The sequence below is a fragment of the Betta splendens genome, chromosome 13, assembly GCF_900634795.4.
Source record: "Betta splendens chromosome 13, fBetSpl5.4, whole genome shotgun sequence".
Taxonomy (NCBI): domain Eukaryota; kingdom Metazoa; phylum Chordata; class Actinopteri; order Anabantiformes; family Osphronemidae; genus Betta; species Betta splendens.
Genome location: NC_040893.2, coordinates 834,547 through 936,315, shown reverse-complemented (window position 1 = coordinate 936,315; position 101,769 = coordinate 834,547). Strand labels below are relative to the sequence as shown.

Sequence of the window (101,769 nt, the reverse complement as noted above, 5' to 3'; positions counted from 1 at the left end):
TCCCCTGGCGCTACAGCGGCCTGCAGCACAAGGCCAGCAATTGGTGGGGTCAGCAGAAAAGAGACCACCCAGGCAGACGATCATCGTACCCCGGGCGAAAAACCGGACCCCCCACACTTCAACCGCACCACACGCATACCAACTCACACAAACACAGACGCATACACCCACCCACATGTGCAACACACATCATCACATCAACACACACACACACCATAGACTCTCTCACAACAAACTAGTCAATCATACGTGAACCAATGCACTCTCAGATACATTCTCCCACCCACACCATTCGCTTGATCACATTCGTGGGGAGGGTAGGTCTCCGGCCTGCCGTCCATGTGGCCCCAGGCAGGGACCGCAGCTCCTCCCGAGCCCCGACCAACCCCCCCAACCCGGGGGAGGCAGAGGGCACTAGAAAAAGGTACCCCAGAACCCTGCAACCCAGCTTGGACGTGAGTGTGTGGAACTAAAGTGCACTGAAGGTGGGTGACACCTCCAGGAGCACAACCGCTGGCTGACGGTGTGTCCCCCGGACAGTGCCCCCCCTCGCCCTAAATGTCTTTTTGCACTTAAAACTGGGCTCTTAAAACAGTGGCCGAGGCCACAACTGGCCTCAGCCCCAGGCCCCAGTGAAAGAGCCCACCCCCGGCCCTAAATGTATGTGTATGTAGCTAAGTATGAGGAACTTTGGGAGATACCCAATTCTCCGGGGGGTCCAGCAGACAGAGCCATTAATGGGAAGTCTACTGGCCCCCCCGGTAGGAGCCCCCAGATTCCTGGACAAGTGTGTATGACTAATGCAATTAAAACTGCAGAGCGTCCCACTTGGAAGGGACAGAACCACTTCCCAGTAGCCCCGGTCCCTCCATCAGCAGGACGCCCCTTGCAGACCTAAGTGGAGGAATGCGGAGAAATGTAGTTGGGAAGCAGAGCACCAGGGTCCGCAGAGCCAGGTTCCCGACTGGCTCTGCTACCTATCCCACCACCCCCCACAACCCCCAGCCAGGAAGGGACAGGCGAGACCCAGGGACCGCAGTACTACTGCCCAGGCGCCACACGCAGCACAGCCAGAGCCATCCTCACCCTTCTTTCACACTTAGCCATTCTCTCGCTCAAGTATGCCCATGCTCGCCCCGTGTAGTGTGACACTCAAACCCACACACATACTCTGCGGTTGTGCATTGAGGGCCAGCCTCCGCCCAGGGCCCAATGAAGGTTCTAGCCTGAGTAGTCCGCCAACCCCCCCTGCAACAGGCCCGAGCAGTTACCAGAGGGCGTCGGACCGCTAGGGCAGGCAGCGCCCCACCCGAGCAGGGGCAGCGCCCCAGGGGAGAGACACCCCTCCGGGCACAGGCAGGCACCCCCAGAGGGAGTCCCCCGGACGCAGGTTACCCAGGTCTCCACCCCCAGGTCCGCCCCCGCACACCGGCAGGGAGGCCCGCCTCCGGCTCCCCGGAGACAGGCACACGCCAACCCTCAAAATGGTCCCACCCCGGCACAGGGCCGCTGGTCCCAGCAGCCACCACACCCCCGCCGTAGGGGACCCATGCGGCCAGCCCAGAGTCCACCAACCCGTTCCACGTCCCGGTTCCTTAGGCAGGCAGGCACCACCAACCACTAGTCACCCCCCCACCACTGTGCCAGACATGACGCAGCACCCGAGCCCCACGCATCCTTACCTGGAAATGGAATCAATCAGAGTATAGTTTTGGTCATTGATTTGATGAAGCAGACAATGTGTCTAAGGTGATATAATCTAACAAACTGTTCAGGTATTGAGTAATGCTTAATTTTTTTTTAGTTTTCCAGTTCATGAGGATGATTTTCTTTGCGACACAGAGGGCAGAAAGAAGTGTGTGTGATGAGTTTGTCTCTAGATCAAGCCCACTTAGATCTCCTAGAAGACAAAGTGCAGGGGCTGCTGGGATTGGACAGCTTAACTGGGTTGACAGGTGTTCACATACTCTTTGCCAAAATTGCTGCACAGGTGAGCATGACCAGAATGCATGTAGGAATCTATCTGCTGTGTTATCTGTACAGTGAGGGCAAATATTTGAGTTTGTGAGACCCATTTGGAACATCCTTTGTCCTGTATAGTGAGTTCTATGAAGAATTTTGTATTGTATTAGTTGTAAATTTGTATTTTTTGTCATTCTGAATAAATTAGAACATATGTTATTCCAGAACGTGTAATTAGTGGTGATATTGAGATCAGCTTCCCATTTAGAGATCGGAAGGCTCACTGTCTGGTCTACATTGGAAATTAAGATATAGATTTTGGATACTGTCCTTTTCCCTGATATATCAATAAATCGCTCTATTACTGGTGGTGGTTGCATGTGGATGGCAGTATTCTTACTTTTTGCATTAAGTATTGACTTTAGTTGTTGGTATTCTAAGAAATTGGCACTAGTGATTTCATAGTGAGACACTAGTTCTTCAAAAGAGGTAAACTTGTCTCTTGTGAAAACATGTTTCAGATGTGTTATCCCTTTGATATGCCAAGTTGGAAAGTGTATTGCCTTTTTGTTTTGTATGATGTCTGGATTGTTCCAGAGAGGTGTGTTTTGGCAAAGAGTAAGCGAAGACCCATTAATTTTAAGAGACTCCCACCAGGCTTGCAGAGATGCTTTTATGCTAATGTTCTGGTAACAACTATGATGTTTGATTTTGGTGCTGATAAAGGGCAGATCTGCAACTTTAATATTTCCACAAAATGTTTGTTCAACGTCTATCCAGGAGGAGTCTGCTGGCATGGGTTTTATCCATTTGTGGACATGGTTCAGTCTATTGGCAAGAAAATAGTGGTGGAAGTTAGGTAGTTCTAGGCCGCCGCAGCGTCTGGATTTTTGAAGAGTTTTTAAACTAATTCGTGGTGGCTTGGTTTTCCACAAAAACTGTGAGATGTAGAAGTCTAATGTCTTAAACCACGCCTGGGCTGGCTGAGTTGGAATCATTGAAAATATGTAATTAATTTTTGGCAGGATCATCAGTTTTTATGGTGGCAATTCTTCCCATAAGTGAAATGGGTAAGGACTGCCATCTTTTGAGGTTGGCTTCTATTTGTTTTAATAATGGATTGTAGTTTAGATCAATAAGCTCTGATAGCCTAGACGACAATTCAATGCCCAAGTATTTAATGTTTCCTGAATGGAGTGTGGTAGAGGAGATGTTAGTCACCTTAAGGTTAAGTGGTAGCACTATAGATTTGGTCCAGTTAATAGAGTACTCTGAAAGTCCTGAGAATTCATCTATGAGGCTGATAGTTGTAGGAAGAGACGTCTGTGGCTCAAGGAGAAACAGTAACACATCGTCAGCATATAAACTTATTTTATGATTTACTGATTTGGTCGATATTCCAGTAATTCCTTCATGCTGTCTTATTGCTGCGGCTAGAGGTTCAATAAATATTGCAAATAGTGATGGGGACAGTGGGCAGCCCTGTCTTGTCCCTCTATGCAGATTAAACCTTGGTGAGATCTGGTTGTTTGTTCTGACTGCAGCGTTTGCTGAGTTGTATAATATTTGGATCCAGTCTATGAATGTTTCCCCAATGCCGAATTTGTGCAGAGTGGCTAAAAGAAACTTCCAGTTTACTCTATCGAAAGCTTTTTCTGCATCTAAGGAGACGATGGCTGTCTCTAGTTTATGGATGGTGACATAATCAATTAAATTAATTAGTCTGTTCATATTGTTTGTTGACTGTCTACCTTTAATGAAGCCTGTTTGATCAGAGTGAATTATATATGGAGTGATTTTTTCTAATCTTCTAGCAAGTGCTTTACACACTATTTTTAGATCTACATTTATTAGTGAAATTGGTCTATAACTCGATGGGAGTGTAGGGTCTTTCCCTGGTTTTTGGAGCAGGCTTATGAAGGCAGAATTCATATTTGTGGGTAATGAATGTTGTTGTTTAATTTCAGCTAACATTTTGTAAAAGCTGGGTGCCAGCATGGACCAGAACTCTTTATAAAATTCAGTTGGGAATCCATCTGGTCCTGGAGCTTTTTTATTGGGCATCTCCTGCAGAGCTTCATGTAGTTCTGCCAAAGATAACAATGAGTCTAGAGTTGTAGATTGTTCTTCATTTAGCTTTGGCAGTTCTAGTTTATTCAGAAACGCCTCTATGGCTGAGGTGGGTGAATCTATTTGGGATGTATATAACTCTTGGTAAAAGTTTTTAAAGGTATCATTTATTTCATGGGGATCACGAGTAATGTTGCCTTCCTTTTTAGTTATTGAATGGATGATTTGTTTCTCTTTATTATTTTTTAATTGGTTAGCTAGAAATTTACCACATTTATTAGCATGGTCAAAGTTCTCCCAGCGTAATTGGTCTATCTGAAACTGAGTTTTGCAATCAATTATATTATTTAATTTCAGCTTTAGATTCTTTAGGTCTTCTAGGACATCATTGGTTGGAGAGGCTGCATATTTAATCTCTAGAGATTTTATTTTTTCCTCTAATTCTAATTCAAGTAACATGTCCTTTTTTTCTTGTGTGATGAATATGAAATAATTCTACCGCGCATAACTGCCTTCCCAGTCTCCCAAAGAACACAGGGTGAGATTTCCGGTGTATCGTTGATTTCTATAAAGGTTTTCCATTCTCTCCTGACATAACTGATGAAGTCTTGATCATTGAGTAATGATGTATTAAACCTCCAATTCCTGGTTGATGGTGTGGCTGTCTTAATTAACGAAATGGACATTGGTGCATGATCACTGATTGTGATAGAGTGAATATTGGTGTCAGAGACATCTTGTAAGACTGAGTTATTTACTAAAATATAATCTATACGGGAGTGAGAGTGGTGAACTGGTGAGAAAAAGGTATATTCCCTGGATGTAGGATGAAGAGAACGCCATGTGTCACAGAGACCAAAGTCATCCATGTACTGTTTTAAGGTCTGTACTGATTGCCAGTTCCTGTTGCTCACAGCTTTGCTTAGCCTGTCCAACTCTGGGTTAAATACTAAATTAAAGTCCCCTCCTACTATAAGTTTGGAACCAGAGTGAGCAGACAGTGATGTGAAGAAGCTGTGAAAGAAAGAGGGGTCGTCAACATTTGGGCCATACACATTAGCTATGCAATATTTTCTATCAAGATATTAATGATTATATATCTCTCTTCTGGATCTACAATGGTATCGTTATGCGTAAAGTTAATCTTTTTATTTATCAGGATGGCGACCCCTCTTTGTTTAGAATTGTAACCGGCTAAGTAAGCATGTGGGAACTCTGCTGATGCCAGAGTGTAATTTATAATTTTGGGAATATGAGTTTCCTGTAGTAAAACAATGTCTGCTTGTAGGGTTTTCAAATGGTTAAATATTTTAAATCGTTTCTCCTTCTTATTGATTCCACGTACATTCCAAGTGACAATCTTCAGTGGTGTCATATCTTACCTGACTGCTGTGGATCACTAGTCTTGTGTGTATGTAGTGTGACAGACTTTAGGTGTGTGGCTAACCTTTAAGTACCTGTGTATTCTGAGTTGTGTGTTATCTATGTATGTGCACGTGTTTCCCCTGTGCAGTAGATGTTTGTGTGTGGCTGCTGGAGGGCTATATAGCTGGCTGACTACGTGGGAGAAGAATAGAGAAAAGGATGTAGACAGTGTGGAGTGAAAGTAGGTGAAGGAAAAAGAGTAAAGGGAAGGAAAATTAAAGTGAAAGGAAAGTGAGTGATTACGTATGGTGAGCGCTTTGCAAAGTGAGTGAGTGAGTGACATTAGAATGACAATAAACATTTATATGAAACATCTGCGAGAGAACGAGTTTGAATACTGGATGTAAAGTTATAACACATAGTTGCATTGCATCTATTGTTTTTTTTAACAAACCTTATACATTAAACCATTGTTTTTACATACCACCTGCTAGTACAGCCACGGAGTTGCTTCCCGGTCCGGTAGAGCTCTCCGTTGACGTACAGTTTGTCGACGCTGATGACAGCCCTGCAGCCTTCTGCCATGAACCTTTTACGGATGGGGAACAGTCGGCGGCGGCGGTCGAGGATCTCCTTGGGAAACTGGTCGTTGACGCTGTAGTCGGTTCCCTTCAGCTGTCTGCCCCGGCTCTTAACCAGTTCCTTCGCCTTAAAGTCATGAAACTTGGCAACGATGGGTCGGGGGCGCTGGCCATCCGGTCGTCTTCCTCCAAGTCTATGCGAACGGTGGAACGCCATCTTGTCGACAACTTCCGCTGGAATCTTCATTTGCTGTTTAATGAAGTTTTTAATTGTGGTTTCCGTGTTTTCCTCCGCCTGTTCTGGAATCCCCGAGAACACCAGGTTGTCCCTCATGCTGCGGGCCTGCAGATCGATGATACCTTCTTTTATTTTTTTATTTTCGGCCGCTAGCTGAGCCACATCCTCCGTCAGGGACTGCACCGTTCCTTTCAGGGCCTCGTTCTCGGTGGCGAGAGAAATCACCTGCTGCTGGCTAAATTCCAGGGAGTCGCGGAGGGCCATAAACTCTTTGTGGAGGAGTTCCACTAGCGCCAGACGTGCGTCGAAACTTGATATTTTTTTCTCTATTGACTCCAGGATGTCCGTGATGTTTTTATCCGCCGAGCTAGCTCCAGGTGACTCAGGTGAGTCAGACGGACGGGAACGCTTGTTTGGAGCCGTGTCCTTTTTCCCCATTACCAGACGCTCGAAGCACTCGTCGATGTACTCGAAACTTTCTTCGGTGTTATCCAGAATGGTAGGGTGGTTGATTATTTTCCGTAAGATAAGGTAGTTATTTATTTATTTAAATTGGCGGATAGTTTGTCGCGCTGTTGTTTACTACCGGTGTCGCGCCGCCTTGTTGAATTTCTCGTGCTGTTCTCGCAGAGTCTCGCGTTCTCTCACAGCATCGCGTTCTCTCCCCTCAGTACATCTCTGTGTTTTGGTGCTTCATGAAATATGATATACTGTGGTGCCCCCTGCTGGTCAATTTGGGGTTGGAAGGCAGTTACAGTCTTACAGACTGTGTATTTATTGGCTTTTTACAAGTAGAATAAAGTTTCTATGAACTTTGTCCGCTTATTCCCATATGCGGGGTCACGGGGTGCTGGAGCCTAACCCAGCTGGCTATGGGCGAGAGGCAGGGTACACCCTGGACGGGTCGCCAGTCCATCACAGGGCCACAAGACTCTGATGATTAAATATAACCTACCTCTATCAATAAAAGAAAAGGAGCTTCAACTCTACTAGTTACAGGCAAGATGTCAGCTATATCTGTCTTTGGAGTCAAATAAAATAGATCAACTAGTCAATATTCAAAATTTGTTTTGAAAGACATTAAATCCTGAATGCCCCAAAACTTCCTTCAACTAAATTCAGAATAACCGGAAATTCTTATTGTTGGGTCTAAAAATCTGAGAGAGACCCTATTAAGTCAGATAGCCACCCTGGATGACATAACATTAGCTTCAGATTCTACTGTGAGGAACCTTGGTATCAGGATCTCTCTTTTACATCATACATTAAACAAATCTCCAGAACCGCCTACTTTAGAACTTAATTTAGTAGAAATATAGCTAAGCATCCTCTCTCAGAGCAATGCATAGAGACTGTTTTATGCATTTGTTACTTCTAGGCTGGACTACTGTAACTGCTTACTCCTAGGATGTCCTAACAGCTGTGAAAGTCCTGGACATATTTTTTTGTTTTCTGTTACTATCCGTAAATGTTGTGAAAAATATGTTTCAGAAGGATGCAGATCCAGTCAAGATCATGTGGTATTACGCCCAGCATTAGACCAGTGCTTCCTAATGTCTGCTGCCATCTGCTGGCCTACTTGCACATTGTACCAAAATAAACCCCAGATGTGTTGCTGCGGTTGTATATTTATGTTATAACAGAGTCACTGTGCTAAACTGAATTCATGAGTGTCCTCATGATATGTCCTGGTTTCTAGGTAATGAAACCTGGTAGAATAACATTTCGCACTTTCCGCACCCAACACACAGTGGACTGATGCAAGATTCAAACTCCTGTCACTGTGGCCTGGTACAGCAGCTCAATGGACAAAAAGTGGCCCATGTGTGGCAGCCCTCTGCTCCCCCCAAAAGCAACATAGATAAAGAAGGATTAAGCATTTGGGTAAGTTACACAGATGATCATAAACACCGACATGTGTGTTTACCTGGCTCATGAGAAGAGATGAGTTGCTGAGCCCAGGCACTGGGGACTCGTTTGTGTCTTAGAGTACCACCAACAGGACACACACTGTTATTGAGTGAGTGAGTGAGTGAGTGAGTGCTCACCGGCAGTTACTCTTAATCATGAATAGGACAGTGAAAAACAACAATAATGACACACTGTCAGTCTGATGGTTCTATTATGTGTTTACAACCAAGTCATGAAAACTGAAAACATTAAAAAACAACAACAACAAAAGGATGCCTCTTTAAGGGCTATGTAGTATTAAATAAACCAAATAATAAAATGCTGACAATACAGAAAAAGACAGCAAAATAAATGTTTTCCTTTCATCACAGAATCCAGCAGATGCCAACAAGTGATACCAGTCTTTTAATAAATGAATAAATGCCACTGTAAGGTTAGAATCACAACACAGGAATCATTATGAGACCAGAATTAATTTAGACCATAAATAGAAAACATGCCAACTAAAACTCACTGCAGCCAAAGGATGAAGTGAACGTCCATGAGTTTGAGTTACGCTCCAGTTTGTAACGCAAAACAACTAAAGCCAGCAACTAAACTGCAGTGCTCATAGGGACTGGCTGCTGTCCAGTGGTAGGGGCTCATACTAACAGTCTTACACTTTACCTTATTAGAGCTTACTTCCTGGGAACTGATTCACATGGTACTGTATGAACTGATTGTAGTCACTAGGGCACAGCTACACAGAAGCCACCTGATTCCTCGAGTTTGCTGTGCATGCATGAGTGTTTGCACTGTATACTTAGCGCCTTACACTTCCCTTTGAAGGATATAACTGACTCACACAAACTCTCTAGCTCATAGCCAAGACTTCTTGGTCCGTCCCAGCCTGGCCATGTTGGCAAGCTTGACCTTAACTTTGTCTCTGCTCTCTTGGCTCCTCTTTGACGTGCACTCCACAGTGGAGTCCGTCTCAAAGCAGATAGATGGGGCATGGGTGAGCAGACCTCTGCTCTTATCTGGAACCATGGCTGCTGGGGTCTGAAGAACCAACTGGCCTCTGAGGGAATGCCTGAGTTGCAGCAGGAGGGGGTTGGAGCTGGAGTAGAGTTTGACAGTGTTCCTCTCCTGGCTGCAGCAGGTGGAGCAGGCTGAGCAGAGGATACGGAATATATAGACCCAGCCCAAGTAGTGCAGCTCTGCGATGTTGAGCACAAAGCAACCCAGGCTAATACTGAACATGAAGTTCAGGAAGATGGTTTTCTCAGTGGCACGTGACACAAAGCAGTCTGTGCGAGTAGGACAGGGGTAGGTCTCACAGCGGTACAGGTGAGGCACCTCGAAGCCAAACAAGAAGTACTGACCCACCAGGAAAGTAATCTCCATCACGGACCGTAGTAGCACATGAAGGATGTAAATGAATAGAACCTGGTTAGACTGCTGGGTGGGATCCTCTCCTACTTCACCATAATCCTCCTCCAGGAAGTGCTGCTCCACCCCATCTCGCTCTCTCACGTCCCATTCCTCGCTATAACGAGGACAGTACGTGGACATGCCGACCCTCAGGGACTCCATGCCGTCCTTTGTGGTGTCACATCGTTGAGCTGGAGGCCTCTGGGACACCATCTGGGCTTTTTGGCCATCTAGCTTCTCATCTTTGGCAATCTTATGCATTACAAAAACTATGTAGAAGATAGATGGCGTGGAGACCAGAACTATTTGGAAGACCCAGAAACGTAGATGTGAAACCGGAGCAAATGTGTCATAGCACACATTGTTGCATCCAGGCTGCTGGGTGTTACAGGTGAACTTAGACTGCTCATCGCTGTACACAGCATCACCCACCAAGGCTACCAGCAGGATACGGAAAATGAGCAACATGGTGAGCCAGATCTTGCCTATGACTGTAGAGTGGTTCTGGACCTCAGACAGGAAGCGACCAAGTATGGACCAGTCGCCCATGGTTTGACCTTAGAGAAAAAAGAATGGAATTGGTATTGACGAGCAACACTGGAAAACTCAAGTTTATTATGATTGTCAAAAAATGTACATGTAGAGCATGAAGCAGCAACATCCACAACATTGGTATAAGCAACAAATACACTACTACAGGACTGACTCAGTATCATTTGCCATTTACTCTTTTTACCAGTTGCTCAAACTTGATCGACTTGAGTTTTCTTTGATGCTCTGTCAAAATCACTGATGAGTTAAGTTTATTTTTATAATGTAGCTCCTACTCACATCATCTCAAGCTACTTCACATAGCTACTTCACATCCATCCATCCATCCATCATGTGTCCATCCATCCATCATGTGTCCATCCATCCATCCATCCATCCATCCATCCATCCATCCATCCATCCATCCATCCATCCATCCATCCAATTATATTTATTTATACATCTAGAATCAATTATCAGTAAGTAAAAATCAGTAAATAAATCTATAAAACACTGTATCACATCATCATCTTCTTCATATTTACTACTTAAAGTTTACTTACAAAAGTCACAATATGCTTACACAAAGGCCTTTTCACATTTTATATGTAGCATGTCTCCCAAATGCTATACATCATCCTTTGTTTTTGTAGTTTTACCAGATGTATAAACAACTGAAAGTTTCTAGATATCTATACACTCTTTGGGAAGAACATGCATCTCCTGCTATAAAAAGCATCAGGCCATTAGCAGTCATTAGCAGCTCAGGGGAAGGGAAATCAAAGTGTGTATTACATCTATGTGACATCTATAGTCACTGTTTTCCTGCCTTTGTAGACTTGAGAACCTTAACTCAAATATGACATGCACATATGGTTTCCAACATCCATACATGGATGGATGAGTTGTTAAAGGTTAGTCCTATTCCTTGTCTGAACTTTGTTTGTAATTTACAGTATAGATTTTGAAGTATAAAGAAGTGAACTATCATAAAATGCAATTTAAACTCACCTTGACGTAAGCGTCAGCTTTCCAGAATATATTTTGACAGAGTCGCTTTTGCCATGCAGTTGGCATGGCTAATTTTAATGTTCAGTCGTTGATGAAATGAATCCTGTTGAGCGTGGCAAAGGAGAATAGGCTGACCATCTATCTGAAAGTGCCATTGTGCTGAGTGGCTACAAAGGCTCGCAACGTACAGTGCAACAAAGATTTCAAAACACAATGAGGGGTTCCTTTTCTGAACAGCCGGGAACAGTCAAACAAAAAGCATATAGAACCAGCTCGAAAGAGGACACAAAGCAGCTTCATGCAAAGGTTCTGTATTGGAAAAGCACAGGTTAGACAGCAATTAATCATTCTCTACTCGCTTTGTTTTCCACATGGTGCATCAAACTGTTATGAAGCAGGGCAACGACAACATGTTTGAGCTGGAACCTGTGCAGCATCCCACCATCGACCACACAGTGGCTACGTCCTTTCAGTTTCAAATTCATGTTGTGCAGAGGGTCAATTAAAATATAAAATATACAAAAAGCACCTCTTCTGGCTACAGTTAGCTGCATAAGTGTAGTTTGTAATTACTAACTATTCAGGCTGCAGGATCTGCAGGCATTTTTCCATGAGCCAGTGTACACGCCACCGTCCAGAGGCAGCACCAGAGTTTACTTCAGGTTGCAACTCACCGGTTCCTGTAGCAGATTGGGTGTAAGGTTGGACTGGGTTCAGCGTATTAGCACAAACATGAACCATACATTTCAGTCAGATGTGAGCAGCTCCAAGCAAGCGAAGATCAGCCCTGGGCAGACTGACACTTGTGTTTACTGTTATGTAGTAAAAAGTACTGCTTCCTGCACTAAAGTAATGTTACATACTAGAGCAACCAGTAAAATAGTGATAAACTCTGGTTTTTTAATAAAAAAGTAAAGAATAAAAAGTTGTAAGCACAGACCTTTAGTAAATTGTTTCCTGTCTCATTTGCAATCGCTGGTCTTTTATTAATACAAAATTATGATCTGTTTACTGAATATTATTTTTCTGTTATTTTGTAATTGCAGGTTATTTCTTTTGAATTATTTATTTTATGGACGCATCTTACGTAAGTCATTGTGTTCGTCGGCACAGCTAACGCACACAAAATATCTTCTATGACTAGTTTTTCTTCGAAATGGAAAAGTCCAAATGGAAATGAAGTGACGTTCCTCGTGAAGTGCTGAGGTCCCAGAGAAGTCCAGTGCACTTGGTTCAGCCCTGGGGTGACAGGAAGTTGGAGCTGCCATGTTTGGCTGCTTTGTTGTAGATTCCTTGTAGGTTTCCTGCAGATTATAGTCCAAGTGTTGCAATGGAACCCAGCTGGAGTACGTTTTTATTTCAAGTAAGTGGTTCGGAACACCAGTAGCCAGAGAAACCGCACAAGTGTTTTTTAAGCGGCGCAAATACTGCTAGGCAAATATTTTCTATCACTTTCTGAAATGATTAAGAGTTAGCCAAGCAAAACAAAGGTGTTAACGTTAGCCTGTTTGTTAGCGCCGCTGTAGCAAACTGCTAACCAGCTTTATCGGACCACAGACCTCCGCCTAGGTCCCATGTACAAAGCTGTCCGAGGCCAGTGGTGGTGGTTGAAGATCGGAGCTGTTTGTCCCAGCTCAGCGTTGGTTTTGAGTCTGTTTGCACTGTAAGCTCATTTCAGGTGCCACTGGTGTTGATGCGCGCGCGCTAGCAAATTAGCCAGTAGGTCGAGCCATTGCTATTGCATGTGCATGGTAAGCTAACTGGCTAACTCTCCTGTGTGCACCACCGCATTCCGTGCTATGAATATACATAACTACCACTCGTACGTGGCGATTTATTCTGAGTCCCGAACGCATTTCCACTCTTTATGAAAACCGATAGCTCACAATAGCGTCGACATTATGCCACATAGCCGTCCGCTAACCTGGTGCTAGCTAACCTAATGTACCTAGCACGCGGAGCAGCGATGAAACCGCCCTTAAGCATCTCAACTTTCCTTTGCCAGGGAGACGCAGATCAGACGAATCTACGCTAAACCTTCTGCCACCACTTAACTACAGTCAAACCTCCCCACATAACTTTACAACGGATTGTGACTATCAGATGTGGGAAATACTAAACCGTGTGTAACTTGTTGTATGAGCTCGGGCACATCGTGGAAAAGCAGTCGTCGGCGCAACGCGGCTGCAGGATCCGCTACATGATTTTAACGTGAGATTCCTGAAAGCAACGCTGTGTGAAGTGTTAGAGCTGCTCGGTCGCCACTGCGGATGTTATCAGAAGACTTTCAATTAGCGTCATTATATGGGCTGTACATCAGAGGCTTTAGGTAACACACGTAGTGTGTTATTCTATCAGCAGCCGACGGGACAACTTGCGGCACTCACAGGAGCCACGTTACGTCGCTTGACGTTGTGGTGTACAGTCGAACAGTTTTGACTCGTACAGCTTCTGTGTTGCTTCTGCAGTAAGTGTCTTAACCTGCTGTTGTAAGACTCTGAAAAGGGCTTCTTGTCTGAGTTTTGGTAAAAAGTAAAGCAAACGTCAGTATTTTGAATCCCTGCCTTGATCTTCACATCTGCACCAGCTAAAGTAAATACAACAGTGTTAGAATCATCATTGCTACAGTTTAGCAGCATACACAACAGTAGTTCAGACAGCAAATAATGAATATAGACTTTGCATGTATGCAAGGGATAACTGCACACTGCACAGCCTCTTTGCTGAGAGGTGCGAGTCAGTAGAATTTGAGTGAACCTTGTTTGGAGGCTGCTTCATTCAGCCTGTCCACGCCGGGGAGCTGAACTAGCTAACAGCTGTCTTTAGATATCAGATTGTTGTCAACACAAGCTCAAGATGAATTAGTCAGCAGTCTGTCTGTGAGTGCATGGTGCTGAAATACATTTTTAACACACTTAAAGTAAAAATGCGTATTTGTATTTACTGATTACGGCTAGTGGTGCTTTCTCAAAGTGTAAACCTAGAGTAGTAGATGTATCGTGTTTAGTTGGTTGGCTTTTGTTAATGACAATAAACTCTTTCGCCAACAGGTTAGTAACTGGGAGGAGTATTTACAAATGTGCTCTTGAGAATCATTTCTTAATGTTAAATGTTGTTTGATGTATTACATCAATTGTGTTGCTATTTGTTACATTTTGACATTTTACCTCCTTTCCTTGTCTGATTTGAAATGTTCAGTTGATGTGATGCTCACTGGCTGTAGACACGGCAGTTGATTTCATGAAGCTTCATTTGCTATGGTATTTGACAGGCTAGCAAGGATCAAGCATGCATGTAGGCTGCTACTTCACTCCACTGCTGAAGAGGGGACGCTGCTAATAGTTAGTATTGTCACAGTTTGGTTTATTAGTAGACATGGACAGACATGGCCAAAATACTTGAACCCAGTGTGTTCAATGACAAAAGACAAAAGACCGTTGAGCCTGCTCTTCACTACATGTGATGAACCATCTAATGCAATCTAGTTACTCACATGTATTTGGTTTTGTGATGGTGGGTTTCAAATAAGTTAAAAAAAGTGCCAACTCTTTAACATGTTTGTTTAGTTATGGTGATTTTTAATAAAATATAAAGTTGTCTATTTCTATTACTAGTTCTGCCATAGGTCAGTGCAAAGTAACTTTTAAATGACTAAAATTTTTAAAAATAGTACTGAAACTCATGAGTTGGGTCTGTGGTTTAGTCTAGGTGGACCTTTTGCATGATATAAAATAAACAATGCTAAGTAACTCTCATAAGTAGTGTTTATTGTTCTTACTAGTTTTTATCTTGGAAGTAACTGCTCCCTTCAAAGCAGATTTGTATGGAAGTCATCAGAGCAGTGGGAAGGAACAGCTGGCTGCTTTCCCTGTGTCTGCTGAGAGACACACATACGGTAGAAATGCTAATTGCAGTAATGATTGTCGTTCAAGTGCCGCTACAGTGTGGCAGATATAAAAGCGAGACGACAAACTGTGACGGTCCCCATCTCTGGTGAACACACTAAAGCGCATAGTGTGGCAATCTGCACTAAGTAGAAACGTGGCTGCCAGCCGAACAGATACACCCCCTCCCCACCTGCATCAGTGCTTGGACTTGTGTTGTCCATAAAAGAACACAGTGGGGGGGCAGCACTTAGTATCCTGGCCCCCTCAGACCCAAGCCCCCCTCCTGCCTGACCGGGTTGCGATGCTTGGGTGAACCTGAAAGGCCATGGGTCAGGTCTGTAACCTTGCCTATTGGTGATTACAGAAAAGAACAATGCTGTCTCAATCTGTGTCTATGCGATGACATGTTGTAAAGTTGTAAACTTTCATCCAGGCCAAAATATTCATGCATGCCCCCACCTTCATTTCATCCTATTCCACGGGGAATCTGCCGTGTCTAATCAGACAATGGCTGCCAGCAGCTGCAGACTTAAGATGTCCTTTTTTAACTGCTCTTGCATCGCTTTTTTGTGCCAGGCATTAATTTATTTAATTCAGGGGAATATCTCAGTTCTTTGTGTAAATCAATTTAGTTTTTTCAGATTTTTTTTTTCATTTGCGTCATTTTGTACTTCAGTCAGTCTGCTGAGCAGCTGCCAAAAGGTTATTTAGTGTCCTTAGGATGACACATTCAAAATCATTTGAGATCTCACTACATGCTTTCATGCTCAGATAAGTGTTGTCCATGTTTACTATTTATAAAGTTTGTTCATTTATTCATTTGTTTGCACAAACACTGGTTTCTACCATCTGCGGTCATCCATAAAATGTTGTATGTTTTTTCCCTTATGTCAAATGCAAAATTTCTTGACATGATATCAATTTGAGGTCATATCGTCCACCCCTAGATGACACCAAGGCATATCTAGTCACCAGTATGTTGCTTTCTCTCTCAACCATGACGTTGTTTATGAACTTTACTTCATCACTGTATTTTTCTCTTTAAAGCAGGCGAATGAAGCTCTGCATCATCAGCACCAAGTAGCCGGGAACAGCCTCTTGCCTTTGCTGAATTCTGGAACGGAACCACCTGATCAGAAACCAGTGCTCCCCATTCCCTTGGACCAGAAACCCCCTGTCAGTGCCGCAGAACTTCTTAAAGACAATGTGGCCAGTGGGACTGGGGGAGGAGGAAGTGGGCCTCCAGTTGCTGTGGTCAAAAAGGAGCCTAAATCAAAGACGCCATTTGTGTGTGGCTACTGCAACAAGGCTTTTCGGGATAGCTATCACCTGCGGAGACATGAATCTTGCCACACTGGCATTAAGATGGTTTCACGGCCTAAGAAGACACAAACAGCCCCCACAATGGTGCCACTGATATCCACTGTCCCCCGAGAGAATAACGGCAACCCTTCATACATTACTACTGTAGCAGGTATCCTGACTACAGCCACCACGTCAACATCCACAGGCACTAGCATAATGACTCCAATGCAACACCAACAGCAGCAAAGCATCCCGAAGAAGCCCCCCAAGCCAGTGAAAAAGAACCATGGCTGCGACATGTGTGGAAAAGCCTTCAGAGATGTGTATCATCTCAACCGCCACAAGCTGTCACACTCTGATGAGAAACCCTTTGAGTGTCCCATCTGCCAGCAGAGGTTCAAGAGGAAGGATCGCATGACCTACCATGTCCGCTCGCATGACGGTGGAGTTCACAAGCCTTACATTTGTTCTGTCTGTGGGAAGGGCTTCTCCAGGTAAGCGCTCAACACTGAAGCACGTTTGAACGGTTCAGTTGTTTTAAAAGTTTTGCAGTCATAAGAACTAGTTTATTGATTTAATAATTGGATTCTTCCAGACCCCAGAGGTTTAGCCTTTTGTGTTCTGCTTGGTCAACAGTTGTTTATTAAACAGCCTGCCAATAATAATGATAACCTAACACAGTGTTTCTGTGTAGTGTGGCGATGCCAGGGGGGTGTGGGTGATTCCGGGGAACATGCTTTTTCTTGGTGCAGATAGCTTTTAGCACTGAACAAGACACAGCACAGAGCAGGACATACGAAGTTCAGGGTGAGGATGAAGCCAAATAATTTAAATACATTACACCCCAATCACGCTGGTAAATTGCTTGGCGTTTTTCTGCGAAAACATGAATATTGCCAATAATCGTCCTTGCGCTGTTAAAGGGGAGCGCACCGAGCTATAAGAGCGCATGAACTGTTTGGTGCAGTGGTTAGCAGGTTAAGCTGCTGATGCTGAGTTTGTAGGTCCAAATCTTTCCTCTAGCATAGAAAGCTGAAAGGACTTCACTTTTACCACTACTTGAGAGGGGGCAGGCAAAATGTTTACTTCTTCCTGTGGAGGAGCATAACAGAAAATAATTGAGAAGCCCTGACCTAACAGTAAAATAGAACCTTTCTTCTGCTTCATTCCACATAGTGTTTCAGAGAGGAAAAGGGGAAGCACAGATTAAATTTTTTTTGCATTAAATGATCAGCAAAACCTTGTATAAATTGGGCCACACAAAATGGTAACATATATGTAGACGCCACAGAACACTGTCATCTCATTAAGCTCTGGGTTCAGTTTGTATGTTCTTCCCGTGTCTACGTGGGCTTGTGTTCTGGGTTCCTGCCACAGTCCAGTGATTTGGAGAGTGATCTAAATTCTTGTGTGTGTCTATATGTGGTCCTTTTGATGGACTGGTGACCTGTCCACATTAACCCTACCTCGCCCATTTGACAGCTGGGACAGGTGCCAGTATGCTGGTAACCCTTACGAGGACAAAGCAGTAGAAAACGAGCGATTAATACAATCCAGTCTCAAAACGGCAAGATTTTGCCCCATTTTGGATTGTTTGTGGAGGAGAGAGCTGTATCTCCTATTCACAGGTCGTGTACAGTATGTGAACTCATAGTCAGTCTGGCCAGTATGAAAATGTCCTGATAGTCTAGTAGCACTGGATCACAGGGGTTTGTTGTAAAAGAACAATGAAAAGTTATATATGTATATCTGAGTAGTAGTAGTAAGTAAGTAAGTAAGTATTGTGTTGGCAAGTCTGCTGGAATGTAATGACCCTAAGGGATTCGCTTGATGTGTGTAGTAATTTAAAAAGTCTTATTTTGTAAACCTTGGTTAGAAATGACAGTTGCCAGAAGCACTGCTTCAGAGTGCATGGAAGTCAACAGTGCTGCTGTAAGGCAAATTACCTGTAAGCATGAAAAAGAGGTTGCTGAAACACCTCATTGTCATCTTCTAATGACAGGAATAATAGTCTTGAAGTAAGTTCATGCATCTGCCCTGTCCAGTGTTATTGTAATGTCCATATTAAATAAAAATATAGAGTCAACTAAATTTTTTTCTTCTGTAGTTGCATGGGCTGGTTCTACCTGTGGAGCAAAAGCTGACATTCTACCTGCTTTCTTGTCCTTGTTTAATCTTGCAGACCCGATCATCTAAGCTGTCACGTCAAGCATGTCCATTCATCAGAGAGGCCATTTAAGTGCCAAGTAACGGTAAGTTATGGCACGGTCTACATATTCCTTCCAGGTTTCCTCTAACTTTACAATTGGGTCATCATTGATACCCACAGCAATATAACTGAGAAATGTTAAGGACATCTAAAGTGGTGAAAATGTCATCCTGGTACCATAGCTTCTATTAATTCTGCACATACTCATAATGCATTTCTTTCACTATTATTATTTTTATTTATTTATGGATTAAATTATTTCTAAATTAACATCACATGCTTTGTGCATTCGCCAGTGTAAAAGATGTTTAATAAGGATGTGGACTGGATACTAGCAATTGGCCTCAGACAACAGGGGCCCATATGGATGGATTTTGTTTTTCATCAGAGAGAATAAACAACTCAAAACGGGAAGGATTTTTTTGGACAAGATTATTAATTGTCAGCTGTATGTCCTTCTCAGGCTTGTACCTCTGCCTTTGCTACCAAAGATCGTCTGCGCTCCCACATGATCAGGCACGAAGGCAAAGTCACCTGCAACATCTGTGGCAAAATGCTTAGTGCCGCTTATATCACAAGTCACTTAAAGACACATGGCCAGGCCAGCTTCAACAACCCATGCAACAGTAAAGGTAAGCTGCATCTCAGTCAAGCAGTAGCCATGCTTACGCTTCAATAAGTAAATTAGCCTCCAGATGCCTTTAGGGCATGAGATACTTGGTTGTTCATGGTACTATTATGCCATTTCTAAGAGGCCCGTATCTTTCAGGGATTTGAAAATGTTGTAGGACTAGTAGAAAATAATTTATCATTTAAGCTTTTGATCCCCTAACTAGTCAGTGGTATTCATTCATCTGAAGTGGGTAGAACTATTTCATGTTTGCCCCCCTCTTTATCAGCCATTCACACTTGTTTTTTTGCCTGAAATCTAGTGAAAGAACTTCCCCACAATAGGCCACTGATCCTTACATAGACACCAACCTTTTCACAAAATGAAGGCATTTAATTTACTAGCACATAAACAACAGCACTGGATGTTAGTGGGAATTTTCAAGCCCTTCTGTTTAAAAAAAAAATGAAGTTCGTAGGTGAAGGTGCTAGGGATGAGTTGCTACCACAGGCCTGTGGAGTCCATCACTGCAAGCTTTCACAAGGGGAGCCCTTGTTCTTGGACTCTCCATAGTAGAAGTGTGAGTGAAATAGAACCTGCAAACAGAGGATGTAGCTATTAACAAGTCACTCATACCCTTTAAATCTGAAGGGAGAGGTGAAAGGTCTATTGATTAGTAACTTGAAGTTAGAAGCCAGTGTCCTGTTGCAAATTGTCAGAACATTTACTTTCTGACTTTCTAGTAAAGTAAAGATTTAATTTCTGATTCTACTCAAACTCATAAAAATCCAGAAAAGAGCCACCATTGCAACTGTTGCAGCTGACTCCCAGAGAGTAGCACTGTTGCCCTGCGCTTATATAACCCCATATGTGTCTGTATTTCTGAATAGGCATAAGTGACTGGCAGTGGAACCACTCAGGGCCAAGAAAAGGTAATCCAGTAGCTAGTAGAAGAAACCCCTTAGGACTGGTGTAGTTAAGCTGTTCCTGTTCTAAACATACCGTTTTGCTAATGTTAGGTTAAATTTCATGAAGCAGGATCAGTAGATGATGTTTATTAACCAAAAAGGCTAGATGCACACGCGTCATGCTTTCGGAGCAGATGTCTCCCTGCATTACCCAGCTCGCATCTTTGTCTTGACCACATTCACTGAACATTTACTCATTGTTATAACACAACCACGGTAAAGTGAAGAATGACGGGTTTGCTTTGACCCAGCAGTTCCAGTATAGAGATGTGACCGTCCTGCAGTCTGTGTGTGTGCATCTAGCCTCAGGCATACACAGAGCTTAAGATGTTTCTAATAATTTGTTATTGGAAATTCACAGTAAAAACCCAAACTAAGTGAAGCATAAGCAACTTTCCATCCAGTTCCTACAAGTCTGACCTCCGTTCAGCATGTGAGCAGCAGAACGATCTGTTTGTCAGATTAGAGGGTGGACTAGCCATCTTCACCAGACTGACTGAAAGGACTAATGCATTGGACGGGTTTTCTCGTCAGTTCAGCAAAAACTAATTAGCCTGTTTTCTAAGCAATAGTGACACTGCAAACCCTACAGTGACACAGATCTGTAAAAATAAAGCGCTTCACTAACGCAGCAAGGATGCATTGTTCTATTGCTGAAGTAGAAGCTGTCTCCTCTGCAGGATGTGTGAATGACGCTTTGTGTGTCAATTGGCCTTTAGTGTTTGAATTGAATAAGTAATTAAAGGAAATAGACAGTTAGCTGGTTAGTCTATTGATCCTGCTTTTTGAATTTACCCCTCAGGTGAGTTGACGGTAGGAGAGATTTTAAATAACTCCTTCCAAGTCCTAATTGACAACTCTCACAAAGGTAGGTTTCTTCAACAATATTACCACGTATTGATAACATATTAACAGTTTCAGTGACGCAGCTAAACAGCCAAGGAACTCAAAGGGCTGTTGGCTTTGACTTGGAGACGTGTTCTATTTCTGCAAGTCTGACCAGCCCTGATCACTTTCTCCTCCTTCTCCTTCTTGTTTTTAAATTCAGATGCCAACAATGTACACAACAGCTCTGCCACTACAACGCCGGTCACCAATTCGGCAGCCATCACCTCCGCTATGAACCGCAGTGGCAACGCCAGCAATCCCGTCACAATAGCTGCTCAGATGAACATTGCCACCAGCACGGTCAACATCACAACGCCGGTCAGCCTGCAGCACCCTGTCACCATCACTGGTCCTGTCAACCTGGCGTCTGTCAACATCCCCACAACGGCGCACATGAATCTCGCCCACCCCGTGGCTATCACCACTCCCATGCCCATGAATATCACTGGGCCTCTTAACATAGCCATGAGGCCCATGGAGAGCATGCCTTTTCTATCCCAGGTTCTGCCTTCCTCTCCTCCTTGGTAGAGGTTTTTAACCCATGTAACAGCTGATAATATTATAACTGCCTAATTCTAAACAAGCCTGATAAATGGCAGCTAGTAAGCAATGATCAATGATCACTTACATGCTGCCATCCACAGGGAAGTCTGATTAGACTGTCCATAGGTAAGGTTTCTCACACCTACAGTTCAGAAACTCTCATTGCCTGACTGTGGTGTCCAGGAGTCTCTTATTTATTCATAAAAAACTAATTTGTAAGCTACTGTCTCCAAAAACAAGAGTTGTTGAGTTTTACTACTTTACCTCCTGACTTCCTGTGGTACTTCAGGAGATATAAGTCCTTTCCTGCTTATCATCGTCTTCTAACATGACCACACTGCATACAGATAGTTTGTGTAAGTAACAGCCATTTAATGCCAAAGAGTTTCCCATTAATCAATAATAAGAAAACATTTAAACAATGTTTAATCAAGTCAAGGATAAACAAACAAACATTTGTCCTTCAAACATTTAAGAAATGACATTTAGTGCAGCAGCTGTATGTCAACAAATGTTTGTATTATTATTATTATTACCATTATAATTATTTAATATTGATATTTAGGAATGCATTTTATTAGCATTATTACATAAACCGGTTTTATACCCTGTAAAACCTAAAGGGACAGCTTTTCCAGTTTGAAATGAATAGAAGTTATCATATTGTCAGCTGTTATGCCTTCATCTTTACTTTGTTTGCATTTATCCCCTTTCCAAACTCCAGTAGTGTTTTTGTTAGCAGCAGATAGTTGAGGTTTTACCGTGTAGCTGGCAGTAAATCCAGCTGGACCATCACGTGGCGTCTGACTTTATACCTGGGTGATGCTTTACTAAACCTGAGGCATTGTTAACAACTCTTGAAATGGAATTATGTTGTTGTATTTCAGAGTTGATTTTGAAATGCTTCATCTGGCAAAGGGTGCAAAGTTAGTTTCATGTTCTTTTTTTTCTGTTGTTATTTTAGGAATTATCAGTATTTAATAGTTTATGTATTTTAAAGATTAAGTGTAAGAAACAAAGCTTCCATTTAGCTGGTTGCTATGGACTTGCTGATGGTACATGGTCCATCCACCGACCACCAGCTTCCTTCCCTTTGTGTCTGTATGTTCGCAGTGCTGGATACTACAAATGGTTCTCTGTGACATCTGTATGTATTTATGTGGGACATGACAGTTGAAGGTACAGCAAAAAGAAACATCTTGTACTAAAGCAATCCTTAGGTTTTACCCTTAAAATGGCAGTATTATCAAAGGTCAAGTTAAAGTTTGGATTACAGAGAAGTTTAACTATAGAGATGAAGAGAACATAGTGGATTGTAGTGTTAACAGAGTTAACCTAGCATATGTTCAGTTGGATAGATTTGTTTATTTTAGCGGGTATAAGATCCCATCACTGTTCATCAAGCTCAGGAAGGTTACTGAGAATAATCTGTTCATTGATTTACACACTGACCCATTCTTTGTACTTTGTCAGAACACTATTTTATTGCCTTTTACCTGTGCCAGTGGACGTCCTCTCTGCCCACCACAGGCAGCAAAGCAAGACAGATACCACCACTGATCCCAGAGGACAGAGAAGTAGAGGCCAATGAAAGGATGAGGCTGTTGTGTTCACGATGGTGTGAGACTTGACAGACTGACCCCTAGAAACGGCTCATACGGTACTATTCCTTAGAGACACGGCAGGAATGAATGAACGAATGGCACTCGTTTGTATTTGCATGCAGGCACAGTGCTGGTAGATTCAGGCATAATCTTGGTTTGTCCCAGCCTTGTCCTTTAATTCTAAATCTTCTCTGTAGACCACACTTGTAAAGCAAAGTGTGGTGTTCATGCTCATCGTTGTTTTGGCTATTTATTTTCCAAGGAAAGTTGAGGCTGTGATCGCAAAGATGTCCCAGTCCATGTTCAGGTAAACCCGAAAGAGCAAGATGTTGTGGTAGTAGCGTTAGTTCATGTTGCTAAGCAACACAGGGTTGTTGGCTTAAACCCATTTACACTTTACTGATGTCTTTCCTGAGAGTTTGTTATTGGTCGGTTGGGCATTGTCTAAACTGTGTACCCACTGTGACTGAGAATCCAGAAGCAAAGACAGGAAGCAGTTGTTGTGTGGGTGTGGAGGCTTCTGGGTTTATTACTCCATTCTGCCAGTACCTCACATCAGCGCTAATGTGGTTAGACCCTAAATACCTGGTCTGTGTCCTGTGGCAATGTGGCGCACACCTACGTGAATTCACAGTGCCTTTAGCCAACATGAAGGGAACCTGTCTACCAGTGTTGCAAGTGAATGTCTTCCATTTGTCACTTTAGGTGCATTCATGGCTACAGTTCAGGAACATTTCTTGTTTGCATATTTAAAGTAGGGCCACCTGCTGACTGTATAGAAAGCACAACATTTACATGGTTCTATGCTTTGTCTGTCCATCACTCTTGAAGTCTTATCAGTGTCTCCATCCTGAGATTTGCGTTGAATCAGCAGCTGTCTGCACATGGCCGTTAAAAGCCCTGGCAGTGACATAACTGCAGTGTTTGAGCACCACTGACTGTCGCTCCTCGATCATCAGAAAACACATCTGTGCAGCTACAGAATGTTTTGTTGCATAGACTGTGGTTTGTCCACTTAAAGAAACAACATTTGTCCAAAGGTTTGAGTCGTGCTTGCACTGAGATCATGTTTTTTTTATCATGTGATCATGTATGTTTGTTGCTTCCAAAAACCTCTTGAACACAAATGACACAGACGTCCATTACTAGAGCTGACCTACACCTGCCATGCATGCCAGTGTGTAAGGTAGTCGCTTTGTTGACCAAATGAAATAATGCTAATGCATTTGACCAGAGTTGGGACAGACATGCTAAAGGGAAAACGAAGCAGTCCTTTGTGATCGCAGCCTCAGCAGGTCCTTCAGCGGGTTTGCTGGCCCCCGGTTCCCTGGCTGTGCGCGTCTCGAGCATCGTAAGAGCAGCTCTGGAGACACTACAGAATAGTGGTACTATGTGGTTTGACGCATTTCCACTTTGTGAAGACAGTGGTTAGTGCTTGATTTACGATTTTTACACTTGACCACATATGTGCAGATGTGAGGCCTGTGAATGCCACTGTACACCTGCTGACTCTGCACTGAGGGAAAAGCGTTTGTGGATTGGCATTAGGTTTTTGGCAGTTGATTAATGTCCCACCTTTTATTTTTTTCCATGTTGCATGTGGATGACTGAGCTTTTCCAGTGTATGCTTGAGTTCAGCAACTATTTATTAGAAATCTAGCAACTTTGAATGAAAACACTAAAAAGCCTAAAAAAATTAGGACGAAAGGAAGCGCATAGTGTCATTTGTCCTTCTTTAGTGGCCGTAAACAAGTGTGCCTGAAACACTTTACAAGACTTTTCCACACGTTAATGCTTCCTCCTCCAGATGTCCTGTGTGATGGAATCGTTTTGTGAAGGAAGCCTTCGTCAGTTCAGACGGCCAAGGAATCCACAGATCTGGCAGCCAAACGTGTGTTTCTTCAAATGTTTTTACAAAGTTGTACTTCAGCAGCAATCTTGAGATAATAAACATATGTAATCATTTTTAGACATTTGACTTTAACCTAATGTGAAAAGGCAAACACTTATTAGGCCAGGTGATGATTTGGAAGTTGATTTTTATTTTCTGTGAAGTTTGTATGATGAATTTGGCAGATGTGAAGGCAAATGAATGTATATCTTTGTACAAACCATTTAGTTCAGAGACATGTTAGTCACAACTGACACATGCAAGAAAAATAACCTTTTTATAAATCTTTTGTATTAGAACATTAACAATGGTAATTTTTGTATATACGAAGGCTAGGCTTTCTGAGTAGCAGAAAGGTAAAACATTCCTACATTTTTTTAAATGTATGTCCATTGAGAATAATTATGTAAACATAAGCGCAACGTTTTATGTGCCTTTTATTTGGGTTTGTCTAAATAAAAGTAAACAATAAAACACAACCGTAGACTTGACTGGTTTAGGTTGTCGCTGGCCTCTGCTGACGTCAGAGTGAAGCTGTGAGCAGCATGGGTACACGTGAGGGGAGGCTTGCTGCCACCATCCACACCCCTGGCTGTAAACGGTGGTGGTGCGTTATAGTAGGCTTTGACTTCTGCGGCTGTAGTTCTGTGTGGGTCCACCTGATGTCATCAGAGCACTTTCCCCTGTAGAAACCAGCGTGTTGACCAGACACCATCAGTGTGCAAAAACCAGTGATGGTGAAACCGTGTCATGAGACAGCAGCAGGGGAGGCCGCCGCGTGGCTTCACTGGACCAGAGATCGCGTAAGGTGATGTTAGAACTCGACTGTTTGAGCAGTTATATTTATGTAATCCGATATGGCAGCGGGCCGGATTCGGACCCACAATCTGTCCCATACAGACCAAACCGAACGCTTTGATTCAGAATCTAGCGGGGCACCTTAATTTTACCGGCACGGGTATTTACGGTAGTTTTGTGCCTGCGAGAACGCATTGGCCAATTGAATGAGAGTTAAGCAATCCCACGTGACCTCAACGAGCCAATCGATTCTGTGGATCCCAGGTGGTAAATTCAATAACAGTTGCGTGTAGCTAGCAAAAACAAGGCGAGATAATGAGAGGCAGCGTCCCCTGATCCATGGAAGGAAGCCCTGTACATCCAGGTTTGGCTCCGCACACAGCGAGGCAGCGTCCTCTACAATGAAGAAATGTCGTCACCATATAAACACTCAACATGTGTATGAGAATGGCCCTGACTGCGTTCAAGCCCAGGTTTCAAATTCTAGCAGGACAAGCTACAGTAGAGCTCCATTTTCTCACTGAGCAACAAAGTGGGGGAATTAAATATATAAAAGGAAGAGCCTCTAAAACTGTTCAGTTGTTAGGATATTGTTTTTTACCTGCTAAATTAGACTTTGAGTCAAGATGTAATTTTTTTTTCATGCAGTTCCTTCCTATATTTTAGGCACTTTATTTAACAGTTTTATTTAACAGAACAGTTTTATTCTTGCTTATTTTAAAAAGCAGCCCTGCTTTTTAAAATTTTTTTTATAACTTTTTTATATTTTTTTTAAATATTTTTTTTAGATAACGTTGTAGATATTTGCTCAGTTCAATGTTAAATAACAGTAAATTCATCAAAAGGTTTTTGAACTGTACTGATTAATTTGACAGTCAAGTATTGATTACATGCAGGCTACTTAATAATATATCGCAGTAAATAGCTAAACATTAGAATTTTTTGGTTAAAAAAAATTGCGTAACTCGGACCTCTTTAAATTTTAGCTAATATGGTATTGAATTCAATTCAATTCAATTTTATTTATATAGCGCCAAATCACAACAAAGTTATCTCAAGGCCCCACCGGTTGGGGTGAGGGGAAAGACAGAGAGAGAAAAGGTGAGGACAGAGTGGAGGAGAAAGAGAGAGAGAGAGAGAGAAGCACAACTACTGGAGAGAAAGAGACAAGGTTAGTTGAACATAGAACAATGATGAGAGGTTATTGGCCAGAAGAGGTAGAAGGAAACAGAGGAGCTCAGTGTATGAATTAAGTCCCCCAGCAGTCTTTGTCTATTGCAGCTTAACTAAGAGATGGTTCCTGTGACTAACAATAATTGCCAGTGACCTGAACCATCTCTAACTATAAGCTTTATCAAAAAGGAAGGTTTTAAGCCTAATCTTAAAGGTGGAGAGTGTGTCAGCTTCTCGAACCTGAAGAGGGAGCTGGTTCCAGAGGAGAGGAGCTTGGAGCTAAAAGCTCTGCCCCCTGTTCTACATTTAAACACTCTAGGAACCACAAGTAGCCCAGCACTCTGAGAACGAAGTGTTCTGCTGGGAGCATAAGGAACTATGAGGTCTTTAAGATAAGAAGGAGCTTTATCATTAAGTACTTTGTAGGTGAGTAGGAGAATTTTAAATTCTATCCTACATTTTACAGGCAGCCAGTGCAGAGAAGCTAATGTAGGAGAAATGTGATCTCTCTTTCCAAGTCCTGTCAGAACTCTGGCTGCAGCATTTTGAATAAGCTGTAGGCTTTTTAAGGAGCTGTTAGCGCATCCTATGAGTAAGGAGTTACAGTAGTCCAGCCTAGAGGTAACAAATGCATAGATCAGTTTCTCTGCATCGCTCTGAGAGAGGATGCTTCTGATTTTAACTATATTTCTAAGGTGGAAGTAGGCGGTTCTGGAGATTTGTTTAATGTATGATGTAAAAGAGAGATCCTGGTCAAACATGACACCAAGGTTCCTCACAGTAGAATCTGAAGCTAATGTTATGCCATCCAGGGTGGCTATCTGACTCAATAGTGTCTCTCTCAGATTTTTAGGCCCAACAATACGAATTTCAGTTTTATCTGAATTTAGTTGAAGGAAGTTTTGGGACATCCAGGTTTTGATGTCTTTTAAACAACCCTGAATTTTTAATGGTTGATCTGTTTCATTTGGTTCCAAGGACATATATAGCTGACTATTATCTGCGTAAAAATGAAAATTAATAGAATGCTTTCTAATAATCTCACCTAGAGGAGACATGTATAGGCTAAACAGAATTGGACCCAGCACAGAACCCTGTGGTACTCCATAGCTAATCCTTGTGCATGTGGAGAATTCCTCATTAACATGAACAAACTGGAATCTGTTCAACAAATAGGAATTAAACCAACCCAATGCTGTTCCTTTAATCCTAATTCTATGTTCTAGTGTCTGTAATAGAATGTTATGATCAATTCTATCAAATGCAGCACTAAGATCTAACAGGGCAAGGACAGAAAGTAGACCATTGTCCGAAGCTAATAGAAGACCATTAGTGACTCTAACCAGAGCTGTTTCTGTGCTATGATGTTTTCTAAATCCTGACTGAAAATCCTCATACAGGTTATTCCCACTCAGGTGGTCAGATAATTGTTTAGCCAGGGGTCCAGAGTTGTTTTTTTTAATAGAGGTTTGACCACAGCCACCTTAAAAGCCTGTGGTACATAGCCTAGTTGTAAAGATTGATTGATTTGATTTAATATGGACGAGCTGATTAAAGGTAGAACCTCTTTGAGTAATCTGGTTGGGATTGGATCTAAAAGACAAGTGGACGACTTGGAAGAGTTGATTATTGAGGTTAACTCCATATGAGTTATGGGGAAGAAGCTGTCTAGGTAAGACAGAGGATTTAATAAATTTAAAGTTGATGGATCTAGACAGTGCTTTCTGTCATTTGGAAGAAGTTGCTGCTGAATGTCTTCTCTAATGGTGATAATTTTATTAGTAAAGTAGTTCATAGAGTCATTGCTGCTGAGATTTAAGGGGATAGTAGACTCAACACAGCTATGACTCTTAGTCAGCCTGGCTACAGTGCTGAAAAGAAACCTGGGGTTGGTTTTGTTTTCCTCAATTAGGGAGGATTTTATTAGACTGTCCTTCCATGCAATGCAGTTTACATTTATTTTGTTGGAACGCCACTGTCTTTCTAGTTGTCTAGTCCTGTGCTTTAGGCTGCGGATCTCTGAGTTATACCACGGAGCTAACCTCCTCTGATTCACTGTCTTCTTCTTCAGAGGAGCCACTGTGTCTAACATTGTACGTAGAGAAGCTGCAGCATCATCTACAAGACAGTCAACCTGTTCATAAGGATTAAGGTGACTGTTCTCTGTGTATCTACAAGACATTGAGGCAAAAGATGATGGAATCATCTGCTTGAATCTGGCAACAGCGTTTGCAAGAACTATTAAATTATCAATTCAACCCCATATGTCAGGACAAGATCGAGGGTATGATTAAAACGATGAGTGGGTTCATTTACCTGCTGTGTAAAACCAATAGTGTCTATTAAGGAGTTAAAAGCAATGCTGAGACAGTTACTGTCAACATCTACATGAATGTTAAAGTCTCCCACTACAATGACTTTATCTGTGCTAAGAACTAAGTCAGATAAGGATTCAGAGAATTCAGTTAAGAACTCTGAATATGGAGCAGGAGGACAGTAAACAATACAGTGAGTTTTAGAGTCTGGGTGAGAAAGGCTCAGAGTGAGGCTCTCAAATGAGTTATAACTATGTTTATGTTTAGGAGTAATTAATAAATTTGATTTATAAATGGCTGCTACTCCTCCACCTCTACCTGTACTTCTTGGAACATGATAGTTGATGTGACTCATTGGAGTCGACTCATTTAAAGTAACATATTCATCCTGCTGCAGCCAGGTTTCAGTGAGACAGAACAGATCTATGTGATGGTCACTTATCAAGTCATTTATTAACAAGGATTTAGATGAGAGAGATCTGATATTTAATAAACCACACTTTATTAACTTACTGTTACTTTGTTCTGTAAGAGGGACTGTTTTGATTATTTAATTCTGGTAAGTCACTCCTCTTTGATTTGTTTGTGACTTGTATAGTTTAGGTGGTCGAGAAGCAGACACAGTCTCTATGCGATAACTAAGACTAAGAGTGGGTCGCGGCTGTAGAGAACATTCAGAGAGGCGTGTAAGACTGCGACTCTGCGTCCTGGGCTCCACTCTGAGTTGTCAAGCAGTGGGGGGACTAAGCAACATGGCCATGTTACTAGAGAGCAGAGAGGCTCCGTTCAACGTGGGATGGACGCCGTCTCTTCTAATCAGCCCAGGTTTTCCCAAAAAGTGCTCCAATTAGCCACAAAGCCCACATCGTTTGCAGGACACCACCTAGACAACCAGCGGTGGAGCGATGACAGCCGGCTATACATGTCATCGCTGGTCACATTAGGGAGGGGTCCAGAGAAAACTACGGAGTCCGACATTGAAACAGAGGAAACCACCCTGCTCTACTGGTGACTGCAAACAGCAGACAGAACTAATCCCTCAACTCATAAAATGTGTTAAATAATAAAGTCTGTCGGCATCAGGCTGATGGTAAAATATCACCTGTGTGGCATGTTGTCATCTAGAAATGAAGCTGAGAGCACAAACAATCAACCGTATTGATTATGGCATCTGCCTCGGAGTCTTCGTGGTTTGCAGTCTTTTGGGTCATTGCCAGGCTTCACCACACGCTACAGGAGTTAAAACCTGTCACTCAGACTAACCTGATCAAGTACCTGCTTTGCTTTGGAGATGTGTGGGAGTCAACAAGTGCCACTGTCAACAGTAAAGTTTAGTTAAAAAAACTTTTATTAACATTTAGGCTTTTATAGTGCCAAACATTTTACAGTGGTGAGCTTGAATAAACCAGGTTGTCAATCACAGTAATAAATAGAACAATACTAACAATAATTTCATATATTTGCCTTCACTTTTTATCACTTTTCACCTAAAGGACCACTAAGTGATTTGTGGGGCTTATGAGGTATTAATAAATAATAATACATGCACTTGACATGATAGTAATAATAATTTAAAAAATCTAGCCACAGGGGTTGCAAGGCACTGACTTCTGTGCCGGTCCTAAGCCTGGATAAATAGAGAGGGTTGCGGCAGGAAGGGCATCTGGCATAAAAGTTCCCAAAAACAACCATGCCAATTGTCCACAGGAATTTCATACCGGATCGGTTGAGGCCCAGGTTAACAACAACAGCCACCGATGCTGTTAACCTAAAAGGTCGAAGAAGGAGAGGAGACAGAAGAGTTCATGGACAGAGAGAGAAGAGGAAAAGCAGAGTGTGAGGCGAGTGCAGGCGGGTTGGAGTGGGTGGAGGTACAAGACAGTAGTGAGAGCAGCTCTGCTCTATGGGTTAGGGACAGTAGCAATGAGGCAGGAAATAATAATAATAATAATAACAACAACAATTATTATTTTATTATTATTATTATATATCATTACCAGTATTAAACTCAACAATAGCTGAACAACTAACTATACTAATACTTATACTAATACTAATACTATACTATACTATACTATACTATACTTTACACCCTACGCCAGGCTGCAAGGCCACAAGGAGTTTATTTGTCAATTATAGTCAAATGGGAGAAATTCCACAAACACTTAGTGATCCTTCCCAAACAATATGCAACATGCACATTCTTCACCAATGGGGAATCCTGCAGGTTGAGCCCAGAGGAGAGGCCTCAGGTTTTACTAAGATACACAGGACAGAACAGCAGTAGCATTATTCACAAGTGTTGGGTAAGCGCTGTTCGCATTCATGTTCTCTGGTAGTGATCTGAAGTATAAAATGCATAGAGAAGGTTTACTAAGATTCAGAGTTTACTAAGATTTCCACCTGTAAACTGCATAAGTACACTCCTATCACCTGGGCACCATGGATAATTGTGCTTTCATGGGCTACCAGGGTTTTGTAGACTCGAGTAGAATGGTTGAATGCTCCTAACAGTTGATAGCAGTGTCTGAAGGTGTGTTCACACCAATGTAGAAGCTTGTGGATACAGTGGGCCCTCAGAAAAAGCACATTGGAGTCGGCACAATGCCCCAGTTGCCCATACTGAGATAAAGATCAAATCGCATGCAGACACCAATGTCTTTATAACACTTTATGAAACCCTAGTGACATCCCTATGTCTGATTTTTGTGTTGATGTGTGTTGATATGTCAAAGATTTGTCTCCTCATCTGATGTGAACACACCTCAGCTGGAACAGCATCAGGACCTGGAGCAGCTTGGTTTTACTTTTTGGTGAAATCTTCTTTTATGGTTATGAGCAATAAATTAGGCACCAACCGTGTAAATGTCTATTACAAACTGGAGGCATCCACATGTGTTAGGATTCACCACAACGTAGTGCACTTAGCCATGACCATCAACAAATATTATGGTTCAGCAAATACAGTCATAGTGTACAGATTTAAAAAGGGGCTGTGCTCCAAGTGGCACAGGAGTCTATTACATTATTACTACAGTACATAAGAGCGAGACAACGCAGCTGCACCCTTAGCTGGACAAGCATGAGGACTTACAACACATTGTCAAGGCTCAGCAATTTTGGTTTTCTCCAACAAAACCCATGAACAAATAAAACAACTGCTGGAAACTGAATGACAAAAAGATTATTGCAGCAGTAAAAGGTGCCTAAAGCTGCACCGCTACGCTGAGAACAGCAGCTGTGTGTAGGGAACAGAATGGATGGATTGTCAGAAGAAGACAGATGGTTACGGTTAAACACCACCTTAAAGGAGAACTGGTTTTCTTGCATACTGCGACAGAATGAATCAATACTACGTGTTTCTCATTTAAACCAGACCAACAGTTTTCCCTGAACCTTAACCAAGGCTTGTGCAGGTCTATGCACTTGTTACCAAACTGGATGCTGTGCTCATGACTGACTGATGTCTGGAAACACTTGATTAATATGTTCACTGTCGGTTTGTCTACATACTCAACATTAGAATATTCTGAGTGACTTGATGCTTCCTCAGCCTTCAGTGGTTCCCCCCTACATTGGTGCTGAATGTTGGCACTGCCTTTGGGGCAATTCACCCCTTCGGTCTGCTGGAGGAGCCCTTGTTTGTTCCTGTCTTGTCGTTGTTTGGTGTTTGGGATGTCACTTCCCGTTTGGTCCAATCTTGTGTCACCTGGTCTGACTACTGACTACATACACCCATCTATGATAGTCTGAACAGAAGCTCTCCAGTGACTCACACTTTTGTTGGATTGTTGTCAAATGTGCTGTCATTCTTGTCGAGTGGGTCTGTATGTGTTCCTGGTGTCTTTTGTCTCCTGTGCTTTAGTTAGAGTTAGTATCTAGTTATTTGCGTTTCCTAGTTTGCCATTGTGTTGTATGCTGTCCTGCTGTGCAGTGAATGACAGTCGCCCTATTACCTGAATTGTTTCTTAATCATTGAGTTCTCCTGTGTTTAGCAGTGATTCTTTTAGTTCTAAAGCGTGTAGTAATTTTTGTCCGCCCTGTAGTTTATATATGTTGATAGCTCCTTGCATTCTTAGTTAGTATTTCTATCTTGGAATTAATCTGTTGAAATAAAAAATCTATATCTTGTGTTATCTGATGAGTCATGCATTTGGGTCCTGCTCCCTCTTGTTTTAGTTCAGTTAAGCCTAGGTGAAGTCAAGTCTAGAACCTACAGTAGTGGGTCTGGCTTTCAGTCAGGCGTTTAGTTTAGTCAGGCCACTGACACTACTGAAGTCAAGCCTAGGGTCAAGTAGATCAATTCGGCAACATCAAGTGGCTGACATAATTCCCTGCAACAAGGTCAGGTCAGATGACAACAGCAGGTTTACAACAGCCTTTGATTTGTTTGAGTCAAGATGTCAGTCTGGTGAGAGATCTTATTATATTATTGCAATACCACACAACTGAATTTATTTGTTCCTATGGCAACACATCTAAGAATTAAGCATAGATGTTAAGCATAGACATGTTATCACATAGTTCCGAGTTCAGTCTTATAGACTCAGTCGTATAGACTTGGTTGTATGGACTTAGTTGTATGTTCTGCTTGTGAGGTATTTTTGTGGTGTTCATTCTGACGCCTTCCGCCTGTGAACCTGACCCAGGAGTCCCTATCAGATGCTGTGTGCAGATAGCAGACAAACATAGAATCTATGTAAAGTCAGTTTAACCCCAAGATGCCAAACGTATCATATATGCTACAGGAGATTTGGAGCCTTCTGTAGCATCAGCGTAAGATCAGATGCTTGCAATGCACAAATATTACACCAGGGGCAGCAAATAATTAATCAAGTAGATTTCCAGTTTACACTTTTTAGCAATGTGACCCGATGTATCACATTTGATACAAATTGAATTGAATACTAACTGAAACTATTTTGAATTATTGTTAGTTGTTGGTATTGACCAATTAAGACTAATGGTTTGGGCTTTATAGGGTCATGAAAACATTATGTATATGTAAATAAACCAAAGTTGGTGAGCCTTAGTAACACTCCACAGCTCTACTTTCTTTGACTGACTACTGTCAGTCTAGGTCTACGTACAGAAGGTGAAGAAAAACAACAGAGCATCACAGACTCTCTCCTTTTACTTGCTCATTGTTATTCAGTCCAGGTGAGGGTTTACTCTTCATGGCCTCCGTCCCCCCACGGGACGTCTCTTGGAAGAACAGATGTGGCATCCACACAGACATCACAATCCGCTTGTACTCCCTGCGGAAGTTCTGGTTCAGCAGGCCATAGATGATGGCATTAAGGCAACTGTTAAAGTAAGCCATGAAGTAACTGACCACAAATAGCCACTCAGGAATGCGAGTCACCACCTCTTTAGGGTTGAGAGCAACAGCGAGCCCAATAAAGTTGAGTGGTGCCCAACATATTGCAAACAGTACAAACACAACAAACATTGTGATGAAATTCCTTAGGTCGCTGGGCTTGATGCGGGGGCAAATGTCCGACTTTACCTTGCGCCTCACCTGGATGACCAGGATCCAGATGCGCAGGTAGCAGAAGGTGACCACAGCAATGGGCACAAAGAAATGGATGATCACCACAGTGATGGTGTAGGATGTGCTGACTGTCTGAGCAAATGTGCATGAGTAGATGCGTGGATCATACTGCAGCGAGCCCACAAAGAAGTTAGGCACAATGGCCACCACAGTGAGCAACCAGATAAGCGCCACCAGCAGGAGCGTATTGCGATAGCTGTACAGCTTGTCGTAGCTGAAGCTGTGGCATATGTAACAGTAGCGGTTGATGGCGATACCTGTTATGTTAAAGATGGAGCCTATGACGCTTAAGCCCATCAGGAAGCCGCTCACCTGCGAAGGACACAGAGGTATAGTAGCAGATGATTACACTGTCAGGACCAAATCACCCTGAGCAGCAGCTTGTTTGTGAGTAACTGGTTTCTGGAAGGACTTCAGGTTGCTGTTGGCTGTGAATCCTCTGTAGGGTTAACTTAGTCCTTCACCAGCGAACAGCTCCCCAATGGAAAGGGGATGTAATCAGGTTCGCATCCAGGCCTTTGTATTATTCGTTAGGTTAAGATAATGATGTCTGTGTTTCAATAAACTGGACTTCCCTAATGGTTATAAATGGATTCATATTAACATAATTTATAAAACTAAATGACTAAATGATTAAATGACAAGGCAGAATCTGTTGATTGTTAGTGGAATGTTCCCAGACACAATGTCAGGTTGTGTTTAGAGATCTGAAGGTAAAGATGTAAACTGTCAATAATAATAGGAGTAACAGAAGATTAATATTTTGAAGAGACTCTGCACAATTTGTATGCACTATACTACACACAATATATCTTTAAATCTTGTTCAAATAGGCGCGCTGTCTTACAAGCCATGGCTCACCTTGCACTGGGTCTCGCCCAGTGACCAGCCATCGTGGAAGATGGCATAGAGCACCAGTGGATACGGGTAGAAGGCAACCAGCAGGTCAGCAAAGGCCAGGCTCAGCACAAAGACGTTTCCTGGGAGGACAGGAAGACAGGAGATGAGATGATCACACTGACACAGGGAGCACTGCATTCATCCAAAGCAGCTTCTCGTGTGTGATGAGGGGAGTGTGATGAGTCTGTAAACAGTGTCAGAGTCTATGTGTGGAAGTTTACCAGACTCATGATTCCAATGGAAACGCAAACACATTTTGCATTTGGCTAACTATAAAGAATTGAGAATGTAAGTTGTCCTGTTAGTCCTGCATCAAGTCGAGACCCCAAGTACACCAGTTGCTTACTGCCCTTTGATTGGTCTAAGTTAAACAATCAAATCAATCCTAACCAATCAGAGTCCACTACTGCATCCTTAGCAGACAGACAGAAAGGCATAGGCAGTGTTGGGGCAGTGTGAGGGTTGTGGTAGTGCCAAATGAATTAGCAACACCACCTAGTCTCAGAAAGGGCTGAGTTTGATTAACCTCACACAGGTTTGCACTAATTATGTTGGGGATATGCGAGGAGCACAAATTATAATAATTGGATGTATAGCTCCTGAGTGGAGATACCAATTATGTTTATAATTTTAGATTCACAAATTTGGTTATTAGCTTAAATTTATATAACTATATGACAAAGGTCTATAGTTTGGTAAGTGAAACACTTAATTATTATTGATTAATAATTATTAACTGAATTAATAATTAATTAATTTACGGGTCACCACCCTGTTACCAGGGACTAATAACCAATTTGGTCCTTTGAATGGAGCGCGTGTGTCTGGCGCTCACAGGGAAAGAAGCGTGTAAAGGAGTGTGAAGTGGGACTAGCGTGAATAAGGCTTGTGGTCACACAAACACGTGGGGCTATATTCGGTGATATAGTCATATGATTGCGGAAGTGCGCAGTATAGTTATGTACGTAGGTAAGTTATGGCAAATTATGGCAGTTTAACACTGAAAATAAGAAGCTGCATGCTTACAGCGGTGCGCGCGCCCTCATGCAGTGTTTGATTTGTGGACAAGTTGCTACAATTTAAAAAAGTGAATAAGGCTGATCTAGACCACGTGGTCGGCAACCTGTAACACCCACATTTTCTATGGAAAAAAAACACTGGGAACCACGGGGGCCGGCAATATTATATTATTTGTTGCGGCATCACCAGTCAATCTGGAAACGCATTAATTGGTTCGGACGCTTTAAGGTGTGTGAACTGGGGAGGAGACGGCAGCAGTGACTGAAGAGCGACTGAATAGAGTTGATGTCTTCCCCGCTGACAGGCGCATTCATTTGATAATGCACGTACCTTGGCTGACAGTTCAGTTGAAAAACACACTGAAACTTTATCAAACCATCCCTGAATAACATCTATGAACTGCAGTTTCTTCCTTGATTATCCATGATTATTATGGAAGAAGCGCAAATCTTCGCCAGTCCAAATTGTGCAATTAATACTGTGTTTACAATAAAGGTAATAAATAATAATAATAGTATTTTCATTTTAAAATGCACTGCATATTTTAGACGAATGTCGAAGTGCTACAAATAACTTAGACCAGGTAGCTACGATAAATACATACGTTTATTTTTGCAGAGTAAACGTATGTAGAACAAACTACTAGCTGCATTAATGAGTCTTAGACCTGCAGCTGATCACGCCGCCCGATGCTGCCCAGTCTCCTACGGAGCTTTGTCCTGAAGCTGAAGAAGTTTGCCTTTGCGACTGTGAGCAAACATGAGACAAACAAAAGCTGTTTTGAGAGTTTGATGAGTTTAGCCTCCTTAAATGTATGTGGGACACCACATACTGTTCTGTAACAATGATCAATAGTTATGTATATCTCTATTGCTGTTGCCCGTCACAAAGTCCTTTAAATGATTCGGTTCTCTCCTCTCTCTTAAAGGATATCTCCTATCAGCAGACTCTCTGTTTGTCTCACTTAACTTTTCTTGGTCACACATCAGATATGCCAGTCTGCAGGTGTTTGTTTTGCATATTTTCCTCTGTGGTCACATTTACCTCCCGCGTGACCCTACCTTCATCATCTGGGTCTGTTTCAATTGTCTGTGTTTGTTTTTGCACATTGACCTTACTCACAAATTTAACAAGTCTGTGTTTATATATCAGCAGCTGCTGCTGAGAACCACATCTTCACCAGCACCAAGTGTTTGAGAAAGAGCCTGAAGTGGCTACAGTGCAGCTACTGGGCCAGTTCAGGTTGAATGTGTGGATCACTGTCAGCATCGGGGGAAGTCTTCTCTTTGGCTCAAATGCCTCCCTGGAAGCAAACTATGCTGCTGCAGTCACTGATCTTCAGTCTGCCAGTAAACCCATACTTCCTGCAGTGTGAGCAGCTGCTGAGTTAGATGCTGATTTCCTCATTGTACTGATGACAATTAGAGAAACACATGTAGAAATCTCAGCTGAAGCAGTTCTTCTATCTAAAGTGCAGCATACATGAAGCTACCTGCTCCTTACTGTACAGTACATATCTAACTAATCTTACGGCGTCTTATGACATGCTTAGTTATTTTGCTGGTACATGTCAAAAAGCAAAAGACACATGAAGCATGAACAGGGGTGGACATTCCTGCTCCACGAGGGCCAGTGGTTGTTGTGGAAATCTTATAAAAAATCAACCAGAGATCATCAATGTGATAAACCATCTCAAAGTTTACTCTCATGTCAACTCGGAGTGGATCACAATTAAAGTACATCTAAGACATAAGTCACATCTCACTATGTACAAAGTATACACTGAAGGACTGAGGACACAAGACCTGTATTTATACCCAGTTACAAAACCTCACATGCTGCTGTTGACTGGTCTTTGATATACATGAGTGCAGTAAACCCCCCTTTACTTCCTCTAACAATGTTCCTGTGGTCACTACAGTGAAACCCCCACCATTTGATAACCAAATGCTTGATAACCCCCCAGGATCAACCCTCAGCCAGAGGCACAGCATCTCATGACAAACACAAAATTTACCACATTCGTCCCTTTTTAACACTAAGTGTCAAACATACAAAAAAGGGAAATTACTGTGAACATTTTAAGTTATTGTCCATTCAGTGTTAGTCTCTCTTTCAGTCCCTTTTAAATCCTTGATGTTCCGTTAGTGCTTGAATGTAGATTCATAGAAGACAGAAGAAGATTCCTTAAGCCTGTTCTGTTGAAGGAGTTGCCAATGTTGCTGTTCTGTTGATTCCATCTCTTTTGTCCTTTTTTTGTTTAATGTTGATTTGCTTCCTGTGACAGCCTGGGCTGTGTTGTGCCCTGTTCTAGAACAGTTCAAGCAATGTGTTCCTAGCCCCATTGCGACATACATCAGTGAGCACAAAAACAGAACTCCGTCTGAAGCTGCTGTTCTTGCCGATGACTATGTGTTGACGCATAAGCTTATTTTTAATAGTCATCCGTTCCTGGATTCTTGTGACTTGAAGGTCGGAAATTGTAACCGGGCTGTGCACCATTTGTCTCTGAGGGGTTTGTGTTTTTGTTGGGGAGTGATAGGAGGGTGCCTGTTAAGATACTCAGAGATTCTGGTGCTTTAAATACTTTTGTGCGGCACTCAGTCTTGCCATTCTCACCTGAGTCAGACTCAGGATGTTGTATTCCTGTTTGTGGATTAGGGTTAGTTGTTCCTGTGCATAAGGTGTTTTTGTCTTCTGACTTAGTAAGAGCAGATATACAGAAAGCTTGGATATGTGTCCCGACTTGCCTGTTAAAGGAGTTGATGTCATTTTAGGCAACGATGTGGCAGGCTCTCATACAGGAGTAAGGAAAACATACGGCTGTATTCTTCTGTATTTCTTTTGGCTGCGGTTGAAAAGGATGTTTCTGGGTATGTTAAAACTGGTCGTACCTGTCAGTTAGTAGGTTGGCCCAAACAGGTTATCACACCGGCTCCATTGCAACTTATTTCTGTAGTGAATCAACCATTTGAACATCTAATCGTGGGTTGTGTTGGTCCACTGCCACGGTCTAGCAGCAGCATGGGAAGTAGTACAAGAAAGCACTGGGTTTAGTCCAAATGATTTTTGTTTTGGGAACAAAGTACGTGGCCTGTTAGCTATTGTGCAAGACCAGTCGAAGTCCTCTAAACCGCTTCCAAATCTGTTGGACTATGTGAATGGTTTTAAACAAAAACTGAGGCACAACTGCTGGCTAAAGAACATTTGGAACGTGCACAGAAACGAATGACCGTCGTGTGGAGAAACATGACTACAGCCCTGGAGATCAAGTTATGGTGTTGTTACCTTGTAATTTTCAGGCTAGATATTTTGGTCCTTGTGTGGTGCTTCGTAAAGTGTTGGAAGTTAATCTCGAGGTGTCTGTGCCAAATAAAAGGAAATCAACAAAGATGCATCATGTAAATCTGATAAACCGTACTATATCCACGGTGGTTCTGATTCAGACGGCAATGCTTCCCTTCTAGCTAGCGTTAGTTCCCCACCTGTTGGGGTAGGGGCCGCACGGGAGGAGGGGGATGGTATGTTAGGGTATGGAGTGTTGCAACCTTGGCTAAAGAATTCCGAAGGCTGGAATTTGTTTCAACTGCAGGTGGATGCCAGCCATGTGGGGGCTGGAGCTGTTTTGTTGCAAGATGACGTAAACAGGGTTGAAAGGGCAGTGAGCTTCTTTTCAAAAAAGTTTCTGCCTTATCAGTTAAACTATTCTGGGGCAGAGAAGGAGGCTCTGGCGTTCCAATCAACAACAATCCCTTAACATTCCTGCAATCACTGCAGAGTCCAAATTAACGCTAGATGAGATGGGCATTGTTTTTGCAACCATATAACTTAGATATCTGGCACATTAAAGGTACAGAGAACTTGGTGGCTGGCGCTCTATCTCGTGCCCCGTAATCCTAATTACAGTAGTTTTTCAATGAGCAAACTATCACCATGTTTTTTGGTGCTACTACTTTTTAAGGGGGAGGGTGTGACAGCCTGGGCTGTGTTGTGTCCTGCGTGGCCTGTTTTGTGTGGGCGGGCCTTGGATCTTTCCATCAGGTCATTTGCTACTTTGGCTCCTCCTCCAGCTATTTAAGCTGGTGAATTCAGCCATTTTGTCTCTCTTCCCCAGGGAATATGGTTTGTAGTTGGGTTTGTGTTGCTTCTTTTTATGGTTTGGTCTGATTTACTGCTATACACACATCCCTGCACACCTTACATTACTGATATTACTGATTTACTTGTGGTTAAGATTTCTTTATTTGTTTTTTTTTTGTGTTTAAATAAACATTCAAATTAGAACTCTCATGTGTGGACCTTTTCTATTTGTCCTGCCTAAGAGCCGGATTGTGACAATCCCAATCTGAAAACATTCAAACAGTTGGCCCTAGCAGAAGCATCGTTGATGACGCTTTCATCAACTTTCTAGTCATCTGTGGTCCAGTACAGTTACAGTAGTAACAGTAGGTCAGGTCAGCTCCTGCTTTCATGGGGAGAATCGACAAGGGAAGCTTAAAAGTATAAAACTGTAAAAAGAAAACTAAAAGCGGTGTTGGTGTGGTGATGGTGTGAATTACTGTGAAGCAACTTTCTGAAGTGAAAACAGGAAATATTTCATTACAACTATAAATTCTGTAAAACTAGTTGAGTTATCAACAAATTAAAAACATATTCAAAGTAAAAGCAAAAACTGTTCTAAAAGCTGTTGTGAAATAGTCTCAGTAACCATGTTGTTACTGTAGTCAAAAATTATAAAAAGCAAAAAGTACAGTATCATAGGTATCACTGTGAGGTCTTACTATGGCTCCTATGACAGATATATAAAAAAGAATCATTTTAGATCTTTGTTTGTGGAAATAATACAAAAGTAGCCGATGCATTTTTAATGAATTTTAATAAAAAGAACATCAATAATCAATAGACTAGATGTTTAGTTCAAACCCAATTATTTTGAAGGATCTAATCATTTCTCTTTTGAAACTTTAGCTTTAAAGGTTATAGCTGTTAAGTAGTTCCTGGTATTTGATTTGAGATTTTTCTTTATTTTATTTTATTTTTTGACTGATTGATAACGTGGCTTTTTCAAGTAAAACTTGCATTTGTGTCATTTGTCACAAATTGTAAGATTTAATTTGATTTGAATGTATTTTTAATTCAGTTTTGATTTTCATCTAGAAACCAACACAATCATTCTCAGAAGAAATTGTCTAGGTTAACATCAAAATGAAACATGAAAACAACAAAATTCAGTCGTTTTCAACTTTTAATATTGGATGAGAAATCAGAACCGCTTTCTGAAACAAAAACTCTAAAAATCACAAACAAATATTTAGACCTTCTCCCTTTTGATATATGGATTCAACCCATTAGTCACTTGTGCTAAAAAGAAAAGAGATGTTAGCATGTGTACCTGGATTAACCCAGGTTCATCAAAACCTGATTTCACGAAGAAGATATGAATTTGGTTATTCATCTGTTTTAATCTGACATGTATGCTTTCCCCATATAATCTTTAAAAATTCAATTAAATCCTACTAATTTCTTTTCATAAAGCAGCATAAATAAATAATCTGGATATAAAAACTGTACAGTGTAGTCTGCTGGAGCAGCAGCATCACAGCGAGGGACAGGAAGAGACTGGACAGGATCATCAAGAAGTCCAGCTCTGTCCTGGGCTGCACTCTGGACACGGTGCAGGAGGTGGGTGAGAGAAGGGTCCTGGCTAAACTGACATCCATCATGGACCAGGACTCTCACCCACTGGAGGACTCACTGTCTGCTCTGGAGCAGCTTCAGTAGCAGACTGATCCACCCTCGCTGTGTGAAGGAGAGATATTGTAGATCCTTCCTACCTGCTGCTGTCAGACTGTACAATCAGAACTGTTGACCACGTCCCACTACAGTCACTCACCCACTGCATCAGTGGTTTATATAGCAACCTGCTCTGCACAATATTTGTGCAAACTCTGTGCATTAATTTATGTTTATTCTATATTAACGCAATGTGCAATAAATTTGCTGTGCAACATTTGTGCAAACAGGTACAAGACTTATATTTATTACTGTGCAATAACCCTTCAATGACCTCATAATACATACTGCGTTATACTGTGCCAACACAAACTGTTCTGTCACTGTATTCTCTCTAATCTGTACTGCTGTTGTGAGCAGTAATTTCCTCACTGTGGGACTATTAAAGGTTTTCTTATCATATCTTATCTCTCTTAGTAGACTCAACACAGCTATGACTCTTTATCAGCCTGGCTACAGTGCTGGAAAGAAACCTGGGGTTGTTTTTGTTTTCCTCAATTAGGGAGGAATAATATGTTTTTCTAGCAGCACAAAGTGCTTTTTTATATTTTATTAGACTGTCCTTCCATACAATGCAGTTTACATTTATTTTGTTGGAACGCCACTGTCTTTCTAGTTGTCTAGTCCTTTGCTTTAGACTGCGGATGTCTGAGTTATACCACGGAGCTAACCTCCTCTGATTCACTGTCTTCTTCTTCAGAGGAGCCACTGTGTCTAACATTGTACGTAGAGAAGCTGCAGCATCATCTACAAGACAGTCAACCTGTTCATAAGGATTAAGGTGACTGTTCTCTGTGTATCTGCAAGACATTGAGGCAAAAGATGATGGAATCATCTGCTTGAATCTGGCAACAGCGTTGTCAGATAAACATCTGCTATAGTAACATTTCTTTCCAGCTGTTATAGGGTCAGTTGTGCTAAATTCAAAAGTTAATAAGAAATGGTCAGATAACAGAGGGTTTTGGGGAAGAACTATTAAATTATCAATTTCAACTCCATATGTCAGGACAAGATCTAGGGTGTGGTTAAAACGATGAGTGGGTTCATTTACCTGCTGTGGTAAAAACCAATAGTGTCTATTAAGGAGTTAAAAGCAGTGCTGAGACAGTTGCTGTCAACATCTACATGAATGTTAAAGTCTCCCACTACAATGACTTTATCTGTGCTAAGAACTAAGTCAGATAAGAATTCAGAGAATTCAGTTAAGAACTCTGAATATGGAGCAGGAGGACGGTAAACAATACAAAACACAACTGGTTTCTGAGTTTTAGAGTCTGGGTGAGAAAGGCTCAGAGTGAGGCTCTCAAATGAGTTATAACTATGTTTAGGTTTAGGAGTAATTAATAAATCTGATTTATAAACTGCTGGTACTCCTCCACCTCTACCTGTACTTCTTGGAACATGATAGTTTGATGTGACTCATTGGAGTCGACTCATTTAAAGTAACATATTCATCCTGCTGCAGCCAGGTTTCAGTGAGACAGAACAGATCTATGTGATGGTCACTTATCAAGTCATTTATTAACAAGGATTTAGATGAGAGAGATCTGATATTTAATAAACTACACTTTATTAACTTACTGTTACTTTGTCCTGTAAGAGGAACTGTTTTGATGTTTATTAAATTTTGGTAAGTCACTCCTCTGTGATTTGTTGATCCCTCGAGAACCAGGAATTCCCACCTCTGGTTTTGCATGTGCAATTCAATTCAATTCATTTCAATTTTATTTATATAGTTATGGTGACCCTGAAGTCACGAACAAACAAAAGACGAAACACAACAACATTAACAGGAAACATGACGACATTAACAAAAAACACGACGACATTATCAGGAAAGATGACAACATTAACAGAATACACAACAACATTAACAGGTGACACAACAACATTTGAACATTACGGAAAGGGTACGGACCAGGTCTTGTTTCTGATTGGTCACACGCTAAGTCAGTGTAACTTTTATTTCTTGTTTTTATCTGTGAGCTAAAAGTGTGGCTATGCTGCGCTAATTAAAATATTAAGGGCTATTTAACGAAGGATTTTATTGGATATGGGTCTTATAGAAACATCGCTGCCTGGAGACCAAACCACGTGGTTGGTGCTTGGATAAAAACCTGAAACAGGCTCTGTGTTAAAACTGTGTTTAAATGCTTGGTGAACTGAATTCACAAGGATCTCTAACTCCCGAAACGTTTGGTAGACAGACTTACTATTTAATGAGGCCAAACTAAGTACTGTGCTGTATGGCGCAGCTTATATACTGAGCTGAAACTTGTCCAACTACCTTGTTCGGTAACTAAACAGCTGTTCAGGTCTGCTAAGTCCTCCGTCCCACCGAGTCCCACTGAGTCCTGCTTCTTTCAGTTTTGATTTGGGCGTCCGAATAGACATTTAATGTTCAAATATATTGACAGCATATCAAGGCTTGCATCTAATGAAATGTTTTATGGATAGCCCTCAATTTTATGATCTTCTATTAACATTCAGTTCAAGTTGAATTACTGCACAGCAAACTTTAGGCTTTGAAATGAAATAGCTTCTTTCTCATAGCTGGTCTGATCTTAATCTGAGATCCTGTGGAGTTTAATTTCCTTTGCCATACAGTAATATTTATACCTGAAGTATCACGCTTTAATATTGTTATGCCTCAGATTGAGTTCACAAAATACAAACATACACAGCATGAATATTCCTCTATGTAATCTTTACTTACAGTATAACAGCATAGTAACGGTTTAATATACCACTTAAAGCAACTGCTGTAATGGCAGATAAACTGGTCGGAGGATCACAAGTAACAAGACAAAAATCAATCATCTCTTATGTTTGTGTTCCATCTAATTAGGCTAGTAACATGCTTTTAAAGCTTAACAGTAACAGTAACTAGCAACTGTAGTAGTAATGCACCTTTAATGACTTAGTATAAACAGTGCTTAACTTCTATGAAGTAGATGCCTTTGTAGCAATCCACGTTTGGAATTAGGTAACTTAACACAACGTGTAAGCTTCACTCCCTTCCACAGAGACAACGCTGCGATTCACCAGAAGATAAGAATACACAGAATTCTGTTCATAAAAAACTTTTTCCTCTTACAACAGAACTGTGAGTTTAACATAAACAACACACATATGGCTAAGTGCACATCAAAAGACCATAGATACTTTTAGGTGACACAACCTAAATCTCACCAGGGTCCTCCTCTGCCTTATCACTAACCAGAAAAAGACTCACTTCATGGACTCGCCCACTAGAGGATCATAAACCTGGAATGTGAACTAATAAAAAGGAAAACTGTTCATTTGGAGTTCTGCTTCTGTCATAAAACTGATGCCATTGTATTGTGTGTACAAAATGCTATTATTTATTATTAGATTGGTTTCTGTGTGATGTTCAATGACTGATCTACAGATTTACCAGGAAATTTCTCAAGAACAACAAAGGGACTTCAACTTATCACCATGCTTTCCTTTGTATGAATGCATAAAATTGAAATAAAGATACTCACCTTCTTCTTTTAATCTGTGCACCATACATACAGTATATGCTAGGTACACTGGGTAAATTATGTAACCGCATTATGTGTTGCCTTTTTAAGTCAATAGTTTATTTGGTAATATTTAGATTAAGCCATTTAAAGTTTGATGTTGCTTGCAATTATTATTTGTGTTTGTTTTAGTGTTATATAGGGACAAGACCATTCATCAAGGAATAACATTTCATTTGTTACAACATTTTAAAGGACCACATATAAAACCTTAATAATCTATACATTTATTTTTTTTGCCTAACCATTCTGACTTCTCTGCCTATTTGAGTGCCAAAGTGATTGTTACATATGTAGTGTGTTATTCTTAACTCATTTCTCCGCCCTGCAGTGACCACTGCCCCAGGGGTATTTAAACCAGTGACACCCTAGTGGAATCGGATTTCCCTCTATCTTCAAACTTCTTTCACCTTTTTTATTTTGCGTTGCATTACTTTTCTTTAATTTTCCTTTGTTCTTAAATTTTGTAAACTTAGAAATACGAATGTTGTTACTTTAGAAAGTCCTCTCAAGAACTTTGCAAAACTGAAACTATCACAAACAGTCCTTAATTGAACTGCTATTTTGATCAAACTAATTAAATTAGATTCCAGCCTGTTTCCTTTTTGGGCTAGTTTAAGCAGCGCTGAAGCTTTGAAACACCTTGGAAAGTCCAGCCTGGCCGACTGTTACTTTGCTGACCCCGTGGGCGACGATTCCTGGCTCAGAGGCCGTGGCACCTGGACCAGAGAGGGCACCCCTGCTCAACCAACCGGTAACTGGAGTCGCTGCACAGTGGCCGACAGCTCAAAACTAAGGCAAGACGAACATCTCTAATCCTCTGAGAATTCTGGTGTTTCTCAAAGTGCTAAAATTGAACATTCCAAATTTAACAGTTATCCTTAGGTTTTTATAAGTGTAAAACAAATACTTTTTTTGCTTGATCAAAACCATCACACAATTATGTCTTGACCATTCCTTATCCTGTTACTCATTGATCCATTCATTTCTGATTGCTGTGTTTTCTGTGATTGTGTTCATATATGTTCATTAATTGACGTTAACATTATCTGTCATACAAAGCTTTCAACACACACACACACACCATTATTTACCAACACTCTGTTCTCTTTTCATCCATTGCTGATCATTTCATGCTGATTGTTTGCTCATTTTCTGTTATTATTTTTTATCCAGTAGTATTAAATTAATAAAACGTTAAAAGGAATCTGGTTTTGTGTGCATTGTTCTTCAGATTCAAGCAGAGGTCACTGAACTTGAACTGCGACAAGAATTCATGACATTAGAGACTGATTTGGTTTTATCGCAAAAAAGTTGTTATTATTGTTCATAACTGGTAACTCATTGAATTGACATCTGGCTTTGACTAGATTGATACAAGCGTGGTTTCAGCTTTAAAACAAACCTGGTGCCCCAACTTTAAGGAATGTTAATGTTTCTGCATTAATATCAAACTATTTATTTGAATCCGCTACACCCTACTTTTTCCAAACAGTTCTCTCCATGTTTTAAAATAAACAAAAATATAAATGTAAATGTTAAATATAAATGTAAATGTTAAATATAAATGTAAATGTAAATGTTAAATGTTAAATCTAAATGTTAAATGTTAAATGTAAATGTTAAATGTTAAATCTAAATGTTAAATGTTAAATGTTAAATGTAAATGTTAAATGTTAAATGTGAAATGTTAAATGTAAATGTTAAATGTTGGCCGAGTGTAAAACTGAATATTCATGAATGGGCAAGTAGACTCCATCCCTACCCTCAAACAGCGCTGGAACTCAAACACGTCAAACAGTACGCATAGCTCCGCCCACATCTGACTCTGGATCGGTGCACGAAAATACTGGAGAGAAGCCTGAAGTCGAAGCCATCATGGCCGCCAGCTCCGACTCCCTCCCGTTGGGGGAGATTGAACGGGCTGTAATGGCAGGTGTGCGGGCTGAGGCTCCGCTTCAAACTGCCGTTCTGTCGTAAACACCATTAATGAGGAGTCAAGTAGGTTTAAAAAGAATATTTCTGTGGCGCCGGTGGAGAATTAGTTGGCTAACTATACTAGCTAGCCGAAGTTACGTCCAGGCTAAAAACAAAAGTTTCCAGATCAGATGTGGGCGGGGTTTGCGCGCACTGTTAGAGGTGATTGAGTTCGCGTCTCTGATCTGAGACCAGCGCTGTTTGAGGGTAGGGATGTAGTCTACTTGCCTATTCATGAATATTCAGTTTTACACTCGGCCAACATTTAACATTTACATTTAACATTTACATTTAACATTTAACATTTACATTTAACATTTAACATTTACATTTAACATTTAGCATTTAACATTTACATTTAACATTTAACATTTACATTTAACATTTAGCATTTAACATTTAACATTTACATTTTACATTTACATTTAACATTTAACATTTACATTTAACATTTACATTTAGACTTTTGCACATTTAACTAAATGTGAGAAAACATGTTGTGTAATTTAGTTAAATGTGAGAAAACTAGTTATAGGTGCTCCTTTTACATTTGGCACCCCATACGTGTGCACATCATATAAGCAGTTTCTCACTACTTTGAACTAGTTGCAAATGCTTTGGTACATGCATTCAAATGATTACGTACAATTCCCTGCTCTTTGCTACATTATCAATTGTTTATGTCATGTTGATCAAAATGTATTATATAGTTCACTGTGCAATAGTCTTACTTCTCAAAACATCTAGTCAGTAGTTCATCGTATAAGTCATTAACTGCAAAATGGTTGACCAAGTTGTCATAATGTGACAAACATATTTCTATACATCTCCATTATATGTTTTGTTCTAAATCTGTCCTGATTTGGTAAATTGCTCTCAGGTGACTTGACTTTCTCTAACAAAAGTGCATCTCAATAATCAACTGGCAAGTATATATATATACACACTCTATTCTCACCCTCCGCGGGTGGTCTCATCCACTTTCCAAGCTCGGGTCCTCTACCAGAGGCCAGGGAGCTTGAGGGTTCTGCGCAGTATCCTTGCTGTTCCTAGGACTGCACTTTTCTGGACTGAGATTTCGGATGTTTTTCCAGGGATCTGTCGTAGCCACTCCTCCAGTTTGGGGGTCACAGCCCCTAGTGCTCCGATCACCACAGGCACCACTGTGGCCTTCACCTTCCAAGCCTTCTCCAGTTCTTCCCTGAGCCCTTGGTATTTCTCTAGTTTCTCATGTTCCTTTTTCCTGATGTTGCCATCGCTTGGTATTGCCACATCCACCACTACGGCTTTCCTCTGCTCTTTATCCACCACCACAATGTCTGGTTGGTTCGCCATTACCATTCTGTCAGTCTGGATCTGGAAGTCCCACAGGATCTTGGCTCGCTCGTTCTCTACCACCTTGGGAGGTGTTTCCCACTTTGACCTTGGGGTTTCCAGTCCATACTCCGCGCAGATGTTCCTGTATACTATGCCAGCCACTTGGTTATGGCGTTCCATGTATGCTTTGCCTGCCAGCATCTTACACCCTGCAATTATGTGCTGGACCGTCTCTGGGGCCTCTTTGCACAGTCTACACCTTGGGTCTTGTCTGGTGTGGTAGATCTGGGCCTCTATGGCTCTGGTGCTCAGGGCCTGCTCCTGTGCGGCCAGGATGAGTGCCTCTGTGCTGTCCTTCAGCCCAGCCCTTTCAAGCCATTGGTAGGATTTGTTGAGATCAGCCACTTCAGTTATGTTCCGGTGGTACATCCCGTGCAAGGGCTTGTCCTCCCATGATGGTCCCTCTTCCAGCATCTCATCCTCTGTTCTCCACTGCCTGAGACATTCACTCAGCACGTCATCTGTCGGGGCCTTATCCTTGATGTACTTATGGATTTTGGATGTTTCATCCCGGATAGTGGCTCTCACGCTCACTAGTCCTCGGCCTCCTTCCTTGCGGCTAGCGTACAGTCTCAGGGTGCTGGATTTGGGGTGGAACCCTCCATGCATGGTGAGGAGCTTTCGTGTCTTAACATCTGTGGTCTGTATCTCTTCCTTTGGCCACCTTATTATTCCCGCAGGGTATCTGATCACTGGCAGAGCGTAGCTGTTTATTGCCCGGGATTTGTTCTTGCCATTGAGCTGGCTTCTTAGGACTTGCCTTACTCGTTGGAGGTATTTGGCTGTTGCCGCATTCCTTGTTGCATATATATATATATATATATATATATATATATATATATATATATATATATATATATATATATATATATATATATATATATATACACACCACTCTATTCTCACCCTCCGCGGGTGGTCTCATCCACTTTCCAAGCTCGGGTCCTCTACCAGAGGCCAGGGAGCTTGAGGGTTCTGCGCAGTATTCTTGCTGTTCCTAGGACTGCACTTTTCTGGACTGAGATTTCGGATGTTTTTCCAGGGATCTGTTGTAGCCACTCCTCCAGTTTGGGGGTCACAGCCCCTAGTGCTCCGATCACCACAGGCACCACTGTGGCCTTCACCTTCCAAGCCTTCTCCAGTTCTTCTCTGAGCCCTTGGTATTTCTCTAGTTTCTCATGTTCCTTTTTCCTGATGTTGCCATCGCTTGGTATTGCCACATCCACCACGACGGCTTTCCTCTGTTCTTTGTCCACCACCACAATGTCTGGTTGGTTCGCCATTAACATTCTGTCAGTCTGGATCTGGAAGTCCCACAGGATCTTGGCTCACTCGTTCTCTACCACCTTGGGAGGTGTTTCCCACTTTGACCTTGGGGTTTCCAGTCCATACTCCGCGCAGATGTTCCTGTATACTATGCCAGCCACTTGGTTATGGCGTTCCATGTATGCTTTGCCTGCCAGCATCTTACACCCTGCAGTTATGTGCTGGACCGTCTCTGGGGCCTCTTTGCACAGTCTACACCTTGGGTCTTGTCTGGTGTGGTAGATCTGGGCCTCTATGGCTCTGGTGCTCAGGGCCTGCTCCTGTGCAGCCAGGATGAGTGCCTCTGTGCTGTCCTTCAGCCCAGCCCTTTCAAGCCATTGGTAGGATTTGTTGAGATCAGCCACTTCAGTTATGTTCCGGTGGTACATCCCGTGCAAGGGCTTGTCCTTCCATGATGGTCCCTCTTCCAGCATCTCATCCTCTGTTCTCCACTGCCTGAGACATTCACTCAGCACGTCATCTGTCGGGGCCTTATCCTTGTTTTCCTTTGGATCTTGGATGTTTCATCCCGGATTGTGGCTCTCACGCTCACTAGTCCTCGGCCTCCTTCCTTGCGGCTAGCGTACAGTCTCAGGGTGCTGAATTTGGGGTGGAACCCTCCATGCATGGTGAGGAGCTTTCGTGTCTTAACATCTGTGGTCTGTATCTCTTCCTTTGGCCACCTTATTATTCCTGCAGGGTATCTGATCACTGGCAGGGCGTAGCTGTTTATTGCCCAGGATTTGTTCTTGCCATTGAGCTGGCTTCTTAGGACTTGCCTTACTCGTTGGAGGTATTTGGCTGTTGCCGCATTCCTTGTTGCCTGTTCAAGGTTGCCGTTTGCCTGTGGTATTCCAAGGTACTTGTAATTGTCCTCAATGTCTGCTATTGTTCCTTCTGGGAGTGAGACCCCTTCTGTGTGGATAACCTTGCCTCTCTTTGTCACCATCCTCCCACATTTCTCGAGCCCGAATGACATCCCAATGTCTGAGCTGTAGATCCTGGTGGTGTGGATCAGTGAGTCGATGTCTCGCTCATTCTTGGCGTACAGCTTGATGTCATCCATGTAGAGGAGGTGACTTATGGTGGCCCCGTTCCGGGGCCGGTATCCATAGCCAGTCTTGTTTATTATTTGGCTGAGGGGGTTCAGACCTATGCAGAACAGCAGTGGGGACAGTGCATCTCCTTGGTATATGCCACATTTGATGGATACTTGGGCAAGTGGCTTCCCATTGGCTTCAAGGGTGGTTCTCCACAACCTCATCGAGTTTGCAATGAAGGCCCTTAGAGTTCTGTTGATGTTGTACAGCTCCAAGCATTCAGTGATCCATGTGTGTGGCATTGAGTCATAGGCTTTCTTGTAGTCGATCCAGGCTGTGCACAGGTTGGTGTGTCGCACTCTGCAGTCTTGGGCGACTGTTCTGTCTACCAGGAGTTGGTGTTTGGCTCCTCTGGTATCCTTACCAATGCCCTTCTGTGCTTCGCTCATGTATTTTCTCATGTGCCCACTTATCTTAGCTAGCCAGATGCCCTTCCTGATGCAACCTTGGGCAACAGGAGCGCCATGCGCTGACCACTGTGCTGGGGCACAGTGGTAATTTTAAGACTGTTTTATTCAGAAGTTCTTTGCAAAATGGAACCTCTGTACCAAAAATATCTAAGCACGGGAGTCCTAAAGCCTGAGTAGGTCTCATCCATTAAAAGGATGAGACCGACCAGGCAGCATTAAATCAATAAACCTCTATCTCCTACATGCTCACAGCTACATCCGTCTCTATACAAAGTGTATTAAAACTATTACTGTAATGATGCAACATGATTAATTTAGTTATCTGCATTGTGTGTGTGTGTGTGTGTGTGTGTGTGTGTGTGTGTGTGCGTGCGCGCTCTGTTTCCGTTCCCCTCTTCACTATTGTAACATGATTTAGAGGATCCCCTGAAGTTGACTCAGGGCATCGTTTCACAGCTGTGCGGCTCCCAATCTTTGCCAGCACAGCTCCAGATTACGATTGAGCCAGCTGACAACAAACACAGAGGGTGTGACAATGAGCCCTGCAGCCGGTGTCTATGTAACAGAAGAACACGCGGCTGTACCTCACTAGCCACATGTGTTATAGACCAGACGACTATGTGTTGCGTCTTCAGCTCACAGGCTGATTGTCCTGGATAATGTACATGTGTCAACCAGGGCGTCATGGTGATGCGGTGGGTAGCACTGTCGCGAGAACGTCCTGGGTTTGATTCCTGGATTGTCTTATTTGTCTAAATACTTCATTCTTAACCATTTCTATAGATCTGTCTTGACCTGTGGGTGTGAGAGGTCGAGAGGAGAGGCAACATCATGGGAAGGACGCCTCCTGCAGGAAAATACAAAAGCTCAACAATAACTACTATAATAGGAAGTCTCTACATTAAACCACAACTAATGCTGATGCTGAAGACAGGGTTAGGTAACCCTAACCCTAACCTCGTGACTCATGTTTTATCCCTTTTATAGCGATGTGTTCAGTCCATGCGTCTGATTACGTCAGGTAAACCTGCTCTTGATGCAAACTGCGCTTTAATGTTGCCCTGATCAACTGTTGGAAAATTGATGCCTTGCTGACATACAGATGATTGCGTCCCACAGAGCTGGCTCGGCTCAGGCTCCACTACCCGACCGGTCTGCAGCTCCTTCTGAATGTCCCAGTGGCTGGAACCCTGTGGTCAACAGCTGGAGGTGCAATGTGCTATGGTATAAAATCAGAGCTGCTTTTTAAAATAAGCAAGAATAAAACTGTTCTGTTGAATAAAACTGCTAAAAAAATAAAATAAAAAATAAAGTGAAATAAAGTGCCTCAACTCTGAACAAATAAAATATAGGAAAGAAAGGCATAAAAAACTTATTTTACATCTCGACTCAAAAGTCAAAATTAACAGGCAAAAAAAAGCATATCCTAACAACTGAACAGTTTTAGAGGCTCATCCTCTTATATATTTAATTCCCCCACTTTGTTGCTCAGTGAGAAAATGGAGCTCTACTGTAGCTTGTCCTGCTAGTGCTAGTGCTGCTACATGTGGAGTGTTTATATGGTGACGACATTTCTTCATTGTGGAGAAAGCTGCTTCGCAGTTGTGTGTGGAGCCAAACATGGTCAAGATTTGAATTTGCTAGGTTTTCAATTGCTTGTGGCATTTTGTGTATTAAAAGTTGTCCACTGAAGCAAACCATGTTGTCTTCAGTATATAGTGTTTGAGAACCGAAGATGTCTTGTGACCTAGTGCTGAGTTGCATCATACAGGGGTTCACTTTGTCTAGAACCATGCAGTAGAGTTACTGTATGTCCAGCAGATGTCTGCTGAGTGGAGAAGGTTTAGTCTTGAAGTAGAAAGCATTGCTCTGATGAACAGACGATGGAATATATATGAACTCTTCGGCACTGCTAACATACAATAGACAGGAACTACTGAACATCGCAAAAACAATCAACTGTTTAAATTTCCATGGAGTTATACCAACGGAGCTACAACTTATTGTTCGCCATCGTGACCACCACCACCGCCACCACACCAAGCTCGAGTGAATGTGCTGATCCAAGGAGAGCGCTCCTGAGACAGCGACGTCAGCAAGGGCATGAGGGGAGGTCTCCAGGCGAGGCTTAAAGCTTGCGCTAGCCGACCACCGATCCCTAGCCTCTTGTTAGCTAACATGAGGTCTCTGGAGAACAAACTGGATGAGTTGAGGGCCAGGATTACAACACAACGGGAAATCATGCAATGCGCTCTGATCTTTACCGAGACCTGGCTCTCAGAGAAAGTCACGGAATCAGCTGTTCAACTAGAAACTAGAGGCGGAGGGGTGTGTGTGTGTTCGTAAACAACTGGTGGTGCGGAGATGCGAAGACTGTTAGAAAACTTTGCTCACCAGACGTGGAGTTTTTTATTATTGAAATTATACTTGCTCAGGATTTTGTTTGTTTTAGCCGCTGTTTACATTCACCCACAAGCCAACTCTACAGCGGCGCTAGGTGCCCTCCATGACGGCATTAGCACGCTGGAGACAGCTCACCCTGATGCTCTTTTTATCGTTGCTGGTGATTTCAACCATTGTAATTAACAGAATATGTTCCCAAAATGCCACCAACACGTGAACAAAATCCAGCTCTGTCCTGGGCTGCACTCTGGACACGGTGCAGGAGGTGGTGAGAGAAGGGTCCTGGCTAAACTGACATCCATCATGGACCAGGACTCTCACCCACTGGAGGACTCACTGTCTGCTCTGGAGCAGCTTCAGTAGCAGACTGATCCACCCTCGCTGTGTGAAGGAGAGATATCGTAGATCCTTCCTACCTGCTGCTGTCAGACTGTACAATCAGAACTGTTGACCACGTCCCACTACAGTCACTCACCCACTGCATCAGTGGTTTATATAGCAACCTGCTCTGCACAATATTTGTGTAAATCTGTGAACAATCATGTATATTGTTACCAGTACAAATCTTATACCCATTACTGTGCAATAACCCTGCAATGACCTCATACTCACTCTAACTGTACTGTACTGTACTGTACTGCTTTGTACTGTGCCAACACAAACTGTTCTGTACCTGTATTCTCGCTCATCTGTACTGCTGTTGTGAGAAGTAGTTTCCCCACTGCGGGACTATTAAAGGTTTTCTTATTCTTATTCTTATTCTTACTTGCACTGCATTGATTAAACCATTATGTACAAATCTATTTGTTTGACATTGAAGTTGAGCTTTTCAGGACAAACCCTTTTGTTAGTTGTGCCACAGCCTAGTTGCTCTAACTTTAAAGAAGGAGCAATTGACTGATTGTAACATGGTTGATCACTGGAGAATCTGTGTATCCAAGGAACAACACAACCAGTGAATGTTGAACTGTGCTGACCAACAGCTAGTGGTGAGCCTGACCTGACAGCAGGCGCCTCCTGCTGCCATAATTCTGCTACTGCAACTAGACTGGGCCATGACATGTGAGCTACTATTCTCTACTGCCTGAGGCATTCACCTCTCAGGGGTAATTCATCAAAGGAGGCAGCCAAGCTTATCTTAGCAAGCCATACCTCACACATGGCTATTTATAGCATTTTGAGGTTACTCTACAAGTTCTAGACTCATCTATCTTAGCCCCAATCACCGACCTTCACCTCTCAGGGAACTAGCTGTTTGCCTAAAGCTGCTCTCATTGCTTACCTTGCATTGTGCCTGTAAGTTGCTTTGTTTTCTGACTTTTACACCCTGACAAATAATGAGAGGAAGGAGGAGTTCCCCTCTAGTCACAGAGGCTGCTGGTTGACACCTCCTCCACCGCCTGTCGGTATACAGACTCATCAATGTCCTGGATGAGCCCAGTGACGGTCATCTGCATACTTCGCCTGTGAAACTCCTGAAGTACGACGACAGACGACATGACCGTCATTGGGCTGATCCAGGACGGTGATGGGTCTGCATACAGATGGGAGGTGGAGCAGGTCCAGTGGTGCAGTCAGAACCAGCTGGAGCTCAACACGCTCAAGACTGTGGAGATGACGGTGGACAGAGGAAGAACCACCTGCCCCCCTCCCCCCACCATCCACAACAACACAGTGTCTACTGTGGACTCATTAAGGTTCCTAGGACCACAATCTCACAATCTGTGTCCGATCAGCAGAAAAGATCATTGGAACTGAGCTTCCGTCCATCGAGCACCTGTACTGGGCCAGAATAAAAAAAATGACTCTTCACAGACACAAACATAAATGTGCAATAACCACTGTTGAATGTGACACAGCAAGCTGCAGTTTCTATTCTTTATTTGTTCATTTTTGTAAATAACTATAATTAAAATTGTAAATAAGTTTTTTTGGTCACAAGAGGGAAGAAAGATGGAGTCAGGCCACATATAAGGACTTGGTTTTCCTGTGCAAACTTGGCCATTGATTCTAATTCTGATTCTGATCAACTCTTCAGCCACTTCCTGCTGCTAGACCTCCTCCTAGATTTCGTATCCTGCCTGCAGCTGAACCAGAACTGTGTGCTGTGAACTCTGTAGTGGCCCTGAGCGTGGACACAGCTGCTCTGCTCAGACTGTGCATCTGGACATCTGATTGTGATTGTTTAGTTCACACCCGCTCATTTTGGTGGTTTAAACAGTGACCTCCCAGACAGTTGCTATGCTAAACATTCTGTTATGCCATTAGATTCACCCTACATTGCCAAGAGCCACTACTGTCATGGGAGCAGGAGAAAATGCAGACGCCACCGTTTCAGTGTGTCAACATCTCATTGCTTTCTAGTTTCTGCAGCTTCAGGCCTTGAACCTCCTGCTAGATCTCAGTGCTGCATTTGATTCAATTGAGCATAACATTCTATTAGAGACCAGAACATAGCATCGGAATTAAAAGCAGAGCTTTTAGCTCCAAGCTCCTCTCCTCTGGAACCAGCTCCCTCTTCAGGTTCGAGAAGCTGACACACTCTCCACCTTTAAGATTAGGCTTAAAACCTTCCTTTTTGATAAAGCCTATAGTTAGAGATGGTTCAGGTCACTGGCAGTGATTGTTAGTCACAGGAACCATCTCTTAGTTAAGCTGCAATAGACATAGACTGCTGGGGGACTTAATTTATACACTGAGCTCCTCTGTCCAATAACCTCCCATCATTGTCCCATGTTTAACTAACCTTGTCTCTTTCTCTCCAGTAGTTGTGCCTCTTTCTCTCTCTCTCTCTCTCTCTCTCTCTCCCCGTCTCTCTCTCTCCCCGTCTCTCTCTCTCTCTCCCTCTCTCTCTCTCCCTGTCTCTCTCTCTCTCTCTCTCTCTCTCTCTCTCTGAGTGAGGTGGCGTGTGAGAGTCGCGAGTGTCGACGGCGCGATTAACCTGTTTTTGATGTGCATTCGAATTAGTATTTACTTCTTGCTCATGAGGGTGTTTTCGGTGAAGTTTTTTTAAATTGTTTTGGTGTGTACATATCGATCGAGGGTTGGGGGTGTTTTTTCGCCATGGTGCTAGCATGATGCTAACCGAGCTAACGCGGAAGCACGGCCTGAGGATCGCCGCTGCTTCTCGCTTTTCTGTGGACGAGTGCGCGGTTGTTGTGGCTGCGGTGGTCGGTCCGCTCAGCCTGAAATCAGCTGCAAGAATGAACGGAGCAGTGGTCATTTTTCTGGACAGTGTTGACAAAGTCCACAAAGTCATCGTACACGGCATTACTATCAACGGTGATTCCATCTCCGTGTCTCCTCTCACGCAACCTGCTAAAAAGGTAACGGTGTCCAACGTTCCACCTTTCATCAGCGACGAACTGTTGAAAAGACAACTGTCCAGGCACGAAAAAATAGTCTCTCCCATTAAAAAGTTACCATCGGGCTGTAAACAGTGGGAACTGCGTCACGTGATTTCTCACAGGCGTCAGGTCTACATGGTCCTTAACAACAAGGAGGAAGAACTGAATCTGGGCTTTAGGCTCAGAATTGATGACTACGACTATGTTCTGTTCATAACGTCAGAGACTATGAAGCGCTTAATATGTGGGAAAGAGGCACATTTAGTCAGAGCCTGTCCAGACAAAGCTGGGGGAGACTTCCACTCGGGTGCAGGAGGCCGTGCAGCCGCCTATGGAGGAGAGGCCCAGCGCGGAGGAGAGGCCCAGCACGGAGGAGAGGCCCAGCGCGGAGGAGAGGCCCAGCGCGGAGGAGAGGCCCAGCGCGGAGGAGAGGCCCAGCGCGGAGGAGAGGACCAGCATGGAGGAGAGAGATGGATGGGAGGACGGTGGAGAAGGTGCAGACAAGCAGGAGGAGGCCGGTGGTGGAGAAACAAAAGTAGTGAGTGGAGACACTGTGGTCGAGACTGACAACGAACGGTCTAAACAGGCTGAAGTTGAGACTGTAAATGGAAGCAAAGTTGCTGATATGTCAACTGTGGGAAGGCAGAACAGAAATGATATAGAAATGTGTGATCAGGACCCAAATGTAAACAGTGCTGTAGCTGCAGAGAAGGCAGGGATGGGTGATGGTAGGAAAGAACATACAAATAGAAAAAGCGACACTACTGTTGATGACACAGATGATCAGTCAGGAACTGGTAAAAAGGTAAAGAGCCAAAAGCCAGACAGACGACCTGCAGACTCAGATCTCAGTGAGGATGAGTTTTCTCTCAGCTCTGACGGTGAAATGTCTGACTGTAGATCTCAGTCACCGGAGCCCAAGACCTACTCAGTTGATCGGGTTAAACTGTTTTTACAGCACACGAAAAATAAGAGGGGTGTGAAGATTGATGATTATTTTTCGGATGACGAATGTTTTGTGAACTCGGTCTATGACCAAATGGGAAGTAGAGGAAAAGGAGGTTACACAAACCAGGAAGTTGTCAGGTTAAAGAAAATACTGCTCAAAATGAACAGAGATCTGGATGATGGCGTTTTTTAACAAGTTTGTCACCATGCTGCTATGTTTTTTTGTGTGTTTTGTTCCTGTGTCTTTTTTTGAGCTTTTTTGAGAATGATTATCTTTTTTTCAGTTTAATCCTGCACTGTCAATGTAATTTTTTAAACTATTCTTGTCATGAGTTTATTTAAAACTGACTAATAAAGTCTTGTGAAAAATCAAATCTCCCTCTCTCTCTCTCTCTCTCCGAGTGAGGCGGCGTGTGAGTGAGAGCCGGGCGATTGTCAGACTGACTGACATTTTTTTCAAACTTTTTGCTTGTACGTTGTCAATATTGTTTCACGGTGGTGTGTTTTGTAGTTTGTTTCACCAGTGGGGTGTGTATATAGATCGGGTAGGGGGGTTAGTGTGTAGTTTTTTACCGACCGGCGTTTTCGCTGGTCGGGTTTCCCGGTGTTCGAGTTTAACTCGTTTCCAGTTTAACTGGTGACCGACTTCCGAATGCCGCACTGGTTGCTCTTAGTTACGGCAGATGTTTGAAGCAGAGAAAAGCGGGTTAGCTGTCCTCGTCGATGCCTTGACAGTGTTTTCTCAATGTTTTGTCCTCTGTACACGTTCGGAACAGTCCTTACATTTTTACAGTGCGTAATCTGACGCAGTGTGATCGCTGTTCGTGTTGTAGATACTGAATTTGCTCAAAGGAAATAAGGGCTGAATAATTCTGCTGCTAATTGCTACGATCTTTTGGCAATAAAATATGAAATGTTGAACCTCTGCGTCCTGTCTTCGGAGTGTTGTTTGCTTAGCTTCGCCTATAAGAAAAATCTCAAATATTCCGTGGCATTAGCAAAAAAATAACTTATAACGGGATTCGATCCCGCTGCCACTGCAGCAAAAGCGCTCGAAGCCACAGTCTTAACCACTGGGCCACCGAGAGATCGCTATGAAGCTCTCTTCCCAATATGTATCTAACATAAATGAAAGTCAGCAGCTGTTTACGCCTGGGTTCAGATGCGACACAGGTTGACAGACACAGGTTGACAGACTGGTCACACGTTAAATTGTGTGTATTATGTACAAGACAACGCATCAGAACATTCACAGCACCCCGTGTTAGTTATACAGAAAGTCTTATAAAAGATATTCCTCCTGCAGTAAATGTTTATTTATACAATATATAAAGCCTTCCCTTGCCTTGGATACATCACTTTGAACAGATTGCAGATGCGTTGTCTTGTACATAATACACACAATTTAACGTGTGACCAGTCTGTCAACCTGTGACCGTCAACCTGTGTCGCATCTGAACCCAGGCGTAAACAGCTGCTGGCTCCTCCTCTTCCTCTCAACGTTGAAAGTAACTGTGACTCGTTCACCAAAACACGTCACAAAAGACGAGTTAAACGTGTGTTCTGACCACGTAGTAACAACAGACAAGGCTGATGTAACGAGAACAGGTGCTGACACCAATTTATCAAATGTAGACGTCTTATGAAACCCGTTGGATTTAACGTAACACCAAGAAACAGCGGTCACAAGATAATCTGAGTTCCACCGTCCACTTAGGGCTTCATGTATGTTGGATACATCTTGGGAGGAGAGCTTCATAGCGATCTCTCGATGGCCCAGTGGTTAAGACTGTGGCTTTGAGCGCTTTTGCTGCAGTGGCAGCGGGATCGAATCCCGTTATAAGTTATTTTTTTGCTAATGCCACGGAATATTTGAGATTTTTCTTATAGGCGAAGCTAAGCAAACAACACTCCGAAGACAGGACGCAGAGGTTCAACATTTCATATTTTATTGCCAAAAGATCGTAGCAATTAGCAGCAGAATTATTCAGCCCTTATTTCCTTTGAGCAAATTCAGTATCTACAACACGAACAGCGATCACACTGCGTCAGATTACGCACTGTAAAAATGTAAGGACTGTTCCGAACGTGTACAGAGGACAAAACATTGAGAAAACACTGTCAAGGCATCGACGAGGACAGCTAACCCGCTTTTCTCTGCTTCAAACATCTGCCGTAACTAAGAGCAACCAGTGCGGCATTCGGAAGTCGGTCACCAGTTAAACTGGAAACGAGTTAAACTCGAACACCGGCGTCGGTATGCTGTTCACCGACTTAACGCGGACGCACGGCCTGAAGATCGCCGCTGCTTCGCGCTTTTCGGTCAACGAATGTACGGTTGCTGTGGCCGCTGTAGTCGGTGCACAAAGCATCAAGTCCGCCGCCAGGATGAGCGGATCGGTGGTGATCTTCCTTGACAACACTGAAACAGTGAACTCCGTGGTTCAAAGCGGCGTCGTCATTAGCGACTCATTTGTTCCCGTTTCTCCCCTCACGCAGCCCGCGAAGAAAGTGACTTTGTCAAACATTCCACCATTCATTAGTGACGAACTGCTGAGTCGAGAACTGTCCAGACACGGCAAAATTGTCTCACCTTTCAAGAAGCTGCCATCGGGATGTAAACAACCAGAGCTTCGACATGTGGTCTCACACAGGAGGCAGACGTACAAAAAGGATGAGGACCTGAACCTGGTCCTCAAGCTAAAAGTTGATGGTTTTGATTATGTTCTCTTTGTAACATCTGAGACCATGAAGTGCTTTAGTTGTGGGAGAGAAGGACATCTCCTCAGGGCGTGTCCTGAGAAGTTCACGCATGAACAAAGGGAACACGGTGAGGAGGAGGAAGCAGCAAAACAGGCTGAAGGTGAAGCAGAAGCAGGTGGACAGGAGCAGGGTGGAGGTGGTGCTGGGCAGCAGGCGGAGGGTGGATCAGAACCACAGCGCGATGGTGAACAGGCACAGGGGGCCGATGAAGCAACAGCCCCGGAAGAACAGGTTGTGGTGATGGAGGATGTGACGGTTGAGCAGACGACAAGCTGTGATGTCACTGAGACGCTTGTTGACACCGAGTCAGTGATTAGTGAAACTGAGAGCTGTAAAAAGGCCACAACTGGAAAAAGAAAGTGTAAATCGACTGTGAGCGGCTCCCAGGAACAACAAGCGTCTGTGAAGAAGGTCAGAGGGAGGCTGAGGAGAGCGAACATGGAGGCAGACCTCAGTGAGGACGAGGGTTCTCCTCCTGTTAGCGACACTGACGTCTCAGACTGCGACTCCTCTCAGCCACGGCCTCACAAATCAAAAGAGTACCCGGTGGAACGCGTTAAGAAGTTTTTACTGAGAACAAAGAACATGAAGCGTGTGAAATTGGAGGACTATTTTTCTGATAAGGAGCTGTTTGCTAGGTCGGTGTACACACAGATGAGGAGCACCGGCAGAGGGAGATACACCGACCAGGAGTATTACAGGCTGAAAAAGATTGCTTTTAAACTGAAGCAGGAGCTTCGTCACGAAGATGATGATGATGGTGTCTTTTAACTACTCCTTTTTTGACTTTAGAGTTGTGCTTCTGCTCTGCTCTGTTTTTTTACCATCTCTCATCATGGTCCACGTTAAAGTCGGCACTTTAAACCTGAATGGGGCCAGAGAATTACGAAAAAGGATGAGTTTGTACGAACTGATGAAGTTGAACCACATTGATGCGATGTTTGTTCAAGAGACACACAGTGACAGCAGCAATGAGGTGGACTGGACCAGGGAGTGGCCTGGGCAGGTGGTGCTGAGTCACAGCAGCAGCACCAGTGCTGGTGTGGGCATTTTGTTCTCTCAATCCTGTCCTCCAGTGTCCCTCACTGTGTCTGAAATCGTCCCTGGCAGACTGTTGGTGGTGCGGGCCATGTTTTCTAACAGCACTTTGGTTTTAGTGAATATTTATGCTCCCACTATAGGCGCAGAGAGACTCCTGCTGCTGAATAAAGTAAATGCTGTTTTAATGGATTTTAACTCTGAGGATTTTCTGGTTTTAGGCGGTGATTTTAACTGCACTAAAAACGCTAATCTGGATAGAAACCACATGGAGCCACATTCTCCATCGAAGCAGCTTTTAAGCCGAGTCCTAAAGACTCACGAGCTGGTGGATGTATGGAGGAGTCTTCATGGGCAGGACAGACAGTACACATGGTCTCACGTTAGAGACAACGCGGTCTCTTTAGCAAGACTTGACCGGTTTTATGCTTTTAAGCACCATCTGAACGTTTTTAGGTCCTGCTTCATCAGACCTGTTGGTTTTAGTGATCATGCCATGGTTTTAATTCATGTTTTTATTAATAACATAAAGCATAGCAGTGCATACTGGCATTTTAACAACTCACTGCTGCTGGATCAGTGTTTTAAGGATGGTTTTAAGTTCTTTTGGAAAATTTTTAGGACCAGACAGTCTGATTTTGAAAATCTGAGACAGTGGTGGGATTGTGGAAAAGTTGAGATAAAACCGTTTTGTTTACAGTATACTCTCAATATCACAAGGGACATTACCAGGTCAATGAAAGATCTAGGGAATGATATTGTGGAATTACAAAACATGGTGGAGTCCACAGGAAGCAAGAGGCACATCGAAGTCCTCAAATCCAAAAAGGCAACTCTTGACAACCTATTGGGCACCAGAGCACAGGGGGCGCTGGTCCGATCTAGGTTTCAGAGCGTGACTGATATGGATGCCCCTTCCAGATTTTTTTTTCAGCCTGGAGAAACGTAATGGTCAAAATAAGTCAATCCACAGCCTGCGATCCGCTGCTGGAGTCATTCTGGAAGAGCCTGGTGACATCAGGAGGAGGGCGGTGAAGTTCTACAGGGATCTTTTCCAGAGTGAGTACACTGAGGATGAGGAGGGCATAGACTTCTTCTGTGGGGATCTTCCCCAAGTGTCTGAGGAGACCAACGATGCCCTGGACATGGACATTTCTCTGCAAGAGCTGTCTACAGCCTTGCAGGGCATTAAGGGAGGGAGAGAGGTTGGTGCCACAGATGTCATACAGAGGGAGAACTCTCATTGTCAACAACTTAGCGGCCAGTGGACTCTGGCATCGCCTGGCCTGTGTAGAGCCTCCTCCTGACCTCCTGAAACTGCTCCAGTCTAAGATTGTGGATTTCTTCTGGGACCGGCTTCACTGGCTGCCCCAGTGTGTCTTGTACCTGCCTAAGGATCAGGGGGGCCAGGGGTTAGTTCACCTGTCTAGCAGGGTGGCAGCTTTCAGGATACAGTTGGCCCAGAGGTTCCTGTGTGGCCCAGCTGACCTAGTTTGGAGACCTGTGGCTTCTGCCATTCTTAAAAGGACTGATGACCTTAACCTGGACACGGCCCTGTTTTTAATGGACTATAGTGTTTTTAATACTACAGCTTTGCCTGCTTTTTATCAGAGTGTTTTTAGGTCCTGGGGACTCTTTCAGTGGAGGAGGCTGGAGCCTTCAGCCTCACTTCACTGGCTGCTGGTGGAGCCACTAATTCACAAGGCGCGTTTGGAGGTTCAAGACAGCGGAATTCCTGGCATAACACATGCTCTTCGTGTTTCTGGGATGACAACGCTGCGTCACCTTGTGGATGTAGCTGGCTCTGATTTGCAGGACGTACAGGCTGTGGCCTCTGCCTTGGGTTTCAGATCGACTCGCGTTGTTGGGAAGTTCCTGGAACTGCTGCTGAAGAAATTGACTGCTGATGAGTGTGAGATGCTGCAGGACTACTATGGCGGTGCTGAGAGCCCGGATGAGGGGGATCCTTTTCCTGAGCTTGGTTTTAGCTTGGTTTTTAGGGGATCCGACAATGTTTATGATCTACACACTCTAACTGGCAAAACAATGTACAACCCCTGCGTTAAAGTACTAAATAGGAAACAGCTCAGCGACCGAGTGGACACAGTTTGGAGGAGGAGACTGCCAGCGTCCACCAAGACTCAGCCAGTGTGGAGAGTCCTCTACAAGCCACCACTGAACAAAAGGACTGGGGACCTGCAGTGGAGGATTCTACATGGAGCCATCGCCGTGAACTCCTTCACTGGGAAGATCAACCCAAGGGGTCCTCACACCTGCGTGCACTGTGGTGCACTGTTTTATGGACTGTACATGACTGGCTGAGCTTTTTAACTTACTATCTGGTGTTTTTAATGCATTTAATGAACTGTGGAGTGTTGATAGATTCATCCTCGGTGCTGGCTACAGCGGAACAAATGCAGAGAAGTGGCAATTGTTAAACTTCCTGTCTGGTCAAGCCAAGCTGGCCATTTACATAACCAGACAGGTGAAGGACCATGTGGTGGTCCCTGTGTTCTGCGCCTTGGTCAGGGCCAGAGTGTGGGTGGATTTCAAATTTTGCAAGCTCACCAGTAACCTACCGTGTTTTAAACATCAATGGTGTCACCAGGATGTCATCTGTTCTGTGGTGGAGGATGACCTTGTTTTTAGTCATGGTTTTAAGTAAGGCTTTGGTCTCTCTTTTATTTCTTAAAGCAAGTACGTATTATAACTTCCTACATGTTTATTTATTCATCATCATAATCTGTGACTTAAAGCATAGGTTGTTTACATGATATCCTTTTTTAGATGTCTGTTTAATACTGGTCAGCTACACATGACAATAAAGTCTTGTTGAAAAATCAAATCAAAATCTCTCTCTCTCTCTCTCTCTCTCTCTCTCTCTCTCTCTCTCTCTCTCCCTCTCTGTCCTCACCTACAGGTATCATAGGACTCAAAGTTTGGTCTCTGTGATGGGCAGCTGCGGATCCAACCATCCTGCCTGTATCCAGTCCCTGGTCCAACCATCCTGCCTGTGCTCTGTTGTTGCTTGTTGTTGTTGCTGTGCTTTTCTCTCTCTATCCTCTCACCCCAACCGGTCGAGGCAGATGGCCGCCCACATCCAGTCTGGTTCTGCTGGAGGTTTCTTCCTCATTAGAGAGGGAGTTTTTCCTCTCCACTGTTGCTGTCAAATTAAATGCTTGCTGTATGTGGGATTTGTTGGGTTTAGTTGTGTGAAGTCTTAAACCTTACTTTGTAAAGTGCCTTGAGATAATTTTGTTGTGATTTGGCGCTATATAAATAAAATTGAATTGAATCAAATTGAATTTACGTTATCTCTCTGTTGCTGCTCTGATCAGTAGATTTGATCACAGCTAAAGCATTTGCAAGTCATAACACGTCTTTGGATGGTGACACAGTTTTCTTTAGACCTTCTGGTCAGTGAAGCCATGGGCTGATGATGGAGCTGAACAAAGCCAAACTCTCCAGGGACTCCATTAATGTAATAACTGTAATTCCTACTTGCCAGCCTCTAAACTGAATGTTGCCTTTTACAGTTTACCCACATGTAAACTATGCAACCCCAAAAAAGAGACAACATCCTAATGAATATTCAACAATGCGAACAATGAGAGAAGAGAAAGAATATTCCTAATGGAGAGGACAGGGAGAAGGAGGAACCACTAGGAGGCACATGGTTCTCTGGGGGAAGGAATACACATCGACAGAAGAAGGCAGATTAAGGTTACGTAACATGAGGGAGAGAAGGTTGAAGGCTCCCGACCACAGTGTAAAACATGAAGAAAACAGTGATCTAAGTGTAGCAGACTCTCGAAGTAACAAGCAGCAGTTTCTTTCTCATGCTCAATATAGAATGTGCTAGCTCTCTTACAGAAGGGCAGAGGGAGGAGAGCAGGACTGATGGGCTCAGGCATACTCTGCTCTGGCTGCCGCAGAACCACTATTCCTGGGATGAACTGAGCAAAAGTCGGTCCAAGCCTCTGTTTTGTCCTATTAGGAGCATTTGTCCTGTTTTCAGTCAGACTGGTAAGAAATTCACCAAAGAAACAACAATCACAAATAATGAAAACAGAAGATCTTGGGGAGTTTCATGGGTTATGTGGTACGACACAAGTCTGCTGCAAAAATGATCTTTTTGCATAACTGAACTGCAAATATGCTCTGTAGGATGGATTATTCTCTAATGCAATTATATTCTGACATTAATTTAGCACTACATTTATTAATTGAGTGCTAGTAAGCAGAAAGTGGCTTAAGCATAAATCTGAGCATTAGGCAGTGGAAGCACATCGCAGTCGTTCTCTAACCTAGAGGAAGTCAAGCTAATGCATATAACACAACACAATGTTCTCCACGAAACAGATTAGCATCAAACATGATAGAAGAATTTCTGATGAGGCACTGGTGATGGACAACTGATCAAAATGGCAGCTTCTGAAAGAGCAGAGGTAATGGAGGCTCCATCTGTACAGTCAGGACATATGGTTGCCTGTAGCGCTAATCTACATGACCAATGACCTGGCACAATGGTGGATGTGTGCACGTGGGACGAGTGAACCAGATTTCCCCAGATTGCCAAACACAAAGATGACTTCACCAGAACCTCTCAGGTTTGTACCATCGAGCAATTAGAGCTATAAGCAAAGTTAATCTAATGGGGAAGGCCAACCCTCAGGGTGTGAAATGGAAGAAACTCATGAGGTCATGGGGGGAGTCAGATGCTGGACACAGGCTCCAGGTATTAGTTAATGCAGCGTGAAGAACATTCAGGGTCAGGGCAAAGCACTGATGGGTTAAAGACACCTGTCCCTTTATGCATGGTAACAAGACACTTTGGCCAGACAAGCACAGCCAGGAGTAATGTAACACGTCTTTCAACATTCACAGGATACTAGGGCAGTACATAAAGTCAGACACGCACATTGACGGACTGTGCTTTGATGCCTTTCAGAACTAGAAAAATATGAAGTGCAATTTACAAATGTTAGAGAGGAAGGACAGATAAGCAGACAAGGACAGAGTGATAAAGCCGCCTGGAGACCAGAATTCATTATTCATAGCTCAGAGATGTGCCTTGTGTGCTAAGATGAGTCCCCATTTAATCTGGAGACAGGAGGCATCAGCTTTGTTTCATGTCTCTCTGACAGATAATTAAAAAAATCATGATACAGTTTATTTCATGTTAAGTGTCTTCAATTAGTGTTGCATCATAACAACCAGATTTTACATTGTGTTTTATTTTTCATAAAATTTTATTTTTCATTGTGTTCCCTGTATTAGCCTCAGCCACTTAACAGTGGACAGGCAGAGCCAATGAAGCCTACCAATGAGGCTACTGGTCTGCTGAGCCTTATACAGTATCTATGACAAAGAACCACTGTTTCCCAGGAGTCTAGTTCTGAAATGAACAACGTAGAGAGTGACCTTGTACAGCTTTTAGAAAAGAGTAGCAGCAAGTACACACATCCAGGACTATGAGATGGATTCTGGACTTAAAGGTAAGTCACTAAGTGAGGATCATGCTGCTAATACATAAATTAGCCATAAATTGAAGGCAGTAATGCTGGAAGGGGACTGGATGGAATGACTGTGGTCCCAGTCTCAGCAGAGCTCTGTAGTTTTAAGGTGACGCTGCTGAAGACAATTGAGGCCTTGCTGCTTCAGATTGCTAATGGAGTTATGAATAAAGCCTGGCCTTCATGAGTACAGTCAATGCCACACAGCCACCACCCACTGCAAGTGTTCTGTAGCCAGGCCCAGCATAACTATAGGCCTCTAGGAAGATCAGAGTCTGGCCTTATCAGCCAACATGAGCCAGGAATCCACTGGATGTGGTTGCATTGTGTGTTCATTCTGGTGTGTTCCACCCTAAGTGCCGAGAAAAGTTCAATGTTTAGTCATTTACTTTCTACTGTACAACAGTTACATTGGTTTGCTCCAGTAGACAAATAGTTTATTTATATTTATTTTAATTGAATTTTATTTTATTTATATAGCGCCAAATCACAACAAAGTTATCTCAAGGCACTTTACAAAGTAAGTTTTAAGACCTTACACAACTAATCCCAACAAATCCAACATACAGCAAGCCTTTAATTTGACAGCAACAGTGGAGAGGAACAGCTCCCTCTCTAACGAGGAAGAAACCTGCAACAGAACCAGACTGGATGTGGGCGGCCATCTGCCTCGACCGGTTGGGGTGAGAGGATAGAGAGAGAGAAAAGCACAGCAACAGCAACAAGCAACAATAAGCAACAATAGAGCACAGGCAGGACGGTTGGACCAGGGACTGGATACAGGCAGGATGGTTGGATCCGCAGCTGCCCATCACAGACAACAAACTTTGAGTCCTATGATACCTGTAGGTGAGGACAGAATGGAGGGGAGAGAGAGAGAGAGAGAGAGAGAGAGAGAGAGAGAGAGAGAGAGAGAGAGAGAGAGCGGGGAAGAAGCCGAACTACTGGGGAGAAAGAGACAAGGTTATTTGAACATAGAACAATGAAGGGAGGTTATTGGACAGAAGAGGTAGAAGGAAAAAAGAGTATCTCAGTGTAAAAAATTAAGTCCCCCAGCAGTCTATGTCTATTGCAGCTTAACTAAGAGATGGTTCCTGTGACTAGCAATCATTGCCAGTGACCTGAACCATCTCTAACTATAAGCTTTATCAAAAAGGAAGGTTTTAAGCCTGGTCTTAAAGGTGGAGAGTGTGTCAGCTTCTCGAACCTGAAGAGGGAGCTGGTTCCAGAGGAGAGGAGCTTGGAGCTAAAAGCTCTGCCCCCTGTTCTACATTTAAACACTCTAGGAACCACAAGTAACCCAGCACTCTGAGAACGAAGTGTTCTGCTGGGAGCATAAGGAACTAGAGGTCTTTAAGATAAGAAGGAGCTTTATCATTGAGTACTTTGTAGGTGAGTAGGAGAATTTTAAATTCTATCCTACATTTTACAGGCAGCCAGTGCAGAGAAGCTAATGTAGGAGAAATGTGATCTCTCTTTCTAAGTCCTGTCAGAACTCTGGCTGCAGCATTTTGAATAAGCTGTAGGCTTTTTATTGAGCTGTTAGAACGTCCTATGAGTAAGCAAAGATGTTTTCTAAATCCTGACTGAAAATCTTCGTACAGGTTATTCCCACTCAGGTGGTCAGATAATTGTTTAGCCATGATTTTTTCAGGAATCTTGGAAATAAAGGGTACATTTGAAATGGGCCTATAGTTGGCTAGTTCTCCAGGGTCCAGAGTAGTTTTTTTCAATAAAGGCTTGACCACAGCCACCTTAAAAGCCTGTGGTACATAAACCTAAATGTAAAGATTGGTTGATTTGATTTAATATGGACGAGCTGATTAAAGGTAGAACTTTAGCACTACATTTATTAGTAGAACTAATCTGGTTGAGATTGGATCTAAAAGACAAGTGGACGACATGGAGGAGTGGATTATTGAGGTTAACTCCATATGAGTTATGGGGGAGAAGCTGTCTAGGTAAGACAGAGGATTTAATAAATTTAAAGTTGATGGATTTAGACAGTGCTTTCTGTCATTTGGAAGAAGTCTCTGCTGAATGTTTTTTCTAAATGGTGATTATTTTATTAGTAAAGTAGTTCATAGAGTCATTACTGCTGAGATTTAAGGGGATAGTAGACTCAATACAGCTATGACTCTTTGTCAGCCTGGTACAGTGCTGAAAAGAAACCTGGGGTTGTTTTTGTTTTCCTCAATTAGAGAGGAATAATATGTTTTTCTAGCAGCACAAAGTGCCTTTTATATTTCATTAGACTGTCCTTCCATGCAATGCAGTTTACATTTATTTTGTTGGAACGCCACTGCCTTTCTAGTTGTCTGGTCCTGTGCTTTAGGCTGCGGATCTCTGAGTTATACCACGGAGCTAACCTCCTCTGATTCACTGTCTTCTTCTTCAGAGGAGCCACTGTGTCTAACATTGTACGTAGAAAAGCTGCAGCATCATCTACAAGACAGTCAACCTGTTCATAAGGATTAAGGTGACTGTTCTCTGTGTATCTACAAGACATTGAGGCAAAAGATGATGGAATCATCTGCTTGAATCTGGCAACAGCGTTGTCAGATAAACATCTGCTATAGTAACATTTCTTTCCAGCTATTGTAGGGTCAATTGTGCTAAATTCAAAAGTTAATAAAATATGGTGAGATAACAGAGGGTTTTGGGGAAGAACTATTAAATTATCAATTTCAACCCCATATGTCAGGACAAGATCGAGGGTATGATTGAAACAATGAGTGGGTTCATTTACCTGCTGAGTAAAACCAATAGTGTCTATTAAGGAGTTAAAAGCAGTGCTGAGACAGTTGCTGTCAACATCTACATGAATGTTAAAGTCTCCCACTACAATGACTTTATCTGTGCTAAGAACTAAGTTAGATAAGAATTCAGTTAAGAACTCTGAATATAGAGCAGGAGGACGGTAAACAATACAAAACACAACTGGCTTCTGGGTTTTAGAGTCTGGGTGAGAAAGGCTCAGAGTGAGGCTCTCAAATGAGTTATAACTATGTTTAGGTTTAGGAGTAATTAATAAATCTTATTCATTAATTGCTGCTACTCCTCCACCTCTACCTGTACTTCTTGGAACATAATAGTTGATGTGACTCATTGGAGTCGACTCATTTAAAGTAACATATTCATCCTGCTGCAGCCAGGTTTCAGTGAGACAGAACAGATCTATGTGATGGTCACTTATCAAGTCATTTATTAACAAGGATTTAGATGAGAGAGATCTGATATTTAAAAAAAACACATTTATATTGTTGTTTCTGACTAACTGTACTGTCATCGACTGTACTGGCAAAGCATACATCAGCTAATTGACAGAGATCAAAGATTTGTGGTTAACACGAAAATGGATGGACATTCATCTATTTCCTACTGTTTATTCCCATGCTGGAGCCTATCCCAGCTGGCTGTGGGCAAGCGGCAGGGTACACCATGGACAGGTCGCCAGACCATCACAGGGTAACACACACACACACACACACACACACACACACACACACACACACACACACACACACACACACACACACACACACACACACACACACACACACACACACACACACACACACACACACGCAATTCAAAGCGACCAATTAACCTAATGCATGTTTTTGGATGAAAAAAAGTAGGAAGAAGCCAGAGAACATGCAAACTCCACACAGAAAGGTGGGAATTTAACCCAGGCCATTCTAGCTGTGAGGCAACAGTGCTACCCACTGTATCACGTGCCATCCTGAACAAATTCAAGTGCAGTCAAATAATCTAATAACATATGACTTAAATGGGTTTCTCTCCATCCCTTGTTGTAACAATGATATGGTTGGTTGATAGATCAGATTGCTTTGTGTGAACATGTCCAGCACCACAGCACAAACACTGCCTAGAGTCCGTCACTATTGAGGAGCCAGGTCATTACTGTCACCCCTGGCTTTACTGGGGCCCCAGACAATTAAAACCATGCCTCTGCTTTAAAACCTCCTGCTAGTATTGATCTGTTACTGTGTCTTTGTGCTGTGCATCTGAAGTTGAAATGATTTAATGTGAGATGCGAACAGGACAATAATTCATAAGCACTAGGTAAAGCTAAAGAGAGACAGACTGAGTGGCACTAAAGCTTCTCTGCGGATGATTTATATCAAAACTCTTTTACCCACTGAGCCTCAGGACTCCCCTGTCTCCCTCTGCTCCCCTCTCTAATTTTCATTCATTTTCATTAACTGTGGGATTTCTGAGATTCTTTGGAACTATGCTAGCATATAAATGCCCCCCTCCTCCCCCCACACTGTTGATTGGCCACTTGAATCAATTGGGACTTCTAATGGGTCATTGCATAGCTGTTAAAAGAGGAGTTAGCCAACATGAGTCCCAGTATCACCAGACTTAAAAGGAGGCTATAAAAGTTCTCTGCAGTAAAGTTTACTTGTTTCCTACTTTTCATTTCTCCACATATAGCATAATATTGCAGAGAGTCTCTGGTCCTAAAATCTCCACTGGATTGTGGTTGGATAAGCAGGTGGTGGTCACTAAACAGAAGTTGATGGGAAACATCATGTAGAAAAAGGTTAAACTTCAGGAGAAGCCATTATTTCATTATACAGACTGAAATACTGTATAAGACAGAGAACAGACATAAGCTATAACATGCAAGTATTGAAACATTCCTCTCTTCAGGACAGAAATCATGTCAAATACATGATGCTGTTTAGACAGCGTGTGAGAAACACTGAAAAAAATGTGGAGTGAAAATTACCTAGGTAACAATTTCCACACAGTGTCACAGTTTCTGGTCCTGCTCCTTGTTTTATTTTGAAGTTCTTCTTTTCGGTAATGTCTGGTTCTATTCTTGGGTTTTATTTTGAAGGACTTCCTGCCACTCACACCACAGCTGTGTTTACTGTCACGTCTTGGGTCAACTTCCGCTATTACTTTGAAAGGACTTCCTGTTTATGTCATGTCACAGCTTTTCCCTGCCATTACCGGTCATTATCCACACCTGCAGCCCATCAGTAATCAGTCACCTTGTATTTAAGCACCACCTTTCACCCCCAGTACCTCGCCAGATTGTTGCGTGATATCCACCACATTTCAGTGTCCTGCATTTCGAGCCTTGCCTTGTTGTTGTGAACCTTGCTACTGATCACCGGTACCAATTCTGTCTAGCCCCTGTCTGCTCTGTACGCCTTAGCCCTTGATCCTGTCTGGCAACGACCCTGCACGCTAGCTCGACGATGACCCTGCCTGTACGGAACGGTACTGTAATCCTGAGCTCTTTTGTTAATTAACCTTGCCTGTCCACGACACGAATTTTGCCTGCTCCCTTGTATTACTCATTTCTGCCTGCCTGTGTATGACCCTGCGTGATCTGGACTCTGTCTATTGGAATAAACCCTCACTTATCATCGCCAAGTGTGTCTGAGCTGTGCATGTGGGTCCAGCGTCTAGTATAACCTGACACACAGAAATCCTAAGTATAGTACACAGGGCTAATTTTTAAGTACACTATACTTACTGTAATAGCACATAGTGGTTTTCATTCAAGTATTCAAGTAAACTTTACTTTTTTGGTTATTGATCTAAACAAATCACTATACCTTACTCACTCTACCTTAGTAAATTGTAATCAAAATGCATTTGCATCAAAACTTACCAAGAGGTGAATTTATGTAAGTTATATTTCAGTCATATTCATTTCTTTATTGTTACAAAATATTTACTAAATTGTACTTATACTACCTTAGTATTTTTTGTATGTATTTGTAACAATACATTTTTGTGTTTGCATATATATATATATTAATAGAGCGGCACAGTGGTGCGGTGGGTAGCACAGTCGCCTCACAGCAAGGTTCTGGGTTCGATTCCCGGAGGCGGCCCAGGTGTGTCCCTTTCTGTGTGGAGTTTGCACCTTCTCCCCGTGTTTGCGTGGGTTCTCTCCGGGTTCTCCGGCTTCCTCCCACAGTCCAAAGACGTGCAGCGTGATTGTGTAGGTGTGCCCGTAGGTGTGTGTGTATGGTTGTCTGTCCTGCGATGGACTGGCGACCCATCCAGGGTGTACCCTGCCTCTGTTTGGTGTGTTCCACTGGTGACACACAGATTGCAGGTTCAATCCTACCAGAACAGAGGAAGAACAGTAACTCTGCAGGCCAGGGGCAAAGCCAGAGTTATTTTTAACACAGTAACTTGCATCACTGTCCACTGAGGGTCAGTTATGCGAAAACTCTTCCCTGTCATGATGCAGCTCATGAACACTTCACTAATTAGATTCCACCAAACTTATAACACTAATCAACTCCTATCTTTTAAATATAATGTTAAGAACACAAATACAGTCATTTTTCCCATGAGCCTTAGGAGTCTAAGGCCCTTGACTGGTACAATATCTTGGATAAAATGTACAATGCATTTCATGTCCTTAAGATTAACAAGTTTAACACTTGGTCAGTAAGAATACAGTTCTGACATTAAATAATACCACAAATCCTATAAAAATAAACAGTTTTGTCTTACACCTGATACATATTACAATTTTACTTGTAGAAAAAGTAAAAATATTTACTTTTTTATTTATATTAATAGTTTAATATTTAAACGTTTAATTATTGAAGCTGGGTATTGAATCAACACTTTTTAATAATGCATTTCCATTTGCAGAGTGCATTTTCAAAAGGCATATTTAATTGTCAATAGCAATATGCATTTCCATTTGAATAAAGACTACAAAAAAGCATAACAATACGAAATGCAATTTATTAAGTTTTTATTTATACTTTTAATTAATGAAACTAAGTATTGAATTTCCACTTTTAATAATGCATTTCCGTTTGCAGAATGCATTTTCAAATTGAACGACAATATTGCATATTGAATTGCCAATTGACAAATGTATTGTGAATTGGATTTTGAGTGTGAAAACATCCATACTTCTTTAAGGGCTGCGGGGTCCGTGCATGAAGTGCAATTCATTGTTCATGTGTAAAATGAAAATCAGAAACATCGTTTTATGCTGTGTTTTGTTTCCGTAAATCGGTAAAACACATATGCGATATACTGATTTACTCATTCTCCTTTTCTCCACTTTCAAAACGAAATAAGAAAAGGGAAACCGGGGGCGGGGCTGTCAGAACGTCAAAGGCGGCGGACCCACATGCAAGGCACTGACAGACTGGGATATGAAAAACAAAAGGTTTGTTCCAAAACTCAGAGTCAAGATCAGGCACACAGGTTGTTCATAGATTCATAAACAAAAGCTCAGGATTACAGTACCGTTCTGGCAGAGGCAGTGTCGTCGTCAAATTAGTAAGCAAGGTCGTTATCAGACAGGATCAAAAGCCAAGGCGAACAAAACAGACGTCGACGGTGATTAAAAACAAGGTTCACGGTAACAAAGCTGGACAAGGATACAGAACACTGGAATGTGGTAAATGTCACGCAACAATCTGGCAAGGCACTGGGGTGAGAGCTGGTGCTTAAATGCTGGGTGACTGATTACTGATGAAGTGCAGGTGTGGATAATGACCGGTAGAAGCAGGGAACAGCTGTGACAAGACATGAACAGGAAGTCCTTTCAAAATAAAACCCATAGATCAGAACCAAAACATGACAGACAGGAAGGACTTCAAAATAAAACCATGGACTAGAATCAAGACGAGCCAGACAGGACGTGCTTCAAAATAAAAACCAGAACATGACCAGAAGCCTAGACCGAGACTGTGACAGGGGCCAGTCGCCGGACTTTCACAATAAAATGCTCAAACGCATTTAAAGCGCAACATTGGCAAATATTTGTAACTCTTGAAGAATTGCGGTCGTGTTTTGACACACAATGAGACCCACATTGTTAACATTAACCAACGTAACAATTATTTATTTAGCTCGTCTCGGTGCTGACGCTAACTGTCGATTACGTTACGACTCATGGCGTTTGCTAAAGGAATGACTGCCGATCTTCTGCTCAAACTGCAGTTAGAGATAAACTGAGTCAGTGTCAAAGTCTAGTGACCCAGTTGGGAATCAGCTCCTGCGGTCCTGGATGTTGAACCGGTCTTCATGTGATGACAACACACAAACGAAGCTGACAGAGTCACAGACAAAGGAAGGACCCAGTGAGTGAGGATGATGTCATGAGGGCTATATCATTGTAGACTAAGAATACAGATTAGGTCCCAGTTGGACATTTATCAGGCTGGAAGCGTCTAAGAACGAGATGCTATCAAATTACATCCCTGTTATGGAGCTTTTACTGTAACAGCTACTAAAATGTCTCAGCCTCCACTGTTCTGGTCTCACTCAGTGTCCCCCAGCTACAGAGGGCACAGTGGCATCGCATCATAGATTCTATCTTACGTGGCAAATTATCAAAGTCTATTCACAGTTGTTGGATTTCTATTGTGCTCCACCCACTGTAACTGTAAATGTTCAGAGGCTGACATGGACACAGAGTGAGCGCTGTTAGTGCTCAGCATACAAAGCATTTATCTCTGGATGCTGTGCATTTACTGTAGCAGCACCATGTTGGCATATTACAGCCTTCATGGTCCGTGCATGAAGTGCAATTCATTATTCATGTGTAAAATGAAAATTGAATAACGTCTTTTTATGCTGTGTTTCGTTTCCGTAAATCGGTAAAACACATTTGCGATATACTGATTTACTCATTCTTCTTTTCTCTACTTTCAAAACGCAATAAGAAAAAAGGAAACTGGGGCCGGGGCCAGTGGCCGGACTTTCACAATAAAACGCCCAACAGCATTTGAAGCGCAACATTGGCAAATATTTGTAAGTCTTAAAGGATTGCGGTTGTGTTTTGACACACAATAAGACCTACATTGTCTGGGACAACAGAAGAGTTCTGGCAAAATTCTGATTCTTCAGATTTGTGGTGCGGTCACCTTACCTCATTCTTATATGTACATGATGTTGATAACCTGTGGAGTTCTAAGTTCTAATTTGTTATAAGGATTATTGTGTTACTTCTTCTGTTTATATGTCTATATGTTTCTGTGCTGTTGCAACATGGTAATTTCCCCATCGCGGGACAATACAGGTATTCTTTCTTTCTATCTATCTATCTATCTATCTATCTATCTATCTATCTATCTATCTATCTATCTATCTATCTATCTATCTATCTATCTATCTATCTATCTATCTATCTATCTATCTATCTATCTATCTATCTATCTATCTATCTATCTATCTATCTATCTATCTATCTATCTATCTATCTATCTATCGATCTATCGATCGATCGATCGATAATAAAGCAGCAGTCCTTTTTTTGTAATGCAGTCCCAAATCATAGCTCGGCATGCCGTTGTTCTTCTGGGGTGTGGAAGGGATTTTGGCCAAAAGCGGACATTTGTGTCAATGATGACTGTCTCTCTGCCTCATATAGGTCATAGGACTGCATTACAAGAGGTGAACCCACAGTGTTCCAGGATGCACTGTTGTTTCTGATTCATCTGTCATCCTGATCTGAGGAAAACAGTAGAAACTGTAGCTCTATTAGCAACTTGTTTTTAAATAATTAAGCCATTGTTTTATATGTGTCTATGCTGATAGATAATATGTTCCCTTCGACCTCAGCCTTCTTAGTAGGTACTGTAGAGTCTGCTCTGACCCTTCCTGTATCCTGTGTTGTTAGTCCAGTCTAGTTTGTTGTTAAGGTGAACACCCAGGTACTTATAACAGTCCACTGTCTGGATGTTCATTCCCTAAATGTTCACTGGAGGAGGGGGTGTAGACTGACATCTGCTGAAGTCCACTACCATCTCCTTGGTCTTCCCTGCGTTGATTAGAAGGTGGTTCTGCTGACACCAGTCCTGGACCGACACAGAGTGGATACTGGACTACCTCACAAACTGTCCCCAGTTTGTCAGGTACAGTAACTGTCCACGCCAGCTAACTCCAATTTGTCCCTTAAAAGAGCTGGCTGTATGGTATTAAAGGCACTGGAGGAGTCTAAGAACAGAATCCTCACAGTGCTGCTGGGCTTCTCCAGGTGAGCCAGGGAACAATGGAGGAGGTAGATGATGGCGTCCTCTACTCTGATGCCAGGCTGGTAGGCAGAACCATTGCTGAGCTCACCATGCAGCACAGTTGATGTAGAACCAGTCTCTCAGGTATAATGACTACTAAACCAATACCGAAGGTAGGTGGTGGAAAATAAAAAGATCCTCAGTCTCATCATAAACTGAAAATCACCGGAACACCGCAGATGCGCTAAATTCTTCCTCATCAGGCGTCGACAAGGTCGTGATTTCGCTGGAGTCTAATGAAGCAGGATGCACAGAAAACTTAGCTTTGTTGGCAGGTGATTCTGTAAGTCACGGTGGCGAGCTGACTGACCTGTCATTCCTTTAGCATGAGTCGTAACGTAATCGACAGTTGTCAGCACTTGGTTAAATAAATGATTTAGATAAATGATTGTTACGTTGATTAATGTTAACAATGTAGGTTTTATTGTGTGTCAAAACACAACCGCAATCCTTCAAGAGTTACAAATATTTGCGCTTCAAATGCTGTTTTATTGTGAAAGTCCGGCCACTGGCCCCGGCGCCAGTTTCCTTTTTTCGTATTTCGTTTCGAAAGTGGAGAAAAGAAGAATGAGTAAATCAGTATATCGCAAATGTGTTTTACCGATTTACGGAAACGAAACACAGCATAAAAAGACGTTATTCAATTTTCATTTTACACTTGAATAATGAATTGCACTTCATGCACGGACCATGAAGGCTGTAATATGCCAACATGGTGCTGCTACAGTAAATGCACAGCATCCAGAGATAAATGCTCTGTATGCTGAGCACTAACAGCGCTCACTCTGTGTCCATGTCAGCCTCTGAACATTTACAGTTACAGTAGGTGGAGCACAATAGAAATCCAACAACTGTGAATAGACTTTGATAATTTGCCACGTAAGATAGAATCTATGATGCGATGCCACTGTGCCCTCTGTAGCTGGGGGACACTGAGTGAGACCAGAACAGTGGAGGCTGAGACATTTTAGTAGCTGTTACAGTAAAAGCTCCATAACAGGGATGTAATTTGATAGCATCTCGTTCTCAGACGCTTCCAGCCTGATAAATGTCCAACTGGGACCTAATCTGTATTCTTAGTCTACAATGATATAGCCCTCATGACATCATCCTCACTTACTGGGTCCTTCCTTTGTCTGTGACTCTGTCAGCTTCGTTTGTGTGTTGTCATCACATGAAGACCGGTTCAACATCCAGGACCGCAGGAGCTGATTCCCAACTGGGTCACTAGACTTTGACACTGACCCAGTTTATCTCTAACTGCAGTTTGAGCAGAAGATCGAAAGTGGTATGGTCTAAAAGGTTGCCAGTGTCAGGTTTTCGGAGATGGCGGACCCACATGCACAGCTATGGAGACAGGCAGGTAAGTATAAAGGATTTAATGATAATTTCTATGGTCAGGATACAGGCGGGGGTCGGTACACAGGTGATCAGTCAGCGACGGCACAGAAAAGGAGCAGACTGAGGCAGGTAAGTAGCAGTCCAAGGTCGGTAGCAGCATTATCTCAGCAAAGGTACAATTTGGGCAAGGCAGGCGGTCAAAAACAGGAAAAGGCAAGAGATCAAACACACAAGGCAGGATCAAGACTAGGTACGTTAGAAAGTGGTGATAATAAACGACGATCTAGCAGAGGACGGGAGTGAGTACTGGAGGTTGATTAGCAGGAGCTGGTGAATCATGTGCCCGTAAATAAAGTAGGAACTAAACGTAGTGGATCAGAAACCGAATACGGAAACAATGAAACAGGAAATGGCACTACAGGACCTGGATTGTTTAAGCTAGTTTACATGGACCTAATTCTATCTGGCTATTTTGGATTTGCTCGGATCCTATTAATAATTACTTACATTGCCGTTTTCAGAGCTGAATGCTCTCGCATTTCAAACACATTTAGAGCGAACATTACACATTTTAAGGTTATTCTTTGATGGACTTGTGTAAACTTTAATGCAGCACGTTTGAGAGTGGCTTAGATGATATATGGACTCAGAGGAATTAAAGCTATTATACTGTACGTGACTGCAGTAATAACCATCCTTCACGCACAGGTCAAAGGCTTGTGCTACGCTGTGTTATGACCATTGGTATTAATATGCACAATTTATGTTGCTCATTGTTATGGTTATTTGTGTTATTGTTATCTGTGGGTACTGTCTTTTTTTTCTTTTGTCATCAGGTATGTGTGTGGGTGTGTAGTGGTTGCTTGTTGCACGTGGTGGCTCCGGATTGGAGCACAATGGCCCTCGACTTAAGCGACAGATGTCAGCGCTGCCACCTCCTCTCTTACCGCTTGTCAAACCCATCACATGTCAGTGTGTTCTGTGAACTGTGATTTGTAAACTGTTGCGGTTGTGCAAGGTAGCACGTAAGTAACAAGGAGAAGCCCTTTTTGTTGTTACAATACCTTTTCTCCTGTTTTATGTCAGGAGCCTAGGGAAGTCACCCTGTTCCTTGTTTTTCCTCATTTATTTTAAGCAGGTCAAACGGGGCATGGAAGGATTTGTTTTGTTTGTTATTTTGGGCATTGCTCTTTTCCAAGGCAAATAAATGCTACCAGCGTATACTGGTTTTTGTGGTTTGGTTACTTGACTTGGCTTAGCAGGTGGGGAAGAAGGATACTCTGTTGCGCCTTCGCCCTAGACATAGTTGTAACAGGAGTCAAACCATGACACCACTGAGCCTCACTTATACCAATAATAATAATAATAACTGAAACTTTATTGATCGCAAAGTGAGGAAATTTATCTCTGACCAATCTCTCACTGGGGAAACAGTGGACAGTTCTGCCTCCCAGGCTTATGCTCTACCTACTTACCTACCAGGCCACATAATGCTTAATATCTGAAGACAGCTAAGACAGTAAAATGATGATGATGATGATGACCTCATGCCTTTTATGAGCAGCAGGTGGCAGTGAAAACACCTAGCCACATGAGGTTTTCTACCAGTTGCTGTGGGATAATTGTGTTAAAAGTTGAGCTGAGGTCAATGAAAAGGATTCTGGCATAGGTGTTCTTTCTCTCCAGATGTGACAGTGTGAGATAGAGCGTGGTGGAAATGGCATCCTCTGTGGACCGGTTTGGCTTGTATGCAAATTGTAGGGGGTCCAGGTTTGATGGGAGGCAGTTCTTGATGTGTTTCAGAACCAGTCTCTCCAAACATTTGGTCACAATTGGTTTGAGGGCCACAGGATCGAAAGTCATTTAAGGATACTGGATTGATGTTGGTAGTTTTAATGGAATAATGTTGGCACACTAAGACACTCTCTGCCTGAGAGATATATCAAAGATATCTATGAAAACGTCATTCAGCTGATCTGCCCAGTCCTTAACTACACGTTCAGGGATGTTATCCTGGCCCTTTGCTTTGTGTAGGTTGATGCTGGAGAAGGCCTTTCGCACTTCACCTTTCGACAGCTGAAGTACTCACTCGCTGGATGATAGTGGAACTGTCTGTGCCTGAAAGGTGTTGTTAACCTTAAACCGTGCATAGAAGTTGTTCAGTTTCTTTGGTAGAGACTGTTTGGTGCATTATGTAGTTGGAGTGCGGGGCTTATAGTCTGTGATGTTTCTAAAACGCTGCCACAGATGTTGTGGGATGTGAAGTGGCGGTTTAGTTTTTGTGCATAACGGCTCTATGCCTCTCTCTGGCTCCCTGTGACAGATTTTTCCTTATAAGCTGCAGCTTTTCCAGACTTAAATGCACTGTTCCGGCTCTCAGCAGTGAACAAACTTCCCCAGTTAGCCAGGGCTTGTGGTTGTCCCGCACCTTGATGGTTTTGACCACTGTGACGTCGTCTGTACATCCATCCATTTTCTTAACCGCTTACTCCCTAGTGCGGGGTCACGGGGGTGCTGGAGCCTATCCCAGCTGGCTACGGGCGAGAGGCAGGGTACACCCTGGACGGGTCGCCAGTCCATCACAGGGCAACACATAGACAGACAACCAGTCACTCACACACTCACACCTACGGGCAATGGAGAGAGGCCCAATCAACCTAATGCACGTCTTTGGACTGTGGGAGGAAGCCGGAGAACCCGGAGAGAACCCACGCAAACACGGGGAGAACGTGCAAACTCCACACAGAAAGGCACGAGGTCCGCCTCCGGGAATCGAACCCAGAACCTTCTTGCTGTGAGGCGACAGTGCTACCCACCGCACCACCGTGCCGCTCTTATTAATATATATATATATGCAAACACAAAAATGTATTGTTACAAATACATACAAAAAATACTAAGGTAGTATAAGTACAATTTAGTAAATATTTTGTAACAATAAAGAAATGAATATGACTGAAATATAACTTACATAAATTCACCTCTTGGTAAGTTTTGATGCAAATGCATTTTGATTACAATTTACTAAGGTAGAGTGAGTAAGGTATAGTGATTTGTTTAGATCAATAACCAAAAAAGTAAAGTTTACTTGAATACTTGAATGAAAACCACTATGTGCTATTACAGTAAGTATAGTGTACTTAAAAATTAGCCCTGTGTACTATACTTAGGATTTCTGTGTGTCAGGTTATACTAGACGCTGGACCCACATGCACAGCTCAGACACACTTGGCGATGATAAGTGAGGGTTTATTCCAATAGACAGAGTCCAGATCACGCAGGGTCATACACAGGCAGGCAGAAATGAGTAATACAAGGGAGCAGGCAAAATTCGTGTCGTGGACAGGCAAGGTTAATTAACAAAAGAGCTCAGGATTACAGTACCGTTCCGTACAGGCAGGGTCATCGTCGAGCTAGCGTGCAGGGTCGTTGCCAGACAAGCTATATATCCAAGCCTGGCCTGCCCTGCTTGGATATATAGGTTTGAGAAAAACAGCTAGATTGTCAGAGTTACCAGCCCTGTGGCATGCGGAATGGCCAGCATTTCACAGTTAGGAAATCCACATCCTGGCACCATGAGTTGTGGATGTACATGGCGAGGCCGCCGCCTCTTTGCTTACCGGCCAGCATAGCAACTCTGTCTGCCCTGTGTAGCGTTAGCCCCTTAAGCTTGATTGAGGCTTCTATGATGGTCTCATTCAGCCAAGACTCCGGAAAAACTGTGACATAGCAGTTCCCTATACTGCGTTGAGAAGCTTTCCACATTCTGACGTAGTCAATTTTGTTATTGATAGAGTGAACGTGTGCCAGCAAGATTGTGGGCACTGCTGGCTTGTACGAATTAGCTGCTAGCCCGGCCTTCACTCCTCTGTGTCTGCCCTACTTCCACGTCCTGTCACACTGCTTTCAGCCTCTTGTCAAGTGTGTTCCTGGCGTGGCCGCAGATTTCCTTCGGCCTTGTCCAATGTAAAAGTTTGCCCAGTCTAATCAAGAGATGTATGTCGTAATCATGAGCTCTTTCACGAACTTCCAAAAGAAACTGTCGATCATACGCACACTTCTTTTCAAATCCACAATTACATCCGATTGCACCGTTCTGTTGCTAGGAGAGGCCGCAAGCGTCGGTCACACCGCTATGATCTTTGTTGATGGCTTTAATACATTTGATGACCCAGGAGACAGCTGCTTTAAGGGTGAGTGGGAGTCCACATAGAGACAGATGTAGTGTGTGATGCACATTGTAAGGTCATCAGTGTCTCCATCATCATTTCCTCACAGAGTGCCTGAGTCTGTAGCAACAACAGCAGCTGTGTCATGTACCTCAGATCCCCCTGGCCTCGTTTTAAAGTTGCTGTGTTTATTGCAGGGGTGGGCAGTCCTGATTCCTTGAGGGCTGGTATCCCTGGTGGCTTTCCAACTCTTTCTGCTTATCAACTTTATCAGGTGTGTCAGTTAGCTTTTTCATCTGCTGATTAACTAAACACGCCTTATCGAGGTAATCATCTGTAACTGGGGCAGGGAGAGTTGAAAAACCAGCAGGAAAGCAGCCCTCGAGAACCAGAAATGCCCACCCCTGGTCTATATAGGTGGTAGCTTCCTGGTCCAGCATTGAACGTGCTCCACTGTTCTGTCGTTGGGAGAGGCCGTCGCAAGCGCTATGATCTTTGTTGATGGCTTTAATGCAGTTGATGACCCAGAACGCAGCTGCTTTAAGGGTGAGTGGGAGACCACATAGATAGATGGAGTGTGTGATGCAGATTGTAAGACCATCAGTGTCTCCACCACCATCTCCATTTCCTTACAGAGTGCCTGAGTCTGTAGCATCAACAGGAGGTCCAGCCCACAATCTCCAACTGTCTTTCTTTTTTTAAAAAAAAAAAAACGCCAACTGCTCTGACCCTTCATTTAGGTCATAAATATTTACAAATGAGATCAGCTCACCTAACTGAGCCCTGACATGCTGCATCCTACCCTGCACTATCTGGGTACTACTTGATATGTTCAAAGTAAGTTTTGGGGAGATTTGAATTACAACCTCTGCACTAAAATTGGAGCCATGGCAGAGGAAAACCTGACCATCCTACTACATACCCCACTCTACTTCATTATTAGTGTCAGTCTGTGTTTCTTGCAGGAATGAAACATCCAAACATTTTTGATTAAACAAATCAGCCACCAAAACCCTTTTCTGTCTATCTCTCACCCATTTATATTAAGAGAACTCAGCCTTCAAGACTATATAGGAGAAAAGAACAAGAGAGTTAACAAACAATGGAGGAAAACCACACAGGCATACCTGATTAAGTGTCCGATTTGCCATTTTCCCCCTCTTTGACACAGCTTCCCTCCTCAGACCAGTATCAAATTTTCTCAACCTACAACAAATTTTTTGCTCATCCAACAAATCAATGCCATCCATCCATCCATCCATCCATCCATCCATCCATCCATCCATCCATCCATCCATCCATCCATCCATCCATCCATCCATCCATCCATCCATTTTCTACCGCTTAATCCCGCATGTGGGGTCGCGGGGGGGCTGGAGCCTATCCCAGCTGTCTTTGGGCGAGAGGCGGGGTACACCCTGGACAGGTCACCAGTCGATCAAAGGGTAACACATAGACTGACTCAAATTAAATGCTTGCTGTATGTGGGATCTGTTGGGTTTAGTTGTGAGGTCTTAAACCTTACTTTGTAAAGTGCCTTGAGATAACTTTGTTGTGATTTGGCGCTATATAAATAAAATTGAATTGAATGTTTTTGGACCATGGGAAGAAGCCGAAGAACCTAGAGAGAACCCACGCAAACACGGGAAGAACATGCAAACTCCACACAGAATGGCACCCGGGCCGCTCTGGGAATCTTTAATAGATTTATCAGTGTCAGGAAAATAGTCAGCAATCTTTACGGATTTACCAAAAGTTTCATTCAATTAACTATTAATCCCCTGCAACGTATAAGCATCAGCTGACTGAGAGGTTGTCTCTGCAGTCGACAAACGATCTGAGTAGTACTCAACCTCACCGTCATCCTCCAGCCTCTGACTTTCATTCATAAGCGGATGAACGACCTCCCCCACTACGACATTTGCCTCATCCTTCCCCGCTGCTGTGGAAGTGTCAGGCGGCCCATGCCCAGCCCCCCGTTGCTGGTGAGGGCAGGTGATTCGCTTGTGTCCCAGATCCACACACTCAAAACAGTTCATGCTACCAGAACTCGCAAACACCATATAAAACGAGTCCTCATATTTCACTCTGAATGACACATCCAGGAACTGTGTAGGAGACTTCAGGTACATAAAAACCATGGATTGGACATGACGGAGCTTCTCATTTTTACACCCCAGGCCAACGGTTTTAAAGGCACTGGCAATCTGTTTGAGGAAGATGACTACCACCTTATTCATTCTAGAGGTATACACTAAACAGTTGTGCCCCACCAGCTCTCCTACCACCAACAGCACGTCCTCCAGCGAAACCGTCAGATCCGGAACCACTCTTGCACCATGACGGAGCAAGATGACGCCTTCTTAGACGCCATCCGATGGAAACACAGACAAAAAAAAAACATAACCCCACCAAACCCCACAGAAAACACCAGCACTACAATAACTACGAAAACACTCTACACAATATAAAAACAATTTACAAAAATAACAATGGGAAAAGGAGAAAAAAACGCCAGAATCACCATGCAGACTCTCACACACTGTCACACATTGCCCACTCAGAGAGCGAGCGAGAGAAAGAGATATTTGATTTTCCAACGAGACTTACATGTGAAAATGACCAATATTAAGCAGACAACATAAACGCTAAAAATACCATTGTTCCACATGTAAAACCCTTATGTTTTTAGTTGAAAACTACTACGATAAATCAATAGATATGTAGGATATTAAAGGCACATACATATATACATACTTGCTTTGAGAGAAGAGAGGCCAAAGCCTTACTTAAAACCAGGACTAAAACCACCATTGATGAGCTTATAAATCTTGAGCTTATAAAATTTTAAATTCACCCACATTCTGTCCCTGACCAGAGCACGGAACACAGAGACCACCACACGGTCCTTCGCCTGTCTGGTCTTATAAATGGACAGCTTGGCCTGACCAGACAGGAAGTTTAACAGTTGCCATTTCTCAGCATTTGTTCTGCTGTAGCCAGCACAAAAAGATAAACCCAGTAACACTTTACAGTTTATTAAAAGCATTAAAAACACCAGATAATAAATTAAAAATCTCAGCCAGTTGTGCACAGTCCATAAAAAAGTGGAAGACAGTCTCTGTTTCACCACAGTGCACACAGGTGTGGGGACCCCCTGGGTTGATCTTCCCAGTGAAGGAGGCAATGGCTCCATGTAGAATCCTCCACTGCAGGTGCCCAGTCCTTTTGTTTAGTGGTGGCTTGCAGATGACTCTCCACACTGGCTGAGTCTGGACGGACACTGGCAGTCTCCTCCTCCAAACTGTGTCCACTCGGTTTCTCAGCTGCTTCCTAATCAGTGCCTTAACACAGGAGCCATACATTGTCTTGCCAGTTAGAGTGAATAGGTCATAAACATTGTTGGAGCCCCTAAAAACCAAGCTAAAACCAATCTTAGGAAAAGGATCTCCCTCTTTCAGCACCACCATAGCACGCTCATCGGCAGTCAACTACCTCAGCAGCAGTTCCAGGAACCTCGCGAGAACACAAGTCAATCTGAAGCCCAAGGCAGAGGTCACAGTCTCTACGTTCCGCAAATCAGGACCAGTTACATTTACAAGGTGGCACAGCCTTATTAATCCAGCAGTAATGAGAGCATGTGTTAGTCCAGGAATATTGCTGTCTTGAACCTCCAGCCGAGCCTTGTGAATAAGAGGCTCCACCAGCAGCCATTGAAGCGAGACTGAGGGCTCCAGCCTCCTCAACTGAAACAATCCCAAGACCTAAAAACACTGTGATAAAAGTGGGTGGGTTAAACTGTAATATTAAAAACACTTTTGTCAATTAAAAACAGGGCAGTGTCCAGGTTAAGATCATCAGTCCTCTTAAAAATGTCAAAAACCACAGCTCTCCAAACTAGGTCAGCTGGGCCACATAGGAATCTTTGGGTAAACTGTAATCTCAAGGCCGAGACCCTGCTAGACACGTGAACTACCCCCTGGCTCCTTAGGCAGAAAGGTCAGAAGGGCAGGAGGAGGTTCTACACAGGCCAGGCGATGCCAGAGCCCACTGGCCACTCCTCCTCTCGAGGAGTGCAGACATGTTTTTCTCTCTGCTCCCACTCTGCTATTGTTTGCAGTGCCCTTGTCTTGTCTTTTTCTGAGCACCCTGATCTGCTATTTTGGAATAACATTTTTGAACATGGAGCTAATCAACTGGTCACTCAGCGCATTGGACAAAATGTTTTCACAAAGGAAAGAATCTCCGGGAGAACCACTTTGCCCCTTGAGGACTCTTGCCTCCAGCTACGTGCGGGACGCGTGGGATTCCTGGTGCCCTGTGTGTCTGGAGCCTCTGTCCATCGAGGATGCAGAGGATCTGTTCATATTTTGGACTTTGATAACAGGGCTACTCATGATTGGCTTTGGTGGTGCCCTGCTTTATCGGAAGATTGGAAAATCTGCGGCCGGCTCATTGGCGTGTCCACCGGCCGTAGAGCTACAAACACCGACGGGGGCCATGGTTACTCGGCTGACGGAATTACACCAGAGGATGGCCCGGATTGAAGGACTGACAACTAACATTTCAGCTTGTTTGGATGATTTGCATCAGAGGATGACCCGGATGGAGGGACTGATCAGTAACATATCAGCCCGTTCGGATGCCCGGATTGCAGGACTGACTAATAAGATCTCAGCCCGTTCGGAGGAAGACAAGAAACAGATGGATAACATCTGCAGACAGACTGAACATTTGGTAAATATGGTGACAGCCTTGTCTGACAGGCTTGAGGAGATGCCACAGGTGACCCATGGTCCCACAAAAGGCGATGAAGCCCTGAGTTCTGACCGATTGGAGTATTGATCTAGACAAATTAGTCGTAGGTTGTGTTATGGGAAAAACTGTTTCTTCTTTCTATGCAGTTATTATACGATTTATGACTTATGTTCTGCAATTAATATCTTGACCAAACCTCTCCAGAGTTTTCTAGAGGTAAGGGTGCTCAACTCGGTCAAAAGCTTTTTCTTGGTCACATGAAATCAGACCCAAGTCTATTCCCAATGAACCAGAGAGATCCAGAACATCCCGAATTAACACAACGTTGTCAGTGATTAGCCTACCAGGCACACAGTACGTCTGGTCCTGATGGATGATCTGGTCCATCACCTCCCGCAACCTGATAGCCAGAGTCTTGAACAGTATCTTGTAGTCAGTACACAGCCGTGAGACAGGACGCCAGTTCTTGATATCCTGAAGGTCACCCTTCTTGGGCAGCAAGGTCAGGACGACCCGTCTGCAGCTGAGAGGCAGGAGGTTCCTTGCCAGACTCTCATGAACCACAGAGAGAAAGTCTGCTCCAAGGTGACACCAGAACGTCTTATAAAATTCCACAGTGAGGCCATCCAGCCCTGGAGCTCTCCCTCCCTTAATGCCCTTCAAGGCTGTAGACAGCTCCTGCAGAGAAATGTCTGTATCCAGAGGATCGTTTATCTCCCCAGACACCTGAGGAAGATCCCCACAGAAGAAGTCTATGTCCTCCTCATACTCAGCATACTCGCTGTGAAAAAGTTCCCTGTAGAACTTCATGTCCTCTTGATGTCACCGGGCTCCTCCAGTATGTCTTCTGTAGTGGCTTGTACACTGTGGATTGACCTACTCTTACCATTACGTTTCTCCAGGCTGAAAAAAAATCTGGAAGCGGCGTCCATATCAGTCACATTCTAAAACCTAAATTGGACAAGTGCCCCCTGTGTTCTGGTGACCAATAGGCTAGCAAGAGCTGCCTTTTTGCATTTGAGGACATCAATGTGCCTCCTGTTTCCTGTGGACTCCACCAAGTTCTGTAATTCTACAATGTCAATCTCTAGATCCCTCATTGACCTCGTAATGTCCCTTGTGAGACTGAGAGTGTATTGTAAACAAAACTATTTTATCTCAACTTTTCCACAATCACACCACTGTCTCAGACTTACAAAACCTAATTTTCTGGTTCTGAAATTCTCCCAAAAAAAACTTAAGACCATCCTTAAAAGACTCATCCAGCAGCAGTAAGTTGTTAAAATGCCAGTATGCATTCCTATGCTTTATGTTGTTAATAAAAACATGACATAAAACCATGGCATGATCACTAAAACCAACAGGTCTGATGAAACAGGACCTAAAAATGTTCAAATGATGCCCAAAAGCATAAAAACAGTCAAGTCCCGCTAAGGAGACCGTGTGTACTGTCTGTCCTGCCCATGAAGACTCCTCCATACATCTACCAGCTCGTGGGTCTTTAGGACTCGACTTAAGAGCTGCTTCGATGGAGAATGTGGCTCCATGTGGTTTCTATCCAGATTAGTGTTTTCAGTGCAGTTAAAATCACCGCCTAAAACCAGAAAATCCTCAGAGTTAAAATCCATTAAAACAGCATTTACTTTTTTCAGCAGCAGGAGTCTCTCTGCACCTAAAGTGGGAGCATAAATATTCACTAAAACCAAACTGCTGTTAGAAAACATGGCCCGCACCACCAACAGTCAGCCAGGGACGATTTCAGACACAGTGAGGGACACTGGAGGACAGGATTGAGAGAACAAGATGCCCACACCAGCACTGGTGCTGCTGCCGTGACTCAGCACCACCTGCCCAGGCCACTCCCTGGTCCAGTCCACCTCACTGCTTTTTATTCAGGGAACATTAAATACTTGGGCATTGAATTGTCGTCTAGGCTATCAGAGCTTATTGATCTAAACTACAATCCATTATTAAAACAAATAGAAGCCGACCTCAAAAGATGGCAGTCCTTACCCATTTCACTTACTGTATGGAAAGAGTTGCCACCATAAAAATTATAATCCTGCCAAATATTAATTACATATTCTCAATGATTCCAACTCAGCCAGCCCAGGCGTGGTTTAAGACATTAGACTCCTACATCTCAGTTTTTGTGGAAAACCAAGCCACCACGAATTAGTTTAAAAACTCTTCAAAAGTCCAGACGCTGCGGTGGCCTAGAACTACCTAACTTCCACCACTATTTTCTTGCCAATAGACTGAACCATGTCCACAAATGAATAAAACCCATGCCAGCAGACTCCTCCTGGATAGACATTGAACAAACAAACATTTTGTGGAAATATTGAAGTTGCAGATCTGCCCTTTATCAGCACCAAAATCAAACATCATAGTTACCAGAGCGTTAGCATAAAAGCATCTCTGACAAGTTTACCTCTTTTGAAGAATTAGTGTCCCACTATGAAATCACTAGTGCCAATTTCTTAAAATACCAACAACGGGGGGTGGTGGGATGGGTAGCAGAGCCAGTCGGGAACCTGGCTCTGCGGACCCTGGTGCTCTGCTTCCCAACTACATTTCTCCGCATTCATCCACTTAGGTCTGCAAGGGGCGTCCTGCTGATGGAGGGACCGGGGCTACTGGGAAGTGGTTCCGTCCCTTCCAAGTGGGATGCTCTGCAGTTTTAATTGCATTAGTCATACACACTTGTCCAGGAATCTGGGGGCTCCTTCCGGGGCGGCCAGTAGACGGAGCCTTCCCATTGATGGCTCTGTCTGCTGGACCCCTCGGAGAATTGGGTATCTCCCAAAGTTCCTCATACTTAGTCACATACACATACATTTAGGGCCGGGGGTGGGCTCCTTCACTGGGGCCTGGGGCTGAGGCCAGTTGTGGCCTCGGCCACTGGCCCTGGTGGAGAGATCACCACCCAGTTTTAACTGAAAAAAGACATTTAGGGCGAGGGGGGGCACTGTCCGGGGGACACACCGTCAGCCAGCGGTTGTGCTCCTGGAGGTGTCACCCACCTTCAGTGCACTTTAGTTCCACACACTCACGTCCAAGCTGGGTTGCAGGGTTCTGGGGTACCTTTTTCTTCTGCCCTCTGCCTCCCCCGGGTTGAGGGGGTTGGTCGGGGCTCGGGAGGAGCTGCGGTCCCTGCCTGGGGCCACATGGACGGCAGGCAGGAGACCTACCCTCCCCACGAATGTGATCAAGCGAATGGTGTGGGTGCGAGAATGTATCTGAGAGTGCATTGGTTCACGTATGATTGACTAGTTTGTTGTGAGAGAGTCTATGGTGTGTGTGTGTGTGTGTTGTGATGATGTGTGTTGCATATGTGGGTGGGTGCATGCGTCTGTGTTTGTGTGAGTTGGTATGCGTGTGGTGCGGTTGAAGTGTGGGGGGTCCGGTTTTCCGCCCGGGGTACGATGATCGTCTGCCTGGGTGGTCTCTTTTCTGCTGACCCCACCAATTGCTGGCCTTGTGCTGCAGGCCGCTGTGGCGCCAGGGGATGAGGTCGGGCCGATGGGGTCGGTCCTGCTCCGCTCGTGGGGGTGGTGGACTGGGGGCGGGCCCCACTCTGGGCGCGGAGGGCATCTTCTGGCGGGCTCCCTACGGACCGTGGGTCCTCGGGCTCTACTCTTTCAGGCCGACCCTCCCGCCGGGGGGAGTGTTTGCCCCTGGTTCTCATGGGGCGGACAGCGTTGACCCCCGGTGGCCCACTCTGGCCTCGGATGCTGTCTCTGTGGCTGCTGCAGCTCTGCCTAGGGGGTCTGTGTGGGCGGCTTGGGTCGCAACACCTGTCCTCCTGGAACTGAAGGTGTGTGGGCTCCCTGGCTGCTAGGATTCTTTCCTCTGCTTGCTGGATGGGCGTAGTGGCCGAGCCCCTCACATCACCCTGGCTTCCACAAGTGGCATTGTTCATGCACCAACGTCTGCCTCACCCTTTGGGTGAATAATATTAAGCTACAGCCTTACTAACCTTGTAGTGGGACACTTTCCAAATCCAACTGTAAGTATTATTGATACTTATCACTACCAATATCAATAATGTGTGAATATGGAATTTGTGGTGTTGTATGTCATGACTTTTATTAAGTAGTATGGGATATGTATAATAATGCACATATGTATGTATATGATATGTATATGTTTGTATTAGTATGTGCACATACCTTAGCACTATTATTGGTATTAGTATTAATCTCCAAGGTAAACCACAGTACAACAGTTGTTTAGTTATGAATGTGTTAGCCTAAGGTACATCCCTGCTCCGATTGTTTACTTAACAGATTTGCTTGGTTTCAGCAGCTGGTTGCACCCCTTACCCACCCACCCCCCCACCCTTCCGCATACACACCCTAAAGCAGAAACCTAACCTGTCCACCAACACAGCAACATCACACACATTTTGGATTAGCTAAATAAAACATTAAATAAACCATAAATCAGGAAGAGTATATATATTCTATATATACTCTTCTTGTTAAAGCAAAGCTGTCCATCACAATATGGCATTCAACGTAATATATGCTGCTTGCTAAACTGCTGGACAGAACAAAAAAAAAGGAAAAAAAAAATACCAACAACTAAAGTAAATACTTAATGCAAAAAGTAAGAATACTCCCATCCACATGCATCCACCACCAGTAATAGAGCGATTTATTGACATATCCAATCCAATATATCCATCATATCCAAAATCTATATGTTAATTTTCAATGTAGATCAGACAGTGAGCCTTTCAATCTCTAAATGGTAAGCTGATCTCAACATCACCACTAATTACATGTTCTGGAATAATATATGTTCTAATTTATTCAGAATGACAAAACATACAAATTTACAACTAATACAATACAAAATTATTCATGGAACTCACTATACAGGACAAAGGATGTTCCAAATGGGTCTCACAAACTCAAATATTTGCCCTCACTGTACAGATACCACAGCAGATAGATTCCTACATGCATTCTGGTCATGTTCACCTGTGCAGCAATTTTGGCAAAGAGTATGTGAAAACCTGTCAATCCAGTTAAGCTGTCCAATCCCAGCAGCCCCTGCACTTTGTCTTCTAGGAGATCTAAGTGGGCTTGATCTAGAGACAAACTCATCACACACACTTCTTTTTGCCCTCTGTGTCGCAAAGAAAATCATCCTCATGAACTGGAAAACTAAAAAAAAATTAAGCATTACTCAGTATCTGAACAGCTTGTTAGATTATACCACCTTAGACACATTGTCTGCTTCATCAAATCAATGAGCAAAACTATACTCTGAGTGATTCCATTTCCAGGTAAGGATGCGTGGGGCTCGCGTACTGCGTCATGTCTGGCACAGTGGTTGGGGGTGCCTGCCTACCTAAGGAACCAGGACAACGGGACTGGTGGACTCTGGGCTGGCCGCATGGGTGTGGTGGCTGCTGAGACCGGCGTTCCTGTGCCGGAGTATGGCCATTTTGAGGGTTGGCGTGCGCCTGTCTCCAGGGAGCAGAGGCGTGCCTACCTGCCGGTGTGCGGGGGTGGACCTAGGGGTGGAGACCTGGGTGACCTGCGTCCGGGGGACTCCCTCCGGGGGTGCCTGCCTGTGCCCGGAGGGGTGTCTCTCCCCTGGGGCGCTGCCCCTGCTCGGGTGGGGCGCTGCCTGCCCTAGCGGTCCGACGTCCTCTGGTGACTGCTCGGGACTGTTGCAGGGGGGGTTGGCGGACTACTCGGGCTCCGACCTTCATTGGGCCCTGGGCGGAGGTTGGCCCTCAATGCACAACCGCAGAGTATGTGTGTAGGTTTGAGTGTAGCACTACACGGGGCGAGCATGGGCATACTTGAGCGAGAGAATGGGTAAGTGTGAAAGAAGGGTGAGGATGGCTCTGGCTGTGCTGCGTGTGGTGCCTGGGCAGTAGTACTGTGGTCCCTGGGTCTCGGCTATCTCTTCCTGGCTGGGGGTTGTGGGGGGTGGTGGGATGGGTAGCAGAGCTACTTGGGAACCTGGCTCTGCGGACTCTGGTGCTCTGCTTCCCAACTACATTTCTCCACATTCATCCACTTAGGTCTGCAAGGGGCGTCCTGCTGATGGAGGGACTGGGGCTACCGGGAAGTGGTTCCCTCCCTCCCAAGTGGGATGCTCTGCAGTTTTAATTGCATTAGTCATACACTCTTGTCCAGGAATCTGGGGGCCCCTTCAGGGGGGGCCAGTGGAGCCTTCACATTGATGGCTCTGCCTGCTGGACCCCTCGGAGAATTGGTGATCTCCCAAAGTTCCTTATACTTAGCCACATACACATACATTCAGGGCTCCTTCACTGGGCCTGGGGCTGAGGCCAGTTGTGGCCTCGCCCACTGGCCCTGGTGGAGAGATCACCACCCAGTTTTAACTGCAAAAAGACATTTAGGGTGAGGGGGGGCACTGTCCGGGGGACACACCGTCAGCCAGCGGTTGTGCTCTTGGAGGTGTCACCCACCTTCAGTGCACTTTAGATCCACACACTCACGTCCAAGCTGGGTTGCAGGGTTCTGGGGTGCCTTTTCCGCTGCCCTCTGCTTCGCCCTGGTTGGGGGGGTTGGGCGGGGCTCAGGGGACTGGGGACGAAGGAGTCGTTAATGACAACACTGCTTTGAACCATAGAATTAACTTTGTCAACGCTGTCGAGGAAGCCCATCCTGGCGGCGGACAGCAGGGTCTGGATCCATGAAGCAGGTTGTTACCTCACATCTGACATTGTGTAATTTTACATACTGGTCCTCTTAAATGTGAGAATTTGATGGACCATCATATATGAAAGGTGCCCAGCATCACTGACTTTGTGTCGTAACCCACTCAGCTTTCTCCAAGTGGTTCCTCAATTTCCCTCTTAGTGTTAGTTAATGCATAGAGCAGGGGTCACCTGGTCTTCGAGAGCCACAGTCCTGCTGGTTTTCCAACTCTCTCTGCTTTCGGACCACCTAAACTATACAAGTTACAGACAAATCAAAGGGGAGTGACTTACCAGAATTTAATAAACATCAAAACAGTTCCTCTTTCGAAACAAAGTAACAGTAATTTAATAAAGTGTGGGTTATTAAATATCAGATCTCTTTCATCTAAATCCTTGTTAATAAATGACTTGATAAGTGACCCTCACATAGATCTGCTCTGTCTCACTGAAACCTGGCTGCAGCAGGATGAATATGTTACTTTAAATGAGTCGATTTCAATGAGTCACATTAACGATCATGTTCCTAGAAGTACAGGTCAAGATAATTAATATTGGTATTGATTATAATTGATCTTGCAGCAGCTGGAAAGAAATGTTACTATATCTGGCAACAACGCTGTTGCCAGATTCAAGCAGATGATTCCATCATCTTTTGCCTCAATGTCTTGTAGATACACAGAGAACAGTCACCTTAATCCTTATGAACAGGTTGACTGTCTTGTAGATGATGCTGCAGCTTCTCTACGTACAATGTTAGACACAGTGGCTCCTCTGAAGAAGAAGACAGTGAATCAGAGGAGGTTAGCTCCGTGGTATAACTCAGACATCCGCAGCCTAAAGCACAGGACCAGACCACTAGAAAGGCAGTGGCGTTCCAACAAAATAAATGTAAACTGCATTGCATGGAAGGACAGTCTCCCCAGCAATCAATGACTTTATGAACTACTTTACTGAAAAATCTTGGCATCCAAGAATCCACTGTAAGCAACACTATTGATGAAATTAACAATGGTGATCTACTGAAGCTTTACAACAAAGGTGTATTAAGCACAGACCAGAAACGGGTCTTTAAAAACACTTTTAACTATGTTGAGCCTGTGCCTTTGCTATTGGGCAATGATGAAAATGATGAGGAGTGCTTCGCCCAGTATATTCCTATACACTGGCCACATTGTTCAAAATTGAGTCTATTAAAAAACAACATGATGCTACACAGACTCATCTTACTGCTAAAATGATGATGTTAGCGATGCAGAGGGATTTCAGAGTAATCATCAGTTCAAAACAGAACCTTCCTCTGTTGGTCTGATCATGTACCAAGATGCCTTTGGATCAGGGAAAAAAACACACTAAATTTCAGCTACCTTGAAAACTACCAAACAATTTTCTAAAAGCACTTTAGATTCTCATTTGATGCTTGTCCCTGTAAATGTCACAATGGCACAATGGTGGAAGTACCGAAATGCACAGCGTGGCTTGGATAAACGAGTGTTTTAATAATAACGTAGTCAGGCAGGCAATGGTCATACACAGTTTGGCAAAAACAAGGTCCGACAAGGAGTAGGGAAAGACGTGGTCAAAAAACAGGCAGAGGTCGAAAATACTAGACTGGGCTATCACAGACTGAGCTAGGTTAGGTGACTTATTAGAGCCAAGAGCATGGATGCTGTCTGTGGAGTGGCAGGTGGTCATGGGACCTCACTACGACCGGTGGCTTAGCAGCGCTCTTTGCCAGCTACTACAATTTCAACATGCAGTATGCTGATGATGCTTCCTGCACCCTGGAATTGATCCAAAGATCATTTTTATTTAAAAAAAAGCTTGTCTTTCTATTATTTTAGTTTCTCACCAATAACTAACATTTTTGCTCTTGATCTTGTTTTTATAGGTTCTTCTTGGGCATAAATCCAGAGAAAGGGTCAAAATCGAAAAGGCAGCATGGACCTATTATTCAAAACGTCTGCACTTTCATTCGAAAATTAATTGACTTCGAATGGATGTCATACACACCTGTTCATTAGGTCACCAGTTTAAGTGTTGCAAAAAGTTGTGCCATGAAATGCAAATCTAAAAGTCACAGAAATTGTGTGGTTTTTTTTTCTTAATAAATTTTATATTTTCTTAATTTAATATATTATTTGTACCACAATATGTTGTAACATAACAGAAAACCCCTCATGAAACCTTTACTGTGATATTACAGTTTAATATTAACATTTTACAAACGCATACTGTCTAGTTGCAGTAAGAGTTACATCCATTTACTGTAAAATCACAGTGGCATACTGTTAACTCAGTAATTTAGTGTCCTATCTTACTGTGAAGTCAGAGTAAAGAGCTATAAATTTACAAGCAGTATGATACTGTGAAAGTCATGCAATTAGTAGGCAGTAATTTACTGTAAATTTACACCAAAATATTTAACAGTGTAGCTAAACAATTATCTGACAAATATCCTGTAGTCAGTCAGGATTTAGAAAACATCATAGCAGACAAACAGCTCTGGTTAATGTATCATAGCTTTAGACAATGGTCTAGTCTCTGTCCTTGTTAGATCTTAGTGCTGCATTTGATAAAATTGATGATAACATTTTATTACAGAGATTAGAACTTAGCATCGGAATTAAAGGTACAGCACTGGGATGGTTTAAATCCTATTTGTTGAAAAGATTCCAGTTTGTTCACATTAACGAGGATTTGTCGTTAACATGAACAAAGTAGAATCTGTTCATGTCACCTCTAGGTGGGATTATTAGGAACCATATTAATGACTCTATAAATTTTCATTGTTATGCAGACGATATATGTCTTTGGAACCAAATGAAACAGATCAACTAGTCAAAATTCAGAGTTGTTTAAAAGACATCAAATCCTGGATGTCCCAAAACGTCCTTCAACTAAATTCAGATAAAACTGAAATTCTTATTGTTGGGCCTAAAAATCTGAGAGAGACACTATTGAGTCAGATAGCCACCCTGGATGGCATAACATTAGCTTCAGATTCTACTGTGAGGAACCTTGGTGTCATCTTTGACCAGGATCTCTCTTTTACATCATACATTAAACAAATCTCCAGAACCGCCTACTTTCATCTTAGAAATATAGCTAAAATTAGAAGCAACATAAATTTCAGTTGGCAGTGATTGTTAGTCACAGGAACCATCTCTTAGTTAAGCTGCAATAGACATAGACGGCTGGGGGACTTAATTTATACATGGAGCTCCTCTGTTTCTTCCTCGTTAGAGAGGGAGTTTTTTTCTCTCCAATTTTACTGTCAAATTATTATTAAATACTTAAGGCTTGTTGTATGTGGTATTTGTTGGGTTTAGTTGTGTAACTTCTTAAACCTTACCTTGTAAATGCCTTTATATAACATTGTTGTCATTTAGTGCTATATAAATAAAACTAAATTGAATTGAAATAAGAGAAACTGCAGAGCCGGTGTAAAAAGAGCTGCTAGTTCAGTACACAGATCATCCAAATCTTCAGATTTTACTGCCAAAGAGCATCAACATACCTTTCTATAAAGCATAACTCATCCCTAATGAAGAAATCAGGAATAAGATAAGAAGCTGGACGCTTCAGTGGAAGCATCTCCTCCACTGCACGCGCTCTGAACGGAATGAAAACGAGTCTGTTTGACTGACAAGTTCGGTGAGAGAGTAGCGACGACAGAGGCAGCGCTGAAGACAATTCATTGAGCAAAGCAGCGCCAGGGATTTCGAAACCATTCATGTTTGCAGCTTGCATTCATCCGTTCATTCATAAAGTCACACACTTTCATCGCCACGTGACAGCGGATACAGTAAAGCTAAGCTCACCTTTGTTATGTATAATAACCTGAGCTCTGTGCCGTAATTCACTCACGCGCGCGCGCACACACATGACCAGCACACTATCACAATAGCTTTCAGCTTCTTACCCGCATTCCGTAGTTTACGGTTCCTAAGAACAGCCACTATGACCAGCAGGTTTCCCAGGACGTCCACCACCGTGGTGAAGATCAGCACGCTGGCCAGCGCCGTCATGACCCACGGAGGACGCGCTGCTTCCTGGCTCGGTTCCGGCCCGGGCTCCGTACGGTTCTTCAGCAGCGACTCATCCTCCGACGGGTCCATTTGTCCCGACTCCTTCACACCCCTCGGTCGTTGTGACGGCTCGCTGGCATGGCGCTCAGCTGTGTGTCGTCTCTGCGATGCTGCTGTGTCCAGCCGCGTAACATGGGTAAAGAGCCGAGCCGCTGCGCCGTTCAGCTGCCAGCCCGTGCCCGCCTGGAGCATGGAGCATGGAGCATGGAGCATGGAACCTGGAGCCTGGAGCCTGGAGCATGGAACCTGGAGGCTGGAACCTGGAGCATGGAGCCTGAAGCCTGAAGCCTGGAGCATGGAACCTGGAGCCTGAAGCCTGGAGCATGGAACCTGGAACCTGGAACCTGGAGCCTGGAGCATGGAGCATGGAGCATGGAACCTGGAGCCTGAAGCCTGGAGCATGGAACCTGGAACCTGGAGCCTGAAGCCTGGAGCATGGAGCATGGAACCTGGAGCCTGAAGCCTGGAGCATGGAACCTGGAACCTGGAACCTGGAGCATGGAGCCTGGAGCCTGGAACCTGGAGCCTGGAGCATGGAACCTGAAGCCTGGAGCCTGGAGCATGGAACCTGGAACCTGGAGCCTGGAGCATGGAGCATGGAGCATGGAACCTGGAGCCTGAAGCCTGGAGCATGGAACCTGGAGCCTGGAGCCTGGAACCTGGAGCCTGGAGCCTGGAGCATGGAGCATGGAACCTGGAGCCTGAAGCCTGGAACCTGGAACCTGGAGCCTGAAGCATGGAGCATGGAGCATGGAGCATGGAACCTGGAGCCTGAAGCCTGGAGCATGGAACCTGGAACCTGGAGCATGGAGCCTGGAGCCTGGAGCCTGGAGCCTGGAGCCTGGAGCCTGGAACCTGGAGCCTGGAGCATGGAACCTGAAGCCTGGAGCATGGAACCTGGAACCTGGAGCCTGGAGCATGGAACCTGGAACCTGGAACCTGGAGCCTGAAGCCTGGAGCATGGAGCATGGAACCTGGAGCCTGGAGCATGGAACCTGGAACCTGGAGCATGGAGCATGGAGCCTGGAGCCTGGAGCCTGGAGCATGGAACCTGGAACCTGGAGCCTGGAGCATGGAGCATGGAGCATGGAACCTGGAGCCTGAAGCCTGGAGCATGGAACCTGGAGCCTGGAGCCTGGAGCCTGGAACCTGGAGCCTGGAGCCTGGAGCATGGAGCATGGAACCTGGAGCCTGAAGCCTGGAACCTGGAACCTGGAGCCTGAAGCATGGAGCATGGAGCATGGAGCATGGAACCTGGAGCCTGAAGCCTGGAGCATGGAACCTGGAACCTGGAGCATGGAGCCTGGAGCCTGGAGCCTGGAGCCTGGAGCCTGGAGCCTGGAGCCTGGAGCCTGGAGCATGGAACCTGAGCAGGGACCTGAAGCCTGGAGCATGGAACCTGGAACCTGGAGCCTGGAGCATGGAACCTGGAACCTGGAACCTGGAGCCTGAAGCCTGGAGCATGGAGCATGGAACCTGGAGCCTGGAGCATGGAACCTGGAACCTGGAGCATGGAGCATGGAGCCTGGAGCCTGGAGCCTGGAGCCTGGAACCTGGAGCATGGAACCTGAAGCCTGGAGCATGGAACCTGGAACCTGGAACCTGGAGCCTGGAGCCTGGAGCCTGGAGCATGGAGCATGGAACCTGGAGCCTGAAGCCTGAAGCCTGGAGCATGGAACCTGGAACCTGGAACCTGGAGCCTGGAGCATGGAGCCTGGAGCATGGAACCTGGAACCTGGAACCTGGAGCCTGGAGCATGGAGCATGGAACCTGGAGCCTGAAGCCTGGAGCATGGAACCTGGAACCTGGAGCCTGGAGCATGGAGCATGGAACCTGGAACCTGGAACCTGGAGCCTGGAGCATGGAGCATGGAACCTGGAGCCTGAAGCCTGGAGCCTGGAACCTGGAGCCTGGAGCATGGAACCTGAAGCCTGGAGCCTGGAGCATGGAACCTGGAACCTGGAGCCTGGAGCATAGAGCATGGAGCATGGAACCTGGAGCCTGAAGCCTGGAGCATGGAACCTGGAGCCTGGAGCCTGGAACCTGGAGCCTGGAGCCTGGAGCATGGAGCCTGGAACCTGGAGCATGGAACCTGGAACCTGGAGCCTGGAACCTGGAACCTGGAGCCTGGAGCATGGAGCATGGAACCTGGAGCCTGAAGCCTGAAGCCTGGAGCATGGAACCTGGAACCTGGAGCCTGGAGCATGGAGCCTGGAGCATGGAACCTGGAACCTGGAACCTGGAGCCTGGAGCATGGAGCATGGAACCTGGAGCCTGAAGCCTGGAGCATGGAACCTGGAACCTGGAACCTGGAACCTGGAGCCTGGAGCATGGAACCTGGAGCCTGAAGCCTGGAGCATGGAACCTGGAACCTGGAACCTGGAGCCTGAAGCCTGGA

General features: G+C 43.7%; 3 protein-coding genes and 1 long non-coding RNA gene across 8 annotated transcripts; 2 read left to right on the top strand and 2 right to left on the bottom strand.

The window, feature by feature from the left end:
• Nucleotides 1-8,219: 8,219 nt before the first annotated feature.
• Nucleotides 8,220-12,128, bottom strand: LOC114867637 (gap junction delta-2 protein). The gene is made up of 2 exons (XM_029170481.3): nucleotides 11,083-12,128; nucleotides 8,220-10,097 (listed from the first exon to the last, which is right to left on the bottom strand). Exon 2 carries the CDS (start codon nucleotides 10,087-10,089, stop codon nucleotides 8,986-8,988), a length of 1,104 nt encoding a protein of 367 aa, XP_029026314.1. The 5' UTR covers nucleotides 10,090-10,097; nucleotides 11,083-12,128; the 3' UTR covers nucleotides 8,220-8,985.
• A 176-nt stretch (nucleotides 12,129-12,304) lies between these two features.
• On the top strand, nucleotides 12,305-25,478 carry LOC114867636 (vascular endothelial zinc finger 1-like). 5 transcript variants are annotated; one of them, XM_029170476.3, is made up of 7 exons: nucleotides 12,305-12,445; nucleotides 16,017-16,768; nucleotides 18,457-18,526; nucleotides 18,947-19,115; nucleotides 19,984-20,025; nucleotides 20,864-20,929; nucleotides 21,110-25,478. In XM_029170476.3, the coding sequence occupies exons 1-7, from the start codon at nucleotides 12,413-12,415 to the stop codon at nucleotides 21,475-21,477; spliced, it is 1,500 nt and encodes a 499-aa protein (XP_029026309.1). In that variant the 5' UTR covers nucleotides 12,305-12,412; the 3' UTR covers nucleotides 21,478-25,478. The 5 variants fall into 5 exon arrangements, with proteins under 5 accessions (XP_029026309.1, XP_029026311.1, XP_029026312.1 ...); XM_029170477.3 differs by lacking the exon at nucleotides 12,305-12,445 and adding an exon at nucleotides 14,653-15,303; XM_029170478.3 differs by lacking the exon at nucleotides 19,984-20,025.
• A 7,649-nt stretch (nucleotides 25,479-33,127) lies between these two features.
• Nucleotides 33,128-99,731, bottom strand: mtnr1ba (melatonin receptor type 1Ba). The gene is made up of 3 exons (XM_029170482.3): nucleotides 99,206-99,731; nucleotides 35,689-35,807; nucleotides 33,128-35,139 (listed from the first exon to the last, which is right to left on the bottom strand). The coding sequence occupies exons 1-3, from the start codon at nucleotides 99,729-99,731 to the stop codon at nucleotides 34,390-34,392; spliced, it is 1,395 nt and encodes a 464-aa protein (XP_029026315.3). The 3' UTR covers nucleotides 33,128-34,389.
• Nucleotides 47,891-53,565, top strand: LOC129605053 (uncharacterized). The gene is made up of 3 exons (XR_008696530.1): nucleotides 47,891-48,089; nucleotides 53,041-53,278; nucleotides 53,377-53,565. It is a non-coding gene; the product is annotated as an uncharacterized LOC129605053 (long non-coding RNA).
• Nucleotides 99,732-101,769: the final 2,038 nt, after the last annotated feature.

What these genes read in the sequence shown, in the direction of transcription:
- LOC114867637 (XM_029170481.3), bottom strand. Translation starts at nt 10,089, where the DNA reads ATGGGCGACTGGTCCATACTTGGTCGCTTCCTGTCTGAGGTCCAGAAC.
- LOC114867636 (XM_029170476.3), top strand. Translation starts at nt 12,413, where the DNA reads ATGGAACCCAGCTGGAGTACGTTTTTATTTCAA. An exon ending in TGTGGGAAGGGCTTCTCCAG is followed by an intron (nt 16,769 to 18,456) that starts GTAAGCGCTCAA and finishes TTAATCTTGCAG; the next exon opens with ACCCGATCATCTAAGCTGTC. An exon ending in AATTGACAACTCTCACAAAG is followed by an intron (nt 20,930 to 21,109) that starts GTAGGTTTCTTC and finishes TTTTAAATTCAG; the next exon opens with ATGCCAACAATGTACACAAC.
- mtnr1ba (XM_029170482.3), bottom strand. Translation starts at nt 99,731, where the DNA reads ATGCTCCAGGCTCCAGGTTCCAGGTTCCAGGTTCCATGCTCCAGGCTT. An exon ending in CCGTAAACTACGGAATGCGG is followed by an intron (nt 35,808 to 99,205) that starts GTAAGAAGCTGA and finishes CTGTCCTCCCAG; the next exon opens with GAAACGTCTTTGTGCTGAGC. An exon ending in TGGGCGAGACCCAGTGCAAG is followed by an intron (nt 35,140 to 35,688) that starts GTGAGCCATGGC and finishes TGTCCTTCGCAG; the next exon opens with GTGAGCGGCTTCCTGATGGG.